Raw genomic sequence first — 144,179 nt, 5'->3', positions numbered from 1 at the left:
CATAGGAGAGTATCTCAAAGCTATCTTTAACTTAGTTTGGTTGACGTTAGCAGCTGTTTCCTCTTTTTATGTAACCAATACATTTTGTGCATTGTTTTAATCTTTAAAACATTCTCAAAAGTTAAGTAATAAATCAGAATGTGTTATGGAGTGAAAAAAGAATCAAACGGAATTCCCTGGTGGTCCAGTGGTTAGGACTCTACGCTTCCATTGCAGGGGGCACGGGTTCGATTCCTGGTCAGGGAACTAAGATCCCATAAGCAAAAAAAAAAAAAAATCAAACATAAAAGAGAACTGTATTCATCATCTGTGACCATTTTTATTTTTAAGTGTGTATGTGTATAGCATAGTTGTCAAAATGATTACCCTGGAGTCAGACTGCTAAGGTTCAAATCCCAGCCACTTAAGTGTGGGACCTCTCTGTACTTCTGCTTCTTCATCTGTAAGATGGGATAATAGTAACTACCTCATAAGGTTGTTATGATGATTACCAGTTACCAGAGTTACTGATGATACATGTAAAGTGTCTAGATCAGAAGATGGAACAACGCAAGCACTATGTTTGCTACAATCAGAATGAGGATGAGGATGATATATATGCTTGGGAAAATCACTTTTTGTCTTTCTAGATCTCAATTTCCTAACCTGTAGAATGAGAAGGAAAAGGGATAAGTGCTGACAATAGTGATAGTAATACCATGCAATCCTAGAGCCCTCGACATCTTACAAAACACTTTCATACACAGTAGTTCATTGGGAAACACTCCTTAGTATCTCCCATGCTCTCAGCGAACCTGATTTGCTGGAACAGCTGACCAATGTGCTGCAAAGTACAAATACTGACTCTGGCCTCTGGCTGCCATTTAGCAGAAAGCTTCAAAGTTCCCAAATCGCTTATGCCTCCTCCAGGAGGCTTGCTGGCTTGCTATTGGTAAAATAATTTAGGCCTGTAAAGCTGGGCTCCCAAATGGCACTAAGAGACTGGGAAGAAAAAGACAGGGAAAGAATAAAACAAAGACATTCATATTTGTTGAACACCTACAATACAGATCAGTATAATGTCAGTCTCATTGAGTCCTCACTACTACTTAAGGGAAAGGTTTTATTGCTCATATTTCTGAGATAATTTCCTCATAAAGTTCAATACTAGTGCCAAGGTCATAAAGCAAACTTTCAGCCAGTATTTGAATGAAAGTCTGACTGAGCCCAAAGCTTGAGCTCATGCTAAAGTTCATGCTGCCTCACTGAGACTTGCAATCTACTGGGATTGAGATATCAGGTATCATTTTAATTTTTCTGCTAAATCTCAAGCCCACTAAAAAGCTCTGCTTGATAAAGGTCCCAAGAACATGAGGAGGTCAGGGAATTTATTTTATTATGAACAACTAGCCTGAAGATGGCACTGTCTTTCAATCATGACTGACCCAGTCTGGCACCCATCATGAAAGCTTCAGTGCAAAAATGGCACTGTATTTTGAAGGCACCCTGAGATACCTGTACCTTACAAATCCACCTGTTAAGTGACCAAGACAGCTATTGAGCAATGATATTTCTTCCATATTTACAGTAGAACAGAGAACAAACACATCTGAAGAATGATCACTGTATAATAAATATTGTCAGTGAATAAACTCATGACACTTTTTTTGTCCTTGTTCTTCCTCATTTATTTCCCACCAACATACTTCTTTGCTACCATGATTTGATGGGTGATAACCTGAGGGCACATGAGGGTGAAGTCAGCATAATATACACCTGCTGAAAAGTCTTGAGTCATTAGCTGGGATTTGCGGGCCTGTTCAAAAGAAGTAGCATAAAAATGAGGGAGCAATGAAGCCATGGTCTTGAAATCCCAGGGACTTCATTGTGTTTGGCAAACCCTATTAAATTAAAATACTTGGCCTTGAGTAAGCAAAATTACAATTACATGTTAAGATACATCTACATTATCTTCATTGTCATTTTAACAGACAATTGCTATATTCCAGGCAGGGTGCACTATATATTTTGCACTTGGGCCTCACAATAATCCTATGAGGTAGGCACAATTATTTTGCCCATATTTAATGAAGAAACTGAGGCACAGAAATGTTATGTAACTTTCCCATTATCACAGAGTGAAACAATGGTAGCCTAAGGATTCATACCCCAGCAGCCTGACTCCAATGCCCACACTTTCTCAAAGTAAGTTACTGATTAGGATGGTCACATATGCCCATAAACAGGAACTGTTTAGGTTAATAGTTTTCATGAGATTTCCCAATCCACTTAATTCTGTACTAAGCACTTGGTGTGAAGAAAATGAACACAACAATCTGTATATGCTAAGAAAGCCAAAGCCACCGTGACCACATGAATTTCCTCAGTGAGATCACTTACCTGTTGGAGTACAGACCACACTTAAGTTGGAATTACACTGATAAATTTAGTATGGTTGGAGCTACCTTGCGGTGAATATACTTAAGGGATTACATTATATTATTACTACTGCTTTTCCTCTAAGTCTCTGACAATGAGACATATAGCTGCTAGAAAGGGAAGATGAGGGGAAAACTGTCAGCCTAAGGAACAACTTGTCACTGATTTGTTTCAGAGCCTAGAATGCACACACCTTCCCCTCCTCTTTTCTCCACAAAGGTCCTTCTTCCAGAAAGTTCCTCTTCCCAAAGCCAAGGACGGGTAAGGAATGAGGACAGAACAGCAGGTGCCTTGTTGTCTCAAGTGGCTTTTTGACATTGCTAAGATTTTTCAGATGGGTAGCACCCATTTAACTTGTTATGCCCCTCATAGCAATAATCTTCTTTAGGTACTTTCTGCCTGTTGAGAGGGAGTGTTGAAGTAGCGAACATGCCATAATATGTCGGGCACTTCTCTCTATCTACATCTCTCTCTCTCTCTCTCTCTCTCTCTCTCTCTCTCCACCCACCCTCCATCCCTGATTTTCAAGTTTAATGTGCCTCAGCCTATGTCAGACAAGGGATGACCCCATTCCAGGAGCTGATTGAAGGTGGCCATGAGATAACGACTGAAAGGCAAAGGGGAAAGAACAGCTCATGATGAGCGAGCTAGGAGACCCCACCCTGGGCAACTCTCCCCTGTGTTATAAAATGTCTGCTAAGGAGCCATGATGAATGGAAGATGGCACATCCCTAGGAGTCAGAAGGTCCGGATCTCACCCCTTGGTTTTGGGCAAACTCCTTCTCCTGTGAGGCCCCAGCTGTCTCTCTGTTATAAGGTGTCACCAGAGGATTGGGAGAAACTGATGAGATCTTATACAGGCAGAGATGCTCTCAGTCGCTCTAGGGGCCTGTGTCAAATGCTAGTTGTGAGTTTATTTTTCAGAGCCTGGCCTTGTCTCTCACTCTAACCAGGAGCTTGTCCCTGATCCTTGAGCCTCTCCCCAAGACCAGGAGAAGTAAAACTCGGTTACTACCTTGGGTGTGACCCCGGTCAGGCTTATTAATAAACAACACTTCCTGTTTCTCTACAGTGAGAAAGGAGGAGGGAAGCAAGGTCTGAGGAGAGTGGCAGGGGCCACACCAAGCAAGGACCTCAACAGGGACAGAAAGAACTCACTCAAGCTGAGTCAGTCCATGTTTTTTCCTGTTAAATGATTCACATGCCAAGGCAAATGGGTCTGAGATGTGCAAACTCTACTCTGCCTTTCATGAGTTTCCAAATGAGTTGGTGATTTTTGTTTTTGTTTTTCCTATTTCACTTCTCTTTCCCTGGAAATATGATTGCAGTGTTTTCCATTTCAGGTTAAAGTTCACACCCCCCCTTATTTAATACCCTGGGGAGGAGGGGTGATCATATCAAAGAAACATCGTGCTGATACTCTTGACTTTGAATCTATTTAAGTGGCCGTTTTAGATGTTATTCAGATTCCTCAAACTTCCTTGTGATTTTTGACTCAAGTAGGTTAAATTATAAATAAACAAAATTTCCTAACATATTATATACAATGAAGTCTGAGCTCCTTAGAAATCAAGCTCTAGATATGTGAATTTTCCATGTATCTTAAAAGGCTTACTGTTGTAAACATCCTAGACTTTTTTCAATTCTTTTGAACGTGAATTCCTTTTGAAATGTATAGCATTTTTCTCCATAATAAAATTTAACTTTTTATTCATTATTAAAAGTCATCTTTACATCCTTTAAACATTGCTAGCTACCATTTCATCCTCCTCTCACATTGAAGTGAGGTCAATTTTAGTTGAGACCCTTCTTCCATGTTCTGCTTAATCTTCATGCATAGCCACAGCCATAATATCCTTTTTAGCCAAGTAATTCAGGAAGAGATGGTTTTACTATTTGGGTAATCTGGACAGTGATAACATTCCCCAGCTAAGAGCTTCCAGTAAATTCTCACTGTAGTTAGAATATTAGCCAAACTCCTTTGCATGACCTACAGAGCTCTGTGTGGCCAAGCCCCTGCCTGTCTCTACAATCAATCTCCCCTTTATCCACTGTGATCCACACACACCCTTCCTCTCTGTTCCTCCACAGGGCCAAGTTGGCTCCAGTTCTCTGCCCTTGCCATTGCTACTTCCTGAAAGATTCTTCCCTCATCTTCATCTGACTGCCTCCTCTTGCTTAGTTTTGTCTAAGGTCAAATGTCACTTTCTCAGAGAAGCCAACACTGTGTCCCACACCAAGGAGGCTGGAACCCTTTCCTGCTTTATTTTCATCCCATCAGTTAAAGATATTGGAATGCTTTAACTTATTTTCTTATTTATTAGTTTTTATCAATATTTGTTCTCTGTCAGGTTTGTTCTGTTCCGTGAGAAGAAGCCCTTTATCTGGCTTGTTCACTGCTGTATCACAGTTTCCAGAACAGCTGCCAGCACATAGGAGGCACTCAATAAATACTATTGAAGGAATAAATTCTGGCTCATCTCCACACCTACTTATAGCTCATTTCCATCTATCATGGGTGTTCTGGCTGCCTTGAGTCTTGTTGCACATTGGGTAATCTGGACTGAATTATCAATTACAGTGATATCCTCAGATGGCTGTCCAAACAGTAGGAAACTGTTATTGTCCAATGTCATTTGATCCAATTTTGGAAAGAGACAAGAGAGCTAAGAGAATGTTGAGGACACACTCTAATTTCTTGGGTAGGTCTTTTCAAACTTTTCCAATAAGATATAACTAATAGCTTAGAATAGTGAATAATAATATATAGAGGAAGATCTAAACAGGAGTATAAAGTGGCTCCTAAGGACAATATATCTTTGAAGTCTCACAAGTTATTTTTAAAATCTAGATGAATTTCACATTCTAATCCATTAGTATATATCTGGGTTTGATTTAATATAAAAGAAATTTCCCATCAAATTACTGAAAAAAAAAAGTACCCTTCAAGAAGATGCGTCCTGCTTATGCTGGAAAACAATCAAGAATCCCCAAGTACAAATGGTCCAAGCTGATAATCATCTATAGAAATGATTCTGGAGAAACCCTGAAGGGAGCATAGTCCACACCCACCCCTTGCTGGCCCGCCCACCTGTCCCCACCTTTGTTCCAGAAAGCAAAAGCTCTGGAACAAAGATACCTAAGTGAACTGGGAGTTCTAGGAGATATGTTTTGAGAAGGAAGAAGGGATAAAAGTTCTATCTTTCTGCACCACTCTCTTTTCAGACATTTCTCTTAAATCATTGCACTGCTCTCTTTCTTACCATGTCCTTAGTGAGATACGAGGTTCAAGTCCCCCTCACTCTTGAGAGGAGAGACCCTAGAGTGACCATTTAACCCAGTTTTCTCAGGACCATCCTGGTTATGATGGTTGTCCTGGCAATGTTAGTAGTGCTCCCTTTCATTTGTACAGTATACGGTCACTCTAAGGGACACCTTCCCTGCTCTTCCTTCCACTAAAAAGGACAGGAAGGAACCAAACTAAAGCAGTCATAGACAACATGATGTAAGTCTTTTTCCAGGCCAATGTCAGGCCACCAAGGAAAAGGAGTCCTTGTGACTCAGATCAGTTGTCCCTTTTATCCATTAAGGAAATCCTGAAAGCATTTGGGGTCCAAACCCAGGTTCATAGTAATGAAATTTTTTTCTCTGATGTATTTGTGCAGTTAGGAATCTATAATCACTACTGGTTGCTCATCAAGGATTGGAGATTCAGGATCCAGGCCATCGTGCATGCCTTACAACAATAATATTTATAAGGAGAAGACAGAAGAAGCAACCAGGATGATAAGGGTGAATTGGGTTAGTTAGTAAAAGTATTTTTAAATAAAGTAAAATGTGATGAATGGAAAGTATTCAGTCAGAGATGCTGCATGAATTTGAAAAAATCAGCCTTTCAATGACCTAGCATTTGAAGGGATGAAAGAGGAGAACCTTATCCCATGAATGTACCAGAAAACAGATTGCTGGGATAGTAGTTATGGTGGCCACTGCGGGAAGCAGAGTAGACTGATGGTCCCAGATGCTGCCCTCTGAAATTCATCACCCATTTGTGCTGAGGCCATGCTTTCTGTGGCTGCTCCCAGCCGTGACTAAGCACAGCAGGGCTGCTAAGGCAGGCCCACTCCTGGAAGATGCAGGATTCCTCTGACGGGCAGCTTTAGCTTAAGGACTCCCAATTAGCCTTGCCAAAACTTTCTCTGAATTGAAATCTTAAGGTCTTTCTTCCTTGACTTCCCTCCCTCTCTCCTTCACAGAGATCAGTCCTGCATTGTGGTCAGTCAGCCCTCCCAGTCTCTTCCAGCTCCCACTCCATTTTCTCCCACAAGGTCTCCTTCAGCAAATCTCTTGCAAATCTAATCTCATCTTAGCACCTGCTTCTCAGAGGACTGGATGGTGGGGGTGGAGATAAGAATAATCAGGGTCTGAAGTTATTCATTTGCATATCTGATGCTACATTAAGGCTAAAAGCCAATTTGAGAATTTGAAGAGATTTCATTGCTTTTCGGCAACATGGATAGTGTAGTTGATATATTTGGGCTGGAGCCCTTTTAAAATAACTACTTTTTTTTTTTTGACTTTGGAATGTCTTGTTATGTTTGTGATTATAAGGTTTGCATAATTAGAAAACATAAATCAGAAAGTCAATTCTTTGTGTCAGATATTAAATTTTTCAGCTCATAGGAATGTATTTATTATAAAAAGCAATATCTTACATATTCATATTCCTTCGAAGTCTACACGTGTATGGAATTTTGTATCCCCAATGAGATACAGTAATGTTTGTTTAACTGAATTGAAAATTGTTTGGCATACTCTCTTACATTTAAACCTAACATATATCCTATGAGATAAGGAGGGCAGATAATATTAAAACTCACTTTTATCAAAGATGAAACTGAGGCTCAGGGGAGTTAAATAGCTACTACATGGTAAAGTCCAACCCAGAAACCAGGTATTAGTAGACAGAATTTCTGGGAATGACTGCTAAGATTCCACACCCTAATTCTTACAATGTGTGGATGTGATGAGACATTACTCATTCCCATGATTGTGCTGTGTTATATGGCATGGTTGACCTTAAAAAAAGATTATCCAGGTGGACCTAATCTAGTCATATGCACCCTTACAAACCTCTCCTGCTGATGATAGAAGAGAAATCAGAGAGATGGCAGAATGTGGAAGTCAAAGAGATTCAAAGCGTGAGAAGCATTCAGTGTGCTCTTGCTTGCTTGAAGATGGCAGGGGCCATGTGGAAGGCATGAGGAGGAAATGAATTCTGCCTACAACAAGTGAGATTAGAAGGGGATCCAGCAACCTGAGCTGAAACCTTGATTTTGACCTGTGAGACTCTAAGCAGATAACTCAGCTGAGCCACACTGTGCCCAGACTTATGACCCACAAGAACTGTGAAATAATAAATGGGCATTATTTTAAACCACTAAGTTCATAGTGATTTTTTATACAACAGAAAACTAATACATGAGTTTTCTGATTCCATATTTTACACCACCCTTACTGTTAATCAATCCTAATAGAAATAAATAATAGTAAACTGGAAAAGTACAGTACTTCTAGTTTTGCAAATTTAATTTTGATTAGAAATTTAGCTTTTTTAGATTTATTTTAAGCCTGACCTCAGGCCCTTTGGTTCTGAGTCTATGGGCTTGAACTCATTTTCAAGAAGACAGAACATCCATTTCCTCATGTTGATTGTTTAGTTGAAAATATTTCATGTAGATTATAAATAAAACAATCCCAAAAGAAAATATTATAAGATCAAATTTGCTGTCATGGTTTGGGAACATATTTAAACTCTCTTTATAAAATACTGAAAATATCATGGGGATTGTTTGAACTAGTGAAGAACTATTATTTTATCTGTCCAATGTACCTCTTTCTGTAAACTTCACTCCCATCCTTTTGGAAATACTCTTCCCCCAGTCAAACCAAGTGGTTCGGAGAAAATGTCCATGTTCGTATATAACTCCATCCCCCCTGCCCCAGAGAACAGTAAATTGGTCTAGAAAGGGACAAAATCTCCCAGTTGAGGTAACAAAATCTCCCTTTTCACCAGAGAAAGTGTAATTTAATCCATCACCCATAGTAGAAGTTTCAGGATATAGAACTCAGGAAGTGTTTCAGCAGTGTTGACAGCAGTGTTTCTTGCCATGTAGAAGAAGCTGATCTCCAGTGAAAGAGAAGGGAGACATCCCAGAGAGAGAAGCAGAAGCAAGAGCTGGAGAGAGAGTTCCCAGTAGTGTTTGACCAGTTGTTTCAGTTTTTCTGGAAATCCATCTGCATCCCTGAAGTTCCCATGGTTTGATTGTTTAGTTCTTCATGGCATTCCTTGAATCAGCATTTCTCATTTTACCTAAATGAGTTCAAGATGAGTTCAGTTATCTGCAACTAAGAGAGATGTGACTCACCCAATGGAGAAATTTCATTCCATTTTTCCTTGAAAACATTTATCATCGTGTAGTGGGAAAAACTTCTAGCAAAGAAACTCATTCAAGTGTCTCCAGGATGCTGATGATTCAGCAGGGCTTACATTTTGATTCCTTTCATGTCACCAACTGCCACACTCACTTGGTTGTTTTTGCTCACCACACCAAATACTCCTTCCCAAATGCTTTGCACATATAAAAAAACTTTTAAGTTATTATTGCTGTCTTGATTATAGCAGCCTGTATTCTGTCAGTGTCACATCATACACATTTATTAGACACGTGTCTCCCTTATCTAGTACATCTACTTTTGAATATCTTTAGCTGACACTGAACTTAAATGTTTACAGGTGTTAACATATTGCTAAAGAAATTTGGCAAGCCCACAGAGAAAGAGAGAGAGAGAGCATTATTCCACAGTAAAAACCTGCTTTTCTTTTCATTTTTATTCATATTCTTAAGGGAAAGATACTATAATAATTTTATGTCAAATATATATGGATAATATGAAATTATATTTTTACATTTTGACAACTGACCACTTGTAAAGAAGAGATAAGGGTGCCAAGTATAATCTCATTCATTTGTGATTGGTTGGTTTCACAAATAGAATCATAATAGGTGCTTTAGAAAACATGGAAATAATGAGAGGCATTAGTTAGATTGAACTTTGTTGAGTCCCTGCTTTTTGCGCAAGTGATTTTAAATTCTCGAAGGCCTCTTTTCTGAAATGGGGATCCATAGAGTGTTGTGGTTAAGGATGCAAACTCTAACAACAGATTTCTGGTTCAGACTTTGTCCTCACCACTCTGACCTTAAATGAGTTGTTCTGGGCCTTGGTTTTCTAGTGTATCCTAAGATAGACAGACACATGCACATATACACACATACATACATATGTATGTATATATGTACTTACATACACCAGGCATGTATAAGAATATTCAAGGCCACATTGTTTGTAATGCCAAAAAAAAATAAAATGTAAACAACTCAAATATCCACCAAGAGTAGAATAAATTATTGTAGCAATCATCCAGTATATTATTCAACAGTAACAGTGAATATATCTACACACATCAATAATGATGAGTCTCAAAATAATATATTGAAAAACCAGTAAATTCTAGAAGAATCCATTCTATAGGAGTCCATTTCCATCAAGTTCTAAAACAAGAACAACTAAACCATGTATTATCTATGGATACATACAAGGATGGAAAACTAAAGAAAACAAGGTAATGGTTTACACAAAATTTAGGATAGTGGTTACTTTTAGAGGTAAGAGGGGAATGTGATTGGAGAGGGCACACAGGGACATCTAAGGACTGTTAAAGTTATATTTCTTAAACTGAGAAATGTGTATTGGGTATTTGCTTTCTAATTCTTCTACAAACTGTACATCATATATATTTTATGCACATATATATGATAATTTCAAAACAAAAATAATGATTATAAAAACTACCACATTTTTGAGAGAACTAAATAAGATTATAGACATTTAGCAACAGTGTCTAGCATATAGTAAGCTCTCAATAAGTGATACAAGCCATAATGATGATGTTATGACATGGAGATGTTTGTACCACTTAGAAGAAGAAAATACCAAAAACTATGTCTTCATCTGTTTACACTATTGTATTCCAAAATGCCTGAAAATCTGTTAGAACCACAGTCCTCTTAGACAATGAAACCTGATAGCTTTCAACCTTCATTAACCCAAGGGATTGTACCAGAGAGATTCTTAGATTCTCAGCCACAGATAAGCATTCTACTTGGTTAAGTATCCGGCACCCAGTGGATATCTATACTGATGAATGTGAAGTGTTTAGTTACCTGATATCAGAGAATTAATCCCAACCTTTAAAGAAAAAAATGATAGATTAATACCTGCATCTTAGTTTAGGATCAAGTCTTGAACTTAAGCTATTCTAACTAGGGTCTAGTCACGGAATAATAGAATCATAGAATTAGTAAAAGCACCTTGACCATCATCTCATTCAATTATTTATTGTACAGCTGAAGAAGCTGAAGCTCAGGGAGGTTAGTTAACTTCTTCAAGGTCAACAATGAGTTTGTGACACAGTCAGAACTAGAACACAAGTCAGGATGGAAGCTGCAGAAAATGTTCTACCATTGGTGTTCACCAGACTAAATAGAAGGAAAGATGGGAGGAGGATGGGAATAGAAGGGAAAGTAAGTGAGATCAGAAACAGCCAGTTCCTTTCAAAGGAGCATAGGAACTAAAATCTATTGAAGCTTCTCTAGGATACAGGCCTTCACACCACTTTTGAGGTAACACCCCTGAATGAACTCCTTTTGAGCCAAATTCCTGGAAAGAAGGCAGACTCAGCCCATTCTAATAGCAGATAACATATGCAATTTCAGAGAAGTCTGGCACCTTCAAACCTACCCTTGTCTCCATCACCTGCAACAAATCCATTTGATGGGCATACAGTACAATACTTGCTCTTACTTGATTATTCTGCTCTTGAATCATGTTTATCCCTAACCAATCAACAGTCCAAAGCTAGCTTTATAATTATTTTCTTCAGTAAGTACTCACAGGAAACCTATTAGAGATAAAGGCTCTGTACTGGGCACCAGAAATTTGATGAAAAGTATTTACTCATTGTGCTGCAATGAACATTGTCGAATCTAAAAACAAAAATGCTACTGAAGAACCTAAGGGCAGAACAGGAATAAAGACACAGATGTAGAGGGTGGATTTGAGGACACGGGGAGGGGGAAGGGTAAGCTGGGACAAAGTGAGAGAGTGGCATGGACATATATACACTACCAAATGTAAAATAGATAGCTAGTGGGAAGCAGCTGCATAGCACAGGGAGATCAGCTCAGTGCTTTGTGACCACCTAGAGGGGTGGGATAGGGAGGGTGGGAAGGAGGCTCAAGAGGAAGGGGATATGGGGATATGTGTATACATATAGCTGATTCACTTTGTTATACAGCAGAAACAAACACAACATTGTAAAGCAATTATAGACCAATAAAGATGTTAAAAAAAAAAGTATTTACTCAAACTCCATTTACCTTGTCCAATCAGGGAGACAGTGATTTATTCAAAAGAAAAATAGACCAACCAGAAGTAACTCTGTGCAGACTAACCCCCAATCTTTATATCGTAAGGACAATTAAATAAAAGCTCATAAAGAATCTTGCTTGCTTCAGGACCTTATCAGCTTGAGCCAGCTGATAGGGAAAGTAGGTCTTATGGTTGAACTCTTGAACCAGGAAAGGATCAGTCCAAAGTTTCTGTCAGGTGACGTGACCTACCGAAGTATTCCCATTCCTTGGCTTATCTTTATGACTGATGAATGATTGCCTCTTATTTGCTCTATATGTTTGGAAAATGTGGTTAAATTGCTGAAGCTGTCCCAAGCAAGAGGTTTTCTTCTGGGACAAAAGAAAAATAATCCCCTAAATACAAGGTTTAATTAATGGAAAAGTAGCTTTTGTCTGATGTTTGATGGTTTGGGAACTTTTTTTGAAACAAGCAAAAAGACCTCAAAGCAGAAACCAGACCCTTCTCTAACTTTTATATTCTAATCTCTTGCCACTTTACAGGGCTCGTAGTAGCATACATAACATACTTTCATAACAAGAAAGTCTGACCTCATCAGTTTGCTCATTACCATTCACCAATTTAATGTTTCATTGGAAATTCCCGTTTAGGGGAAGTTTCTGAATCATAAAATAGTTCTTTTTTTGTTGTTGTTCTTTATAAGTAAAAATCATTGACATGTAATCGAAGTGCAGTGGATGATTTCTCGAAAGGAATAATTCAGTGGGCAAAGCCAAGTTTAAGCCTCCCTGATTATTAAGGGAAGCTAGATTTGAGATTGTAAAGCAGGAGTGTGACCAAACTGTGTGAGCATCCAGTGACCTCATGCACTGGTACAGCTGAACTAGCTTACACCTTCAGAGACTGACAGTGAATGGCAGAGTTAATAACTATCTATTAAATGACCAAGCAATGTGCATAGACATGTGTTCAAACAGTGAGAATAATCGTCTCTCCTCAGGTGATTTATTGTCTGAAACACTGAGTTAAATGGAGCGTCCACTATATCTAAATGCACCAGTCAGTGGACAAAAACTGTTCAAAATTTCAACCTCCATTATCCATTGAGAGAGGCAGTAATTTATTCAAAACGTAGCATCAGAATAAAGTTACTTTTCAGAAATTAATCCTATTATACAGGAAACAGAGAAGGACAAACATAGAAGGTCTAAACAAGTAAATAACAGTAAATATATCTATCACAAAAGATCACAACAATGTTTTTTCATCTCAGAAATTATTCTAATTTAAAGAAAATAATTTGAAAAGACAGATATTTTCATGCAGAAAAACTAGGTTTAAGGGGTTGTCTGTTGGTTTCTTCGCTTATTTTAGTTAACTTTTTCATCGAGGGCCAGTTTATTTCTCAGACCTTGACCCAGCAATAGATTAAAGTCCATAATCAGAAAAGTGGAATGCCTTATCTAATGACACATATTCTTTCTCTGTCCTTCAAAGCACATATTGTCCCTCCAAAGGAAATTCACATGAAACCAAATGACACAGCCAATAGGTACCTCGTTTGGAGATCCCCCTGGCTTCCTGAAGACCACATCACAGCACCAGTCAGCATCCTTTATAAGAACCAGCAGATTGCATGTGTAGTTACAGTGCTGGGTAGAGGAAGTAAGGACAGGAGAAAGCAGCCTTAGGTCATCCTCCCAAGGCCCCTGATGTGGAAGGAACAATTACCTCGTACACACAAACGATCATTGTAATCCCCAGTACAAGGGTTTAGGATGTGGGAAAGGAAACTCGGCATGGAATTTGAAAGCTAGAATTGCAAGGTGAGAGATCTGAGAGCTTCAAGAGGAGTCTGTTTTGTTTGTTTTCAGTCTAGACTGAGAGTAGAAGGACTTAGGAAATATGCTTTAGGTTAGAAGGCACCCGGGGGGTTGTTTTCTTTCTCTACTTAGAGCCCTGAGTAATAATGCACATGCCAGTGCCTGCACTCAGAGCTGACAAATGATGACAGAAATTCCCTCTTTCTTTCCACGTCCAATCAAAAATCAAGGATGACTGCCACTACCTTCTTAGGACCTCCTCCACTTCTTATGTCTCCCACACTACTTATATCTTCATTATTTCAGATGTCTCAAAATTTCTCACCTGGACTAGAGCAATCATCTCCTAACTACTCTCCCCGCTGCCAGCCCCTGATCTGTTTTCCACACTGATTTCTACAGAACAAGTTTGACCATAGGACTGACCAGTTTAAAATTTTTTAGTACCTTCCAATAGCCTTCAGGTTAAAATCCAAGCTATCCTAGAACAGGCTTTGATAACGCAATCACCTTGACTCATATCCTGTCTTTGCTACTTACCAACTTAGGAAAGTTTCTTAACCTCTTTGATCCTGAATATCTTCATCTATAAAACGGTATAACAATAGTCCTTCTCCATAGGTTTGCTGTGAAGTTTCAATGAGATACTTCTTTGAAAGAGCTTAGCACTGTGCCTAGTTTTCAGTAACTTTTGACTATTAGCGCTATTATGGTTTCGCCAACTTACTGTTAGCTATGAAAGCCCTTCCACAACTTGGCCCACTCTCCCTCTGCAGTTATCTGTCTTGCTACTAGCCCATCAATAATCACAGGTCTTATGAAGTACCTACTGTGTGCCAGTCCTCAATGCCAAAGAATTTACATATATTCTTTAACCATTAGCAATTCTATAAGATCAGTACTAGCTTCCTCATTTTACAGATAAGAAAACTGAGACACAAAAAATAGTTAAGCAACTTGGCCAAAGTAATCCAGCTAATAAGTGGTGAAGCCCATAGTTGAAATCAAAGCCCATCATACTCCAACTCTGTTTTTTCATGACTAACTATGTTGCCTTTACCGTACTTTATTTCCCAAAAAATTATGCAACAGTATTTCTGGTCCCTATATGCTTTTCCAGAACCTTGTTACTTCTCCATTAAGAGGTAGAATCTGTGTCCCCTCCACTTGAACCTGGGCAGGACATTTTGACTGCCTCAACTAATTGAGTCTGACATAAGTCAGGCTATGTAATTTCTGAGGCTAGGTCATAGACTGCCTTCTATCTGGCAGTCTCTTTTGGAGTATGCACTATTAGAGGCCTAAGCTTCCATGTAAGTTCAGCTCCCTGAAGCTGCCATGCCTGAGACACCACGTGAAGAGATCACGTAAAGAGAGAAATGCTTGAAAAGCCCCAGTTGTTCAGTCATACTTGAAGCAGGCCCAGCAGTCACTGCATAGAATATAAAGGGGCTGTCCCCACCAAGCCCTGACCAAATTACAGATCTGTGAACTAAATAAATGATCATGATTATTTAAGCCGCTAAGTTTGGGAATGTTTTGTTATGCACCAATAAAAAACCAGATCACCCACAGAAACCTCCAGCACTGTTTAATCACTTTCATTTCCCCTGACAACACACCTCCCATGGCCTTCAAATATGCAGCTACCTCTGCCTACAAATCACCACCAGCCCCTGATTCCCCAGCCAGCACCAATACCCTCACTTAGAGAGTTATTTTGCTTTCAAGGGTCACTGTAGGTAATTTTTGTTGTAGTTTTAGTCATCTTTAATCATTGTTGTAGTTTTAGTCATCTTTCCCCAAATCTGGGAGCGTGTGGTTAAGGACCCAAACTTCAAGTCAAAGTGTCTCGGCTTAATTTTTTTTTTTTTTTTTTTTTTTATTGCTTCCAGGTTGTAGGTCTTAATCTCTTCAACCTCGGTTTCTCCAAAAGGGAGTAATAGCCAAACCCCTATCTTGGTATTGTAGGGGTTCATTTATAGCTCCGAGCAAAGTTCCTGGTATTTAATTAGAGTTCAGTACATATTGCTGTTATTACTGCACTAATTATATTTCATTGCAATTATCTATTTCTTTCTCTGTTTCCTCTTCCGAACAATAACAGTGTATCCTCATGCTTGCCACCTGGGATATGCAAAAAAACTATTTTTATTAATTGAATAAATGTATGAACAAATGAACAAACAAATGGATGAATGAATGAATGAATGAATAAGTATGTATAACCTAGCCTCCCTTTCAACTCTTTTTGTCCAGCATGTAGGAGAGGAAAGATGATAGAGATCTCCAGTCCTATGGGAAGCAGTCATAGTGTGCTGGCTGCATGCTTTTCTTCAGGTCCAATTCTTCTCTCTTTTCCTAGTGGTGCTGTAGTACCACAGCCATGCAGAGAGCATGCTCACTTGGTCAAGTGAAACTTTTTACTCCTGAAAATCCAAACCAGGTGGCAGGACTGTAAGGAAAGCCAGTGCCAAAATCTCAGATGGCCTCCAACTACAGATTCTCTTTCCTCTTCTAACCATTTTATAGCATGCCATCCAGGTACCTGACCTTGCCAAGTAAAACCAGTTAATCTTTTACAATGTCAGTCCCTTTTATGGACTCCACGATATGCCAATGCCATGTGGTGGCAATGCTGTGGAAGGGACTCTGCTCTTCCTGACAAGCAGGTTTGTGCTGCACTAAGCAGATAATTCACCTCTTGCCTTGTGCGTGATATTTCCCCACTGATTTCTACTCAACAGAGAGAAGTTGAGAGAAATTACTAAACAGCAACACAAACTTGATTAATAAGATGAGGTATTCTACACTTAATTTTCATTTTCACCATAGAATTTATATATATACATTATTATACCTAAAATTCTCATTATAACAGCTAAAAAAAAATCTAGATATGCTGGCTGAGTTCCAATAACTGCCATTGGAACTCAGTGCTATCTAAGGATATCAATGTCATTCCAGTGCATCTCAATTTTAATACCCCAAAAACCGCAAAGCACCAGTGAGTCCTTCAGTATGCCCTCTTGCCTCAGCATAAAAGAAAAAGTTTAAATAATTTTTTAAATGAGTAAAATCCAGGGTGCTGGCTCTCTATAGTTCTAAATTGCTTTAAAAGTGAATGTGGAGTTTATCTTATTATTGTAGATTCTATGCTGCTTATGAGTTTAATCATTTCTGCATTCTTTCTCTGGAAGGAGCTATTCGAAGGCTGCATAATGCTGAGGGTTAGAAAGATTTTTGAGGCGTGGCACCATCTTCTCTGATTGGGCAGCAGATCTCGAACGATGTGGGCCTTTTGCCGTTGACTCACCAGAGGGCAGCAGCTTTGCAGCTTGATGTCAGCAGGCAAGAATGTCAGCTACTTCTCTCTGCCAGCCGCTCCCCGCAGCCCCCAGCAGTAGCCCAGAATTAAGCAAAGCTGTTTGGGTTAGCCTCTGACCAGCCTCCAGGGCTTCTCGCTGCCCTGGTTACCATGCTCCAGCAAAGAAAATCCCCATCAGATCTCCGCAGGGGAACGCTAAACTCTTCCAGCTATGTGTCTCTGGGGATACCAATATAATTGCCCAGTTAAGGTTTGGATTCTGGGGAGACCGAGTATGGTTTTCCAGGCACCCCTCTTTAACACACACACACACACACACACACACACACACACACAACACACACAAGTTTTCTCTAGAAGGGAAACACCAGAATGCAGAAAGAAATCTGTAGACAGGCACTAGAAAAATTTCTAGATTCTAGATGGATTGTGTGCCGTTTGTACTCCTCACATTTAATCTACCTCAATTTTCCGCACATTTCTGACTGTTCCAGCTGAAGCCTCAGATGAGAGCTAGAACTATCCCTGCAGCCCTTTCTATCCTAACTTTCCATGATGCCAAGAAAATAGACCACTAGGAGCTTTCTGAGAGGATTGGCTTTCTGGTGCTCATGAGGCAGAGTTGCCTGCCCCCCAGTAGCTAGTCTCTGAGTACCTATTTTTATTTGTTACATAGTTTCACATCTCCTCTCCCACCATCTTTCCACTGAGCAGAAAAGAGAGTCTTAGTTGTCAGTTAATTAAAATGTTCATATTTGTTTTACCTTTTAGATGATTCTTGTAGTTTTAGGCGACTGAAAGTTTACACAGATGGTAGCTTATATACCTAGTTAAGATAATCATTGCCAAGGTCAAGCAACCAATTAAACCAGTACAGTTAAGCCAAGGTGAAATTGATGAATCACAGAAACGTAGTGTCTCCTAATTCAACTTGCTAAAATGTGGGGACCCCAGATTTGAGGCTGTTTGATTCGCTTGTTACACTAAGACCTGAGTCAGAAATGCTCTCTATGGTCTTGTCCTCATTCCATTTCTCTATCCTGATGGATGACACCAGCCTCAACTCCCTATTCTGTTTGAATGTCCTCCAGGATCCTCTAGTTTGGTTACTGTAGTGGGCTAAATCATGATCCCTAAAAAGAAATGTCCATGTCCTAATCCCCAGAACCTGGGAATATGAGCTTATTTGGGAAAAGTTAAGATATGGAGATGAGATCATCCTTAATCCAATGACAACTATCCTTGTAAGAAACATATGGAGGAGAGACACAGGGAGATGAGGACAGGTCCTATAAAGATGGAGGCAGAGGTGGAGTGATGCAGCCACAAGCCAAGAAACTCCTGGAGCCACAAGAAGCTGGAAGAGGCAAGGAATGGATTCTCCTCTAGAGCCTCTGCTGGCAGCACAGCCCCTGCCGACATCTTTGATTTCAGAATTTTTGCCTCCAGGACTATGAATACATTTCTGTTGTCTTAAAGGAGACAAGTTTGTGGTAATTTGTTACAGCAGCCATAGAAAACATTTACAAATGCAAATGCCTTATAGGAACCATACAAGTAATGAAATGAGCAAGCAGTCTAGATAGGGAAATTCTAGTTTTAGCAGCCCATAGAACTTTCATCTCAAAGCAGGGAAACAACAGAGAGTGCAAGCAGTCTATAGCAAGAGTGAGAACAAACATCCTAGCCGAAAGAAGTACACATCACTCAGACCCATCCAGTTGGTACTGTGTGAAAACGAGCCCAGTATGGCCAGATCTTCCCATTTTTATTGCATTTTTATTTTCAACCTCCTGCATTTTAAGTGTTGGTTCAAAAATCAAACAGGCTAACTGCACTCTGTTGGCCCAACCAAATATGCCTGAGGTCTGAATTATGACCACAAGTGGCCAGTTGCAGCCTCTGGAGCCACTGACCCTTCTAACAGTATTTAAGGCATGTGCCACAGACCATTCACAACAGAACTAAGAACAGGACCTTTTTTCCCTCCTACTTAACCCTGTCTGCCAGCCTAGGCCACCTACATTCGAAATCTCTCCCACCCTTGATATAGGCAGAGAAATTTTTGGACCCTTGATCATTTAGAATCTAGAAGGTGTGTGTGCGTGTGTGTGTGTGTGTGTGTGTGTGAGAGAGAGAGAGAGAGAGAGAGATTTGAAGAGGATTAGGGGTAGAGACTCTGCAATACAATGTGTGATTACTTTTTTTTCTATTGGAGTATAGTTGCTTTACAATGTTGTGTTAGTTTCTGCTGTACAGCAAAGTGGATCAGCTATATGTATACACATATCAGTCTTTTTTGGATTTCACCACAGAGCATTGAGTAGAGTTCCCTGTGCTATACAGTAGAGAACGACTGCATGATTACTTTAGGAGGAAAAATAAAAGAAAAAAATTATTCATCAGAGGGAATTAAAAATCAAAAGCCATTTTTGGTGGTTATTTTATCACAGAGCATTAAAATATATTTTACTAAAAGGATTGGTATTTAAGTCAGATAAAACATAAGATAAAACTGAGATATAATTTAATATTGACACAGCCTCTGTATTTAGTTTGTTAAAAGTTGCTACTTCTATGATCATTTATCACATCTTAGAGCTACCTACTTCCTAATTCCAGACAGTAAGTGTCCTCTGGAGCACTACAAAGTAAGACATAACTAGATTGAATTTTTCAGTCTGACTATGAAGATAGTTATGAGCTTTGGAAGCACTACAAAAATGAAAGTAATGCAAAAATTTATATTGTAACTCTCGTTGAGTCTGCAGTGAGGAAAGAGTTGTGATCAGTTTTCAAAATGACCCCTGTGTTTTCATGGAAATACTCTGAAAATAAGCAGGGGAAATTTTTGAAGGGTCCCTCTAAAAGGTAGAGGAATTTAAGATTTTCAGGAATGGATAGAGAAATGAGTCTCCTTATCGGTGGACAAGGATCCTTAGTCAAAGTTAAGGATACAAAGAACTCTAACAACACAATAAGAAGAAGACAAACAACCCAATTTTAAAATGAGCAAAAGATTTAAATGGACATTTCACAAAACAAGATGTATATAAATGGCCTACAAGCATGTGAAAATGTTCTTAATATCATTAGTCGTTAGGGAAATGCAAATCAAACCCATAATGAGGTATCACTTCACACCCACTAGGATCATGTCTCAAAAGACAGACACTGCCAAGTAATGATAAGGATGCTAAGAAGCTGGAAACCTCATATATTGTTGGTGAGGATGTAAAATGATACAGCCACCTTGGAAAACAATTTGATAGTTTCTTAAACTTAAATATTGATTTTCCATTCACCACAACAATTCTACTCCTAGGTGTCTACCCAAGCAAAATGAAACACTTTCACACAAAGACTTGAACATGAATGTTCAAAACAGCTTCGTTAATAATAGCCAAAATGCAGAAACAACCAAAATGTCCATCTACTGGTGAATGGATAGACAAAATGTGGTATATCCATATAATAGCATGTTATTCAGCCATAAAAAAGAATGAAGTCCATCTGAAATATGTGATAACATTTATAAAGCTAAAAAACATTATACTAAGTGAAAAAAGCGGGACACAGAACACTGCATATTATATGATTCCACTTATAGGAAATGTCCAAAAGAGGTAAAGCCTTAAAAACAGACATTAGTGGTTGCCTGGGGCTGGGGTGGGAATGAGGATTAACTAAATGGACATGAGGATGAAAATGTTCTAAAACTATTGTGGAAATTGTTACACTAGTTGTTTTTTTTAAACAACTTTATTGAAATATAACTTATATACCATGAATTCAGCCATTTTAAGTGCACAATCCAATGCTTTCTAATAAAAAAATTTTTTTAATTAAAAAAAAAAGCTAGAGAATCATTAAAAGAATAAAACATGACATATAAAACATTTTCTCTCCTTTATCTCATTACCCAATCTATCAACAAATTCATCAATTTCTCCTACCAAACACCTCCTTTTTTTAAATATTTAAGGGCATAATACATGTAGTTCAAAATATATGTACAAAATGCAACACAGTGGAAATTTTTTCTTCTGTTCTCCCTCAGCCACCCAATGTCTCTCCCTGGAAGCAATCAACATTATCAGTTTCTTGTGTATCATTCTAGAGACAGTTTATACATCTTCAGAAATATATATATGTGTGTGTATATTCTACCTCCCAATGCACACACACACACACACACACCTACTTTTTTTTTTTTTTTTTGTGGTACGCGGGCCTCTCACTGTTGTGGCCTCTCCCGTTGCGGAGCACAGGCTCCGGATGCGCAGGCCCAGTGGCCATGGCTCACGGGCCCAGCCGCTCCGCGGCATGTGGGATCTTCCTGGACCAGGGCACGAACCCGTGTCCCCTGCATCGGCAGGCGGACTCCCAACCACTGCGCCATCAGGGAAGCCCATACCCCTACCTTTTATTCCACAACTTGTAGTATTCTGCACATTTCTTTTTTTACTTAATAATCAATACCATATTAAAATCTAAGTATCACTCAAGTCTTTTCCCTCTTTACTATCCCACTACCAGGAAACTGGGTTGGCCCCTCAGTACCTCTTGCCTGGACCATTATATTGGGTTGGCCAAAAAGTTCGTTTGGGTTTTCTGTAAGATGTTACAGAAACACCTGAACAAACTTTTTGGCCAACCCAGTATTTCATCTAATTTGAGATTCTGTCAGTTATAAGACACATTGGTATTCGGGAGCCATTAAGAGAGAAAATAATACTGCCAATTAAATTATGACATACTGTTGATTGTAAGATGCATCCCAATTTCAGAAAATATGTTTAAAATACATATATATGCATCTAGAAACAATAAAATTTGATATAACATCCTCCCAACCAGTTCTCCAACATCATACCTGGCTCCCTTTCAACTCATAGTCTCTAGATAAACAACAAGGATTTATTATATAGCACAGAGAACTATATTCAATATCTTGTAATAAACTATAATGGAAAATATAAATATTTTCCATATTTATATTTCCCCAAAAAAATATAAATATATACTTATATATGTGTATAGCTGAATCACTTTGCTGTACACCTGAAACTAACACCATATGGTAAATCAATTATACTTCAATTTTTTTTAAATGATCAATTTATAGTCTCCTTTCAGAGTGATCTTTCTAAGCTCTAGGTTTAATCTTTTCACTCCTTTATTAAAAATTCTTTATGGTCTTCCATCGCTACAGGATGAAGTTCAAGTATCTTAGTGTGACTTACAAGACCCTTTCGTTTTCTGGCCTCATTTCTCTCCACTATTCTATGCTCTAGACATGCCCAACTATTGACTCTTCCTCAAAAACGTAGTGCTCTTTCAAAACCTTGTGCTTTTGTATGTGTTGTTCGCCCCGCCTGGATTACGCTTGACCCTCTTTCCTCCTAGCTAAATACCATGTGTCCTCCAAGACTCATCTCTGGGAAAACTGCCATGAACTTCCCCAGCTCAGTTAAATGTTCTTTCTGTGATGCCACCCTCTGTGCTTAATTCCATCAAAAGCACTTTCTGCCCAGTATTAGGCTTCATTGTTTCCTTGTCTGTCTTCACTATTCTTGTTTTTCTCAAGTCACAAGGGATTGCCACAGTGCCTAGTCCATGGTAAGCATTTAACACATATTTATTGAATAGTTGTGTACTTTGGCCCCTGGATAATCATCACATCTGCAATAATGAAGGTGTGGTCAGCTCAATATAGGGGAAAGTACACTGGGTCTGAAGTCAGAAAATGCCAGTTATGGGTTGTAACACTTCTAACTCTCTGATCTTAGCTTGGTCAGTTAATGTTTCCAAGGCTTGGTTTCCTCATCTAAAAACATGAACACTATTAGCTGCCTAGAAGGACTGCTGAAGGGATTAAATGAAGGTAGCATCTGAAGGCACTGGCATAGAGATGGTGCTCTCAACATAGCAACTTTCATTAGAGTGACTGGAACAGTCCATGCTATTGAACAGATATGATATACCCTGAGGGACTTCCCTGGTAGTCCAGTGGGTAAGACTCCACACTCCCAATGCAGGGGACCCGGCTTCGATTCCCTGGTTGGGGTACTGGATCCCGCATGTATGCTGCAACTAAGAGTCCACATGCTGCAACTAAGAAGCCCACATGCCGCAACTAAAGATCCCGCATGCTGCAATGAAGGTCCCATGTGCCGCAACTAAGACCTGGCACAGCCAAAATAAATAAATTAATTAATTAATATTAAATATATATATAACCTGAAAGCAAACACACCACTAACGTGTTGTAATACTGCATGGACTTTTATCATTACCTCCAAACCCTGTAGGTAATTACCTTTAATAGTTTCTTTTAGATCCTTCCCATGTTTTATTTTTAACACAAGTACAAGCACTTATAACTACATATTATATGCCCTTCTTTTTGACACAAAACGGACCATGTTTTTAATGTATGTGTATATATACACATACACACACACACACACACACACACACACACACACACACGCTGTTCTGAATGTTGCTTTTTTCACTCAATAACTAAAGGGGCATTTTGACCTTCTAAGTTTGCCCAGAAGAATTCCAATCAAGTAGACAAGTATGTTGAAAAAGGGACTTTACTAATTCCTCACATCACAATTCTGAACTATAATCAAAAGATTAAAGCTTTGACTCACAACCTCAACTCCTTCTAAAGGGAACCACAAAGAGACTGCATGACTAAAACAGTGAAGGACCGACCACGGGCAAAGAAATCGCAACCAGGCTGAAAGATCTGCAAAGGTTTCAGTATGTTGCCTGGAAATCAGAAGAAATCTGCAAACAGCAGACTAGTAAGTCTTCAGCACTATTGTGTCCTACTGGTTTTTCATCAATGACTGATATGTTCCCTACAGAGCCTTCCATTTTAAATGAAAAGGTTACTTTCAGAATTGCAAAAATGTTCCATTTTAGGGTCGTGGCTCAGATACAGAGCAAGATCTGCATTTTTTTAAGGCTAAGTCTGTTTAGAAATCGAGAGCTGGTAGTATAAGGAGGTAGTTTGGGCTTTATAACTAGTTCTTTCAGGAGGTTTGTTCATCACATAAATGATAAGGTTATAAGTACAAGGTTATTAAAAGTTTGCCAAATGTGGATATTAGAATAATAGACCATTTCGTTGGCAAGTTTAATTGCGGCCCGGATTACCCACGTCCTCTCTCCTTTTCTCTGATTTTTTTCTCAGGCATCCATCACCTGAGTTGGTGACCTGAAGTCCTTAAACTCTCATATGAATGGCCCCAGTTTAATCACTGTGCTGTCCACTCCCAAGTCCCTGTCTGCCCACTGCCATTACTGAAGCTATCCACATGGGCAAGAAAACAGAGATGTCCAATGAGTCAGTCAGTAGAAACAGCAGATTCACCATCTCATGCCCAGTAAATTACTGTCACTCTGACCCCAGCTGTCATGTATACACAATGCAGAAAATTTAGCAGGAAGATTAAGAATGAGCTGGGGAAGAGCACAGAAACTCCTGATGGTCTTAGATGGGGCTGGGAGCACAAGATTGTGTCTGACCACATAAACCAAGAGAAGGGGAAGCCTGAGTCAGTTCTCTACACTGTACCAGCCACAAACACTGCCAACCCAGCAGGCAAAGAAAAATAAATTCAGGGAGCTATGGGAGCCAGCAAGCAAAGGCACAGAATCTAACAAGGGGGCAGGGCAAGTAGGGAGGGTTATTAGAGCAATCAGGTAAAGCCCATTAACAGCCGATTTCTCAACAAACCATAAAGATACTGATGCAGTATATTTACTATTTGGTGCTTGAGCCAGAATAGTAGAATAGTCTGATGAATGAGCTAGAGATGGCCAGATGGAGAAGGGCAGAGGTCACAAAACACAGAAAAACTTTAAGGCTCTAAGTCTTGAAATAACAGGGCATTTTAATAACTCCAGATAGTTCCCTGTGAATGGATGGAAGAAGGGGGAGACAGGGCCAGCATCATGGTGAGAGATGAGATGAGACTGGAGAAATGGCCAGAGGCAGATGATGAAGGATCATGTGAGGTCACACTAAAGATATTGGATTTCAACCTGAAGGCATGACTGTGAACCACTGCAGGATTTTAAACAGGGAATAACAAGATCAGATTTAAGTTTTGGGAAAGTCAGTCATAGCATGTAGATCATGGATTTGAGTGCTGCTTCCATAGCACCCACTATACTATATTGTAATAGGCATTCATCTGTCTCCACACTAGTCTGTAACCTCAATAAGAGCGGAAAGCATGTCTGCTTTCTCATTATTACATCTCCAGTACCTAGCATAATGCCTAGCACACAGTTAGCTATGGATGGATGGATGGAAGGATGGAAGGATGGATGGATGGATGGACGGATGGTGGGTTCTAATCTCATTCATCTTTTTTAAAAAAAATTGAAGTATAGTTGATTTACAATGTTGTGTTAATTTCTGCTGTACAGCAAAGTGATTCAGTTATATATACACATTCTTGTTTTATGTATATTCTTTTCCATTATGGTTTGTCACGAGATATTGAATAGAGTTCACTGTGCTATACAGTAGGACCTTGTTGTCTATCCATTCTATATATAATAGTTTGCACGGCTAACCCCAACTTCCCACTCCATCCCTCCCCCCTCCCCCTCCCCCTTGGCAAGCACAAGTATGTTCTCTATGTCTGTGAGTCCATTTCTATTTCATAGATAAGTTCATTTGTGATTTCTTCCTGTCGTCCCACCTGTCATGTCTGCAGATTGAAGAGTCCTAAGTCTGATGAGGCATGCTCATAATCATCTTTTTTTAAAATTTTCCCTTCAGATCTTACCTTTATCTAAACTATCCTGTAAGAAGCTTACAAAGGCCAAAACCATACAGTATTCTAGGGACAAACATAAGCTTCCTACCATTATACAAATGAAGGGTAATATATTTTTGTCTAATTTTCAAAATTTTTCCAGTGATGATCATGATTTTGTTGGCTTTTGAAGTAAAAGCAATAGATCAAATCAGAGTCTTTACAATGACCACTCAGTCTCCTTTTCATAAACAAGAGCTCAAAGCCCAGTGCAGTTTCCCCTGCCAAGTGTCTCTTTTCTTAATTGTGATCATGGCCACCTACCACTCTCTGCAAGGGTTTCTTCCAACCCTGGTTACCCTGGTCCTGTTCAACAAGTTATGGTGTATCTGGAAGAAAAAAAAAAAAAAAAACTGGAAACAACTGATTCTCTTTTTGTTTTCCCTAAATTAGTCATTTTCCATTTTGCCATCTAATTTCCACTGTCAAGGTTTAATAATTATTATTATACTTGTAGAGTGCTAGATTTATATGAGGCACTGTTCTAAGTGATTCTCATTATATACATATACTCATTTAATCCTCACAAAATCCCTATGACATCCATATCAATATTATCCCTGTTTTACAAATGAAGAAACTTGAGGCACAGGGAAATTGAGTTGTTTGTCAATAACACGTATTCCAAAACTGATATATGACAGAGTAGATATTTGAACCTATGCAATCTGACTCTAACGTAGAGCCAGTGTTCGGTGGAGAAGGAGGGATAGAGAAAAGACAAAGAGTTTTATCTGAGCCCGTCCACTATTAGCAGAGACTCTGGGTGAATTTGCTGAGTCTCAGTTTTGACATCTGTACTGTGAAGATAGTAATAGATACCTCACGGTTTGTTGAGAGTAATAAATATAACCATGCATGTAAAATATCTGGATGATGGAAAGTGCTTAACAAATGTCATTTCTCTCTTGCCTCCACCCGGTTAGTTCTGTCTTTAGGTTATCACAACCATTTGAAAGCCACTGTTAGAAACCATACAGTTTATTTCCCAGCCCTGTCCTGTACCAGCTGTATGAACTGAAGCCCCCATTTCCTTTACTTTAACCTGGTAATCATAAAACCCATTGTAAGATTAAATGAGATCATGTTCGAAAGGCAATTAACACAGTTCCTGGCATATGGTAAATGCTCAGTAAATGATAGCAGCTATAATGATGGTGATGATAAGCAACAGGAGGGGATTAGTAAGAATTATGGTGATGATATTTCCAGCTCAATTTTCTCTCTTCACAAAAAAAAAAACCCACAAAAAAACAAACCTGCCATCTGCCCTCCAGGACTATAAGAAATAGAAAATCTTGACTCTTTTACTTCCTTGAGGTAGAGAAATTAATTGAGTCCCCAGAGACTATCCTCAAGCACAACTGTCTCAACCTTCTAGTGCCTAAAATCATTTGGGACATTTATTAAAATTTCAGATAGCAGGGAGCCACCCAGTAATTCTGGTCAATAGGAAAGTCATGGGGTCCCAAGACCCAGAGACCTACACTTTGAACCAGCTCTCAAGTGACTTTGAGTTGGTAGCCCTGGGATCACACTAAAAAACACCATCCTGGGGGCTTCCCTGGTGGCGCAGTGGTTGAGAGTCCGCCTGCCGATGCAGGGGACACGGGTTCGTGCCCCGGTCCGGGAAGATCCCACATGCCACGGAGAGGCTGGGCCCGTGAGCCATGGCCGCTGAGCCTGCGCGTCCGGAGCCTGTGTTCCGCAACGGGAGAGGCCACAACAGTGAGAGGCCCGCGTACCGCAAAAAAGTAAATAAAACAAAAAAAACACCATCCTGGGATTAAATCAGCATATTTATTGCCTTGAACCAAGATTATTTCTAAGAATCTAAGTGAAATTTTTAATGAGATTTAAGATTGGTTGTTACTTTAAGGGGATTATTTATTGGGAAATATTTATCACTGGTTGCCAACTCAAAGTATTTGTTCAAATATCTCACAGTTTTATTCTTGAGAATAAAATAAATAACAAGACACTCCTTTGATAAATATATATGTGTACATATATATATACACATAGATTGCTATATATACATATGTAAGCATCGATGTCAGCAGTTTGAAATACCCTTAAAGGAACTTGCAGTCTACTTTCACGATCTCATACAGCCTAGTCATAAATTTCAGTCCCTGCTAGTCAGATGGTGTCATCAAATATTTATCTATTGTTACTTGAAGGATAATGAATTTGTGTTTCCTGTAACTCTGAAAGGGTTAGCCTTGTTTTATTCAAACTATATTACTCACACACTCATCAAGAATGTTTTGATGCACTTCTCAAAGTTCACCCAGTGAACATTTCCAGTACTAGTAAAGAAAAGTTATGCATGGATAGTGCCCCCTTATAGATTAAGAAACTGAGAGGGGAGAGTTTACATTTTCACAGACCACAGAGAAAGGCAACATGATAATTTAACTGTCATCAAACTGATTCTGTGCTCAAGTCACTAGAGCATGTCTGCCATCACCTAATTTGGTCAGCCTTGGTTGGCTTTGGAGAAAAAGAATTTTCAAAGAAAAAAAATAACATTTTCATAATATTTTACTTATGGCCTTTGTTACAGCTTCCACAGTATTATTAAGAAGTTAAATCTAAAATTCTTCCAGAGACAGAATTAAGCTCGCAACCCAGTGAAGCAGATAAATTCATCTTTACCGATCTTAAAAAAATTTTTTGAGACATTTGATATTTTTAGATGTCTCTGACCAAGTGTTAAGTAAACTAAAAACTAAAGGAAAATTGCAAGTGGTTCTTAATATTGTATAAATCAAGTAACTTGAAGATAATGAGCAACTCACCTTTTACAAGGTTTTTTAGTATTTTTCTAACATCTGTTATGTAAAGAATTGTATCAGGTGAACATCACCAATTAGATCTCCTCTTGAAGATCAAATACTTTAAATCCATTTTTTGTAATGTTTGGAAGGAACGTGTTTTAATTGAATCATTTACAAATTTAAAAAATTAACCATTAGCTCAATCTAATACCAAATTTAGAGAAAAAAATTTAAAAGCTTAATTTGTGATTTCATAACCCATTAAAATTTGGTCCAAAAACTATTCTAGGTTTTATTACATAGTTAATGTCTTAGTCCTACTACTGAATGTTTTTAATATTATCATTTGAAATTAGAGATTAAAATGGTTCATTTCATCTTGCTACTCATCCTGTGCCTTTTAAAGGTAGAGCTATTTGGCTGGAAAAAAAGGAGGGGGTGTTTTTAAGGACTGATGGGCCATCATAAATTAGAATCCTGAGAGATCTTTGCAGATCTTACGCTGAGTTGACAGTGTAAGAAACAGGTGCCTGTTAGGTTTCTCTTTGCTTTGACAAGCAGGTGTGTGGTTTGCTGCTTTTGCTGATCCATCCAGACACTCAAGTTCAGACAAAGGCAATCCAAAGTTTCTGTCATTTTTGTTTATTTTACTTAAGTAACTCTTATGAACTCCACCCAGGCTTGGGAGTCTGCTTGCCCAGGGATAATTTTACTAGGTACATTCAGTGGTATTTCAAACTTCAGAAGGATGACTTTGTAGAGTTGGCTGATACTCTTTTATAGAACCTGGCCTCGTCTCTCGAAACCTCCTGGAAGGCAATACCAGTGTAACCTATGTCTATTCAAAGTAGATGTTTAAGGGAGAGTAAGTCTCCAGTTTAGTGCATTTAAATTAACCTACTACTCTTACTCATTCTTAGACATATTCAGAAAACCATGTTTTGCTCTCAGCCACAATTTGTATTGAACTGAGTCACATGGTGAGCTGCAGGAGAACGTGTGTAAAATATATAGAATGCTGGTTCTTAGTCTAAGGTCTGTGGACCTTCTGATTGTCTGTGAAAATTGTGTGTGTGTGTGTGTGCGTACAGTTGTGCATTTTCCTGAGTAGAAGTACCATAGTTGTCCAAAAATTCTCAATGCAGCAACTGATTCCAAAAGGTAAAAAAACATTGACATGGAGAGAATAATAAATGACTACTTGTCTTTGCTTTACTATCAAGTATAATAAAACATTGCAACATTGGCTTCTTATGACCTTTCATAATCACAATAAAGGCTGATTCTTAGGTCTTTTTTCCTCTCCTCAAGGTTACTGTAAGCCTTTCTGCAGGAGGTATTGCTCAGTGTGCCAGGCCCTTGAAAGCTATCTGGCAAGGCAGTTTTAGGGGCAATCAGAGCGCTGGTGGCATACCAGACGATTTTAGAAGGCACCGGCATGACATTTAGATAAATTCAGCTAGTAATAGATATCTCCCTTGACATTCTTTTTTAGTTCTTCCGGTTATGGCAAAGAAATAGTACCAGTTGGCATAGGGATTATTTTACCACTTCAGGAACCCTCCCTAGTGTCTCCTTTCAACAGAAATAGCAGGCCTCCAGCTCAGTCTTCACAGGAAACTATATCTGGCAAGAATTTAATAACATTACTCAGTTCATGGTATTTCTTTTTATGATTATCTTCTATTTAAGGCAAATAATACTGGTTTTCAATTTTAGTTAATAAGAAAGTTTATTTTTAAATAGATGTATTTAATATTAAAAAGAAGGAACAACTTAAAGAAAAATATTTTTATTAGTATAGATGACACGAGGATATGACAAAATCATAAAACTGGGATGTAAATAATAGAAATTTGAGAAATACCAGACTAAACAATTGCTAATCAAGTCATGCTTTTATTTTTAGAGAGATTGACAATCTTTTAGAAAATTCAATCTATTTAGAATAAATCTTATAACCAGCAATAGCAATTTCTAGTAAGCATTTCTGAAAAATAAGTAAAAATTGTGAGAGATGCCTTTAACATTAATTACCTAGGATGCTTTTAAATGCTTGTAATAGAAAACATGACTAAAAGTATCTTCAACAATAAGGACTGATTTCTAATGGTTCCAGCATAGATTCAGTCAGTGACTCAGTGACATCAAGGATCGAGGTTCTTGCCATATTTTCCTCTGCCTTTCTTAGCATGTCAGTTTTGTCCTCATATTCATTTTCTCATGACCTCAAGAGAGCTTCCATGGCACCAGTCATCGTCCAACAATGACCAGATTCAGGAAAGTATGAATCTTTTGTCCATTTGCAGAGCAAAGGAAACCTAAAAGTTCCATTACTTGCCTTCACATTTCTCAAGCAAGATTGCACCTGTATAAAATCAAACATTAGCAAGCAGAAAAGGAATTACACCAGGATCGCCTTAACCTAATCCTCATTCACCCACTGAGGCTAAGGAGGTATCAATAAAGAACATGGGCCTAATAACTGAACAGTATTGGGGTTCTCTTGGCAAGGAATTATGAGGGGAATGTCTGTTGGGTATTCAATCCACATTGTTTGCCATGAGCTTGCATGAACACAAGACTTTAACAAGTTGGGACATGCAGAAAGTCTAAGGATTAATATTGGAGAAAACTCTTATTTCAGTGTCACAAGTAATAGAAACCTGGGCCAAATAGACAAAATACACACAGAAGATGGAAGCTACCAGTTTTTTTTTAAGGGTCCAAATAGAGTAAACTCTCAAAAAAATTTTATCTCAGGGGTTTAAAAAACATTGATTGGTTGATAATCCTTCTCCCCTATTCTACCTGCCTCAGCTACTGTGAGCAGGAAAGGCCTGCAAGGGCAATCTCAGACCAATTTTAAAACTGGTTGTTGTTATTGTTTTTAAGAATTTGATATTTTTAAAAAGCTGCAGAGTAGACATCATGGGGAAAAAAAAGAGAACATCATTGGGCTTTGTTAGACATTTTTATTTTTTTACATTTTAACTTACATGTGGAATATGTGGAGGGGCACCTTTATCTCACCTGTGCATAGGTCTTGTCTGTGTTTTAATCTGGCCCTGACAGATAGCTTTAGCTCCAGTAAATGAGATGGTCTATAAACCTCTCTCGAGTTACTAGTGTTATAAATGCTTTCTAAGCATAATTCTTGGCTTTATTCCCCAGTCCAGAATGAATGGAATCAAATAAATGACTGAATTTGGATCTGGTCGCAGACATGAGGAGACAGGAAATGGCCATTCAACAAATATTGAAATATTGATTGAGCACCAAAAGGGTGCCAAGTTCTTTGTATTTATTTTGATTTTCATCCCAACAATAACTCTATAATACAGACATTTTTAACTCCAATTTTCAAGATATAAAATTAAGGGCCAAATAAAGGGAGTGATTTCTTAGAGTTTACAAAACTGGTAAATACGGAACAAAGATCTGAACTTGGGTCTTTCTGATCCCAAATCCCGTGTTCTTTGCGTTGAACTCTCCCGCCTCCTGAGGGTCTTCACAACCAAATACCGAAGGACAAAATCAAGAGGTTTTGAAATGAGATCAAAGGTACAAGCTAAGATGTGGAAGAACAGAAAAACGAGAGTCAAAACCAAATCTAGGCACAAACAGATATTTCACAACTACTATGTGCCGAGTGTAGAATAGAAAAGACGTTGGTATACCTGTCTAGACAGGATGGACAAGGGGAAGTAGGTCAAGAATCAATAGTGACTCCAAGATATGTGCTCTGAGATCTAAAGGGAGGGGCTTTTTATATGTTCCTTGGTGTGGGGTTAGAACAGGGAGTAGGTGTGGCTGGGACTTGGGGATAAACAGGCACACCTGGGCAATAGGAATGCAATTGGCTGGGTGGGGCTAGGGAAAACAAACTTGACGGTAAGGTTGCCTTTTCACAGCTAGGTGAATTTTCCCTTACCTTATGCTTACCTGGATCTGGGGGCAAATTCTAGCTACCTAACTCTTAATTAACTGACAGACCTTTTCTCCTTGATCATAGCCCAAATAGTTCCATATTTTACATACGGGTAGAAGTTATTTTTATCTTGAATTTCAGTAACCAGAGTTTATTGGGGATTATTAAAGCTCTAATAGTGTTACCATATTTGAGTTCCCTATGAAAAAATAATTGCTCAATTAGCATTTCTTCTGTTCCCATTCCAAAAAAGCTGGGCTGTTGTCACCTGAGTTGTCATCTAGGTGTAGTGTTATCTTAGATATCTATCACTTGAAGGTTAAATACCCTTATTATGTTTGTTGGCCCAGATGATATACCACACAGTTTCAGCTGTATGACTCATCTTGTGGAAAAGAATGTAATTTCTTTTAGTGTATCAACTCTAACCTGCCAATCTTCATAATGGCCTGCATATTTTTAACCAGGCCTTCTCATACTTACCAGTGCTACCAAGAAGACGTGGCAGTTGTCTGTATTTATCCAAATCTAAAGAATAACAATGTTAGTGCTGAGACATATTTTCAACTTGAGCTTACCAAGAGCCCATTTTAATTTCAACCCAAATCTGAATATACAACACAAAGTTGGGAAAATCCTGGAAGGCCAAACCATGCAACAGAATTTCCTGAGCCATAAAACCAATACTATACCCCTCCCCACCCCCTTGCTCTGAGAGTACAGAAAATGTAAACTACTCCATGTGCTATTAGACAGAGTTCAAAAGGTACATTGATCAGTTCAATCCTAATGGTCCCAGGAAAGTACACATAAACTCATTTTATTAAATAAGTATTATTTACTAAGCATCCCGTGCCTCCAAAAACATTGAACTCATTTTTTCTAAATGTATTTTTCTGTATTTAAGCATACTTTGGAATTAGCCTGTAAAATTTACTGATGGTAGATTGCATTGCTTCTTTTGCAAAGGTAATATGAGTATTGTCTGCCTGACCTGGGAACAGCTCTATTGTGAAATAGCCAAAAAGCTCTGAAGCTGGAGTCAGAAGGAATCTTAGGTTCAAATTCTGACTCAACCATTTGATTCTACATTACTTTAGGCAAATTACATAGCCTCCCTAAATCTCTTCATCTAAAATATAGGGATAATAAATTTTACTTTAACAAGTGGTTGGTTTGAATCCCATGAGATGATGCAAATAAGTACTTATAACAGTGCATGACTCTGAAGGAGCTATAAAGAAGTGGTTACTTAAATTTAAAAAGCAATAGACTCGGTCAAGAGTCAGAAAAAGAGTCAGAAAGGGAATGTACTTAAGATGTAGAGTGACTATTTGATTATTGAGAAAAAATTGAAGGTTTGGATATTTTGAAAATTCCATGTAAAATATACAGCAACCACCCTCCAAATACCAATGACCTCCATATCTAAATTTTCAGCCTTGGCCTCTCCTCCAAGCTTTAGACTCTGGTATCCAACTCCCCACAGGACTGGTCCATCTCAACATGTCAAAAACTGAACTCAGCATCTTATCCTTCAAAACTATTGCTATTTCTTAGCTTAGTGGAGTGTGCCCATAATTCACTCAGTCACAAAATTCAGAAATTTGGATGTCGTCCTAGAATCTTCCATCTCTCATATTCCACCCCAAACATCTAAATCAAGGCCAATAGATCTGTGGTTCTTAAACCCGGCAGAGCTTCAGAACTAGGGTGCTTTGTATAAATACGAAGCCCTGCCCCAGAGATTCTGATTCAGAAGGCCTGAGGTATGCTGTGGGAATCTACTTTCAAAAATAAATATACAGAACTTCCACAAAGAATCTGATACTCATCGAGATTTGGAAGCCGCTGTTGGAGTATACCTTCCTACCCGATCTTGTATGTGTATCTTCCTCTCCATCCCTACTGCAGCTCCCTTACTTTAGATGCTCATAGCTCTCTTGAATACTAAAAGTCACTCCATTAGTGGTCACTGTGCATCCAGTCCCCCTAACCCCCACCGCATTTAATCTTCTAGTGCTGCCAGATCTATTTATCTGAATCCAAGCTTTAGAGAAAAACACATCTAAATTCAAATCCCTGCTTTGCTAATTACATGCCTATAACCTTGAGCAAATTACTTCGTCTAAGACTCAGTTTTCTCATCAGGAAAATGAAGATGATATTAATACCTATTAAATGAGATTTGGATGGATAGTATATGTAAATATCTTAATATAAGTACAGGGACTGGCATATAGCAAGCTATTAGAATTATTAAGCTAATATAGTTGTTGTTTTTGCTATTATGACACAAATCTATGTAATTCCTGTTTCATGTTCTCCTCCTGCTCCTAGCCTCCTTTTCAGTGAACAAATCCTAAGTTAGGCCTTCTACATCACAATTGCCTTTCTCCAACCTGGACCTCTAATAATCACCAGTCATGAAACATCCTCTGATATGGCATTTGTCCTTCCAGATTTCTTCCCCTGACTCACACCTGAGGCCTGCCCAGATTATACAGCTCAGCCAAGTGGAAATTTCTAGTTTGTGTGATTTGGTTCTTCCACTGCCCAGGTCTGACTTATCCAACTACCACCTAACCAGAGTTGGGTGTCCTGACTCTAAATAAAGTTAATAAACACAGTTCTTCTCTATATGTTTTGTATAGGGCCCAATTTACCACAGATATATGGTATACAGTACATGATTATACTCTCCTCCCTAAACATAAAGTTCTTGCCTTAGCCAATACATAAAGTTTAAGCTCAGATAGAAGTAAAGAAAAGTAGACGCTCAGGTAAGCTCAGGTAGAAGTAAAGGGAACCAGTCTGAAGAGATGTCATTTTCTGGAGGTGGGCAAGTCTGGTGGTCGGATCAGCTAGAGTGCCAAAATTCTTTATCAGGGGGTGAAACAACCTGATTCCAGAAAGCCTGTGGCTGGGGGTATTTGAAGGGCTGTGGGAGGCAGAATGAAGGCCTCGGGAAAAGAGGTTAGCAGGACACAGCAACAACAACGAGGAGGAGGGTGCTAGCTAACTTTTACTGAGTATTCATCACAGATCGGGCGCTGTGTTAATTCTTTTACAAACATTTTCTCTAATTGTTACATCAACCCTTCAAGCGGTTGAGTACCAGATGGAAAAACTGAGTCTCGGGGGGGTTAAGAGACTTGCCCAAGATTACAGGGCTAGTAAACAAACCCACTCCCCTCAACCCGATTCCCCCACAGGGCCTAACCATAAGAGCACTAAAAGGGGGGATTTCAGCTCACTGAGCACAGCCTGTCCCAGGGGCTCTCTTGAATCAATTTGCATACTGCACTCAGAAGAGCAGTTAGTTCCTGTTTCTTTAATCCCCAGGATCCCTCTCCCTTGGGCTGGTCGGACAGGACTGAGCCTGCTGGTTGCAGGTAAGGCTGGAGCAGAGAGGGACTTGGGTGATTCAAGTGCCACTAGGTTGGCAATACAGTTGCAGATACTGGCCTAGACAACACTATTCTCTTAAATCACATAAGAATTCAATCATAGATCCACTAGACTCTGCCCATCACAGAAAAGTAAATAACCTCCCCGAGAATTAATTTTGGGGAATTAATCCAAAATGTTCAAGACACGTGGCCTCAGTAGTTATTAAAAAAAAAAAAAAAAAAAAGCCTAACAGCATAGGAATGAATAAGTAATTTTTGGCTCAAACTTACAAAAGCAGTCATTAAAACGTACATGACAAATTGTGCGTGACAACTTTGAAACAACACAAAATAGACTTTGACAAGCTAATATTTAAAAAGGAGTCAAAATTATATCTACCATATGGACATAATTATGTTTTTGTTCAAAGCATAGAGAACAACAACAAGAATAATGCACCACAGTGTGAATGCGGGTTGACTCTAGTTGGTGGAAGCAGAATTTATACTGTTTATTTTTCTTCTTATTGACATTTTATGATATTTTTAATGAGCATAGGTTAATTTTCAATGCAAAAAAATAAATAAGCTTTGTTTTTTTAAAAATAAAAAGAACTAGCCTCCTGGAAAGTCCTAGTGCATTTTGGAATTGTTTCTGAGTCTGGCTCAGCCCACCTCCTATTTTCTTCATCGTGCAGCCATGATCCCATGACCCAACAGCCTGGTGGCCTGTGGTAATCAGAGCTGTTAAGTAACTTCCCTGAAATTTTGAGGGTTTTGCCATTTTCCCCACTACCTTATAAAGAGTCTTCAACAGGTTTTTGGCTTCATAAACTATCAGAAATCCATTCTTCCTCCCAGCAGTCCATTTTATTAGAATGATGTGGTGAAACACAGGACCACACAAGCAAGGGCTGGTTTTAATTGTTAACCATTCCCCATTGTGTTTGGTTTCTTTCTGCTCCCTGATGGGCTCCACTAGAACTCTTCTGTAAACTTCTGTTCCTTAAGGACTCCCAATCCAAATAGGGCCGCCTGCGCCCCTCCTCCACATTGTATCCTGAGCAGAGGTAGCCAGGTCACAAGCTTGCATCAACCGATGATGTTTCAGAATCCTTACCTAAGAAGGAAGTGGATGCTAGGTGATCATGGTGAACACAAAAATATCAAAGGATCCTTGTTACTGTCTTCCAGTGATGAGTACATTTTCAAGTTCTATTCCAAATACCTTGGCAGCCATTTTACTCCAGGGAGCCAGAGAGGGGAAAGTCTGTTCTTGCATCATTACCAACAGCTTGGGGAAAACCCAGTCCTTTCACATACAAACAGGGCTGGCTGCATTTGATTGCACAGAGCCAGCCAAATTGGGACTTCTTAACAGCTCATGCCTCTGACAGTTACTCAGCACCACCTCTGAGATTTAGTAGAGAGCAAAAAACACTCCAACAGGCCCCTTTCACACATGGAAGTGTGAAGTACACGTGGTTTTCTGTACCTCCTATCAGCCTTGCTTTGGTGAAGAAGAAGATTCAGTCAAATTCATTTCCATAAAGCAATGCTGCTCTATATGACTCTACAGAAACCACATTAAAGGTATCGAGTGAGGGCTATCTGTATTACTAGAAAGACACTTTGACAAACAGTAGATTTTCAGAGTGTGATAAATGCAATACAAGGCTAGATGAACCCAAGAAGATTAAGAAGAAAAAAAGCTGTAACAGTAGAGGAAGGAGAGGGGCATCTAAGGGAAAACGTAGATCTAGAGATGATAAAGAAAGGAGTGGGAAAAAAAAATAGGGCAAATTTCCATTCTGAAGAAGAAAAAGCACCCACTTTTTACCTCACTTTGGGTCTGCATCTGAGAGTATAAACGGCATTGAGGAGCCCCGAATCTTCCAACAGGACTAAATTCAGTTTTCCACAAGTAGTTTCCTCACCCAGTGCCGGAACCTTCACACCTTCTTTCAGCCTTCCTCTCTTCCACCCACCGATGAAATTAAATGATCTCCAATATTTACATTTTGCATTTACTTCTTTTTAATTTTGACAAAATGAATTAGAACTGAGGAAATTAAAAATGAAATCTGATACAAGGTCAATTGAAGACGTATTTTGCAGAGATTGACAACCACGTTGGTGGTAGTTGCCCCTGCCTCCTCAGTAAGGTTTGCATGATTGTGGCCTTTTCCAGCTCTCACCAGGGAGCCAAACAAACTCAGTAAAAATCAGCACCATTTATTAACACTCTTATTTTACCAGACTATGAGGTAGCCCAAAAGAAGAGTATACATGGCTCCTTCCCTTAAAGAACTGAGAATCTCAAAACTCTGCATACATAAGCCCCAGCTAAGATTTTAAAGGATCTCAGAGCTGGTTTACAGTAAGAAAATACATATTCATCTGATAATGAAGAAAATATGGAAGGAAGGTTAGTTGTAAGGAAACCCTTCAGATACTCCAAGATTTTCTGGTACAAAATGTAATCTATGGGAGCTTGTTAGAAATGTAAAATCTTGGACCCTGCCCCAGATCTCCTGAATCAGAATTAGCATTTTAACAAGATCCCCAGTATAGATACGTGTTTGTTAAAGTCTGAGAGGCACTTCCCTAAGACTTCTCAAGCCCCTTTACACCCCCTGTTCAAATTGAACACAATATGGCTTAAAATAGGTAAGAAAACATAGAGGCAGGTGTAGAGGCAAGATCAACTGTTGGGTTTTTTGTTTTTGTTTTTTTCCAAAATAAATGAGGCATTTCAGAAAGTGCAACAAAATTAATCAAACAAGTACAGGAAGAGGGCAAACAAGGGTTTCAGTTACTGATAAGCTTGATATGAGTCAATTGACTATGGCTACCAAAAAAGAAAAAAAAATTGAAAAGCAAGCAAATACAAAAGCTAAAAACTGCATTAATAGAAGCATGGTATCTGGATCAGGAAGATGACTGCCCTACTCTACCTTACACTGGTCAAGTCTTATCTTAAGTGCATTCAGTTCAAGATATTGCAGTTAAGAAAAATAGAGACAAACAAGAACATGTTCACTTGAGAAAAACCATGATAGTGAAATTAAAACCCTGACCTGGGGGAAAAATTGTTGAAGGAATTGGAGTTGGTAAATTCATTTAAGAAAGGTTTTGATGAAAATAAAAAGCTTAAAAATATGGAGGAAAATCATGTGGGGAAAAAACACTTGGTCTGTGGACAAGCATTTGAGAACCATTGGTTAAGATACCTGAGGACAATTCAAACCCCGGAAATTTGTCATTTAGGACATTATTGGATCTCCAAAGCATCTTCTGCAAAAACCAACAATGCAGAGAAGCAGGTATCATTCTCCTCAAATTACAGGAGAGCATGATCAATGATGGAGCCTGGTCTAGAACAAGGGTTTCTGAGCCTTTGTCCAATGTGCTTTCATTACCCAGCCTGCTATGAAATTCCTACCTTGGTAATCATTACAGAAGTAAAGGAAGTAAAAGTGACCCCAAAAATTTATTTTGATTTTTTCTTCTACCCTATGATCCAAATACAGTTGCCACTAGCCTCAAGTGCAATAGTGTACCGACACATGGCTAGTGGAACTGAGAAACTGAAATTTTATTTTTGTTTAACTTAAGTTAATTGAAAAAATAAGTATAATTATTTTATATTAAACTAATATTTAATTCAGTTATTGGAAAACTTTAAGCATGTTTGAGGCATTTTGGATATATAAATTTAGTTTTTCAATATTATGAAATCTAAATATTATTTTCAAGGACAATTTAATATCCTAATTGACATGTTCTGTATGTAGGTGGAAAATATGCCCCAGAGAGCAAATATGTACATGAAAGGAGATGCAAAACATTTCAGTATTTTACATATTTATTATATGTTAAAATGTTTTAGATATGTTGAATTAAACAAAATATATTATTAAAATTAATTTCACCTCTTTCCTTTTACTTTTTTTTTTTTTTTTTTTTGGTGGTACGCGGGCCTCTGGCCTCTCCCATTGCAGAGCACAGGCTCCGGATGCGCAGGCTCAGTGGCCATGGCTCACGGGCCCAGCCGCTCCGCGGCATGTGGGATCTTCCCGGACCGGGGCACAAACCCGTGTGCTCTGCATCGGCAGGCAGACTCTCAACCACTGCGCCACCAAGGAAGCCCGTTCCTTTTACTTTTATAATGTCTTTATTAAAAACTTATAATGATCTGTGTGGCTCACGTTATATTTCTATTAGACATCCCTGTTCTATGTCATTCTGAAAAAGTTTGAAAAGGAACTCAAACCTCTTTCTCCAAGCTGAGGCTGCCAGTAGTTCACTTTTCTATCAAACATGCCTGACTTAAGAAGGAAAGATGCAAACTCTGCTGAGAAGAGCAAGATCTCCAGCATTGCTCCCTCATCACCCCTCCAAGTATTGCAGGGGTTTTAGTAGACCCCTTAGGAATGCATAGTTCCCCTGCTGTAAGACACTCTCAGACAGCGAAATCGGACATTTCTGGAATGTATTAAATACAGGGAGAAATCCCTTCTCATTCCTGCACCTTTATTTCAGGTGAGTGGTGATCCCTTAGGTGGTTCACCTCTTTTGCTGTTGCCCTGTCTCCCCTTGGGTGTGACCGATCATAGAGGAGACCATTACCCTGTTCCATCCTCTGCAGGGGAAGCAGTAAAAATCAAGCTACATACACTTCAATGCCAGGAATGAAGTTTCAGAGAGCCTGGTTCTTCCCATCTCCTCCAGACTAAGCCCAAAAGCTCACAATTGGGAATTGTGGTTTGAGAAATAAGCTTGAATACATCGTTCCTTTCCTCTTCTTCTCTACCTGGCTATCTCCTGTTCATCCCAGTAAATTCTTCTTCTTTCAGTAAACATTTCCAAATCCCAACTGCTAAATTTCAGTATCCTTTCCTCTATTTCCATCATACCCTGTGACTCCTTCTTTCATATTTATCACCACTGTCCACGTCAAAGATTTCCTAGAATCTCCTGAGGTGTATTTCCTCATCATTGCCTGACATTCTTAAGGTAAAGGCCAAAATGCCAAGGACGTCCTGACTTTTGAGAGAATCTGACTAGTTTACGGGCCTAAGGGTAAGCAAGGTGATGGCCTAGAGTATTTAACAGTGCTTCCCAATCCTCACATGCCAGTTTCATGTTTTTTTACCATACCTGAGTTCCTCCAGAATTCTTATTAATATATCTTTCAATAGCTCATATTTTTCATTTAAATGTATTTAAAGAAGAAACTTTACATCACTGTCATAAATGGAAAACTGATATTTCTATATGCATTAAAAGAACAATCAGGGGCTTCCCTGGTGGCGCAGTGGTTAAGAATCCGCCTGCCAATGCAGGGGACACGGGTTCGACCCCTGGTCCACAAAGATCCCACATGCTGCAGAGCAACTAAGCCCATGTGCCACAACTACTGAGCTTGTGCTCTAGAGCCCATGAGCCACAAATATTGAGCCCGTGTGCCACGACTACTGAAGCCCATGTACCTAGAGCCCGTGCTCTGCAAGAAGAGAAGCTACTGCAATGAGAAGCCCGTGCACTGCAACGAAGACCCAACACAGCCCAAAATAAATAAATAAATAAATTTTTTTTAAGTACAAGCAGTCAAAATAAACATTTATCTACTACCACCTAAAATCCTCTCTTCTACCACCAGTGGTATACCCATTACATACAGGAATAATGGTCTAGAACATCATTGGCAGAACAGATGGAAATCTAAAGTGTGGACGTGAACTTCCGAAAATTTCATGGCAAACTAATTTGGCTTAGCAAACCAGGTTTTTCAGAATGAAGACTTTCTCTGAACCACGATCCATGATATGAAGATCCCCTCTCTGGACTCAGAGCCAAGCACAGGATGAGGAATAGGGAAGTACAGGAACCCAGTAAAGTCTAAGAAAAGCAAAACTCATTCTCCAACCCATTCCACTCCCAGCCTCTAGCTCCCAGCAGCGGCATCTCAGTGAGCAGCATACTGAGAGTATTGGCATGGACAAAGATTTTAACAGGGAGACAACAGGAAGCAAATAGCTGAAGTCTGAAGTTTACTTCGCATGTGCTATGTATCCCAAAGTGGCCGATGGGTCCCTCAAGTGCTTCTCTACCTCCTCCGTCAAAGCCTTTATTTAGTGATAGTTTCATAATCCCCCTTAAAGCAGGTTCTGTGGATAAAATAAATTCAGCTTGACTTTTTCTTCTAAGTCCTCTTTCTTATTTGGGAATTACTATTTTTAGCAGCACAATTTAGTTTCTCTTTATTCATGCATATGAAATGAAATAAAACTCATCCCTTTGGAAAATGATCTTAAAATTCTAGGACCTCAGATTTTATTAAAATCCCCCAGGTGCATATAATGACTTTAGATGTAGACTACACCGTAGTCTTCTGTACATGATCTTATTTCAACCAACTCTCAAATAGGAAAAACAAAACAAAACACTGGTATTAAAAAAAAATTAAATTAAATAAACATGGATTTTGCATAATATATCCATAGGGATTTAGACAATTAGGATGGCAAAGAAAAAGAGTTTCTGGTAGCTAAATGGATAAGAAACAAGCAGTTTCCTTCACACCAAGTAAAACTAAGAGTGCTGCAAAGAGGTTATTTTAAAGGCAGATTTCCACGAATTGTCAATCACTCTCGGTTAACAGAAAATTACACCCATATATTCTTAGAAATCTCTCAGTTCCCGCCTACTGTGTAGTGCTTTGGTGGTAATGTTCCTCTTTGAGGTGGTGTTTGTTAAATACATGTGGCTCGATGTGAAAATGCTAGGGGATTTTTGCATACTTTCCTAGCCTAGATGCACATATGCTCTTAGAAATATTTTGCAGAGATAAATAATGGTTTAACACATGTTCTACATAATCTTTTTTTGCATATAAAAATAATATTTATTAACTTAGGTTGTACTATATATTTAGTCAAACCAAGAGATTAACACAAAAACAAGTAAAATCTTTAGACTCCATTCAGCTTGAATTTCATATTCTGGATAGGACAGGAGACCGTCTTTTGCTTAAAACAAAACAAGAAAGCAATATAGCTTCAATGACATTTTGTAGGAGAGAGCAGACCTGTGGGGAGCCAAGGCTGAGCCAACCAGGCACTGTGGCTAATCTAACGAATTTGCTGCCCATGTGAGAGCCACCCTGCTCAGCCCCAATGCTGGCTTCTTTGCTATTAAGGATAGGATCCTTGTTATAAAAGTTCAAACAAATTTCCAAAGCCCTCACGTCTTCCTTGAGGTGGCAGATGCACCGCTGGTTTGCAGTACAGGTGGTCCGGGAGCTGAAATCACTCTGTTGTAGCCTTTTGTGCTTTGGCAGCATTTTCCAAAATTTTCCTTTTCCACTGTTCATAATCCTGTGTCAGATCTTCATCTTTCTGCGGTTTATGTGGGATCTCTACTACATTCTCTATTTCCGTCGCTGAAGGTTCAACCACTGTCTTCTTTTTCTTCCACGGTGGAGTAGCTGAATCTCCAGGCTCTCTGTCGATCTGCTGCCCAATCTTCTCTAACTGTTTAGAGTCGATCAAACATGGCTTTTTTTACACCGGATGTGACTGCCATTTTATTTTTGTCCACCTTTAGCTTTAGAATCTTGCATGCTGAAAGTAGTGCAGCAGTGGTGAAAAGCGGCCTGGATAAGTCAAGATCCATGTGCTGTGTTTGTGGAAGACTGGACTCATAGCTTTGCAGTACCTTTGAAGCCATGTTCACTGCTTTTGTACAGCTAAACTGTACAGCTAGGTCTCTTATTCCAATATTCAAGTTCAGGCCCAGTAAACACTCAAAAGATTTAAGACAACTCTGATACATCTTCTTGTTCAAACCAGAAAGTTTAATTAAATAAGCCCTGTCCAAGGGGCACTTCATGCAGGAAGCTCAGCACCTCCAGCTCGGCAATGCCCAGGCGTGGGGCTAAACGCCAGATCAGACCAGGCTCCATGGCGCGGACAAAGACTACCTACATAATCTTTTTGAATAGTGGAAATATTGCTCTAAAAATTAATAGCTCTTTAGAGGGAAAGGATTATTTTCTTGGTAGAAGAAACTATATATTGACAATAGCTCTTTTCAACATGTATAACTATTCCCTTTTTACTATTTTGCCTGAAACATCTGACAAATATTGCTTTTCTAGGACCCTTTATAAAGTATGAAGGCAATATCAGTTAGCCTCCCAGAAATTAATAAGCAGAGAAAATAATATTTTAATTAACGGTAGGACCAGTACAAAAATATAACAATTTTTACTATGCACAGAAAAGGAATGATCTATACTATTATTAACTTTTAATGTTAATTGTACTATATTAACATGAACTTTCACATTCTTGCTTTCTACCCTCAGAGACTTTCATATTCATTATCTCCTTTCAGTTTCTATGAAATAAGACAGCAATATTACCCTGAATTTAACTATGAATAAGTGGAAGTCTAGAGAAGTTAAATACTTTTCCCCAAGTTACAAAGCAAGGTAGTAGTTAACTAGGACAAATTCTACCGCTTTATCTTATGGTCAAATGAAATTATCAAACTATGGTGCATCTTCATACTGTGTATCAACCTTACAAGTTAGAGTGTCTCCTGCTCCTGCCATTTTTCTTCTTTGGAACCTTATGTATCACTTGAACACAGTCCCAAGAAAACCTCACTAATACTATATTACCTAATAGCATTTATTCAAGCTATGCTGTAAATGATCACCGTGTTGGGCAGTACTTTGAGGGAGATATCATTATTCCCATTTGACTGATGACAAAGCTGAGGCTCAGAGAGCTTAAGTCACGTGTGCACGGTCAGACAGGCAAGAATGGTTAGAGAAGAAATGGAATCTGGCTCCAGCAAACTGCAGAGCCAGCATCTTTGTTCCTCTCCAAGACTCCTCAAGTGAGGTCATGGAACTCCAGAGTCATTCTCCAGCAAATGGAATTGTTCAAATATAGACAGGCTAAGAAACTGACCGAAGCTGGTCTTTATACAAGCTAGAAAATTACTTCGGTGAGTCAAATGAATTGTTATATTACAAAAAGATTATCCAAAAGAATACATCAAGCATTAATTAATGTCTCATAATGTCTTATAAAGAAAAATATTAGCAAGTTATCATTAACCTCAGAGGTAATCTGAAAAGACCCAAAGTTATCCATAGTGATCACTGTGGTGCAGATCTCCTGAAGACTAATGATCCAAATCCAATTCTATTTGGGCAGGGATGTGCCTTTGTATACATATGTGGTTCCCAATCTGCTGTACTTCTGGGGACTCTGCTCTATTCCTCCCTCTGACTGTTGGACACTATGGCATCACCTCTCCAACTGATGTACAGTGACAGATCATCCCTCTGTCTAATCCCACTCCTATTTGGAATCACACATTCCCTGGATTAGAAAGCATTGTTTAATACTTCGGAGCAGCAAACAATATCAAATTGCATCTGAGAATAAAAAAGTAAGTAAGCAATACTGATTAGAAATAATCATTCTCTTTTGCAACACCTAGCCCATAATTGGTGTTCAGTTAAGTATCTGTGAAGCTGAACCCAGTAATATCAAAACAGTTCAAGAGGAAGCTTACCCCAGGGAAGAGAGCCATATGTAAGATCCACAATGGATCATTGAAAATTCGGTGTACTTATGCTTAGAACCATAGAAATGGAGGAAGATTTAGAGACAGTTATGTCACGTGAACAACTAAGGCCCAAAGAGATAGACCCAAGGTCACAAAGGTAATTAGTGGCAAAAGCGGGCCATGAACCAACAAGTCTTGGTCACATGCTCTTTCTAAAAACATTGTCATGTAGAAATGTATTTTTAAAATAAACTCAATTGTACTCTCAAATATGTGGTTACTGCAAAGCAGATCTCTAAGTACATGTATGTTTATCACATGCAGATAATTTTTAAATGCTGGATATTCCTAAGCCTGACCTGAGTCAAGAGACCTGGGTTCAAGTCTCAATTTTTTTTTTTTTTTTTTTTTTTTTGCGGTACGTGGGCCTCTCACTGTTGTGGCCTCTCCCGTTGCGGAGCACAGGCTCCGGACGCGCAGGCTCAGCGGCCATGGCTCACGGGCCCAGCCACTCTGCGGCATGTGGGATCTTCCTGGACCGGGGCACGAACCCGCGTCACCTGCATCGGCAGGCGGACTCTCAACCACTGTGCCACCAGGGAAGACCAAGTCTCAATTTTTAACTAGCCCCTTGATAGCAAGTCACTTTGCCATGCTGGATATTGGTCTCCTGAACTGTAAAATGAAGATGCCAGATGTAACTGTTAGGTTACAACTGACCAAAAAAAAAAAAAAAAAAATCAAACTGACTTAAGCAGAAAATTCAAACTGACTTATGTCCAGAAGTAGACATGCTTCAGATGGGTCTTAAACCAAGGATTGCATCATGTCACCAGGATCTAATCTTCTCCTATCTGCCTGCTATGTTCCTTTATATTGGCTGTGCTTTTAGGCTCCATGTGTCACAAGATGGCTGCCAGCTACTCTAGGCCTGTCTCCTCTACAAGTCCTCTGAGTTAGGTAAAATCAACAACTACAGTGGACAAAATGCCTTTAAGATCACTAACATTTGCATTGATTTCTGGTTCTATGAGATCCTATTAATGTCTATCTTAGATTATAAGAATATAGGAACTGTTTGGAGGAATGTTAGTAGCTCTCTGTACCCCCAAAGGAAGAAATCTGTTACATTTCCACTGCCATGGCCATGATGTAACACACACTTCATGGTGTGCCTCACACTTCCTAGTTGTAGTTTCCTCCATGTACTCTATTGTCAAATGTCATTTTGCCTTTGAATACACTCTTCCCTCTGTCTGGGATGCCCTTATTCTTCCTTGTCTGTCTGACAAAAGCTTACTCACTGAACAATACATCACTTTCCCTGGGAAATCTTCCCTGATTACAACCCCCCACTCAAGTGAAATTGATCACTCAGTTGTACTTAGGCCTTCCTACCTACCTGGACTGGAATATATGTCATATTATATAGTATTCATTTATTTACATGTCTTCTCCAAGGAGTATTAACATTTGGAGGTGAGGAACCATGCCTTATTCATCTTTATGTCCCCAGTGCCAAATAACAGTGCCTGAAAGATAGCAATCATTCAATAAATTTTGATGAATCAATCAATGAATCAATAAAATCTAGTTCCTCTGAACTAGAACATTATGGACTCCCATTCTGTCACCCTAAAACACAATTTAAAATAATGCATCTCCCTCCCACACCTCACTCCAACTCTCTGACAATAGCAAATCATTTTACAGTCTTGTATGTTCATAAAGCAGAGTTGATCCTGCTTTCTAACCATTTTTAGGACAAATGTTTATTTGGTTTTCACAAAATGAATGGGATTCCACCACCACTAAATCTGAGGCATCTGGGCATTAGAAACTATGCTCCCCAATACCTGTACAATTATATAGGTATATCTCAGTATTGCATTCATTTTCCTAGGAGTTCTTTTTTTTTTTTTTTTTTTTTTGGTATGCGGGCCTCTCACTGTTGTGGCCTCTCCCATTGCAGAGCACAGGCTCAGGACGCGCAGGCCCAGCGGCCATGGCTCACAGGCCCAGCCGCTCCGCGGCATGTGGGATCCTCCGAGACCGGGGCACGAAGCCGTGTCCCCTGCATCGGCAGGCGGACTCTCAACCACTGTGCCACCAGGTAAGCCCTCCTAGGAGTTCTTTGATGAGAATACTGGAGAATACTTTTAATAGAGTTTGTTGAATGTTCAATTTGTGTTGCCTATCAATATTCCTCAGCGATGGTGGTTAATTTGAGAAAAAAATTCTGTGTGCTTTGGGAATCTGTTAACTAATAATATTCCCGCTCATCTTCCATAGCCAGAGGTTATTATGCCAGAGGACTCTGGGGTGCAAAACCTTGCATTAGGGAACCGCAGGACAGGAAGCTGCGTGTAGGGTTATCACTCTATGGGCCCCACCTATATTCTACCTCATTATTTTTATACAGGGAGAATTAAAGCTTACAAAAGGAAAAGAAAGGTAATGTTCAAAGAGGAAGGCAGGCCATTGCTCTTGTCTTGGTTATAGGAATGTGGAAATTAACTTCTGATGACATCTATAGCTACCAGCAAGCAAGACCAAAGCATGGGTCCCTGGAACAATTTCCATGATTCACTGTCGCCTAGGAAAAGCTCAGCTTAATGGGTTGCAGTACTGACTTGGGTGTGGCTATTACTTCTTAGACCTCAATTAATAGATTGACCACCAGTTTACTGCCTGCCTTGGAACTTAAGGAACCAAGGAATTTAGTGGGATATACTATCTAAGCTCAATGATGTTTCATTTGCTTGACTCACTGACCATGACCTGGGAAAACAAACAAACAAACAAATTCCAAAATCATCTATATCTACCAAAAGAGCTCATTTGGTGTTGTAATACTGATACTATTGTGATTACAAATCCACTTAGAGACCACCCACTACACCACTGGAAAAGAGTCCAATAGAGGCCTCTTAAGAGTTCACCCTCACGCTCCTGCTCTAGAGGCTCCACCTTTCAGGTTCCTTGAACAAATCATGCTCTCGCTCAAATCCAGGCTTGGAGCATACTGTCCCATCTGCCTGGAACGCACTTCTCTCACTGCCTTTCTGATCCCTCCGTTTCACCTAGTCAAATCTTGTTTTCCTTCAGCTCACAGTTCTCCGGGAATACCTCCCACGATCTCCTGGACTCAATTATACCTCCTCGCATCTAGAACTTTTCCTTCCCTAACACTTGTCACACCTATAGTTATTTGTTCAGTGTTTGCCTTCCTGGATTGATTGTAAAGTCCATGAAGGCCAGGATCCTTTCTGTCTTGTTCACAGATGTGAACAAGAAAATGGGAGCATGGAGTAGTCTTATTAAATTTGGGGAGAATTAAGAGAAAGTTCTCTTACACAAATAGCAAAAAGGGGGAATATCTGGGAAAGGAAGAAAAAGTGAAACCAAAACTAACATTTCAATATATAGTAATTCCCTGTTATGTACCAGGCACCGGACTATGATATGCTTGGGGACTGCAAAGTCCAACAAGTCATGGTTCCTGCTCAATAAATTATGGTTGTCTTGTTCGAGTCAGAAAACAATAGGTTGATGAAACAAAAGGAAATTCGAATTCCTGAATTGGGGAGAAAAGACAGCCTTTGAATATTTTCAGATTTCATTGATTCATTTTACCTTCTTTACCTGCAACCCAAAATATACTCTGAATTCAAACTTGTGTTTTGTAGCTGAATATGGAAAGTAAAGGCCTGTTTCTTAAGATTTATAAAGACATTTGGAGGCTCTTTGCTTTGTACATTATAGTATTCTTTCAAAAAACAGGTCAATCAACAAACATTATGGAACCCCTGCTATGGGGCCAGCACCATGCTTACCGCTGCGGGCTGTAGAGTTTAAAAGAGTTGCTTTATCCTGCCTTCATATCTCAGCTCTTCACATCCTTCCTAGATGCATAGCTGCTTGTGTTTGTGTATTTACCTTTTCATCTTCCCTTTAAATCAGCACTCTGTAATTGCAGTAACACATTTTGGTGCTGTGTTAGGTGAGGAAGCTGAGATAGTTGCTTACATGACTCAACAGAGCTCATGTTCTCCCAAGTTTCTTTTATTTAACATTCCATCCTCATTCTGACCACACTGCCTTGGCAGCACCACTAAGTACCAAAGATGACAATGATTAAGTCCTGTCTCCTGAATAGAAGATACATTACAGATCTGTTTTCTTACAGTAAGAAAAATAATGCTAGTCACCATCTGAATATTAGAGACTGTACAATTCTACCAAAAAAACACTCCTGTATTAAATTTCCACTGGCCTACCAAAAAAAAAAAAAAAGAAAGAAAGAAAGATCAAAAAATGTGTTTATCTTAGTAATTGGAGTTTTTCTTCCAGAAGCTGGCTCTGCAGAGGGGGACTGTAAAAAAACAAACAAACAAACAAAAAACCTCTCCTCCCTATGCTTTGATGGGGACACCCCATGGAGCTCAAAGTGACATGACAAAAGATAAGCGTAGGTTTTTGGAAATTCTCAAGAAGCCAGGAAAGTAGAAGTACCAAAGCAGAAAATGTAAGTTGAACAAGAATTTAAACAAATTAATGTTTACTTGGTAGATGTCAACCCTTCATCCCCCAGATGGTACAAATTCTAGAGATGTAAAAGAACTTGGGGTTGGGCTTCCCTGGTGGCGCAGTGGTTGAGAGTCCGCCTGCCGATGGAGGTGACGCGGGTTCGTGCCCCGGTCCGGGAAGATCCCACATGCCACGGAGCGGCTGGGCCCGTGAGCCATGGCCGCTGGGCCTGCGTGTCCGGAGCCTGTGCTCCGCAACAGGAGAGGCCACAACAGTGAGAGTCCCGCGTACCACAAAAAAAAAAAAAAAAAAAAGAACTTGCAGTTGATTCAAATGGATAAAATCAGAAAGCTGGAGAGAATTCAATATGAGCTATCAAAGAAAGAAGGCACTGGGGTAATTAGCCTTCCAGGAAAGCCTAAAAAGCCTTAAAAAAAATCAGTGATAGTTCAGAGATTTCTGTGTCCAGAGTGTGCTCCTAAGGCAGTTCCTACATGAAGTCTATAAAATGGCCCTTTTGCCCAGTATGAAGAGATGGGGTACGAACAGATACTGAATAGAAGAATACCTTCTCCTTCTAGTCAGTTCTCTGGAGTGTTGTCAACTAAGTGAGTAAAGGAAACGTATAGCTTAGTTTTTTCTCCCAAGACTGACTCACATTTTACTAAAAATAATTTGTGCCCCTCTTAATAGTTGACCACGTGTGTTATACTGTGCTGAACAATTAAGGTAGGTGCAGCTCATTAGTCCATCTGCAGAGCAGTCTTTGTATCCCAAGTAATGAAAAAGAAAAAAATAACTCAGTAGAAAAGTGATGATAGAATGAAGCAAACAAATTACTTGGGAATTAACACCCCCTGACACACAAAAAAATAAAGTCTATTCCATCACAGGAGCTTCTTTCTGCTTCCAAGAAAATCTGACGTCTAAAATGTCAAGTACAGTCTTGGTTAAATTTCAAAGGGAGTCAGGGTATTAATCAAGGAATGCCTTTTTCTTGGTTAGGATCATATCTGCCTCTCTCCAAGAAAGTCTAGAAGACTTTGGACATTGTAAAGCTGTAGTTCTCAGAGTCTAGTACCACTTTCCGTTGGATGCCTTTCTATCAAATTATCAAGAAGTATCTGGAAAACTAGACTAGATTGGCATCCCTGCTTAGGGTGTGTCAGTCAATTCTGTTCTGCAAATGAGCCAGGATCTGGAGGCATCCTTCAGACTGGAGTGAGGAACTTGGTGGGTGGCCTACGAGTCTGGGCTTTGTAATAGAAGGACACAGATAGAACTTCTAGCCATGAGAAGCTGCAGAGGAAGATACTCAGAGTCCAGGGAAAGATGCCAGTCCACATCCAGACTACATAAACACTAAAGAGAAACAGCCGAGTGCCAACCTAACACTATAAATAAAGAATCTTGGCTTTGTCAGAGGGAAGCCCTTATTGTCTTAGGGAATATGTCACAGATACATGGAAAAGCACAGAGAGAAATACATCAAAGGTGTGGGTAACAATAAAACTCAGCATACACATAGTGATTACAGTTGTTAAAGTGCTTTCCCACAAATGATTGCATTGAATCTTCACAACTCCAAGGATAGAAGAAAGGCAAATATTTTATTATCATTATTTTATTATCATTATTGCTGTGCCCACCTTCCAGGTTTATCGTGAGGCTAGAAATCAGATGTTAAATGACACCTATCCTGCATGTGGCCACTCAACACATCTTGAGACCACCCCAGGGAAAAGAGGTCTGATCCTCCATCCTGCATAGAGGAGAGGGCCCATGTTCAGACCCTTTATGGTCCCAGTTCCCACACAGTGAGCTCACCCACACATGACTGGGCCAGATCCCGCCTCAGACACTCAGACATCTTTGTTATGACTAATCCCACCTTTGGAATGTCTGTGGTCAATTAATTCCAATTAAGTCTTCCATTCTTATAATCCTCATATGCCAAAAGAAAGTCAGTTTACCTCCCCTGTTCTTAACCCCTTAATGCTCTGTACTTCTTCTCTTTGGCTTCTCTCCTCAAACCACTAGAACCTCTGCAATCTTCTTCCTTTATGTAAAAGAGAAAGAACCAGTAAACACAGCATCTCCCCACATTATGCTGTATATTTCACCTACCATAGAACTAAGGAGAGGGGTGAAAATTTATTACTCCTTAATGCCACTTTAGAACCACCACAGTTCCATCCTGGTACCTTTGACATCTGACAATACCACTTTGTACACTTCTATATTTCTATCATCTACTGACCTCCTGGTCACATTCTTTAAGACATAACACTCCTCTTCTCCCCTCAAACTCAACTTCTGCCATTATATTCCAGAAATCTTCAGTGTCTTTGGGAGCAATCCACCCAATACCTTCAATCTACTGTTCCTTGACCTCAAATACACAATAACTATTCTCACCTTCACTCCACTTAGACTTCCCCACACTGCCAGGGTACATCCTGAAACTTGTCGTCACCCAGAATGGTTCCACACCAAAAATTTTAACTACAGACACTGCATTCTCTGACCCAGCTGTCTTTCCTCCGGTGTTCTCAGGACGCTCGCTTGAACACACCGCTCTTCAAATTCATTTAGTCCTCCAGCTCCTGGGTCTTCATTTCCTCAGAGTCCATCCACCTTCCCCCAAGCAGACTACAAGTAGTTGGCTATCTGACCTACTCACCACCAGCACCCTCAAATCCAAATATGTCTCTTCCTGTATTGCCCTCACCTAGAAAACTCCCAACACAGGATCAATGCCATCTTGGTACCTAAAAGGCTGAGCATTCCTAAGCAAAATGTTAAACCATTCAGATTTATGTCCCAACAAACATAGGTCTCCAATCTTAAGACTTCAGTATATCTCAGTCTTTTCACTTAATCAACATTCCTTCCTACTCTCCTCAGTAATTATTTTAAACCTATACATCTCTGTTGAGGCCCCCTCACTCTAAGTAGGCAACATAATCTTTTTCTTCACTGAAAAAAAAAACTGATGTCCAGAGAGGTAAGAGGAAAAGGAGGGAGTGTGGTGTCATAAAAGCTAATTTTTTGGAAGAATCCTCTACTCTCTCTAGAGACCATTAAATAGAGAAGTTCTCAGGCTCACACTAAGCTCTCTTCTCTGCTCATTTTCAGAGGTGTGTCTCATCTACTCCTATAGCTTCAATTATCTTTTTATGCAAAGGACTTTGAAATCTCTATTAGCAGTCCAGATCACTTGCCTATATACCATTAAAGCTTTAACTCAACATTTCCACTTATATATCTAGAAAGTATCTTAAATCCTCATGTCCTAAATTATTCTCTCTCTCTGTCTCTCTCTTCCTCTGTTTCACACACACACAGACACACACATTGCTTCTCTTACCTCCTCCTCAGTAAAAGGCATCACCACCCATTAGTCAAGATAGAAAACTGGTAGTCATCCTTGCCTCCCCCCTCTGCCTCACCCAATTCATCAACAATTTCTACTAATATTATCTCCTGGCTTTCTCTCAAATCCAATCACTTCCCTGTTCAAATAATGAATAACAGCCCTGTTCAAATAAGGAAACTAAAGCTGAAAGAGGTTAAGACATTTCACGATACCACACAACTAGTAGGTGGCAGAGCCAACTCGTCTGCTTCCAAAGTCCATGCTAAAAATTCGACAGTACTTTTACAGGGGGCTCTCAGAGCCAAAGATATCTTCAAGAAGCACAAATTAGACTATTCCAACTGCAGAATGGCCCAAAACCCAAGGAAAGAAGGCACAGGGGGTAATCAGCCTTCCAGGGAAGAATTTAAAGCCTCAAACAAAATCAGTCAATCAATCAAAGGACTTCTGTGTCCAGGAGGCTCTCCTGAGGCAGTTTCTACATAAAGACAATAGTGGCACTTGTACCCAGAGTGAAGAAATAGGGGTACAGATAGATGCTGGATAGAAGGAGAATATATCACAGAATGTGACCATTGATGAGGATATGTCTTGAATGAGAATAGCCTTTTGCTTTTTTTTTTTTTTTTTTTTTTTTTTTTGCGGTACGCGGGCCTCTCACTGTTGTGGCCTCTCCCATCACGGGCCCAGCCGCTCCGCGGCACGTGGGATCCTCCCGGACCGGGGCACGAACCCGTGTCCCCTGCATCGGCAGGCGGACTCTCAACCACTGCGCCACCAGGGAAGCCCCTCTCTTTACACTTTTGATGTCAGTGAAGTTGTCCATTAGAGAGACTGAGAAGAGATGAATATTAGAGGAAAAAACATTAACGAATGGCAATTTTTCAGCATTCCCCAAAGATGAAGTTACCTTGAAAATTATGTAAGAATACACCATGAGGCCTATGGAAAGGTGATGTAAAGAGGTCTGTTTTTTATACTGTATCATCTTTCTAGAGCTATATCTTTATATCTTCCTGAGTGTGGCAGCCAAAATATTCTTTGCACTAGAAGCTGCATCTACCTCTATTCAGTGGTTCAGAATTTTAAATTACTTTTGGTTAAAAACATGGGCTTTGGAGTCTGGCAGAAATAGGTCCGTGTCCTGAGTCTCTGCCTCTTCCCAGCTGTGTGGCCTTGGGCAGGTCTAAGATGAGGACAGTAACAGTATCCATCCCATAGTGTCACTGTGAGGTTTAAACCATCAGTGAATGTACAGTGCTTATTGCAGTGCCTGTGGGTCTTAATAGGTGCTAATTATTAATAGTATTAGTAATACTATCGCTTTCATCATTATTGTTATTTTTACTATGAAACATGTACACAGGGACATGTATTTGTGTATCTAATCCATAGCAGCTGGGTCTGAAAGACAAGAAAATGTGAAGACTCTTTTAGAAGATGGGAAAAATAAATTCCAATACACATGCAAACTTAAGAATACATGGCTCTTCTGGATAACTGATGAGCTAATTTCTGGAAAGGAATCAAGAGACAATCTCTGTGAAAGTAATATTTTAATTTAATATTTATTTTTATCAAGATAATTCATGTAGATTTAGAGGCAAATCTTACTACCATAAAACTTATAACAAAAAACAATAGTCACTTATTTGGGGTGGGGTAGAGGTGGACTCAAAATACTCATTATTATATGGTGAAGGTGAGAGAAAAGGCTATATCTAGAATAACATCTAGTTTGGGGGACACCTAAGCAACTCGGTGGGTGGCAGGCCCATTAACTAAGATAGAGAAGACTGGTGGTTGAGCAGGATTTCAGCAGAGAGGGGAAGCAAAGAATCAAGAAACCTGATATTTAGCCATCAAAAGTGAAGATGTTGGGTAGACAATTTGATATACAGCTTAGAGGTCAGGGCATGGGTCATGGGGAGAGTTACTGATTTGGAGATTACTGGCATGTAGATGTTAAATATTTAATATTTAAATGATAGCAACTCAGGTGAAGAAAGCTAAAAAACTGATGCTGAAGCCTTTCAACATGCAGAGCTCAGGCTGAGGAAGAGCACCCAAGAAAGGTGACTGAGAAGCAACGGCTGTTAAGACTGTCAGAGTCAGGAGGATGCTGTGACTCTGGAGTAAACAGTGGTTCAGGGCTTCCCTGGTGGCGCAGTGGTTAAGTATCCACCTGCCAATGCAGGGGACACGGGTTCGAGCCCTGGTCTGGGAAGAACCCACATGCCGCGGAGCAGCTAAGCCCATGTGCCACAACTACTGAGCCTGCGCTCTAGAGCCTGCAAGCCACAACTACTGAAGCCCGCACACCTAGAGCCCGTGCTGTGCCACAAGAGAAGCCACTGCAGTGAGAAGCCCGCGCACCGCAACAAGGAGTAGCCCCCGCTCACAGCAACTTGAGAAAAGCCCACACTCAGCAACGAAGACCCAACACAGCCAAACATAAATAAATAAATAAATTTATATTTAAAAAGTGGTTCAAGGAGGAGGGCGTGGACAACTGTGTGCCTGCAGCTCAGTAATCACAGTATAAACCCAGCCGCCCTTTATTTCCCTGCTCCTACCCTCAATGGACCACTAGGCTTTTTCTATTATTGTTCTCTTGCATTAGAATGGCTCCTCACCTCCCAAAATCCTATCTATCCTTCATGACCCAGCAAGAATGCCATCACCTTGGTAATGCATTTCCTGACTCCACTAATTAAAAATGCTCTCTTCCTCCACAATATTCCATAGCCCATTGTATACTATAACTTATTCTGCCTTGTGCTATAACTATATATATTCTCTCTCCATCCTTCCTGTATCCCAACTGGACTATAGTCCCCCAACCCCTATAATGCAGCAGAATGCTGGGCATATACTAGGTACTCAGTAAAGATTTTTCACTGAGTCAAATCCAAAAATATAGAACTCAAGCCTGGAAAAGTTTCTTCAAAGGACAATCTCCTTTAACACTTAAGATTTCTGTTTGTCAGCATGTATATCTTCTGCACCCAAGCCCAGAAATTATTTATAAATTTTCCTGACCCTCTATAGAAAAATAGTGGGGGGAATCATTCCCCAAAAGCAAAGTTTTTAAATGACATCATTAAAAAAAAAAAAAAAAAAAACCTACATGACCAAAAAACAGGGTAGTGTGGGCAAAGCTCCTGTCACATGCATTGGCTGTGTATCTCCTGAGCTAATGGCTATTTTAGAAACCATTTAGACTAAACTTTCCCCCAGATCCCAGGTATGAAAATAAGTTGCAAAAGTTCCATGGATGAAACAACATTTGTGATCCCTGAACTTCACAGTAAAAAGCTAAAAAGATTGTACTAATCCAAGCCTTGGGTTAGCAGCCAGCAATTCTTCAATCTTCTTGCTTCAAATATCATCATGTGCTTTCATCCTCTTACACTGAGGAGAAGTGTGGTAGAAAGAAGTCACTGGAAAGTAGTTCTGGCTAAGAGTTGGAGGAAGAGGAGAGAGAAAAACAGGTTATCAATGGTAAATACAGTAGGAGTCAAAACTTTATAAATCAAATAGAATTTCTACAAGCTTAATGAGGGAGAATTATTTGCCAAGCTGCCATGTGCAACATGCTATAAAAACAACTGGGATTTAATGTCATGAATGTTAATTTTTATGATTTCGTTTATCCCCTCCTCTTTTTTGCACCATGTTGCAAAACAGTTCTCTTTTGAAACTAATCACTCTTTTGTGGTCAACAGCAATTTACAAATTAGACGCTCAGACTTTTGCTAAAAAATTTAGGCCTTTACACGTATTTGTAGATAGACAAATAGCCTAGTGATTAAGGTATGCATTCTTTTTAGTTGCATATGCCAGATCTACCAAATATTTGTGATCATCCAAACTGGTTGCTTTTTGTTAAAATTTCTACTTCCTGCACTTTCAGACCCACATATTCAGAGGCAGAAAACTTTCTGAGAGTGCAAGGTGATGATTCTTGCAGATGCCCAGCAGTAGACTACATAAGTGTAAATAATCAACGTAGCCCCACTTTGCTGCTACACTAAAAAGTCCAGTAACCTCTTTTTCTTAATGGTTGTGCCAGTTCCACCACATTCTGGAAGGTATTGGTTCCCTTAAGTACAACGTGGAGCCATCAGAATAAAAGGGCAGCATGAGGGAAAACGACAGTGTGGGACTTTGTGGTCTATAGATTTAGTTGCTCATACAAGAACCTGAGAGGGGGAAACCCCCAAAAGATTAGTCACTTTGTTTTGTTTTGCAGAACTCAATTCAGGTTAACAAAGCATTTGCCATCAAAGGAGATGGGAGAATGGCAGTATTCACTTGCTCTGGTCTGAATAAACAAATGTGGGATTTGTGGGCTGACTAATGTCCTGGGATAAACCAGGCATTCAGCCAAATTCTAGGAGTTTTGATGCAAAGACAGCAAGCCCACACTTTTCTTCATGGAAAGTGCTCCATGGGAGTATTGATGTCCACAAGGGCAGCCTGGGTCTTCAACTGCCTTAAAGATTCACCCAGGGCTTCCCTGGTGGCACAGTGGTTGAGAGTCAACCTGCCGATGCAGGGGACACAGGTTTGTGCCCCGGTCCGGGAGGATCCCACATGCCGCGGGGCGGCTGGGCCCATGAGCCATGGCCGCTGAGCCTGTGCGTCCGGAGCCTGTGCTCCGCAACGGGAGAGGCCACAACAGTGAGAGGCCCGTGTACCGCAAAAAAAAAAAAAATTAAAGATTCAGCCCCAGGGAATTCTCAATGTTTCTGTAATTGAAAACCTAGATCAAGTGATAGAAGCAGAATTCCTTCTTCTTGGAAAGTGTTAAATATGCCATTCATCTCCTTTTAGAAATGTGTTATCATTGTCCCTTTTTAAATACATTACTCTGAAAATATATTATTAGGCTGCTAAAATGTGACTCTGGTCCTATCTTTCCTTTCATTCACTCATTTCATTCACTGAGTGCCTTCTGTATGCTCCAGGCATCATGTAAGGCTCTATGGATGAAACAGTGACTGAGTCAGAGCCAGTCCAGCTCTTGGGAAGCCTCCGGGCAGCCTCTGACAATTTCAAGGGCACTGGAAGAGTATTACAATCTTATAATTTTATTTTTGGTTAGAGGAAAGTATTAAAATTTGTAGCTTTTTAGTGGGAGAAACAGTAAGCCCCTCAATTAAGGTCTCAGCATAAGTCTGTGGGGAAGTCAGAGAGTTTCCCTTTATTTGACCCCCAGGATCCCCCACCATGCTGTGAGGACCAGAGTCATCACTTAACCCTAGGCTAAAGTAGATTTTATTACAAATGACAGCTAGTGAAATATCAAGGACTAAGTTTCACAGGTTCTTAACTAACTCAAGAAAAACTTCCCAGCAGCAGCTCATGCAATCTCCTTTAAATCTATAAGGCTGGTTTATCTACCCAGATGAGAAACATACATGGCATATGCAGGCTAAAAGCAAAATCCCTGGAATGATTCAATGTGAATATAACATAAACTAGAAGGAGAAAGTTCACTGTGATAATTGGTACAAAGGGAGCATTTTATGGGTCTCCAGAATATCTCCAACCTTCCTTGTAATGTAGGGTCTTCTTAAGTAGTATTTACCCACATTGGAGCCTTCATATTTCCCACATGAAGATGTAATCTCCATGACTTATTAACCCTCCAGAGTCCCAGGAAGAGCCTGCCAAACTGCAAATTTAGATAATTCCCTTTAAGAGGCATTATATGTAACTGGCTTTAGAAGGAAATTCGGCTACATTAGCAGAGATTTCAAGCAAGCTCTTTCACAAAAAACTGTCAAGGAGTGTTTATGAAGTCACCTGATCAGTACCAAGTTTAACATATTTAGATTAGTCTCATCAACATAACTCTTTAGGAATAAAAGTATTACAAAATCAAGATCTGGAGAAGGAGCATAACCCCTGCTTAATTACTGTGAGGAGGGGGGAGAAAGTTGAAAGAGAAAGCTATAGACAAATTGGAAAAGAGCTATTTCAGGTATAAAAAAATAAGGAAGGAAAACCTGAGCCTGGGATTGGATGATAAGCAGATAGCAGAAGCCACCACAGAAACTCTGTTTGACCAGAGGCTCAGTGCTTGCCTTGAAGGAACAAGATGAAGTGCACAGCCCACAAACCAGAGGAAGCCTGCACAGGAAGTGGAGAGGAAGATAAAGGCTTATGAACTTGGGGACAGGATGAAGCCAGTCCATGTGAGGTTCAAAAAAACCAAGTAGGCAATACGAGCATCAAAGTGTTTCCTTGTGTCATTAACTCAGGACCACAACCTGATTTCAAAACACCATGGAACCACGGATGGAAAAACTGTGTAAACTGGGGCCATTTAAAAAAATTTCTCTCCGCCGTATGCTTGTCAGAGACGATCAGAACCCTCTGAGCACTTTGCAAGGCACGCACTGGATCTCACTGTGGTGAGCGATTTGACCGGCAGTGTCACATTTCCCAGCAAAATTAGACAAGCAGCTTGACTTGACAAGTAGCATAAAATAACATAAAAAGCTTCCCTAGACAGTGCCAGAGAATTAGGTGCCAAAAGCCTGAGGTGATTATTAGAAAATGGTTCCCGCCTCCGATTGTCTGACTACAGTCTCTTCATCACCAGGAAGCTGCTACAGCAGAACCCAGCCAAAGCAATCACTGCTCCCTTAGGAAGCATTCACTGTTCACCGTGAGCTCACGCTAACATTCCCGCTGTTTGCAAAGTGGCTAGATGGGGATATGACAGCAATTCCTGTTGTCAGTGAAAGAGACATTGCCCAACAGGATTTTAACTTTTAACTGGATTTCAGCCATGCTGTTTCCTTTGGTTACCTGTCAGCCGAAACTTCTTTGGTATCCAAGTTCTAGTGTATTTCATTTCTATGGTCATCAGAGCAGTACAAAGGAAGAAAAACTAGAAAGGGGTCAGGATACCCCAGTTCTGTCCCTAATCAACTGCAAGGTCTTTAGCCTGGCCAAGTTGCTTCCCTTTTCCTTTAATCATAAAATGAGATAATATAAAACCTATCTCAGAGGGTTACAGTCATAGGAGAGAACAGATGAGCAAAATGTTATAGAAGGTATATTCATATGTAATACTTAAGCAGTGTGTGTATGTGTGTGTACATACAACTTTTTAAATGTTTTCCAGTTGCATAAAAGTGAGCTGTAGATCTGGCAAGTACCTGGATAAGAAAAGTGACATGGACAATTGGATATTTAAGAACAAAAATGCCTCCCTTGATTCTACAGGGAAAAGATAATTGTCTAAATTGTTCAGACCATTTTTCTTCTCCAAGTCCTAGTCATGGATTCTATACAAGACTGAATTTCATGATTGCTGGCAGACAAAATATTTTGAGGAAAAAATAACACTAGCTGTTGATTATTAAATGTTTACTATATGCTGGCCAATCTGTGAAGCACTTTACAAATATTACTTCACTTCCTCTTCATTACAATCCCATGAAATATGTATTATTTAATAACATTATACACTATGCCTAAGTTTAGGAAAGCAATTATACTCCAATAAAGATGTTAAAAAAATACATTATTTAAAACCTTCCAACACATTATAAATTGAAATGTATTTAAACTCATAGCCCTGGATTTAAAAATCAGGAAAAAAAACTGTTTCTCTTGCTGAACTCAAAAAAAAAAAAAAGAAAGAAATTTATTGTTTGAACTAATATTTAAATTCAGGTCTGTCTGACTTCAAGGCCCTTGGTCTTAATCAGAGCCATTACAGCTCTGTGAAGGAAATTATGTTTCTCTTTTGCCCCAACTTTTTGCAGTTACTATTAAAAGTTGGCCTGTGTGCTCTGGCTGGTTGGAGGGGCAGTCCTTGTGTGGCCCTTTGTATAAGAGCTGACAGTTACTGGAGGCCCACATAGAGGGAGTGGTATGAGGGAAGAGTTCTAAACGGAGAGGGAAAAGGAGCTTCACGGGTAAAGGACCTGTGGGACTTACACTCAGTTCTGAAAAGCTGCATTTCTTGGGTAAATGCCACAGAGGTTTGTCTTTAGACAGAACAGGAAAGAGTCCCAGAAATACACCCACACTTACATGATCAATTAACCTGCAACAAAGGAGGCAAGACTACACAATGGGAAAAAAACAGCCTCTTTAATAAGCGGTGTTGGAAAAACCGGACAGTTACATGCAAAAGAATGAAACTGGACTACTTTCTCACAGCATACACAAAAATAAACTCAAAATGGATTAAAGACAAATGTAAGAACTGAAACCATAAAACTCCTAGGAGAAAACATAGGCAGTACACTCTTTGGCATTTGTCTTAGCAATATGTTTTTGGATATGTCTCCTCAGTCAAAAGAAACAAAAGCAAAAATAACCAAATAGTACTACATCAAACTAAAAAGCTTTTGCTCAGCAAAGGAAAGCATCAATAAAATGAAAAAGCCACCTACTGAATAGGAGAAGATATTTGCAAACAATATGTTCAATATGGGCTTAATATCCAAAATATATATATTTTTAAACTCATACAACTCAATAGCAAAAAAACAAACAACCCGATTAAAAACTGGGCAGGGAATCTAAATAAACATTTTTCCAAAAAAGACATACACATGGCCAACAGACACATGAAAATATGCTCAACATCACTAATCATCAGGGAAATGCAAATCAAAACTACTATGAGATATCACCTCACACCTGTCAGGATGGCTGTTATCAAGAAGACAAAAGATAACAAGTGTTGGTGAGGGTGTGGAGAAAAGGGAACACTTGACCACTGTTGATGGGATTGTTAATTGTTGTAACTGCTATGGAAAACAGTATGGAGATTCTTCAAAAAATTAAAAATAGAACTACCATATGATCCAGCAATTTCACTTCTGGGTATTTACCTAAAGAAAACAAAAACACTAATTCGAAAAGATATATGCACCTCTATGTTCATTGTAGCATTATTTACAATAGCCAAGTTATGGACGCAATATAAGTGTCCACCAATAGAAGAATGGATAAAGAAGATGTGATACACACACACACACACACACACACACACACACACACACATATACACCTTCATACATACATACACACACAGAGAGAGAAATATTACTCAGCCATAAAAAATGAAATCTTGTTATTTGCAACAACAAGGATGGATGTATAAGGTATTACGGTAAGAGAAATAAGTCAGAGAAAGACAAATACCCCATGATGTCAGTCATATGTGGAATCTAAAAAACAAACAAGGCAGAGATTGGTTGAAGATGGTGGAGTAGAAGGATGTGCACTCACTCCCTCTTGCGAGAGCACTGGAATCACAACTAACTGCTGAACAATCATTGACAGAAAGACACTGGAACACACCAAAAAAAGATACCCCACACCCAAAGACAAAGGAGAAGCCACAATGAGACAGTAGGAGGGGTGCAATAACAATCAAATCAAATCCCAGAACTGCTGGGTGGGTGACTCAAAAACTGGAGAACATGTATACCACAGAAGTCCACCCACTGGGGTGAAGGTTCTGAGCCCCATGTCAGGCTTCCCAACCTGGGGGTCCAGCAAAGGGAGGAGGAATTCCTAAAGAATCACACTTTGAAGGCTAACGGGATTTGATTGCAGGACTTTGACAGGACTGGGGGAAACAGAGACTCCACTCTTGGAGGGCACACACAAATTAGTGTGTGCATCGGGGCCCAGTGGAAGGAGCAGTGACCCCATAGGAGACTGAACCAGGCCTACCTGCTAGTGTTGGAGGACCTCCTGCAGAGGCAGGGGGTGGCTGTGTGTCACCATGGGGACAAGGACACTGGCAGCAGAAGTTCTGGGAAGCACCCCTTGGTGTGAGCCCTCCCAGAGTCCACCATTAGCCCCACCAAAGAGCCGGGTAGGCTCCAGTGCTGGGTCACCTCAGGCCAAACAACCAACATGGAGGGAACCTAGCCCCACCCATCAGCAGGCAAGCGGATTAAAGTTTTACTGAGCTCTGCCCACCAGAGCAACATCCAGCTCTACCCACCACCAGTCCCTCCCATCAGGAAGCTTGCACAAGCTTCTTAGATAGCCTCATGCACCAGAGGGCAGACAGCAGAAACAAGGAGAACTACAATCCTGCAGGCTATGGAAGGAAAACTACATTCACAGAAAGATAGACAAAATGAAAAGGCAGAGGACTATGTACCAGATGAAGAGACAAGATAAAACCCCAGGAAAACAACTAAATGAAGTGGAGATAGGCAACCTTCCAGAAAAAGAATTCAGAATAATGATAGTGAAGGTGATCCAGGACCTTGGAAAAAGAATGGAGGCAAAGATTGAGAAGGTGCAAGAAGTGTTTAACAAAGACCTAGAAGAATTAAAGAACAAACACATAGAAGAATTAAAGAACAAACAAACAGAGATGAACAATACAATAACTGAAATGAAAAATACACTGGAAGGAATCAATAGCAGAATAGCTGTTGCAGAAGATTGGATAAGTGACCTGGAAGACAGAATGGTGGAATTCACTGCTGTGGAACAGAATAAAGAAAAAAGAATGAAAAGAAATGAAGACAGCCTAAGAGACCTCTGGGACAATATTAAACACAACAACATTCACATTATAGGGGTCCCAGAAAGAGAAGAGAGAGAGAAAGGACCCGAGAAAATATTTGAATAGATTATGGTCGGAAACTTCCGTAACATGGGAAAGGAAATAGCCACCCAAGTCCAGGAAGCGCAGAGAGTCCCAGGCAGGATAAACCCAAGGAGAAGCACGCCAAGGCACATAGTAATCAAATTGACAAAAATTAAAGACAAAGAAAAATTATTGAAAGCAACAAGGGAAAAATGACAAATAACATACAAGGGAACTCCCATAAGGTTAACAGCTGATTTCCCAGCAGAAACTCTACAAGCCAGAAGGGAGTGGCACAATATATTTAAAGTAATGAAAGGGAAGAATCTACAACCAAGATTACTCTACCCAGCAAGAATCTCATTCAGATTCGACAGAGAAATCAAAAGCTTTATAGACAAGCAAAAGCTAAGAGAATTCAGCACCACCAAACCAGCTCTACAACAAATGCTAAAGGAACTTCTCTAAGTGGGAAACACAAGAGAAGAAAAGGACCTACAAAAACAAACCTATAACGATTAAGAAAATGGCAATAGGAACAGGCATATCAATAATTACCTTAAACATGAATGGATTAAATGCTCCAACCAAAAGACACAGGCTCACTGAATGGATACAAAAACCAGACCAATCTATATGCTGTCTCCAAGAGACCCACTTCAGACCTAAGGACACATACAGACTGAAAGTGAGGGGATGGAAAAAGAGATTCCATGCAAATGGAAATCAAAAGAAAGCTTGACTGGCCATACTCATATCAGATAAAATAGACTTTAAAATAAAGAATGTTACAAGAGACAAGGAAGGACACTACATAATGAGCAAGTGATCAATCCAAGAAGAAGATACAATTATAAATATATATGCACCCAACATAGGACCACCTCAATCGACAGTAACACAATAATAGTGGGGGACTTTAACACCTCATTTACACCAATGGACAGGTCATGCAGACAGAAAATTGATAAGGAAACACAAGCTTTAAATGACACAATAGAACAGATAGATTTAATTGATATTTATAGGACATTCCATCCAAAACCAGCAGATTACACTTTCTTCTCAAGTGCACACAGAACATTCTCCAGGATAGATCACATCTTGGGTCACAAATCAAGCCTCAGTAAATTTAAGAAAATTGAAATGATATCAAGCAACTTTTCCGACAACTCTGTGAGATTAGAAATCAATTACAGGGATAAAAACATAAAAAACACAAACCTATGGAGGCTAAACAACACTGAAGAAATCAAAGAAGAAATCAGAAAATACCTAGAGACAAATTACAACAAAAACATGATGATCCAAAACCTATGGGATGCAGCAAAAGCAGCTTTAGAGGGAAGTTTATAGCAATACAAACCTAACTCAAGAAACAAGAAAAATCTCAAATAAACAATCTAACCTTACACCTAAAGGAACTACAGAAAGAAGAACAAAAAAACCCAAAGTTAGTAGAAGGAAAGAAACCATAAAGAGCAGAAATAAATGAAATAGAAACAAAGAAAACAATAGCAAAGATCAATAAAACTAAAAGCTGATTCTTTGAGAAGATAAACAACAGGGATGAACCTTTAGCCAGACTCATCAAGAAAAAGAGGGAGAGGACTCAAATCAATAAAATTAGAAATGAAAAAGGAGAAGTTAACAATGGACACCGCAGAAATACAAAGCATTGTAAGAAACTACTACAAGCAACTCTATGCCAATAAAATGGACAACCTGGAAGAAATGGACAAATTCTTAGAAAAGCACAACCTTCCGAGACTTAACCAGGAAGAAATAGAAAATATGAAGAGACCAGTCACAAGTAATGATATTGAAACTGTGATTAAAAATCCTCCAGCAGGGCTTCCCTGGTGGCACAGTGGTTGAGAGTCCGCCTGCCGATGCAGGGGTCGCAGGTTTGTGCCCCGGTCCAGGAAGATCCCACATGCCGTGGAGCGACTGGGCCCATGAGCCATGGCCGCTGAGCCTGCACGTCTGGAGCCTGTGCTTTGCAACGGGAGAGGCCACAACAGTGAGAGGCCCACGTACCACAAAAAAAAAAAAAAAAAAAAATCTTGCAGCAAACAAAAGTCCAGGACCAGATGGCTTCACAGGTGAATTCTGTAAAACATTTAGAGAAGAGCTAACACCCATCCTTCTCAAACTCTTCCAAAAAATAGCAGAGGAAGGAACACTCCCAAACTCATTCTATGAGGCCACCATCACCCTGATAACAAAACTAGACAAAGATACTACAAAAAAATGTATTTTTGTAGTATCAATATCAAATATCACTGATGAATATAGATGCAAAAATCCTCAACAAAGTACTAGCAAACAGAATCCAACAACACATTAAAAGGATCAAACACCATGATCAAGTGGGATTTATCCCAGGGATGCAAGGATTGTTCAATATATGCAAATCAGTCAATGTGATACACCGTATTAACAAATTGAAGAATAAAAACCATATGATCATCTCAATAGATGCAGAAAAAGCTTTTGACAAAATTCAACACCCATTTATGATAAAAAAAAACTCTCCAGAAAGTGGGCATAGAAGGAACCTACCTCAACATAATAAAGGCCATATACAACAAACCCACAGCAAACATCATTCTCAGTAGTAAAAAACTGAAAGCATTTCCTCTAAGATCAGGAGCAAGACAAGGATGTCCACTCTCACCACTATTTTTCAACATTGTTTTGGAAGTCCTAGCCACGGCATTCAGAGAAGAAAAATAAATAAAAGGAATACAAATTGGAAAACAAGAAGTAAAACTGTCACTGTTTGCAGATGATATGATACTATACGTAGAGAATCCTAAAGGTGCCACCAGAAAACTACTACAGCTAATCAATGAATTTGGTAAAGTAGCAGGATACAAAATTAATGCTCAGAAATTTCTTGCATTCCTATACACTAATGCTGAAAAATCTGAAAGAGAAATTAAGGAAACACTCCCATTTACCATTGAAACAAAGAGAATAAAATACCTAGGAATAAACCTACCTAAGGAGATAAAAGACCTGTACTCAGAAAACTATAAGACACTGATGAAAGAAATTAAAGATGACACAAACAGATGGAGAGATATACCATGTTCTTGGATTGGAAGAATCAGTATTGTGAAAATGACTATACTACCCAAAGCAATCTACAGATTCAATGCAATCCCTATCAAATTACCAGTGGCATTTTTTACAGAACTAGAACAAATAATCTTAAAATTTGTATGGAGACACAGAAGACCCCGAATAGCCAAAGCATTCTTGAAGGGGAAAAAGGGAGCTGAAGGAATCAGACTCCCTGACTTCAGACTATACTACAAAGCTACAGTAATCAAGACAATATGGTACTGGCACAAAAACATAAATATAGATCAATGGAACAGGATAGAAAGCCCAAAGATAAACCCATGCACCTATGGTCAACTTATCTATGACAAATGAGGCAAGGATATACAATGGAGAAAAGACAGTCTCTTCAATAAGTGGTGCTGGGAAAACTGGACAGCTACATGTAAAACAATGAAAGTAGAACACTCCCTAAAACCATACACAAAAATAAACTCAAAATGGATTCGAGACCTAAATGTAAGACCGGACACTATAAAACTCTTAGAGGAAAACATGGGAAGAATACTCTTTGACATAAATCACAGCAAGATCTTTTTTGATCCACCTCCTAGAGTAATGGAAATAAAAACAAAAATAAACAAAATGGACCTAATGAAACTTAAAAAGTTTTGCAAAGCAAAGGAAACTACAAACAAGATGAAAAGACAACCCTCAGAATGGGAGAAAATATTTGCAAACGAATCAACGGACAAAGGATTAATCTCCAAAATATATAAACAGCTCATGCAGCTCAATATTAAAAAAACAAACCCAATCAAAAAATGGGCAGAAGACCTAAATAGACATTTCTCCAAAGACGACATACAGATGGCCAAGAAGCACATGAAAAGCTTCTCAACATCACTAATTATTAGAGAAATGCAAATCAAAACTACAATGAGGTATCACCTCACACCAGTTAGAATGGGCATCATCAGAAAATCTACAAACAACAAATGCTGGAGAGGGTGTGGAGAAAAGGGAATCCTCTTGCACTGTTGGTGGGAATGTAAATTGATACAGCCACTATGGAGAACAGTATGGAGGTTCCTGAAAAAACTAAAAATAAAATTACCATATGACCCAGAAATCCCACTACTGGGCACATACCCTGAGAAAACCACAATTCAAGAAGAGTCATGTACCACAATGTTCAATGCAACACTATTTACAATAGCCAGGTCATGGAAGCAACCTAAATGCCCATCAACAGACGAATGGATAAAGAAGATGTTGTACATATATACAATGGAATATTACTCAGCCGTATAAAGGAATGAAATTGGGTCATTTGTAGAGATGTGGTGGGATCTAGAGACTGTCATACAGAGTGAAGTAAGTCAGAAAGAGAAAAACAAATATCGTATATTAACGCATATATGTGGAACCTAGAAAAATGGTACAGATGGACCAGTTTGCAGGGCAGAAATAGAGACACAGATGTAGAGAACAAACATATGGACACCAAGGGGGGAAAGTGGTGGGGGGGTGGTAGTGGTAGGATGAATTGGGAGACTGGGATTGACATATATACACTAATATGTATAAAATAGTTAACTAAGAAGTACGTGCTGTATAAAAAATAAATAAAATTCAAAAACAGAACCAAAAACGATAAAACAAACAAGCAAAATGAAAACAGACTCATAGATACAGAGAACAAACTGATGGTTGGCAGGGAGGGGGAAGGGGTTGGGCAAAATAGGCATAGGCAAAGAGGCTTAAGAGGTATAAATTTTGACATACATAAGCAGGGATGTAATATACAGCATAGGGAATATTGTCAGTAATACTATGATAACTTCGTATGGGGACAGTTGGTTACTAGACATTATGCTGATTACTTCATAATGTATGTAAATGTTACATCACTATGTTGTACACCTGAAACTAACATATTGTGCATCATCTATATTTCAGTATATAAACAAATATATTTTAAAAGAGCAGGAAGGAACTTTTCCTATATTCTCTGGTCAGTCTCATTTAGACCCAAATTGTTCTTCAGATGTGGCAATGAGCTGTTCAGGAATTTTATTCAATTAGGATTAATTCAATTAGGATGTCTAAAAGGTTTTTGTGTCCTATCTCCCACCAGTTACCTCAGACCGTTTCTTTGGAGTTAAATACATTCCAAATAGGTATCCCAATTTTATCCTCAAAAGCAGTACTGACTCAGGAAAGGTTTCTAATATCCTTCACAGTAATGCTTGAACCCTAGAAGAACCACATAGCATATTAGCCTAGTTATTAGATTTTATTTTAAAACTCCAACTGGGGAAGATTTGAACAATAGGAATTCAGAATTGAGGGTAGTAATAGTTGGATAGCTGATATTTACTGAGCCCTTATAGAATGGAAAACATAGTGCCACACCTCTTATACAAATTAATTCATTTGAATCTTGCAATATCTCTATGAGGTAAACACTGTTATGATTTTCATTTTCAAATAAGACTAGATTTGTAATTAATATTTCTTCAGGTCAAATGGCCACCAAGGACTTCTCTGGTGGCACAGTGGTTAAGAATCCACCTGCCAATGCAGGGGACACAGGTTCGATCCCTGGTCCGGGAAGATCCCACATGCCACAGAGCAACTCAGCCCATGTGCCACAACTACTGAGCCTGCTCTCTAGAGCCCGTGAGCCACAACTACTGAGCCCACGTGCTGCAACTACTGAAGCTGGCACACCTAGAGCCCGTGCTCCACAACAAGAGAAGCCACCGCAATGAGAAGCCCGTGCACTGCAAGGGGAATAGTAACCCCCGCTCCCCGCAACTAGAGAAAGCCGTGCCCAGCAACAAAGACCCAACGCAGCCAGAAAAAAAATGGCCACCAAAATGACAAAGGGGTAGAGTTAGGGCAAGAGTAATAGAACATTTTAATATATCCCCCTCCAACCCCCTCACTTCTCCAATGTTCTCTCAAATATCTTATTCCATCAACCAAGGTGGTTCAAAATTCATTTATTTGTCCTACTGCTTCCCTGACAGGGATTGGTTACTAGATATATCCCCAAAAATTATCCAGAAAAAAAAAAACAGTAAAACCTTAAAAGAGGCAGTTAAAGACATTTAACTCTTTAAAGGACCCAAGAATGAAATATGCCTCCAAGAAAAGAATATATGCAAATTACGAAATTGTGAAAGCTAAAAATCCAACAGAGAACCTAACTGCCAGGCTAGATCCATGAACAGACTCTTCCATGTAATTCAGTGGAAATGATTCCACTGGAGTTATGCAAAAGAGAAGGAGAAAGAGAGATTCGCTAAGAAATGTAGGATCAATTAGGCCAATATAATGAAGAGCTTTGGTTGATATGCACCCTTTGGCCAGCTCCCTCCCTCCAAGAGAAGGCCACAGCTGAGAGATTTCTTACAGAGGCACGTGACTACCTGGGGCAACGGAGTTAGTACAAAAACACATTTATAAGATGGCAGTGACAAGCTAGCTGATGATGAAATCCAGCTCTAAAATATACCCAATGACTTACATCACCCTTGGAGTTTCCAACAATATTTTCTCACAGTGTCTAACCACAGAAAAGCTGTATCTCAAAATCTCCTTAAAGGGAGAATACTTAGGAAGCAGTTACATAGTAGATCCTTTTTCTATTTTTGTTGTTGTTGCTGTCTCATCATTAGCTATGTTTTACAATATATCTTCTTTAATGGAGACACAATGTTCTTCAACTCACCAGTTCTTAGAAGTATGGAGTTGCAACAGTGGTGAAGGTGTATCTTTTCAGTGCTCAAGTCAGAGGTAAAATAAGTTCTTCTTTCTCACTGCTCCACCAGCATCCAGACTTCCCCTATAAAACTTGTGAGGATGAAACACTTATACCAGCATATAAATGAATGCAAAGAATCAGTTGCATTTATACATAGTTGCAGCAACAATATACATATACAAAACTCTAGGGCTTGTGAAAAACTGCTGGTACAGAAAAAAAATAAGATAAAGAAAACAAAAGGGAGAAGAGGGGATAGAAAAAGAGGGAGGGAAGGGGAGGGGAGGAGAGAGGGAAGGGAGAGGAGAAGAGAGGAGAGGAGAGGAGAGGAGAAGGAAAGGGAAAGGAAGAGCTCTTGGGCAAATACAAGAGGTGAAAAGACTTCATTTGTTTTATGCCTCTTAGTGTCATGAGTTTATCTGTATTACATGCATTATATCTGTATTATAACTCTGGAGGTAATTTGGATCACCCTCATTTTTCAGAAAGAGAAATCGGTGCTTAAAGAGGTAAAGTAGGCTATGCTACTAAAAAGCATCAACCCCAGGATTTGATCCTAGGTCTCCATGATTTTAAAACTACCCATTCTCTTTCATTTTGTTTCATTACCTTTCATCCCAAGAGAATGCTCCTTTGATGCACACTTTCAATTCTGTAAGTGCAGATAACATATATCCAGTGGCAAGAAGACGGAAGTCTTTTCATTGATTCAGAATGAGGTTATTCTTCTTCTCATCAAAAGAGAGACTAGATGTAGGAGAAAGAGGAGGCAAATATTCATCCTGTGATTTGCCTATGACCTAAACACAGATGATATTTCCTGGTCGCTCTTCCTAGGCCCCTTTATCACCTGGACAGTGTGTAGAGTAGAGAAATATATTGAATATGGTATACCTCTACTCAATAACTAGAATACAATAGTTCCGTCTTCCAATTTTAGCAAATTTAGCAAATAAATCTGTGCTCCAAATCCTCTTGCCTTTTCCCTCTCTTGAAGCAACTGTCTATACAGTCAAGTCTTTATGACAACCTTAGCAGTTCCTTGAGAGGGTAGGCAGACAGTCCAGTGGTTAAGTCCATGGGATTTGGCATCATATCCAGGTTTAAATTCAGGCTCCATCATGGATGTGGCCCTGGGGCAAATTATTTTACTTCTCTGATCTTTCTGTGGTTTCTCGATCTCTAAAATGGGGATAATAACATCTCATGTAGTTGCTATTAAATTTTTTTTAATGATATGCATAATGTTCCTAGCACAGTGCCTAAGACAGAGAGTCAACACATTTTTCTTGAATTATTGCTCTGATCTAGCTCAATAAGCTGTCGAGGAGACAAATTACAGTACTTTGAGTTAGCTTTGAGGTCTAGGGAATTATTCTGATGGCTTCCATTTGCTACAGTGAAGTTTATCTGGAGGAAAAGAAGCTGTTCAAAAAGCTTTCTCAAGAGACCTGAGCTATTCAGGTTGTCCCAATTTTTATCCTATGTTCTATGTCTAGTGCAAACAAAATTGCAACCTATTAAGTATTTAGTATTTAATATAGCTGATAAATTCATTTTAGGTCCGGTTTGTGATATTGCAGTATGGTATTGTATTATTATATACGTATAATATTGTTCAATGAATGTGCATGGTGATTGATGAGGATTTTAAAGAGCTTTAACCACAATTTTGAGCAATTTACGTCATAGTAGAATTTTATAGTGTCATATCTTCACCTTTACAGCATATTGCTCGGTCTATATGGTTTATTTAACAAGATCTCGGTGAAGAATACAGCCTCCAAGGATAACATTAGACTTTAAATGATCTGTTTTTGACCTGCATTGTAGGAAAGAGCAGGGACAGCCTGTGTATTTTACTACTTCCTCCATCAAAACCACAACTACTGCCAGTACCCAACAATTACTGCTCCTCCAACCTATTCTACTTCTTAAGCATTGATGTTTGGAAAAAGATTGACTAATTTAATGAAGCTAAGTTATTTGTATGTTTGCTGAGATAGTACTGTGAATTACCATAAAAACCTGTGCCAAAAGCAAGATATAGATGTTGTAGTGGTGATCAGAGGGTTCAAAGTCCATTTCCGACACTAATTAACAGTGTGAAGTTGAATAAATTAACCTGTCCAAGCCTCAATTTCTACATCTACAAAATCTAGACAGATTCAAAACAGTGATTATTCCACTAGATTAGACTAGATATTTTGATTAGTGTTAAGTGTTCCATATACAGTAAACACTCAACAGGTAGTAGCTACTCTATGCTAGAATACAAACAATTCATTTTCAAATTATAATTCTACCCCTATTTACCTTTTCCCTTTTTGAAAAATCTACATATTTTTCCTTTCCACTCTTTATCCTACCGTATTATTTGTGTTTGTAAAACCTCCTTAAATCCTTTGTGGAGGGAGACTAGGTATTAAGAAAAATGCATACACACAAGTAACTCAGTAACATTTTTATCTTTCTTCAGAGAAAAACTTTATAAACTGAGTATTGATCTTGTGATTTCAAGATCTTGTGATTTTTTTTTTGCACAGTGGCAGATCATTTGGTGCTTTCTAACTTGAATACAAAGTGGTGTTCTCAGGAGAGGGTCAGGAGGGTTGTGTGAGGACCCTAATGAAGAATACTCAGGCATCTTTGCCTTCAGACCTCTTTTCCCAGCCAAGATGGAAAATGTGAGTTAAACACTTCCACTCTAACTGACTCATTTGGCAGAAAAATATGTCCAAGTGCCAAGAGGAATAGAAAACAAAAACAAAAACAGAAACTCGTGGGGAAAAAGGCACGGGAAGAAGGAGGAGATCGGAGAAGCGTGTTATATTCCATCAAACTATTAAAAAATTTTTTTGAGGATTAAAAAGGAAGATGCATTGACCTTCACAGGTGAAAGCAGAGCTCTGGAAATACAACACTTCTTAAAGTACATTTCACACCAAAGTATCTCTCAAATACACTGTCTTTAACCCTTTTATGGGGAAGATAAATAATGGAATGAGGTTTAAGTATCTAGAAAGTTTATGTCAAAGAAGAATTAAAAGACAGGTTTATGGGGTATATTATCCCATTTAGTCAAAAAACAATTATTTAGCACCAGCTAAGTACAAGGCATTCTGCTGAAAATGCAGGTGAAAAACAAACAAGGCATGGTTTGTGCTGGGAGTTTACCATATATTAGAAGCAAAATTCAGATATGCAAATAAAAACATGTGCATGTCATAAACTTTAGGATGGAAATACCAATTATGCAAACACAGGGAAATATTTTCTAATTATTGCCAGGTTTGGACTTTTTTTCCTCTGTAAAGTGAGGGAGTTGTCTTAGGCTCCTCAGGGCTCTTCCAGCTTTAATATTTTGTGACAATATGGTTATAAAAATATTTATTTCACTACTTTTTAGCAGAGAGCTAGAAGAATTTTGCCTTTAATAAATTAGGCACTTGTACCAGAGAATGCAGAGGCTTTTGAACAAATGCCTTGTTTCAGTAGGACAAAGATATTCTCACTGATTAGAAACTGGAGAAACAAAAAACAATTAGCCAAAAAAAAAAAAAAGTATTTTAATCTGATTTCTTCCACTTAATCCTGCATTCTTAGAATGGGTTTAATTGACACTAACATCCTTTTTCTGAGATTAGTATTCTGTTTGACTAACAGCAAATATATTTGATAAAAAGTGTTTTAATCTGCCACCATCACACTCCAATTTTTGTAAAATAATCAGGTATGAAATCTCAGCTAACTAAAGAATAAATACTAAAATATTATGGCATGTATTAGTTACAGCTGCTCTATGCAAAATGAAGTTTCACTTCCACTGTTCCCTCTTTCCTGCCCTTTTGCTTCACATTGTGATAGGCATGCCTGTGAGAGTTGCAGAGATTAAATAAGATAAAATTAAATGACACATGTAAAGCCTTTAATAAATAATAGCTCTTGTTACCGTTGCTACGGTTATTATCATTATTTATTCATTTTATTTTTTTCTGCCATTCCTCACTTTCAAAGGTAACTCCTACATATAGAGCTTCCCAAAGTATGATATGTGTAGTACTAAGAGCACTTGAGAAGACTTGGGGGTGCACACAGACACACACAAAAATATTTAATTTAGAAGTCATATATTTATATTAAAGTATATTTGAAAATTTTACAGCTATCACATTAACCTAGTGTTTTAACAAATATTATTAAATAAATGTAATTAAGTTAAAAATAGTATATTTACAGAAGCACAATAGTACAGGTGGTATGTGAATATAGCAAAAATTATGAAGATGTTACAGCAACAACTGAAGTTTGGGAAACAAATAAAGCATAAACAACTGCTTTCACAATCTAACAAGTAGGGAAGGAGTGCCACATTTTGAAAGAGGCAAATCTCTCCCCTACCACATTACAAATCTCTTAAGGGAAAATTCAGTCTCCATCTGGGTCAGTATGTTAACATGTGCTCAACAACTGAAAGCTACCTAAATTTGAAGGTAATTAAAACTGTGTGTGTGTATGTGTGTGTGTGTGTGTGTCTTTAATCAGAACATTCCCCTTATTCAGAGAGCTCTTACTGGAGAAAAATATCTTACAAAGGCAGCAAATATGGACAAGGCTTAAACTGTAATTCATACCTTATTCAACACCAACAATTTCTTACTATTGAGAAAAACGTGTGAATATGAGACAATCTTTACCAATGTTTAAAATGCATGGATTAAAAAACTTTTAGATTTCAAATATATTTGGAGAAACTTTTAACCACTCACTCTTCACAACATTGGAAGAGTCTAAGCACATAGTAGCATTCAATACTGCTTTGTTAAATGAATGATTAATGTGGATATTATACCAACAAATAACCTAAAGCTTCAAATCGTGTAAAGTACAGACCTGATAGCCCTTTACAATTGGTTGGGGAGGGAGCTAAAAATTAAAAGAAACAGATGGGATTAAAATTCCTATATAAACAATGTTATAATAGTGTTACAATGACAGCCTATTAATAGGAATGTCATAATGGGAACATATGTATATATATAACTGATTCATTTTGTTGTGAAGCTGAAACTAACATACCATTGTAAAGCAATTATACTCCAATAAAGATGTTAAAAAAAAAAAAAACTCATTGTAAATAAATTTTCAAAGCATGTACATATTTCATAAACAAGGCAACACATTACCTAGTCATAAATATTATAAATTTAATTGATTAGGAGGGTTTAAGAATATCATTTAGCATCAATCATTCTTGTACAATTACGTAACGAAAGAGACTTCAGAGACTCTTGCTGAAGCATAAGGGCTTTTTGAGAAGTAAGTTCAGTCATACCTGCTTTTCTTTCTTTAACGTGATAAGGCCAAGGTGAACATTATGGTAGAATATTTTAATCTTACTACTGGGTCTGAGTACTTGTGAGACAACATGCTGAAGACACTCAAAGACAACGTGGATTGAGACCCCTGAGAGTGGTGCTTCCAGCAGCGCTGCAGTGGTGGCCTTCTCCGAGACAAAGTTGGCGGGTATGGCAGGGAGGGTGGGGTTTACTCTGGACTCACAGTGAAACAGATGAACAAGTCTTCACACGTCCGTGAATTTTATATGTTCAAATCTATAGATACTCTTCCATGCCATACCTTTCCAAAGAGCATTTGTGCACTTTCTGTTTTTTAAGAGACTTGGATTATTGAGCTCTGCGAATGGTAATATTTTTCACTGTGTACTATAATTATTCATCATAGATCCTCAAAGGCAGGAAATGTCTGGTTCACTATTATATTTCTAAAGCCTAGGTCAGTGCCTGATACATTATAGGTATTAAGTAAATATTTGTTGAATGAATGAATGCATGAGTTTGGAAATGAATGCTTCAGTCCCTAGAGAGTTGGCAGAAGAAAGCATTTGGGAGAGGGAATAGGAAAGAGAGTTTCTGAAATCCAAAGTCAGGCCATTTATTTCAGTTCCTCTTCCACCCACCAGGCCTAGCAATGAGAGAGCCAAGCAGTGATCTCACCCGTAGAACCTGCTGGGCTAGTCCAGTCAGCAAGTGAGGTGAGTCCAACCACTCATCAAACATAGTAAACTTGGCTAATAGATTCCCAGTACAGTGTGACTGCTCTCTCCATCCAAATATGCCCTGCTAAGCTAGATCTAATTATCCACCATGGAATTTGGCCAGTTACACTGAGATTATGGTATGTTGAGAAATTTGAACTTTAACCACACATAAATAAAAGCATGGGGATCAGGGCCACTGCTTCTGTGTGATTTTTGAATTTTTTTCAAACAGAAAACAGTTGCTTTGGAGCCTGTGAGTTTTCAACTAGAAGGAAATATATTGTAAGTCAAATTGATCCAATTTTCTAATGTAAAGTGTCTTCAAATGTCTTTATTAAAATAGTTTAAATTTATTGAATAATATCCAGATATATCTAAATATAAATATCTAAATAAAATACAGCACCTTTTACTAATCATCAAAAAAAAAAACCGTTGTTAGGTGCAGAGAAAGAAACAAAGTAAGTAAGATACAGACTCTGGTGCTGCCTTTTTCAGTCAGATTTCAACTGAACTAGTTCAAAACCCTAAGAAAATGCTCTCCTTCCTCCTTTGGCAATAGATGCAGAAAGGTTTAGTCTTTCCAACTTATAATAGAAGGTCATAATGAGAATGCCACATGTCCCTGCAGTAGAATTAAACAAATTTTAATGTTTCTCTTTAAGCAAATTTTCCTAGTAAACAAAATTTGTCTCAGGGGTATGCTGGTGTGATATTCTCAAGCTTTTGGGGTATAGCTGGGGAAAGTCCTCTCCAGAAGCGAACTAGAGGTTGATCAGAGTTTTCTTCACTTTGAAAAATCGTTCCCAGTAGGACCCCAAGGGCTAGACAATTTCCACAGTTACACTTTTGTTCGCCTTATATGCAACTCCTCCGGATGATACCTATTGAAGAGGTTCAGGTGCACATGTAACATTTGTTCTCCTCACTACTTCAGAACTGACTCCGAAGTTTTCATTTTCTCTCTTTTCCTTTCCTCCCAATATATCCCTTTTCTCTTTTGCAGTAATGGACACCACTTTGCAACATGACTTTTCCTTATCTCTTTTCTCTCTTACACCATTAACTCTCTGGTACATTTGTTTTCTGTTTTCATGGGAATTTCTGCCTTGCCTGAGAGTTATTTAATGACAAGGAGGGAATGGTGTAAAACCACAGGAGTGACTAAGAAAAGTCAAAGAAAGCAACGCTAGTTCTACTGGCAGTGAGAAATGATAGAATGCTGGATTGACTTCAGAAAACCTAGGGATTGGTTCTGGCACCAAGGATTACCTGGTGGACTTTGAATTCAGGGAACCTCTTGTATTTCAGTTCCCTCACCCACATAATCAGCATGCTCACACTGGCCCTGTCTACCTGACAGAAATGACAATGAAATTGAATCAGACTGCAGAAGAGTTTTGTGTTGCATTCATTTAGAAACTGTATATCTCTGTATTACATGAGATGTGGTTGTTAATGATATTAGATACCCAGCTGCAAAGGGGTCAGTCATGCACACCAGCTGTCCCAGCCTGCTGCTGTTTACTCTTACCTAGACTGGACTAACTCAGGGATATTTAGGAGTTCATTCTTCAGGGTGCAAGCAATCCATATGTATGAGCAATCCTACCATCTTTAGTACACTCTATCTAGTTGGTTGACTTCATAAAGCTTCTCCCAGCTTGCTTTATTGGCAGTCTGATGCTGACCATGATCTCCTTTTCAGCCCATAAGCACTGCCCACACCCCCAGATGCAATCTGGTTGTTTGTGAGCATCTGGATTGGACTAGAATTGAGCAGGGTGATGTCGCTCTGGAGTCAGATTGGCTTGAGTTCGGACACTGGCACTATAATGAAATAGCTGTGACACCTTAAACTTGTTATTTAATTTCTCTGAGGCTACATTTCCTAATTTGTACAGAGAAGCCACTAATAGCTACACTGTAGATATTACAGTGGGATGAGTAAAAAACAATAAAGATTTATTATATCCCAAGAGCTAAAAGTAACATACATCACAAATATGGGTATCTGGAATTGTCTAGATATTTGAGTTATAGTCTTAAAAACAAAAGATTTTAAAGAGAAGCAGCTGTGCAATTAGAGTAAGATACACTTTGTGGTTTCTTTGAGCTCATAACTAGAGTAGATTATCAAATCTGTACTGGCACAGTAATTAAGCCTAGTAGGTATTTAATTTTTTTGATAATTAAATGAGTAAATAATTAAATGAATGAATGAATGAATGAATGAATGAATTCTACTGAAGTAAATTTGGAGAAATGTTGCATTTCACATCTCTCCTCTAGGTGGCGAAATGATACCTCCTATAGTGTATTGCATTTCGTTGTCTCAACAACTGACCTGAAAATTGTACTTTAAAAATCCCTAATTTTATGTCTGTCCTAGTGTAGAAGTACAGTCATAAATCTATTTTCTTCCAAAGTTATCTCTTTATTTGTACATCTTTAAGATTTTTGTCCAAAAATTGTTTATAGAAAATCATTCAGAAATATGATTGTGTAAGTACTATAAAGAAATTGAATTGTGCAAGAGACTTTTCAAAGCACTTGTGCAAGATTACTTTGGGTACTTTCAATTTTCACGAGTACTTACTCTTAGGAAAACATTGTTTTGTCCAAAGTTCATTATTATTTTTCTAGGGAATTTACTTTTCCCTAAATAAGAAAAAAAAAAAAAAAGGAATTCTACTAAAAATGATTTTTTAAAACTAAGCCCCAAATATATTTTTTTTCTTCTAGATTCATTGTGACAGGAACAGATAAAACTAAGAGCTGAATGCATTATCCTGTAAACTGAATACAGAAGGACAATTAAATGAGATAAATTAACCCAAATACCTCACTTTAATTTTCGTTTGAGCCAGGATATGAGTTCCCTGAATGATTTAAATAATATCCCCCAATTTCCACTTCCCTTTATAATGACATAGTCTATATTTTCTTTTTTCTTTTTTTTTCTTTTTTTTTTTTTGTGGTACGCGGGCCTCTCACTGCTGTGGCCTCTCCCGTTGCGGAGCACAGGCTCCGGACGCGCAGGCTCAGCGGCCATGGCTCACGGGCCCAGCCGCTCTGCAGCATGTGGGATCTTCCTGGACCGGGGCATGAACCCGTGACCTCTGCATCAGCAGGCGGACTCTCAACCACTGCGCCACCAGGGAAGCCCTATATTTTCTTACACAAGATATACAACTGGAAGATATCTTGGAGTGCCATGAAAGCTAAAAGGCAAAGCTAAAAGCCACCTGAGAGCACACCAAACAGGAACAGCAGGAACTGAAGAGGGGAGGGGATGAGTGAAAAGAACAATGACATGTTATAGCCCAAAAGCTAAAATTAAATGCATGTAAACAGTTCTTGTTGAAACTAGAAGCCAATGTAGATTAGGCAAACCAGGCAAAGAGTTCTTTCCTGCCAAAACATGCCAGCATAAGAATCACCTAGTACTGAGACACGGCTAGTGATACAAGTGAGGTTAACATTGGAAAACCACAGAGGACTCTGAACTTGTGTGGCAGCTCTTAAATTCTACATAGTAAAGTAGGTACCTAAAACCCATGTTTCTTCTTTATCCCACCCAAAAAGTTGAAAGCTGGGCTTCCCTGGTGGCACAGTGGTTGAGAGTCCGCCTGCCGATGCAGGGGACACGGGTTCATGCCCTGGTCCGGGAAGATCCCACATGCCGCGGAGCGGCTAGGCCCGTGAGCCATGGCCGCTGGGCCTGCGCGTCCGGAGCCTGTGCTCCGCAACGGGAGAGGCCACAACAGTGAGAGGCCCGCGTACAGCAAAAAAAAAAAAAGTTGAAAGCCAGTTGTTCAGATACAGAAATATGAATGAGAATTTCTAGCGGTGGTTGAAACTTTCAAAAGTACAAAGATGAATAAGGTATGGTTCCTACACTTAGAGGAGTGAAGAAGCCAGACATGTACACAAATAATTATATGAGAGCAATCAAGAGAAAAGAAGAGAAAGGAAGGAGCTAAGACCAAATTGGTATGTTGATATGAGAACGTGGAAGAGTCACGTTTGAACCCCATCCCACAGGTGCGTTAGCAGCAACTTGTCTGACCAGAGTCCAACCATAGTATTAGTTTTTGCTGGATTTCCAATTACACCTACACTGCTGGGTCTCTGATGCAGCTAAATCATGGAAATAGACCTGAAGTAGATATAAATATATATAAAACACCTTTCCAAAATCACTTTGGGCTTGTTTCATGAGATCATTCTCAAAGGCATACAAGAAGCCAGGAGTTATGGAAGAAAACACCACCCATTAAATTAACGTACAATTCCTAACTTTGTCATGAGCACACAAGTGTAAAACCTTTCTAAGTAAAATAAGAAACAAGCTAAATATCCATTAATAGGGGAGTATAAATAAATTATAGAATGTCTCATACAGTGATTTTTAAAAGAATGAGGTAGCTTAGCATAGAGACATGTCCATATGTATAGAAGTGAAAGAAAACAATCAGGAGGAAACAATCTAGGCTAAAACTTGCTTTGTTATTTGATGCAACTTAAACACTTTTTCAAAAGGTAAAGCAAAAGCAGAAAATGGCACGAATATGTAAATAAAGTATGAAATATTATGCATTCTTTACTTGTCACTATCATGTTTTATCTCCAGAATTATAATGATTTACAGTGAATTTTTAATAAAAAAATTTTTGAGTGTTTGGATTAGTTATTTTACCTACCAAAAAAAATATTTTGTCTTAAAGTATTGTCTTAAAGTGCAGTGTGTAAAGACTTTTAATATTATCCTTAAATATTACTAGGTTGTTTTAGACCCTTTCTCTCGAGCCACTTTTGCAATCTTTATCTTCATTAATGTTTAAAGCCTTCAATCTAATTAGCCAGTGCACACTATAATTTCAAGTCAAAAAGATAAAAGTGAACTTTGACCCAATTTCTATTATTAAATGGATATCTTGCCTTCATACCAGCCCAAAGCACATTTGTTATCATTTGTCTTTAGTCTTCATTATAAGAAAGGCAGAAGAAAAGGAGAGGAGGGAAAAAAGCTCAAGAAAAAAGAGAAAGGAACTGACCATCTTTTCAATAGTGGGAAGTGAAAGTCATCTGTTAAATGTAGCCCCTACGTTTATGATAAGTCAACATCCCAGGCCCCATTCTGTGGCTTCTGCCTTACTGTACAATTCTCTCCTCTAACAAAACATTCTCTTTGGGTAAGTTCATGTCTACAATGACTCAAGACCTTCAGATGTGATCATAGCCTTCTTTCCTTCTAGGGAAGTTCATAAAGATATAGAACTAGAGTCTCACTTTCATGAACCAAATTCACCTCTAGAAATGAGGCTACATGCCACAAAGAGAAGGCCAGTACGGCATGCACAGTATGTGGGACTCAGCCTAGCAGCTCAAATCAGCCAGTGAGGTTTCACAAAGAAGAAAAAGGCAAATACACAGAGAAGCAGCCACTACATTGATGCCCATGTTACACAAGTGGAACAGGTACATCCACCCTCTCCTGGTGCCAGAGCCCAAGCCAGACACACCCAGACTCTCCCACTCACAGGGCCACCAGGGCTGGTCTGAATTCAGTCAATAGAAGCTTATAGCATGGGGAAAGGTGAGAGCTGTGTTTGATGCCAATCAACATATGCATGGTTACCCAGCAAGGAAAATGAAGAAAAGCAACACCTGTACCCGTTTCTATTAAATTCTTTTCAAAGGACTTGAGGTAGAGAAATTAGAACTAAGAGAGAATGGTATTAGCTCAGTAAGTATGAAATAAGCACCAACCCTCTCTAAAGCAACTTTCCAATTCCAGTAGAAGAATTTTCAATGATGAGCCAGCAAAACACAGTTCCAACTGCCCTCAGTAGCACTTATTGGTTTGCTGTAAATACATTAGTTAGACTGCTGAAACAACTGAAAAAACTTAAAAATTAAAATAATAATACTGTGATGATGATAATAATAATTGTAGTTACTATTTTTTAAGCACTTATTAGGCACCAGTTTGCTGTATTTAGCTACGCAGCTTAATCTTCATAACAGTCTGTGAAGTAGGTTTTATTGTTCCCATTTTACAGATAAGGCAGCTACATCAAATGTAAATTAAATATCTTTCCCAAGAATACTAGCTAGAGTTAAAGAGCCATACTCAAACTCCACCTGAACTGTTTCCACTTATACCAGGGGTCAGCAAACTATGACCCTTGTGTCCAATCTGTCCTGCTGCCTGTTTTTGTAAATAAAGTTGTACTGGAATGCAGGTAGCATCTCACTGTTCAAGTATAGATGATAACCTGCTAGCTGGTAGAGGTAAAGAATTCACCTGAGAAAGCTAACTTTTACGTTTCTAATCAAGACTTGTACCAGTTGCATATAATTGTTATTATATGTATAATTTATAGACAACCTTGTTTTTAATTACAAGGTTTTTATTGGAGAGACAGGTTTTGGGGTGAGTCTGCCATCTGACTTGCCAGCACTTGTTGGAAGTTTTTACGTTATTCATTTACTTGTGTGTGTATGTGTGTGTGTTTAGGAGTGCTATTATTAAATTTTGCTGGCATATACTGAGGAATCTGTTATTCAAATTCATCCATATATACACCTCCCCTACAACCCACTCTATCCCTTCACATACTGCACCCCTCCCCCATTTATCAAGGGCTAGGTTCAGATTATTTTCAAGGTTGTATACAGATAGGCTCACTTGGAATGGTCCTTGCCTGATTCTCTTTAGCTACTTGTACATGTGAGATAGTAGCAAACACTGCTTAAAATTGAAAATCTTTTCAGTAAGATGATGTAAAGCATGCATGTTATTTCTTCCTGCTCAGTGTTGTGAATTTTGTAGAAAGAGTACCTGCAGAAAAAACCATCTTCCCATCGAAGTCAGCAAGTGGTACTGATAGATAAGTGCTATAAACTGCCTACAGAGGAAAAGAGAAAACATAATTATACAAAGCCCACAAGGAATAAAGACACCCTCACAAATAGAAAAATGAAAACAAAATAGAATGGACAGCAATGAAGCAACTCCATGATGACTAAATAATACCAACAGCCAAACCTTTGTTAAGTACCTCCTACATATGTACATGAAGCTTATATATGAAGACCAGGGCAGGACATTGTGGAAAAGTATACGTGATAATGTTTTGCAGATGGAGGAGTTCTCTTTTGTGTTGTTATTGTCTTTAAGCTTCTAACTTCTCTATTAATTAAAAGCATAGGAAGGAGTAGAAGAAATGAAGAGAAAGAGGGAAAGGAGGAAAGAATGGGAGAATGAGAAAGAAAAAGTGTCCAATGTTAGATATCACAGTCCATTAGAACTGCAAGCCCTTGGGGCCCATGCACAGCCATGATCACTTGATCCCACCTCACTGAATCACTTCTTAAAATGACCACTGTGGACTTATGTTATATGTTGCTGAATAACAAATTAAATCACCTCCCTCCTAAAAATGAATGGCTTACAATGCCTGTGGGTCAGGATTCTGAGGATGGTGTAACCGGGTCCTCTGCTTCACAGTCTCTCACCAGGCTGCAGTGAAAGTGTCCATCAGGGTTGGGGTCTCATCTGAAGGCTCACCTAGGGAAGGAGCTGCTTCCAAGTTAACACACATGATTGTTGGCAGAATTCATTTTCTTGAGGGATGTTGAACTAAGGGCTTCAGTTCCCTGCCAGCTTTGGCTGGAGACTGCGCCCAGCTCCTCTCTCCTATGGCAGCTTTGCTTCATCAGAATCAGCAAGAGAGAGAGTCTTCTAGCAAGATAGAAGTGATAATCTTTTGTAAACTAATCAGGGAAGTGATACCTCCTCTAAGTTGCCACATTCTATTGGCTAGAAGTACTAAGTTACTCACGTGGAGGGGATTACACAGGCATGAATCCTAGGAGGTTGAGCTAATCAAGAGCTATCTGAGAAAATGCCAACCACAACTTGGCAATCTACTCTCAGTATTTTTGTTTGCTAATTTTTTTTTCTGTCTGATCGCTATTCAAATTACCACAAAAATTCCAAACTAGTCATGGCTAAATAAACAAAACTTTGCCTTTGGTTCTAAGTTTGTGTTCCTTAGAAGAGGTAGTAGTACATTAGAAGCATTAGGTTGATATAGAGAAAGCATGAGTACAGGCCTAGGCCCAGTTCTGGCTGTAAAATTTTATCCATGAACCTGATTTTCTCATCTTTGAAATGGGAATAATTATACCTTCTCTGTTTGCCGCATATAACTGTTATGAGGACCAAGGAAGATCACATGTGTCAATGTTTTCCAAAGTACAGTAACATAGCACTGGAGGTGCTTGAGATGATTATAGGTGGTACCTGGACTATAGGAGGAAATTTTTTCAAGTATTTGTTTTTAGAGTACATTAGAAAAAACATAACTTGCACAGCAAACCCATGATTTTACAGCTAATGTTGCTTAAATAAGACTTAAATGAAGTTGGGGAAAAGGTGAGTCAACTTGAAGAAAAATATTAAGAAAATAATGTAATAGATAGTCTAAGAATAGGGCAAACATTGTGAAAGTGGTATACAAATGATTGCATAAATTTTAACATGCTCAATAAATGCATCAAATCTTATTCATTAACTTATGCCCCATGATTCTGGTTTAAGAAGGTAACTAGATATATTCCTTGTTACTAATGGAGCAAACCTAATTACACCTGGTAAAAGAGACAACTGCTTGAAAATCCAATTCTAAATTTTTTGACTACAAATAATCCATCACCTTTTTTATTAATAAAACATTTGTTCCCTGTGCATTTTCTTTTCCTAGCAATGTATTAATAATAACTTCCATTTATTAGGAGCTTACTGTATGCTAAAACATGTGTAAAAAATTTCAGTTAATACATATCCTATGAGGAAGATTGTATTATCATGTCTTTTGAATGAGGAAACTGAAGCTTAAAGAGATTAAACAACTTGGCCAAAAGAACTCAGGAAGAAAATAGCAAAGCTAGAATTTAAACTCAGGTCTACCTAGCTCCAAAGCCTATTTTAATTCTACTCTGCCAGTAATGTCTTAAAGGATTGAACTTCTACTCACTATGTCCACACCTCATGTTTTTTTGACTTCTTACACTTTTACATTTCAGCATTCCAATTTTTTTTTCCTCTGGAATGTGGGAAAATATATCAACACCAGGGCATTCAAAACAAGGTCAAAGAACGAGTTTTGTTTTTTTTTGTTTTTGCCAAATACCCAGACAGGACATACACATTAAACAGAATAAAAGAAGCAGTTGCTTCCTGGCCCAAACTCTTTCACCCAACTCACTCCAAAGGGTAGAGGAGCAAACAGAAAGATAAAGTTCAGGCACTTCCTAGGGCTCCTACCAGGCAGGGATGTTGGTACTCACCACTTCCTCTGTATGTCCTTTCAACCAAGGACAAGTCTACAAGCAAAGAAGAAGCACATTACCCATGGGCTCCAAACACCTAGTGAGCTATTTAACTGCAACGAAGTCTTTCCTCAAGAAAAGACAGCATCTGCCTTTTGCTTTTTCAGTATGACATGTAAGTTCTGACTAAAACCAGATTTTCCAGGTAATAAGGGTAACTAAAATGTGTTTAATTCTCTTTTCAAGAAGAGCTTTGAGCTTTATGTCTTTAGATCAAGAAAAATAGACTTGAAAATCTACATTGAGAAAACTGATTACTAAAGTTACAGCTCATGAACCAGTGGCAATTAGAATTCAGGAGATTACATAGAGTGGAAGGTCCTAGATGGGAAATATTACTTTCTATACTCAGATTATCCACTATCCATTTTGCAATAGGAAGCAAGTTTTTGCTTATTTGAATCATGGGGTATTAATACCACAATATTCAGACCTTAGTGATCACATACAAGGTAAAATGTACTTGTAAAAAGACAAAGTCAGAAGTAAATACATGAAAATGGAAAATTCTAAGTAAATATTTGAAAACAGGCCATTGAAATATTCTCTAATAATATACAGATTAAATTTAGAAGAGATATCTTCCCATTGCTCTTCTCTGCCCTCATAGCCCTGGAAGATGACCACCACTAGCAGTAGGTGTGTGCCTCAGTGGCACATACCATACTGACTACCACAGTCTTGTGGGTTGGGGTATACACCAGATGGGAGGTGCCATCACAGCATGGCCACCAACATTCTCTCTTCTCTGAATCCTTTAAAGAGTCCTGGCCAGTATTCCTGCAGAACATCCAACAATCTGGATTGGTTAGACTGTCTCCTCTGTGATTAGATTCACATCAAAAGTTCCATCAAAACACCACGTAGATGAACCTCAAACTGTACTAACAAAGTATACATCAGAATCAGTAACATTGTTTTATAAACATTATCTAATACTTCACTGTTAAATTTCAAGTGCTAGTTTGAGATTAGGGTGCCAAATTTAAAATCCTAAAATTGCCTTTATATTGCTTATGTTTCTGCTATCTCTTTACGTGAATTTGTTTTGAAACTTTCATTTCAACACTGCCTTGATTATAACCACAACAAACACAATTTGAGACTAGAGTGTCAAAATTAAAATCCAAAAACTGCCATCATAGTGATACTGAATTTTGGCTTATGAGAATTTTTTTTTAAACCTTCATTTCAACTATGCCTTGGTTTATAACTGTATCTAGTTCTTCAACACTGAATTATGAGTACTCATTTAATATGGGAATAGCAAAATTAGAAACCAAACCCAACATGCCTTATTCTGGTACCTAGGTCTGTTTCTTGAAGCTTTTATTTTAACTCTACCAAGGTTTCTCTAAGATGAATAATAATTTTGCCTTCTGTTTATGATTTTTGTGGAAATGGTTTTATTATTGATGCACTCATATAACAAAAATTATTTTTAAAGTCTTTATATGATGTGAGTATTGATTTTTCATAAGCCAGACCTTGTATGTTTGAGGGTGGAGTATAAAATATGAAGTATATTCAATTTTAAAATAACCTCTTTTAAGTATTATTTCTATAATTTGATTAACTTTACAACAAAAATTGCTACTCCTGCTAGAATATAAGAGCCATGAAGATGGGGATCTTTTACTATTTTGTCAGTGATGTATCTTAAGAGCCTAGAAGAGTGCCTGGCACATAACACTCAATAAATATTTGTTGAGTGACTATTAGATGAATTGAACAATCAAAACAAACTTGCACACAGAAATGAGCAACCATGAAGAAAAGCATTCCTCATTCAGAAAGGGCATTATTTTTAGATAATTTTCTAATAATATTGCCTTGCTCACTATTTTTTTCACTTAGTAAGAGTGCATATATAAAGAGAAACTTTAGAAGAAACTCTTATCAGGTATATTATGTGGTAAATGCCTTCTCCTGACATTGTTTCTGAGTGTTTTTTATGTAGTTCTCTGAATTTTCTCAATAGATTATTCCAAGTTTGAATTCAATAGATTATTCTAATATGAATTACAGCCCTCATTTTATTGCACTTCACTTTATTGTGCTTCACAGATATTGTGTTTTTTATAGATTGAAGATTTTTGGCAACCCTGCATCAAGCAAATCTATTGGCACCAGTTTTCCAACAGCATATGTTCACTTCGTGTCTGTGTGTCATATTGTGGTAATTCTCACAATATTTCAAGCTTTTTTATTATTATTATATTTGTTACAGTGATCTGTGATCAGCTTCTCTGATATTACTGTTGTAATTGTTTGAGGCCACCATGAACTGTACCCACAGAAAGAAGGCAAACTTAATGGATAAATGTGTGTGTTCTGACTGTTCCACTAACCTGAACTTCCCTGTCTCTCTCCCTCTCCTCAAGCCTCCCTATTCACTGAGACATGACAATATTAAAATTAGGCCTATTAATCACCCTACAATAGTATTCAAGTAGAAGGAAGAGTTGCAGTTCTCTCACTTTAAATCAAAAGCTAGAAATGATTAAACTTAGTGAGGAATGCAGGTCAAAAGCCAAGACAGGCCAAAAGCTAGGCCTCTGCACCAAACAGTTCATTAATTTGTGAATGAAAAGGAAAAGTTCTTGAAGGAAATTAAAAGTGCTACTCCAGGGCTTCCCTGGTGGCACAGTGGTTGAGAGTCCGCCTGCCGATGCAGGGGACGCGGGTTCGTGCCCCGGTCTGGGAGGATCCCACGTGCCGCGGAGCGGGTGGGCCCGTGAGCCATGGCCGCTGAGCCTGCGCGCCCGGAGCCTGTGCTCCGCAAACGGGAGAGGCCACAACAGTGAGAGGCCCGTGTACCGCAAAAAAAAAAAAAAAAAAAATCCTAGGACCATTAAGAATTATGCTAAATCTACTCTGCCTATGCTCTATAAATGGAACAACAAAATCTGTATGACAGCACATCTGTTTACACGTGGTTTACTAAATAAATATTTTAAGCCTGCTACCGAGACCTACTACTCAGAAGATTTTCAAAATATTACTGCTCATTGACAATGCACCTGGTCACCCAAGAGCTCTGATAGAGACATACAATGAGATTAAGGTTGTTTTCATGCCTTCTAACACAGCATTCATTCTGCAGCCCATGCATCAAGGAGTAATTTTGACTTTAAAGTCTTATTACTTAAGAAGTACATTTCGGGGCTTCCCTGGTGGCGCAGTGGTTGAGAGTCTGCCTGCCGATGCAGGGGACACGGGTTCGTGCCCCGGTCCAGGAAGATCCCACATGCCGCGGAGCGGCTGGGTGCGTGAGCCATGGCCGAGGAGCCTGTGCGTCTGGAGCCTGTGCTCCGCAACCGGAGAGGCCACAACAGTGAGAGGCCCGTGTACCGCAAAAAAAATAAAATAAAATAAAATAAAAATACATTTCATGAGGCTACAGCTACCATAGACAGTCATTCTTCTGATGGATCTGGGTAAAGTAAATTGAAAACCTTCTGGAAACGATTCACCATTCTAGATGCCATTAAGAACATTCATGGGGCTTCCCTGGTGGCGCAGTGGTTGGAAGTCCGCCTGCCGATGCGGCGGACACGCGTTCGTGCCCCGGTCCGGGAGGATCCCACATGCCGCAGAGCGGCTGGGCCCGTGAGCCGTGGCCGCTGGGCCTGCGCGTCCGGAGCCTGTGTGCTCCGCAGCGGGAGAGGCCACAGCGGTGAGAGGCCCGCGTACCAAAAAAAAAAAAAGAACATTCATGGTTTATGAGAAGAGGCCCAAATATCAACATTAACAAGAGTTTGGAAGAAATTGATTCCAGCCTTCATAGATGACTTTGAGGGGTTCAAGACTTCAGTGGAGGCAGTAACTACACATTTGGTGGAAATAGCAAGAGAACTAGAATTAGAAGTGGAGCCTGAAGATGTAACTGAATTGCAGCAATCTCATGATAGATATAACTTTAACAGAGGAGGAGTTGCTTTTTATGGATGAGCAAAGAAAGTGGTTTCTTTTTTTTTTTAATTTATTTATTTGTTCATTTTTGGCTGCGTTGGGTCTTTGTTGCTGCGCGCGGGCTTCCTCTACCTGTGGCGAGCGGGGGCTTCTCTTGTTGCGGAGCACGGGCTCCAGGCTTCAGCCGTTGTGGCTAGCGGGCTCTAGAGCGCAGGCTGAGCAGTTCTGGCGCACGGGCTTGGCCGCTCCGCGGCTTGTGGGATCTTCCCGGACCAGGGCTCGAACCCATGTCCCCTGCACTGGCAGGCGGACTCCCAACCACTGCGCCACCAGAGAAGCCGAAAGTGGTTTCTTGAGATGGAATCTATTCCTGGTGAAGATGCTGTGAAGAGTGTTGAAATGACAGCAAAGAATTTAGAATATTACATAAACTTAGTTGATAAAGCAGCATCAAGGTTTGAGAAGACTGACTCCAGTCTTGAAAGGAATTCCACTGTGGGTAAAATGCTAGCAAACTCCATTGCATCTACAGAGAAATCTTTCGTGAAAGGAAGAGTCAATGGGCACAGCAAACTTCATTGTCGTCTTATTTTAAGGAATTGCCACATCCACTCCAACTTCAGGAACCACCACCCTGATCAGTGAGCAGCCATCAACATGGAGGTAAGACCCTCCACCAGCAAAAAGATCATGACTTGCTGAAGACTCAGATGATGGTTAGCATTTTTTAGTAATAAAGTATTTTTTTAATAAATTTATTTATTTTTGGCTGCGTTGGGTCTTTGTTGCTGCACACGGGCTTTCTCTAGTTGCGGTGAGCGGAGGATACTCTTCGTTGTGGTACACAGGCTTCTCATTACGGTGGTTTCTCTTGTTGCAGAGCACGGGCTCTAGGCGCGCGGGCTTCAGTAGTTGTGGCTCGCGGGCTCTAGAGTGCAGGCTCAGTAGTTGTGGCGCATGGGCTTAGCTGCTCCACGGCATGTGGGATTTTCCCGGACCAGGGCTCGAACCCGTGTCCCCTGCATTGGCAGGCAGATTCTTAACCACTGTGCCACCAGGGAAGTCCCTTTAGTAATAAAGTATTTTAAATTAAGGTATGCACTTTGTTTTTTTAGACATAATGCAATTTAGCACCTAATAGACTACAGTGTAGTGTAAACATAATTTTTATACGCGCTAGGAAACCAAAAAATTTGTGCAACTTGCTTTATTGCGATATTTGCTTTATTGCAGTGGTCTGGAACTGAACCTACAATATCTCCAAAGTCTGCCTGTATATTTATATCTTGGGAACATGTCGTTATATACAAATAATCAAAGAAAATGTTAAGACTACAATTTTTTAAATAAAAAAGAATTAACAGTGTAAAGAAGTGTAAAAAAATCTTCAGAGTGATTAAGCAAATTTAGGGATGGAAGAGGTGGTATCAACATATTTTATCAAATTTTTTTGCTGGACAAGTTTCAGAATTACTATAACATCTACTATTTTTTTCTGAAAAATAAATGAATCTTCCATGCTAAAATTGTGACATAAAATTTCATTTCTACACTTCAGTATAAATTAGTCTACATTTAAAATTTGCACTCCTCTCTGAGCTCTAGACTAATATTGAACATCTTTCAGCTCTTTCTAATATTGAACATCTCCACCCTGGATATATCACCATGTCTCAAGTTCAGGCTCTCTGAACTCAAACTTGTGATCTTTACCTCAAACTGCATCCTCATCCAGTGTTCCCTGTTTTGGTAACCATGATCACCAACCTCTTCAGCTATACAAACCTGCATAACATCTTCCTCTCCTTTATCTTCTATCTCAAGTTTATTGCTAAACACTGTTGAAGTTATTCCTTAATTATTAAATATATCTTAAAGCATTCTACTTCTCTCCATCTTGCATACAGACACTTTAGTTCAAACTACCAAAATCTCTCCTCTGAACTCCCAGCCTGCTAGTATCCGCTTTCGCTTCTTCTCCAAACCATTCTCCAACGTGCATCTAAAGTGATTTTTTTTCTTTTTTTATGTAACTGAAAATCTGATCACATCACTTCAATGGCTTCTCCTTTTCTTAAGATAAAGATAAAAATTCTTACCATGGCTTATACTGCCCTACAAGATCTTGCTGTGCTTCCTTTTCCAACCACAGTAGCCATACTCTCCTCCTCCATCCCTATGCTTAACCATAACTTCTTCAATACGTCCATGCTTTCTCCCACCTCACAGCTTGCCAGATGCAGTTCTTTCAGCCTGGAATGCAACTACTGCCCCATTCCCTTGATTAGTTAATACCAACATAGTCTTGCAGATCTCACCTCAAATATCCCTTAATTTCCTTGACCACCAGACTAAGTCAGTTCCCTCATTATGCATTCACAGAGCATCCAGGACATTTACCTAATGGCAGTTACCATGTTTTATAGCTAATACTCTCTGATTTCCTCATCACTTACACCTAGCACATAGTATCTGATATTTAGTATGGACTCAATATCAAATTTCTTAATGGATAAGTAAAATATTTTACAGATAGCTAATAGTTCAAGATTTTATTTTAGCAGTTACTGAAAATATGGTTGAATTAAATGTGGATTAAGAATATATTTTTAGGAAGATATGAACATGTTGGTATTATTTACATCACACACATGACATATTGGTAATATATGAGAGGACGGCTTCATGAGAGGCAAGAAAGTTAAAAGCAGCAAGAAAAAAAGAGTCCATCGGGATACAAAGCTGCAGAAAGAAACTACAGTCAGATGAAGACTGAGATTATTGTATCCAGCAACAAGAAAATCATTGGTAACCACTAGCCAAGTTTACCTAGATTCTGAATGAAAGCCAGATTACAAAAGATGGAGGAGTGAATGGAAATAGAGATAACATTCCTCTTCCAAGGAGCTTAAATTCTGAATATGTAGCTTCTCTAGCAATGCATAAGGTAATTATTTAATTGTGTCTGTGCTGTGTGATTAGATCTACAAGAGCAACAATTTCAGATGAGAAAAAAAATCCAATTTTCATTTCACAGTAACTCATGAAGATGGAGGCTTGAATGTAGGGCTGGCTCCACAGCATATCATATTAATCAAATCTTCAAGCCAATTCATCCTGCTGAGATATTTGTACATGTGCTTGTACAGGCACATGCATTTTTTAAAACAAAGAAGCCTGGTAAAATTTTTAAAAACGTTCTAAAAAATTACTACATTTTATAGAGAGGGTTTTATGCCAAGAGCCCTGGGGGGTAAATACTTTAACAGATATGTATGAATCATGGATTTCCCTGGTGGCGCAGTGGTTAAGAATCCGCCTGCCAATGCAGGGGACACAGGTTCAAGCCTTGGTCCGGGAAAATCCCACATGCCGTGGAGCAGCTAAGCCCATGCGCCACAACTGCTGAGCCTGCACTCTAGAGCCCGTGAGCCACAACTACTGAAGCCTGCCCGCCTGGAGCCCGTGCTCTGGAAAAAGAGGAGCCACCGAAATGAGAAGCCCACACACTACAATGAAGAGGAGCCCCTGCTCGCCCGTGCGCAGCAATGAAGACCCAACGCAGCCAAAAATAAATAAATAAATTTATAAAAATGAAAAAGAAATGTATGCATTATACCTAATGAAAGATTAGTACTAAACATAGCTCAGAAATAACATATCTCTGAGGGAAAAAAAACACAAATTAAATATGTAATTTATGCCAAATAACAATCTTCAAAAGAAAACTAAGATAAAGTAAAATTCTCAATTCACTGATCTTTTTTAGCATATTTCAAGAAATTAAGTAACTATCTCTACTTTGAGAAAATGTTTTTCAGGTAACTCAACCTCTTATTCCCCCTCCTGATATTCCATCTACAATAGTAAGAGTTGTGAAATTCACCAGATCCTAACATGAAAACTAGACATCCAATATAAGAGAAAGACAGAGAACTTCATGTCACAAGTAATTACTGACTCCTATATTGCTGTATTATTCAACATGTCTAAGTTGAGCAGTAAGTCCTCTTCATGTAGGTGAAAATGTATGTAAGTCCTCATTCATGTAGGTGAAAATGTATGTAAATATTCTGATCTAAGAAACTAATTATGTTTTATTTATAAACACAAAGGCTTAGAAATACTATGACCAACTGGGTAGCAATAAGGTCCCCAGAACTCAGGTTGTGCTTTTTAAATACCATTTCCCACTGAAAAATAATCAGTGCTCCTTTGAGAAATGGTTGATACCATGCGTAGTGCAGGAAATGTACCGGATAAGAGTGGAATATGTTGTCATACCAGAAATCAAGGATTCTGTCAAAGACTACTGAAGTCATGTTAAAAAGACTCAAGAGCCAACTTGCAGGAGCTCCCAGTGGCCAAAGATAGGGCTTGAGCATCAATAGGAATGATAATTATAGTAAATTGAAACACACCAATTATGTTTAAATGCATATGTTTACAATAATTTAAAAATCAGTAATCACCTTTGGAAGAGGCTAGGGACTCAACTCACCATTTTGAAAACTTGAAAATAAAGTATTCATTCTGTCTCTTATATATACCTGAGGGCAACCAAGCAGATAATGAAGAAATTTTTCTCCTTATAGAAGTATTCCAGCTAGTGGATGATAGGATTAAAATATCACCATTTTGCAACCCCTAAGGAAATATTAGATCTAAGAAATAATTATCAGTGGCTGCTGAAGTCATAGAAAAAGAGATAATCGATTATGTGCCTCTTGGTGGAAGTTTACAATTCTACTTATGAAGTATTTTTGCCAAAATATCAAACCTGAGTCACATCCAAACTCTAGATCTAAATACCACATGATAAGAAATACAAGTGACAGAGAAAAATGTTAAATATCATCATGAAGAAGCATTCTGTAAAGTCCGGACTTCAGAAAACCACAGAATTAACAACTCAATTCCTGCAACAAATCAATTGAAAGGGAGAAGAAGAAGAAGGATGAGGAAGAGGAGGAGAAGGAGAAGGAGAAGGAGAAGGAGGAGGAGGAGGAGGAGGAGAAGGAGAAGGAGAAGAAAGAAAGAAAGAGGGGTACTGATAGATTAGAAGAGACACAAGAGACTGGTAAAAATTTCAATCAACTTCAATGTGTTGATTTTATTTTCATCCTTATTCATATAAATAAATTATTAACAACAGTTTTTAAAAAGCAATGAAAAGTGATATGTGTAAAAATTGGAAGAGACTCCATATGGACTGAATTGTGTCCCCCAAGATTCATATGTTAAATCTCTAACACCCAGTACCTCAGAATGACTGTATTTGTAGATAAGGCATTAAGGTGATTAAGTTAAAATGAGGCTGGGGGGCGGCCCTAATCCAATCTGACTAGTGTCTTTATAAGGAGAGGAAATTTGGACACACAAAAGAGATAGCAGCAGCTTGCATGCTCACAGGGCGACTATGTAAAGCGGCAGCAGGAGAGAGACCATCTGCAAGCCAAGGAGAGAAAACCAAAACGGAAAAAATAAAATTCTGTTGTTAAAGCCACCCAGTCTGTGGAATTTTGTTATGGCAGCCCTAGAAAACTAATACAGATGCTAAAATGATGTATATGTCCATCATTCAATTAGACTTAGAACCATTTATGGGGATCCTGGAGCAATAAATCTCAACTGATGAAATGGAGAGAATCAAGCCTCCTGGTGAGATGGGGGTCATATATAGCTTGAAAAAGCCACAAAAATGATTCTGAATTTCTTTCTCCCCCAACTTAGAATCACTGTCTTAGATCCAACCAAAACACACACACACACACACACACACACACACACACACACACACACAAGTGAGGACATGATTATGGAACTACTTCTCTTGGTCACTCAGCTGATTTTATTCACACTTTTATAGTGAGTTCATACATAGTTTCACCAACTAGAATATAAACATTTTCACTAGGGATCTGAACTATTTATAATATTGAAACTGATTCTATCCCTTCCCTTCTATTAACCTCCTAAATTCTATGCCAATTTACTGTTTACTTTCTCTCCCTTCTCACTTGTAAATAATCCACCCTATTAAAAGGCAGAGCTGTGACTATTCCAAATTTCAATTGCCCACTATGTTCTCATCCATTTCATCTCTTAAATGTGTTTAAAGCATTAACAATAGGTTGTGTTTCACCCTAGAGACAACTGGGTTTCAGGAAGAGGTAAAACGTTTCATTATCTCACTCTATTGTCCAAGACAAATGTGCTATTGTATTATGTGTGAAAAGTCACCTTTGAAGTCTATTAAGGATATGTTGTGAGGGTGAGCCATCTGGAAAACACACTGTAGACTGAAAAATAATTATAAACTAGTTTATTGTGTTTTCTTTCCAGTTAAGCCTACAATGACAGCTGCTGAAAACCCTATGTAGTGCAAATGGTAGAGGATCTGAAGCCACACAGGTTAGACTACTCCTCCAGCAATGATTAGCTAGTATGCCAGTGACTTAACTTCTCTTTTGTCTTGCCTGTAAAAGTGAGATACGAGTGCATGTTGCATAAGAGTTTTATGAGGATTAAATAAAATAATACTTTAAAACATTTGGAACAGAGTAGACAAGTGTAATTTCTCCTCTCATCTTTTAAGCATAGAGGATATTTAATATTCTTTACATAGAGAATATTAGAAAATCCAATAATATTTGGAAACCAGGTTGAGCAGGTTGGTTTTGTAAAGAAGTCCACTGAGCTTCCATGTGGTTTCCTTTAAATTTCAGGGGAGAAAAAGGCCTTGGAAGATCAAGTTTGAAGCTTCCTCAGGAATTCTCAGTTTGGAGTGGGTTAGGACCACCCAGATTTTGCTTAATAGAGAAGCGCTGTCCGTGGTGCTAGTAACCACGCATACCCCTGGAAAAGTTTTTCCCTGCCCAAAGTTCTTTTCCAGTCAATTTGTCTAGTGCAGCTCACATATCTGCCTCTGGGAAGCTTATCAATATTTCCGCTCTTTGGGTTTCTTCCTATCTTAACATTCTTTATCTATGTCTCCTTCAACAACAACCATTCTCTTCCATCTTATCAACTTCAAATAGTTTTTATTTCTTAGACACTTTGCCCATACCCACCACTTAAGAAGGTGGCTCAAATATTGGCTCAGGCTATATTTTACTAACCTTTTTGTTAAGTTTTAAGGAAATCCAAGGCTCAAAGCAAGAACATAGGAAACAGTTGATTTTCAATGCATTCTTTAAAGACTCCCTTCAGCTGCAACACCTCTAAGGAAATTCCCTGCACTTTTTAAGTTCCCCTCTTTCTTACTTCCAAGGTACCCTGTAGATGTATCTCTCAGTAAAGTTATCACATTAAATTGAAACTCTTGTTGTTAGTTTTGTTAGTTTTGAGTGTCACTAGAAAGAGTTTCTTAAAATCTAGGAGCCTTTTTTTTTTTAAGCACTGGCCAGCTTGTACCCACTCCACTCTTCCTCTCTTCTCCACCATGTCATGTCTACCTATGCTGATGAAGCATGCAGTTTCAGAAGACTAGGCCAGGAAAATTCATTTCAGTTTAAGGAAAATTTATGATCTTAGCTTTCATGCTCACCTGGATTTGTAATTCATGCAGGCATATTTTTATGCAGTCATACAAGTATTCATTTTAGAGTTGTATACTTATATAGTAGTAGTAATAGTCATAGTAGTAGTAGTATATTCAAGCACTATTTTCATCTATCCCTATGTCTACCTTTTCAAAAAGCAAATCTGCATGTAATCTGTTGTTTTACTTCTGAGTTCTTGAGTACCTTGATTATCCATCACTAGTAGCCTTTCCTTCAGTTCCTCAATCCTAATGCTGTCTTGTCATAGGACAGAACTCTCATAAGAGTAAATTCTATCCTGAACTCATTTTGGTTGGGAAACCTGAAACTTTACCTAGGTTTCCTCTGTTGTTCTGATCATGAGCTAGGATTCTATGTCATCCTGGATGGCCCTCCTCTGGAACCCAGACATCGCTACCTCTCTGACCATTGCCAGGAGTGGCTCTATTTATCATATTTTGTAACCCACACGAGGAATTTATATTTTCCATCCTTACAATTCTAATATCTGTGGCCTGGAAATCTTGGTTCATATAGAGAGAACAATTTTACCATGAGATGTTGGAAGAGTCCCATTTAAGCTCTAGATGCTGCCCAATCACTTCAGGCTCTTCATGCTAAGAGACCAGTTAGGAAGTATAGGAGTCATCTCTCCTAAAGAGGATAATTGATCATGTTTATCAGGAAAAGATAGGGCTTCTGAATCTAGAAGCATTCAGTAAAAAAGCATTTGATATCCAGGTAATCCACTGGAATATCTCGATATTTATCTGTCCAATTGTGATAGTAAATGGACAAGTATACCAGCCATGGTGTGAAAGGGCATGGTTACTAGCTCACAACTCTCAGGAATGGGGGTCTACTTAACCTACTAAGTTAGACACCTAGATAACTAGATGTGCTAAGAGTGAGGGAATCTAGAAAGGGAGTTGAAGAGGGAGACAAGGATTATTAGTAGTGGCTTTGTAACCAGCTGCAGTAGCAAGAGCTGTAGTTGTCTTCCTAACCTTCACAAGTATTCTGACTTGCTGTAGGGGTGAACTAGACTTCAAATTAGAATATACCAAAGGAGAAATTATAGAGCTGAGAAAGAGGAGACTGTTATTACAATAAAAGTGGGAAATGCGTTTTTTATATTTATTTAAACTAAAAAAGAGAGAAAGTTCAAACATTTTTCACACACTCCCACCCCCTGCCTCTGGGACCACCAATCTGTTTTCTGTATTAATGAGCTTGATTATTTTTCTTTTGTTTCTTGGGGGGTGGGGGATTGTTTTTGTTTAGATTCCACATATAAAAGAGATCATATGGTATTTGTCTTTCTCTGTCTGACTTATTTCACTTAGCATAATGCCCTCAAGGTCCATTCACATTGTCATGAATGGGAAGATTTCAGTCTTTTGCAGCAGATATATATATATCAAGTTCTTTATCCATTCATCCATCAGTGGACACACAGGTTGTTTCCATATCTTGGCTATTGTAAATAATTTATATGTCTTTCTGAGTTAGTATTTTCATTTTCTTCAGAAATGGAATTGCTGGATCATACAGTAGTTCTATTTTTAATTTTTTGAGGAAACTCCAACTGTTTTCCACAGTGGCTACATCAATTTACATCCCACGAACAGTACACAGGGGTTGCCTTTTCTCCACATCCTCACCAACACTTGTTATTTCTTGTCTTTTTGATAATAGATATTTTAACAGGTGTGAGATATCTTACTGTGGTTTTGATTTGCATATCCATGGTGATTAGTGACGTTAAGCATCTTTTCATGTACCTGTTGGCCATCTGTATGTTCTTTGTAAAAATGTCTATTCAGACCTTCTGCCCATTTTCTAATTGGATTGCTTGGTTTTTTGCTACTGAGTTGTATGAGTTCTTTATATGTTTTGATATTAGTCCCTTATCAGATATATGGTTTGGAAATATTTTCTCCCATTCATTGGTTGCCTTTCATTTTGTTGATGGTTTCCTTTTCTGTGAAGAAGCTTTTTAGTATGATGTAGTCCCACTTACTTATTTTTGCTTTTGTTGTCAGAGTCAAAAAGTCATTGCCAAGTCCTATGTCGAGGAGCTTACCGCCTATGTTTTCTTCTAGGAGTTCTATGGTTTAAGGTCTTACATTCATGTATTTAATTCATCTTGAGTTAATTTTTGTATATGGTGTAAGATAGCTGTCAAGTTTCATTATTATGCATGTGGCTGTCCAGTTTTCCCAATACCATTTACTGAAGAGGCTCTCCTTTCCCCATTGTATATTCTTGGCTCCTTGGTCATAAATTAATTGACCACATAGTGTGGGTTTATTTCTGGGCTTCTAGTTCTGTTCCATTGATCTATGTATCTGTCTTTATGCCAATACCATACTGTTTTAATAACTGTAGTTTTGTAATGTAGTTTGAAATCAGAAAGTATGATGCCTCCAGCTTTGTTTTTCTTTCTCAAGATTGCTTTGGCTATTTGGGGATTTTTGTGGTTCCATAGAAATTTTAGTACCATTTGTTCTATTTCTTTGAAAAATGCCGTTGGAATTTTGATAGGGATTGCATTGCTTCTGAAACTCTATTTGTTGGTTTAAATGCCACTAGGGAGAGTTTCTTAAAATCTAGGACCCATATCTTATCCAACTGTGAACTGTGTTATAGGATATGCTGAACTAAGTTTTGTTGAACTAAATTTAATTACTGAATCCATTAGAGGGCAGATCCAACAATACTCCTTTAAAAGGCAACCTGCCTTGTTGCATTTGGCTGTGCACTAAATTTCAGAGTAATCAGGCTGTTCTGATGAAGATATTCTTGACTGAGCCCATTTGCCAACACACCCACCAATATCAGTATAGTGACTCAGCCCCTCCAGGTAACTGGCAAAGAAGCAATGCCATTTATTTCAAAGACCCTGGCTTCCTACCGTCCATCTTTTCTCTTCCTTCTCCCATTCAACTGGCACACCTGTAATCCCCAATACACTGTGCATGGGAACTGGCCTCTAAGACTAGATGAAAACAGCTCATCCATGCTTTTCACCCAGCAGTAGATTTCTATTCTTCTGGCCAGACCATAATAGAATCAGCATCAACAAATAAAAAGACAGTTTTTTGCTAGATAAGAGTGGAGGTTCAAATAAGAGTGAAAGGTAGAGGGAAGAGACATGGGGACATATGTATATGTATAACTGATTCACTTTGTTATAAAGCAGAAACTAACACACCATTGTAAAGCAGTTATACGCCAATAAAGATGTTAAAAAAAAGAGTGAAAGGTAGAGGAATTAAGAACCTGAAAACTAAGAAATGTGGTGTGGTAAGAGAGAGAAAAATTGTTATTAATGCTGCCCCCTTCCCTTCCCCATCCAGGTTAATTTCAACTCTATTGAGGCTCAGTCAGCAAATCTTTAGCCATAATCACCACTTCCATGCCACCCCCTACCCTGTCTGTAAAGAGCTCTTCTTTATTCTACAGTGGATTGGGAGGAGGGGAATCCAAGCTAAGATATGCTAGAAGAAACACGTGGAGTCTCTCATTTGTGAGTAACCAAGCAATTGCCCTCACTTTAAGATTGTGTTTCTCAGTACTCTAAACCAAAAATGATGTTATAGATAAGAGCTGTTAAATGTTAGGAGCATGAGAACTGCTCACCAAAGTTTTCAGGCAACAGATACATAACTTGTGGTCCTCTTCCTATTTCAGTAGAGCATCACCTGTAATTTTTTTTAACCTTAAAAGCAACGCATGGGCTTCCCTGGTGGCACAGTGGTTGAGAGTCCGCCTGCCGATGCAGGGGACACGGGTTCGTGGCCCGGTCCGGGAGGATCCCACATGCCGCGGAGCGGCTGGGCCCGTGAGCCATGGCTGCTGAGCCTGCGTGTCCGGAGACTGTGCTCCTCAAGGGAGAGGCCGCAACAGTGAGAGGCCCACACCCGCAAAAAAAAAAAAAAAAAAAAAAAAAAAAAGCAACGCATATGTTAATACAAACTCACTTAAAAAGATTAGGAAGAAAAGCAAAGCACTTGGCCTTTAAATCTTCAGAAGTGGGTTTAATGACAGTTTAATGACAGGTCCAGAACCACATCCCTGTTTTATTATGTTTCATTATTACGGCATAATTTCCTTTATTACCTATGATAAATGGAAATCAAATACTTGCTGAGGTGGGTTTAAATAGGTAAGAGTGCAAAGAAAAATAGGTTGTTCAAATATCATGAAACTGGGATCTCAGATTCTTAAAATATATATTTTTAAGTGAGGTACCAAGCTATAACTCTCAATCTCAAACTAGCTGTGTGTGAGAGTTGTTTTTTCGTTTTTCTTGTTTGGTTTTGTTTTAGGATTGTATCCATAATTCAAAGATGAAAAGAATAAAAAGTACATTCAAAGCAGCATTCTCAGGATTTTTCACTTAGACTGATTTTTGGCTCATTCAAGTAGGAAGATATTCCCCCCCCCCCAAATTGCTAAGGTTGATGCAAGACGTGAAGCTAGTGAAGTTCAAGTACCGCCTGGGGATGAATTTCACCAGCATGACAGGTGCAGAGCTGTCACTTTAAGACATCTTAAGAGAGACGAGGTTATTTTAAATGCCTTTCTCTCAGCCTTTTGATTACACAGGGAGCGACTAACTTCTAGTGAAACCAGCTGCCCCGGGACGGAAGGAATAGAAATCCTCTGCTCCGCCTGCTGGAGGGAGGTGATTAAGAGCTGAGTGCACTGATTCGACCTTTCCAAAAAACTTAGCCTAGGATTGCTGGACACCCCGCAGCGAGTTGCGCAGCGGGATCCGCTCTGCGGTGTCTGGCGCGTGCGGCCGGGCACCTTCTGGGCTGCTCTTCCTGGCCCCTACCCTCGCGGCTGTAACGTCAGCTGCCTGCCAGGCCTCTCAGCCAGCACAGTGGGACATGCCCGAACGGACAGGGGGCGGAGCCTAAGGAGGTGGGAAGCACCCAGCCCGACTGCCCCGCTGGAAACGAACTCAGTCCCTGCTGGCTCTCCACTCCGGCAGAGTGTAGCTCGGCGGTGAGGACGCTGCAACGCGCCCGCACTCTGCGGCCAGAGTGGATCGCGCGACGTTGCGGCTGCGCGAGGGGCCTTTTCCTGGGAGCCATCCGGGAAAAGCCCAGCTTAACTACAGGCCTTTCGGCCATTGGACGGACCCCCCAAGCCGCAGAAGGACGGCGAAAGGGGACTGAAGCTGAACTGAGCTCTTACGGAGTGGGCAGAGCCCGCTAGGGCGAGGTGGGAAGGAGGGGTGGGGCGTGTTGCGAAGCTCACGGCCAGCGGTGGATTATCCGGGACACTTTGCGCCTGGGGGCTGCGAAGTGAGCGAGGAGGACAAGGGCATGCTCAGTGGTGGCGGCGGTGATGCGGCCCTTTCCAACGCCGCGGCGCGGGGGCAAGTGGAGGCCGTGCGGCAGCTCCTGGAAGCCGGTGCTGATCCCAACAGACTCAACCGCTTCGGGAGGCGCCCGATCCAGGTAGCTGGGGGCCCCGGGCCTCGCCGTCAGGGGGCGCACAAACACGGCACCGCGGCCTCCGTGGGAAGCGGCTGGGGACTGAGATCTCCACCGACTTAGACCTCTGTCTCTCTTGCTCTAGTATTCAGCTCAGGTGTAAAGCAGGTTTTCACCCACAAAAAATTTTAAAGAAAGGTATTGGAAACCCCACTACTTGTTTGGTTTTCTTTTTAATGGGGGGAAAAAGACCAATATCCCCTCTCCCATTTCATAAGAGATGCAAGGGATAGGTTCAATTGGAGAGGAAAGGGGAAGAGGAGAGGTTATTTGGGGAGGAGAACTGTTTTGTCTTATCTGTTTGTCTTTCAACAAACAGCGATCAACTTTCAACGATAAGAGATAATTAAATTACAAGGTACACAATTTGGACTGAATTTAAGGAATCATACAAAATCACGGCACATGAAAAAACAATCACCCTGAATCTTTAAGCTGTGATGTGAAATTTTGTATTCTTTCCTCATACAGACGAATTGAATACAAAGAAAAAAGACAGGATTTCTCAACCACAATACTTAATTCCTTTTATGTAAGCAGTGTCTCTTGAGTGTTACATAAGAAAAAAATGTGCTTCTATATATTTTTATTTAGTTATACTGAATGCTTGGATTACATAAGCATTGCTGCAGCTTTGTTAAATGGCAAAGGGCCTTCATAAATAGTCTCTTCATTGTTAAAATTCATTTATTCAATATGTTTAACTATTAATCCCACTTTAATTAGTGCTAAATATATTTTTTAATTTCTTTAAAATATAAGGTAATGTTTTGTGTTTTATTGTTGACTATTATGGTCATATTTAGTATTCACCTCACAATCACCTTCCAGAACCAAGCCGTTATTAAGGAATCTTGTTAATTGTGTAGATTTTAAAGAAGATATGTATTCATTCATTTTGAATTCATAGAAAATATTGGAAGAAATGACGGATTGTTTAAAGCAGCAACAATATGTAAAGTAGCTCTTAAAGACTTCAAATTATATTAATTGTAGAAAGAGGTTTGTCGTTTTTAATTCACCATATTCTGAGATATTAAGAACCACTTTTCCGCCTCTTCTCTATGTATGAAATGCCCTTTACTTCACTAATAGAAATCATATCATGGTTTCTAAGGGAGGAAATAGATGTTTTTAATATCCATGAAACAAACAAAAAATTTTTGCATACTATCTTTTGATTCCGTGGTACATTTTAAAACATAAACTCACAAGAACATATAACAACATTTTGTATATTTAATTATCAAAAATTATTTTATTATATATGGAATCTAAAAAAAATGGTTCTGAAGAACGTAGGGGCAGGACAGGAATAAAGACGCAGATGCAGAGAATGAACTTGAGGACACGGGGAGGGGGAAGGGGAAGCTGGGACGAAGTGAAAGAGTGGCATGGACATATATACACTACCAAATGTAAAATAGATAGCTAGTGGGAAGCAGCCACATAGCACAGGGAGATCAGCTCGGTGCTTTGGTGCTTTGTGACCACCTAGTGGGGTGGGATAGGGAGGGTGGGAGGGAGACGAAAGAAGGAGGAGATATGGGGATATATGTATATATATAGCTGACTCACTTTGTTATAAAGCAGAAACTAACACACCATTGTAAAGCAATTATACTCCAATAAAGATGTTTAAAAAAATAAAATAATGGAAATCGGAAACTTGAATGGATAAACATTAAGAAATTTGTTTTATTGTTAAAATGAGAAGGTAAATACTTGCATAATGTACATGTACATAAATGGATACTATAGGATTACTGCTCCAAAACATCCTTTTTCTAAATTATGCATTGCTCTGATGTGACTGCTAAGATCCAAGCTCTTTTTTAGATAGCGAAATGTTTACTATTCAACATTATAAAATCCTGTACAATGTAAATATAGTGTTTATTTTACATTACCTCAAATATATTATCCTCTAAATGTTAGCCTTTATCTATAATGTTAAATATTAAAAGTGGTGAACCATTCATTAAAAACAATTTGTTTTCATCATCTTATAAAACTATGCATGACTTTACTTTTTCCCTTTTATCTCCAATTTTGGCTCCAATTGTGGGACTGTATTCCCTTTATGAGCAGAGACATATATAACAGTGAAAAGCAAATGCCTTCCACAGGGGATTTACTGCAAGAACTAAACAAAGTAAACCTTGTTTTAGACTTAGTTGTTTCTTATTTTCTCTCCTAAAGCACTGCTCTGACTTCTAAAATAAATATATCAGCTGACTGCCTAGTAAATTTTTTAGACTGGGATTATGGCTGGGGTAGAGGAAAGAAAAAGGAAAATAATTAAGACTTTAAAAGTCTTAACTCCACCCATAAATCATTTAACAAAATAGACTCCCCTGTTTCAATGGAAATTTTAAAGAAATCTCCCACAACGGCGATAAGCAGTTTATCATCAGCTCTTTCTTGTCTTCCCACGTTTGGAGAATAAAATGGAACTAATTAGGGCTGAGTAGAGTATAATTGGGGCTGGGGCCGGGGGTTGGGGGGGATGGTATTGCGTCAGCAAATGAAGCTTAACTAGACTCCTGAGGCTTGTAAGAGTCTCTGGATCATGAATAGGTATTTCTTTGAGAAGACTCTACCTGCCCCCACCCCGGTCCTGACCGCTCTGCTCTCTCCGGCAGGTCATGATGATGGGCAGCGCCCGCGTGGCCGAGCTGCTGCTGCTCCACGGTGCGGACCCCAACTGCGCAGACCCCGCCACCCTCACCCGACCCGTGCACGACGCCGCCCGGGAGGGCTTCCTGGACACGTTGGTGGCGCTGCACCGAGCCGGGGCGCGGCTGGACGTGCGCGACGCTTGGGGCCGCCTGCCCGTGGACCTGGCTGAGGAGCGGGGCCACCGCGACGTCGCCCGCTACCTGCGCGCGGCCGAGGGGGACTGATGGCGCTTGCACACAGCCGCCCCAAACGATTTTTCTTTTCTCTCCAGTTCCTCACCCCAACTTAGTTCAATGAGGTCTGCAAACGTGGAGCGGCGGAAGTCTTCCTGGGCGACCTGATTCCCCGCAGGGAAGGAGGGGCAGACCGGGAAGAAATTTTTTTTCTCTTTTTTTCTCTGGATGCAGCCCTCGACACTCACCGTGAAGTGAAACGCAGAGAGGTGGGGCAAATGGATTTCCAGCGAGATCTAGGAGCCGAATGTGGAATTCCCAGGTTTATTTTTCAGGGTTTTCTGGCGAAAAGTGGCACATGAAGAAATCCGCGAAGGAACCCAAGCGCTGCGAATCTTCACACAAAAGATGCTGGGGCGGAGTGGGAGGCGGCGGTGACTGGCATTCGGGTGGGAGGCAGGTGATAACGTTCGCCCCATTGACCTTGAAGGACCCCCCCCCCCTTTAAGCCCCTACGTCAGGCGTTAGGCCCTGGGGATATGAGGGCAAAGCTGAAGACGGAGGACCAAGCAATGATGACGGTCGTCGTGAGCTCTTTCTTTACAAGCTGCACGGAGCAGAGCAGGTCACGTGCAAAACGCTCCATACTGGAAGCCTTGGGGACTCGCGCCCAGCTACACCGGATAGTGACGGAGAAGAGAGGACCCGGAAGCCATCTCGAACTTGCCTGCTTATTCTAAAGTCCCCAGGGCAAGGTGGTTCTGAACAGCTCTCCGAAAGGGGCGCTCGTTTGCTGTTGTTAAATCAAGGCGAGATTCTTGCGGCGTTCCAGCAGTCCGCGCACAGACTGAAGTCGGGGATTGTAGCGAGAGCAACTGTAGGTAGGCAGTTAACTGTAACGATTTGTTTAATCTATGAACGGTAGGATACAGAGAGCCCCCTGTAAATTGCCACTTGAAAAGATTTCGTGATATTTTGTACTTCTGGGTGGTTCTTCAATAGCAGTCTTACTTACGGAGACTTTAAATAACAAAGTAACTCGTGGCCCTTGGGAAAGAGGTGAGGAAGAACTACAGCTTTTACACGAAGCTATGGCACAGTAGCAACGCCCAGATTGCTTTGATCCTTAACCTATTTATTTCTCTGTTAAATTTTCTGTTTCCTTTACTACAGTCTCAGGGGTCAAACAATGAAATATTACAAATGTATTTTAGAAGATCCATGCACTTACCCAGTAAATTATCTCAGGATATTTCCCAACGCGTTGCTAAGAGTAGATTGAATATAAAACTGTCGAAAATATATGATGATGGCTCGCGGAATGTCTTAATATCTGCTGAACAAACTAAAGGTGTACTGTTGGGGATTTAATTTCCAGTGTTGCTTGATACATTACAGCATTGGAATAACTGATATTTCACTGTTTTAATGTAAAAAAAATTGAGATTGGACTCCAAGATTTTGGCTTAAAACATGATTCCATTCCTAATTTAAAGAAATTGTGGAATCTGATGACAACCTGATATTAAGGGAAACTAAATCAAGAAAATGTGGTTGGGTACTATAGGGTTCTGTGAGATCCACAGCCATATATATATTATATATATATTATATATATATTTGGCAAATATATATATATATTCGGCAAATATATATATCTATATATTTGGCAAAACCAAAACATCATACATTATTGGAAAATCAAGTACCACCTGGTTGCACTGAAATAGTAATTTATGAATACATGTAAAAGTAAATTCAGATTTCAAATCCACCTGGTAGGCAGATTTGGTCAATGTGTTTTATCAGCAGCACAAGAAGTATATACTGTTAAATCTGTTTAAGATTTCACTTTGAAGGATACATGCAAGCAAATATAGCTCTATATACATGAGCCCTGCTTCTGGCTCTATTTTACAATTACAGAAAAATATACGTGTTAATTTCTGTATCTAAATCTAAAATATTACCAAGGTTTGTACACATCTTACTACCTGACCTTCATTGCAAGATCTGGAAGTGAAATAAATTCAGAATTCAATAATGTATTCATTTGGCCTCATTTTTATATTTCCTTTTTCAGCCGAGTGAATGGATGAGAAAACAAGGATGATTTACTATGAAAGCAAAACCTATTTAAAATTTCCTGTGTTCTAATGGCTAAAATTAGTAATTTCAGATATAAGGAATGAAAAATAGATTCAAACGGAGAGCTCAAGATCCATACAGTTCCAAATGGCTTTGGGAAAGTGTGTTCATAGGAATGCTTTATTATATTTTATTTCTATATTATGACAAAAGCAATATGAATATGGTGTCCAGGACCAAATTAGTTCATTTTATGAAGCTAGGTAACTGACCTTCAGCAAATAAATAAAACTAATTTAACTTAGACCAACCACATTGAGATTCTATATTGTCCTTCCTTTTATGGGAAATGTTAAAAACAAACTACTTGTGTGTTAATATGTAGTAGTGAATAGGGATTTTTTTTACCACCTCTGCAAGTATCAATTATTTTTTAAAAAACAAATGCTTATTTTCCTTTTATGCTTTATCAGAGGCTGATTATTTTTATGATAGGGTATAATTTTTCCAACGTTCAAGACGTTGCCACTCTACCAAAAGAAAAGAAAAAAGAGCAAGTAGAAGTAGTCATCTTCAAAAATGATAGAAATAATCTTGGAAGCACTCTTGTGGACTGCCTTCTGAAACAAATGCAAAAGCTGGTGTCATCTACAGTCATCTTCTTAGCAGACTAAGAAGTCTGCTTTGGTATTTATGTCAGCAGCTAATCATAACCAAAATCTGACATGACTACTAAGTTTTCACTATCAACAAACTATTTCATTATCTTGTGAAAACTTGAAAAATAAATTTTAGGTTGGCATAATTTCACAGTGTTCAATTACCAAGCTTAAAAAGATGGAAACGGGGAGAAATAAGTAAGAAAATAAGAACATTTTAATTTTAAAAATTACTTGAAGGAGCAACAAGAGTTGAATCACAATACTTTCAATATCTTCTCCTGTTCTATTTATAATCCCAGGGAAGAAAGAGGGAATGAAGCAGAGATAAATTAGGACTTGATTGGAAGGTAGAAAACCTGGGTTCTCGTATTAGTTCTTCAACTAATTTAATATATGACCTACAAAATCATGTGACATGATTAGCCCCAATTTCCTCATCTATAAAAGATGGGAGTTGGACTAGATTACTTTTAAGCTCCCTACCATCACTAAAGTTTTATCGCTTTATAAGTTTGTTGCATACATGACTGTAATGGGGTCTTATATTTTATTAGTAATGATTTTGCCACTTTGCTTGTCTGAGCCAAGAAAAGCTATATAAAGGAATAGAGAGAAGAGATGCATTTTTAAATTCTGGGGCCTTGTGGGGTGGGGGATCTCCATAAGCACCACCTCCACCAGTTAGTTGAGAAGTTACCAACAAGTTTGTGGAAACTAGCACAGAAAAGATGCTTTGCAAAATAAATATGTAGTTTAATTTTAAGCTCTTTCTTACTTTGTCTTACCTCTGGTTTTTTTTTTCTGTTGCATTTTACATTTCTCTCATGTGACTCATAGCCACCAAAAGAATTCACTTCTTTAAGTGAGATAAGCAGGTAGACCCAATAAATTTATTAAAATAATGCTGAAGTAGGTGTTTACAAACTAATGTAAATGCTCTGAAAGAAACAGTGTTTATTAAGTAAACATATAACAAGTGATACTGACCTAAATGGGGTTGGTATAGGAGTTGGAACCAAGAAAAAATGTTGGTGGCATTGGAAGGAATAGAAAGTGCAAAGGCACGAAATGCTAAAATATGTAGAAAAGTCATTAGAAGATGAATAACTCTCTGTAAATAGCTGCTGTGGAGTTTACAGACCCATTTCTAAAGGTCCGTTCTTTCTGGTTTGTTTCCATTGGATTCCATGAAGTTTTAGGTCCCTAAATGTTGCCTGGATGATAGTAGGAACCAGCTGGTCAGGGAAGAGCTCTGTATCACCTCAATATCAATACATGTTGATTTATATTACTGTGATTAATATGTAATCCATGCCAGTTACATATTATTTCATTAGTAGCACTGGCTTCAAAGCAGAATTTCCAGTATTACATAATTAACAAAGGGGTAATATATACAAGTTACCATTTCTATAAAGTATTTGTTTCCTTTATGCAAGGAATGCTATTAAAGTCTGAGTAAGGAATTCAAGAGGCCAAAAAGGACTCCTACCATTTGTAAAAGCTGATCCTGAGAAAAGTTTTATAGAAAATCAAGACAGTAGGGAATGAGCAGTTTCCCATTATTTCAGGCCTGGGAATATTTCACAAGCCCCACCAGCATGTAGACCATAAGCAGTTTGTTTTGGTTTTATTTGATTAATTCTGTTAAACTACTGATCCATCTTCCATAAAACACCACCATGCCTCTCCTCCTTCTATTCCTTTTGTTACTTTCTTTTCATCTCATTCTCTGCCCTCCTGAAATGGCTGACTTGTATTATAATTTGAAGTTTGAAATCAATATAAACCAAAGATTTTTCTGGGGGAAAAAAACTATGAAGATGATACACAGACTGTCTCACAGACATCTACGTTTTATTGGAAATTTACAAAGGAACCCCAAACACCTGTTAATGCCCTTCTCATTCAGAAGCCCCTGACATTAGACCTCCAGTAGATCTATAGAGTCAGTGCTGGCACATAAAATGTTTTACAACAGAGTTAAAGTGAAAACTTTAAGACCAATTACAGTAATTAAACCATGGCTCATTTCCCTTTCAAATTTGGCCTTCTCCCAAAATGCATAATCTATTTGTCTATCTTCTCTTTGGAATACTCTATATTATGAAAGGATTGGTGCTACTTCCTTTGAACCCTTTCTTGTGTGACCTCAGGGTCTCCATTGCATTTTAACCAAACGCCACTCTACCTTCTTCTCACTTTACAAATTTCTTCATCTCCTTGCCTTAGCTGAAAACTGGGTCTCCCTGAGAATTCCACTTTCTTCTGACCAGATAATAGTTACTGAGCTGTGGATAAGAGTGGGAGTCAGAACCAGTCATGAGTGTCTGCTGTTTGGGTGGCTTTCAGTATAGTCCTAAACCAGATAGGTAAAGGTTATTCATTGTTCTTCAGTTTTCACTCATCTCATAGTATAAATAATTGCATTTTGTTTTCCTTATCAAATTAAGTTGTAAATAATTTCAGTGTATGTCATTATGTATTTTATAATATGTTTATAAGAGATAACATATAAACATAAAACAGTAAACATTTTTTCTGTTCACAAAGCCACAGATAAGTCAACAGATTATGACAACACACAGAGTTTTCTTCTGAAGGGTGAATGTTGGAAATATTTATATCCAATGGCTTCTCATTCTGTGGGTTATGAGTACTAAGCTCTATCACCTTTCCTAGGGCACAGCAGTACCCTGTACAGTCTCCTATATCTGCTCCCAATATGCCACCTTAGAGTTATAAGCTATAAATTTGCCTAAAATATTTTGTCATCCTCTACTACTCTCTAATGTCTAGACTGCCTTGGACAGTTAGAGATATCATATATGGATCCATTCCAGAGCTGCAGGAGCCTTTTGATCTGTTTAAATCCCACCTTGAACAGAAGAATTTAATGTCATCCCCTTTCTAGGGAAAAATTACGTGACATTTCATTTTACATTCACCCTCAGGTATTTATTATGTCTGTACAATGATGGTGCTGTCCCCATCAGTCATTTGAGACCAACATATAGGGAAGTTGTTCTCAACCCTGGCTCTCAATCATTCATGTTCTAAATTTTGAATTCACTGACCAACTTCAGGACTACAAAATTAGAATCTCTAGTTTTGGAGCCAAAAATTTCCATAGTTGTTACTCTAAAATTCTTGTTCATGGTAAACTTTCAAACAGTACAGAAAGTAAACAGAATTACTATCTCCTGAAACCTCCCTATCCACCATTCTCACTATCTAGGAGTAACCACTATTTTTGAAAACTTTTAATCAACTTCCCAGAAATATAGGTACACATAATTGTAAACAGCCCTGCCCCAACACACACATTTAGGAAACCATTCTGCAACTTGTTTTTTTTTTTGATAGTAGATCTTTGACAACTTGCATTAGGAAATAAAGATGCACTTCATTTTTTGTATAGCTGCATAGTTTTGTATTTTATGGATAAACCCAAATTTTTTAAAACCAGTCTCTTATTAACAAACATAAAAATTATTTCCTTTTTTTTTGCTACTACATATGCTGCTATAAAGAAACTTCTTTTCATCCTTGTATGAGCAATCTGTATCAATTTATAGAAGTGATATTGCTGAGGCTAAAGGTACATCTGTCTCTTTTTCTCTCACACAAACACACACATACCGTATATGTCTGCACATATGTGTGTGTAAAATCTTTCCATACTTATGTGTGTATATATATGTGTGTATGTGTATATCTTCAATAATATATATACACGTATATGTGCATATATACTTTTCATACTTAGATGAGTTATAGGAGTGGAACTGCTGAGTCAAAGGGTAATACATATATACACGCATATGTAATATGTATTTTTTTCCATACATATATACACACTACATAAAAGTATACATATTTCCATACATCTATTTATGTATGTGTATATTTGCATACATAAACTCAGTGGAATTGCTGAGTCAAAGGGTATGTATATGCACATACAGTTTTAATAAATACTGTAAAGTTGCCTTCCAAAATGAATGTACCAAGTTACAATAGTATGTAAGAAGACTGTTTTCTGACAACTTTGCCAATGTTATCACTCTTTTTATTTTTGCCACACCTGTAGGTATATGTCAGTGTTTTTGTTACATTCCTTTACTAACCAGTAAAATTGAATATATTTTCATAATTTTTTAACCATTTGACTATTTGAATATCCTCTACTCTAAACTGCCCATTATATTATTTGCTAACTTTTCTACTGGGTTATTTTTTTACTCATTTATACATTTATATATTCTAGAAGTTAATATTTTATATGTGTTCAAATAATAGTTTTAAAATCTTCTAGTGTTTTGTGTCTTATACCTTTGGGGTTTTTAGTTTGAGCATGTGCAATACTAGGGAAGTTTCTCACAGAATTTTGATAATCAAGAGATACCTGAGGGAAAAAGCTAGTGTCCTAGGACATCACAGCTAGAGGGTAGTTGGGTGGCATGGCACAGACAAGGTATTAGTAAAATGCCCTCTCCTATCTCTGGCTGTGGGATGAATTTGCTGATCCAAAATAGAAAATCATTTTAAAAAATAGAAAATAATTTTCCTCCATTCAAAAACTCAGCTGCCAAGTCAGTTTTTAGGCCAAAGGAAGAGAGCAAATAAAAGCTCCGACATTCAATGATCCTCTTTCTGCAAAAATGACCCATCAATATTTCACTTCCTATTGACTCTGTTTAGCACAACAGAAAGGGCACAAGGCTTTCAGTCCAAAGACCTTCTTAATGATTCCAGCCCTGGCACTTGCTGGCTATAAAGTATCTAAGATTTGAGTGCCTCTAGGCCTCAGTCTTCTCACCTGTAAAGTAGGGTAGTAATCCCAAATTCAAAGAGCCGCTGTGAGGATAAGTAATACAAGCGAAAGTGTGCACAAATAACACTGATCAGCTCTTGATCATACTCTTCTTGAAGAACACAAAGCCAAAGTTATCTGGAATTCCAAACGTGTTTGGAATGCCACAAATTAGTTGTGTTGCTAAAGATTCATCTTCATAATTGTATTTTGCTTAGTCTAATATTAAAATTAGATAGAATTCCCCTGCATACCACAACTAACAAAACACAGGTGTTGGGTAGCAGGGGAAAACCAAGATGGAATTTAAGTTTGAGTTTTAAATTTTATATTCTTTGAACACAGAGCTTACTGTATAGTCATCTTACTCAGTGCTCTTACTCAAATGGCATTCCTCTGAAGTGGGTAACTACCCTTATCCCCAGAACAAGTTTGGGCGGACAGGAAATGGTTATAGGTTAAGCTATACAGGCCCAATCAATACAGAAAGATCACAGAATGTAAACTTGGTTGGGAAACTGAGGCTCAGCAGACCTTTCAGGCATAATAGGATAATGTGAGGTTTAATTTTATGTGTCAACTTGGCTAGGCTGTGGTACCCAATTGTTTGGTCAAATACCAGTCAAGTTATTGCTGTAAAGGTATTTTTTAGATATAATTAACATTTAAATCCATAGATTTTAAATAAAGCAGATTATCTTCATAATCTGTGTGGGCCTCATCCAATTAGTTGAAGGCCTTAAGTGAAAAGAGGTTGCCCAAGGAAGAAAGAATTCTGTCTCCAGGCTGCCTTCTGACTCAAAACTGCAACATCAACTCCTCCATGGGTCTCCAGCCTGCCTACTTGTCTTGCAGACTTCAGACTTGCCAGCCCCACAACTGGGTAAGCCAATTCCTTAAAATAAATCATACAAGCACGTGCGCGCGTGCACACACACACACACACACACACACACACACACACAATTGGTTTTGTCTCTAGAGAACCCTGACTAATAATTTCAAGAAATGTGTAATACAGGTTTTCTCACCCTCCCGCACCATGGTTTACTGCCACAGCTGGTAACTCTGCCTGGGTCCAGGAAACCCTTCTCTCTTCCACTTCTCCAGAGTCCTTAAATGATACTGTGCTGAAACTGGGCAGCATTTCCCCTCCAGGATGCTTTCTCTGATCCCCCACCTCCTAAAGTACCCCTCTTCTGTTTGCCATAAAATGAAATCCCCTCACTATAATTGTATGTTTTTACTAGTCCATCTCTCTCCTATGAGGTTTATTTTGGGGGTGGTGGTGGAGGAGGGGAATCATAGGTGTGGTGCAAGACAGAGCAAGACCGGCCTTCCACGGAGTTTACATACTAACTACTGACAGACAAACAAGTAAACAATTACTAATGATAACTTCTGTATGGTAAGTGCTTTAGGGGAAAAAAAAATACGGTGCCTGGAGGAAGAGTCTCTGAGGGGGGCGGGGGGGGCGGATATACCTGAGAAGCGCCCTGAAGGAGTAGGAGCTAGCCTTGTGAAGAGCCAGAAAGCGCATTCATTCTGTCACAGTGGAGCAGCAAGCAGCCTCAGCATGGAGCCTGGGTGTTCCGTAAATTCTGAGGGAGTCCTACAGGAGAGGGGAGAAGTGCATTTGTAAAAGTTATTAAGAGTGGCTATTTAAGCCTGGTCCCTAAGTCTCACTTCAGCCGGCGGGTCAGGAGGCTACATCCTGTGCGGAGGTGAGGGACGGGAAGTGGAAGCAGCCTGCGTGCCGCTGGACCAGGTCTCTCAGTTACAGTACGGTGGCTTGCACCATCCAAGCCTCACTTGCCTCCTCCAGATAGTGAGAGGCTTGGCGTCTGTCTCGCTACGGATCCACTCCTGCAGCTCGGCCAGTTGGCTCGGCCACAAGTAAAAGAAGCCACTTCGAGGCGGGCCACCTTTCAGGCTCCGAAGGCTGGGCCTAGTCCCACATCCTCTCTTACACGCCGGGCCGGCCAGGCCGCGCCTCCAGCCCGCGAGGCTCTCGGCCCATCGAGACTGACTTCAGGCCCGGGAAGTTGGGGCATCGGGTCAGCACCGCCCGCCTGAAAGAGGCGTCCTGGGCTCGACCACTCGCCTTCGGGGGAGCCGGCGAACCAGCGCCAAAGCTCCATCCAGCCCGACAGCCGGAACCCGTCAGTCTGCACTCTGGAACCCGGCTCCTGCGTGTCCTCAGACCGCCTCGGTGTCCTCGACTCACCCCTCCTTTATGCGGCTCTTCCCTTTCCTTCCCTCGCTTTTCCTGTGCCGAGTGGACCCCAGCAGCGCGGGGGGGCGGGGGGTATCCATAAAGAAAGGGTCAGTGATGTGGAAGAAAAGAGGGGGAAGAGGGAGGAGGGGAGGAGAGAGGAAAGGGACCACGCTGAAGAGTCAGGCAGCAAGAGGGAAGGGTGTCGGAGCGCCGGGCGGAAGGAGGAGGAGGAGGCTGCGGGAGGAACGACCAGTGGACGCGGGGACAACGGGAGAGCGGGGAGCAGCCGTGGGGGAGGGGAGCACCGCCGCAGGAGGAAAGAGGAAGAAGCGTTCAGATGCTTCTCTGAGCGGGATGTTAAAACCGAAAATAAAAATTGCCTGGTGAATGGACTGCCGGCCTAGCCCAGAGCCCTCCTTAACGCGGGAGCAGGCAGGGGAAGGGGCGCGCCGATCCAGCAGGGGTTGGGGTTCGGCTCCGCCTACCTGGTCCGGCGCGGGGCCCGCCGCTGCAGCGGCGCCAGCGCCACGCAGTGTCCAGATGTCGCAGCAGTTTCCTTTAATTTCGCTCGTTTCCCAAATCGAGAAGTGGAGCATAGCGCCATTTCTTTAAAAACTGACATCCAGCCTCCTGAATGGCGGATAGACCCATGAGATAAATTTGCTTTTTTTTTTTTCTTTCTTTTTCTCTTCTAAATAATCCGGTTTGGAGAAAGGAAGAATCCCCAGCGTGGGGAGCGAGGAATAAAGGAAGGGGGACAGGGAAGCAGGGACGCGAGCTGGACCGCGGCGGTTCCTGATATGGCAGGGTCAGGTGACGGATGTTGCGAGGGGGCGGGCTGCCTGGAGATGCGTTGTGGCGTCAGGACCTTGAGCTGTCACCGCGTGGGGCGCCCGCGCGGAGGGTGGGAAGGTGGCGGCGCGGGCGGGGGGGGGGGCGCGGACAGGGCGGGAAAGAGGAGGTGGGCGGGAGGGAGAAGAACCTAGGACGCTAGCTGCCCGCGCGCGCGCCTCCAGGCGCCTCAGCCCGCCTTTCCCGCGCGCGCTGGGCGCAGAACGGTTCTGGGCTCTGAGGAGGTGGGGGGCGAGCGGGCGCGCGCAGGGAGGGCGGGTGCGCGCGTGCGGGGCGGGGATGGGCTGGGGGCGGCGCGTGGGTCTCAGTTTGCTATCGGGGGGCGGGCGCCGAGCTGCCTACCTCTGAAGTCAAAAGGCGGCGCAGCGGCCGCCGAACTCGGCGGCGGCAAGAACATGGTGCGCCGACTCTTGATCACAGTGCGGATTCGGCGCGCGTACGGCCCGCCGCGAGTCAGGGCTTTCGTCGTGCAGATCGCGCGGCCAGCGCGTGAGTGGGCAGCGCCGGTCGTGCGGGCCGCTGCGGACCTCGTGCTGATGCTAGTGAGGAGCCAGCGCAGAGCGCAGCAACCGCATCCTAGACCAGGTAGGAAAGGCCTCGAAAATCCCGGGCGCAGTCGGCCCTTGGGTGATTTTGTTTGATGTAAGCTAATACACAGATAAATCATCTCCAGACGAGGTTGGAGGAGGTTGTTTCGGCGTGGGTGGAGGCTCCTTCCACTTTCTCTCCATACGGGTTACAGTTACTTAGAGGTGCTGTTCTCCCAGTATGTGGAGCCCGGAGCCGCCTTCACACACCTCCTTAATCCCTTGAAACTCTGGGGGAAACCGGGAGATTCTAAACCCACTTTAGAAGTCAGTCACTCCTGAATTTCCTGAGTGGGAATCAGTAAACACACACACACACACACACACACACAAGGTGTATTTCTAAGGCACTTTATTGCGCCCTGGAGGAAAGTATCACTAACGGTCTTAGTTTTCTGGAGGCCGCCTTTTTCCTCCCCAGTCTTCCTGCCTCGTCAACCCTCCCTCCTTCCAGTAGTGGAGGACGTTTGAGGGTGCGGGCTCGCACAGAGTTTGACTTCCCGAAATAGTAACATTGATCTTGATCGAAGGATCAGTAACTGCTAAGAGGAGCAATCACTTGCTTGTGCAGTCAGTGGAGAGTCAAACTTTCGCAGTGAGATGGAGGTTTCTTCTTTAGCGGCCTGGTATATCTAAGTACTTGGGACAATGCCCGTATGTTTAGCAGAAGGCAGAACTACAGTTGGGAGTCTAAGGATCGCACCGATCATATTTTAGTCATCTCAGGCCCCAATTAACAGGCCCCAAATGAGGCCTACTTCTTGAAAGACAGAATTCTAGGTAGTTTTGTCCTCACATAAGATAAATCTTTACATAGTCGATGTAATTTCCTATGACGAGGATAGTTGAAATATATATATATAGCTACAATATATAGAGTCCTAATTAGAACTTGGGTAATGAATCCAAAAACAATGGGGCTTCATTTTTGTGACCTTCCTTGTGGCATTATTTCCCCATGAATATGTGTTTTGAAAAAGCAAAGGTCAGCAGAGGGGGAATTATTTTTTATTGTAACGTTAATAGACTTTTTGACATGTAAATGTAAAACTGTTAACACTATCAGTGTTTAATCAGGTGCCTCAATTTCTATTGGCAAAAATCTACAAACAATTTATAGGAAAAATACACATTTTCTTTTTCATATTATTATTAAAGTTCAGGGGGTTTTTTGGAATTAGTAGAAGGAGCTTGTAAAGAATTTCAAGGCATGTTGCTGGTCTTGATTTCAGTTCATTTTAAAACATTAACAGGATCCTATTTTTTAAAACGGTGCTTTATCCGTACCAGCAAGCATTTAGCCACTATGATGTGTTTTTGAATATCTTAGTTTTTTAATATTATTCTCTATATAAAGTTATTTTATTTAAATTATTAAGTTGCATCCAAAACTCTATAGTAACAAAGTAGAAAAATTTAATCTATGTAAATACTGTAATTATGTGTTTTCTATTTTAGGAATACATAATATAATATTGTGATTATTTTAAGTTAGAGAAATATTCATTTTATATAAAAATATAAAAATGATAGATTCATTGAAGATAGCCATTTATTTCTTGTTATTTAGGTATAAATCAATTTTCAGGAATGAAAGTTATTTTTAAATGCATTGACTATATGAAAAGCCCAATTTTCAGCAAATATCTGAAGACAGAACACATGACTTAGATAGAATAGAATATGTTTTGAAAATATGTGCAATTCTCCAACTTCATATATGAAATTTTACACATATACAAACATCTGGAAGTATTAATTATAAGTGACATGTAATTATATATTTCACATTAATATATATTATGTCTATGGTTATACTGATTTAAGAATATATATGGGTGGTAATTATGTTGGGACTCATACAATTCCTTGAGAGCAATAGTGCTAAAAACTAACTTGTATGAATTATTTAATACTAATGCAGACCTGTAAGGTGTTATTATTTTAACATATTTTTAGAGTTTTGCAAACATGTTCATTATGACTTTTCTTATATAACTGGAAACTGTATATAATAAAATTCCACGTTACTAGTTTCTTATCCACACGTGCCTGATGAATTACGCTAATTGACTCATTACTTCTACCTTGGTGTGTTTACAAACTAGTCATATTTTTCTGAAATTAAATATTTATTTGTTTACTGTTATGTGGGAACTCTTAGGGTTTTTCCCCTCCTTTAACAGCATAGTGTCCTCTCAAGGTAAGCACTATACGGTTAGCATAAACCATTATTCCCAATGTGTACATGATCCCTAGCTTGTATTATGTTCTAAATGAACAATAATTCTTTCAGACATCAAGACTTAATATTCACTTACTTCTTTGGGGACTCTTGAATTTTAAAAAGTCCATTCTCATCCTAAGGTAACAACAACACAGCCTATTGCTGTCTATATCCAACAGTATTTTACAGGTCTGCTAATTACATGTTAGTTCATCACAAGTAACTAACACGGTAGGGTTAAGCTAAACCATTTTCCCAACATGTGAATGACACCTGATAGTAAAGTGATCTACATCATCTCAAAAATACCTTCTTAAAGGAAGGCTGAACATTTGGCCCAGTGTTTTTGCTCTTTTAAAACCTTTAGTACTTTTTGAGAAGCATGAGAATCTCACTTGCCCCAGTCCATCCTAAAACACCCTAGGCCAGAGAATCCCTCTCTCTGCTACAAAATCCAACCTCATAAAGAGTTTTTATGGTGCTTTATTTCTACAGTTTAAATAATGTAAACAATGGGTATAGTTTCATTTTCTAAACATAAAATTATAATATTGAATAGCTTTAAAAAAAACTACAGTTTTCTAAATTCTGATTTTCACATACCTGATGACTAATATTGTGTCTGTTTATTGACTGAAGATTAATGCACTTTCCTAAACACCTCACTGGCAAGAACATTTTTACATTATGTATCAAGAACTTGTAAAATATCCATATACTTTTATTCAGTTTTTCTATATGTAGGCATTATTTTAAGAAAGAAAGATTCTGACAAAGAGCAATACAAACAGATAAATAGTAGCAGGAAATTGAAAATTGCCTAAAATTCTAGCAATCACATTGTTAAATTATGTTCAATTATACCTATACTCTGGAATTATGGTCTGAAATATTTCAGCTGGAATGTAACAGACAATCATCATGTTTTTGGAGAATATTTAATAGAATGTAAAATTATTACATTATAAAGTTAGGTGATTTCCTTTTTTTTTTTTAAAGTAAGATTTAAAGCAATAAACAATTCTTATTCTTGCTTTTCCTCTCCGTCTCTCTCTGTTTCTCTCGTTCTTTCTCTACACATACACATACACACACACACACACACACAGCAATGTATCAGAATATCTATAGTGGCTTCCTCAGGATGGTTGGTGATCTTTATTTCTTCATTACACTTTTGTGTCTTCCAAAGTGCTATGACCATCACCAGTTTAAAAAAAAAAGTTATTTTCATACAGTACAGATGAACTAAGAGCTTACTTAGCGTTAGTTGGGGAAGGAGTGAGAAAGGGTGAGGAAAATAAGTTGTACACCGTATCCTATATAAGAAGGTGGCTTGAAGGTCTGGAGAAAGCCTGAGGAGGGTTCTGACTTCAGACTGTAGGGCACGCTGTGCCTATTCACAACGTAGTTCGTTTTTAAATAAATGATAAATGCGTGGCTATACCTGTTTCCAAGGCGCCTGGGTGTTAGGCCTCTCTGGTCCCAGCACTTGCCCCTCCTCGGGATCCCCTTCTCCCAAGTCCTCCCTGGACGACTTCAGGGTGGGGCTCTCCACTTCCCAGAGCTGGGCTGGGGTCGCAGCGGGTGTCCCCAGGACCCCAGAGTAGGAAGTGAGACTCGAAGTTGCTCGGACCTCGCCTCCTTCACCTCTCAACTCCAACCACCCTCCTTGACTCATCCCTCACCCTCTCAATTCTTAGAGACGCTTCGGATGCCGGAGATTTTATTGGCCGCTGGGGTAGGACACAGGCCCACTTATCACCTAACTCCGCGAACGCACCCAGCCCTTCTATTTTTAGCCTCGTCTGGGCCTCGCCCCTCACCCCAACTATTTCCGCAGGTAATATTTCATTAGAGTAACAGAGCAGAGCAGGAGTTAAACGCAGAGCAGGATGGGGGCTGCCCTGGGTGAGGAAGGGGTGGGGACAGGCGGAGTCTGAGTGGGCTTCGTGGCTTCCAGAGGGGTGCAAGGTATGACAGGGGACATCTCTGTGTCACCTCCCCCAGCGTGAAACTGACTAGGCCTTTTTTTCTGGAAGGGAGGGAGCGGGATGGGACAGGTTCACTCCGAGGCACTGAACGGAACGAGAGATGGTGAGGTGCACTTCCAAGACTAGGCGGCTATTCCATTACCTTCCAGGCTAGGTGGTGACCAGAGTATTGAAAGGCCTCGTTTTCTTTGTTTCTCTGTCTGGGGTGCAAGGTGGTATAAAGAATGGCCCGTCATATTTTTCTAGTGATGATGTCTCTCAATAGTTTTCTTCTTATACTGAAGCTTTCCTCATGTTTGTAAACTTTCTCCTTTAGTCAAGACATTCAAATAAAATCATTTATTAGAATGAGAAAACATGAGTCAGTATTAAAATAAGGTCAACTTCTATGTCAGTAAGCCAACCGATGGAGAAAACCTTAGGAATAAATAAAGGCTTTGTTCATAGGAGAAGGAAGGTCCTTTTAAAGACTGCTCCATCTTAGAAAATGCCCACCAATCTGGGGTCTCCGCAGAGTCACCATATCCTAATTCATGGTATTTCACTGTGTGTTCAGCAATCCCATGTGTATTGACAATTGTTGAATTTACTAAATGTCAATAACATTTGTTTTTTAAAGAAAGAAGGATTGAAGAAAATCTCTGCCTGTCAGTGCAGTTTTCTAGTTCATAAACCCTGGAATGATTGTTGCAGTTGGGTAGAACTACATAATCAGAAAGAAGTAATAAAGGAGAAAAAATTAAAATGTCAACTACAAGATTTAAAATTACAGTGCCTCAGAGGTCCTTTGAAAAAGAATAAGTTGATTTTTATTTTTTATCACAAATGACTTTTTAATTCTTCTTCAACTAGCTCTCAATTTTCCCCTTTACCTTCAAAAAGAAAATCTCAGAATTTATTTACATGGTTGCGAAGCCAGTAGGAGTTTTTTCTCAGGGAAAAAAAGTCTTGTAGATTGTAGAGGTTCAGAACTATATGAACAAAGACATGTAATCTCTTAAACAAATTGCAACTAATAAAATTGTGCAATCAGAGTGGTGTTAATATATATGCCCTTACTTTCTTAATTTAAGCATGAGAATAATGTGACGTCAAAGAAGTAAGGCAAAGGTTATCAGCAGCATCCTTACCTGGGCTGCTGTTTAAAATACATATTTCTGGAGCTCATCCTCAGAATATGTGATTCAGCAGATTTGCTATGGGTCCCAAGAATCTGCATTTTAAAGCATTTAAGGGGGATTCTGTTAGGAGGTGGCTCCTTGGGACAAATATGGCCAACATTGCTTTTTTAAACCTTATTTTTGCTCATTTATTTTTGAATCGAGGTTCAGCCTTTTAGATAAGATTTAAAATTTTAGAATCACACTTTGGGTGCCAGGAAGGACACTGAGAATCTGAATAAATCATTGGAGGAGCTATTTTACCAAATGAAGGATACCCTTTATTATTATTATGTGATCCTTCATCTGAATTGGAAAAAATTATCTCTTAGATGCCAGATCTCTACAATCAGAACACATTTTGGGGCGAAGAATGTAACAGAATACACTTGTGCATTAAAGCTTGTAGCACCAGCCAGAAAATTTCCACAAAAGACATCACCTATTTGAAACACTACATACACTTACTGTTGTTTACATAGGATGGATGGTCCTCGATAGATAGATAGATAGAGTAATAAGTAATAAGGGATTTCTTTTATTTTACTTTATCTTCCAAACCAGAAACCAGGCAGTAAACATAACAACGTAAAATTATGTAAGAGAAGAAAAAGAAAACATAAAAGTATTCCACAGATTTAAATTATATTTATTTATGATCAAGGCAAAATTGCAGTAGAACGTAGCCATAACAGAATAAAGCACTTATAGATAAAATGAGCAGTCTTTGTGTCTATAAAAGCACATTGATGAGGGAGAAATATGTAGAATAATGTAAGCTAAAGAATAATTTGCCATTATAAGTAAAACTAAAATATTATGCCTTCCAACTTATAATCATAATTTTTCTGCTTTTCAACTACACTTTTCTAATGTTACACCTGTTACTTTGCTGATGTATCGGGGGGAAAGCTTACGTTTTACTTTCTTTTTTTGAGTGCCACCATTTTCTTGCTCTGAATCTCTCAGGCTGCCAGACCATCTGACTCAGCAATTGTACAACTCTTTCACCCAATTTAAAGAAACAGCAGCTATCCAAACACAATGAATCCCCCCAGTTGCAAATCTTTCCCAACCTGTAGAACTAGCAGTATATTTTAATTCTGAAATAATTGTTAAATATACATACAACATGGGACACTTTGAATTTTACTCCATTCAATTTACATGCTGAATAATTGAAACTGAATATATTTTATGTAACACAATTTTTGAAAGAAGCTTATTGAAACTTTCTTCTAAAAGCATATGGTCAAGTTTGCTTTCTCTTTTCCCTCAAAATAATTATGAGGAGCTTAACAGTAATAGAGCACGTCAACTTACATTATCTTATTTAATTGTCACATTATCCTTATGTTTTAGGGATTTTATTGTCTCATTTCATGGACTGGAGACTGAGGCTCTGATAGGTTGCATGGTCTGTCAAAAGTCATTGACTAGTAACTCGTGCCAATTTGAACTAGGCGTGCTTCTTGCCCCAAATGCCCTAACTTAGCCCTTTATAACTGCCTCTTGAGTGAATACATGTTATATATATATATATATACATGCACATATATATACCTATATGTGTGTATATATGTATATGGTTTCAGATCCATCTCTTATAGTTAGTTGTTGTTTTGTAAATTGCTTAACTCCCTTGGATCTCTGTTTTACTCAGCATCAGCCACATATGTTCTAGCAAATATATATTTAATTAGGTGAATGAAAAGTTCTGAAAAATAGGGCAGTTTAATAACTGAAGTCCTAAAAGCCATTGAATCTCATAATAAAACAAGAAAATCAACTTCTTTCAGAAATTCATTTCTTGCCCAGAATAAAACTAATTCAAAACTCCCTTATAAATTAAGTATAAATTACTCACACTTCAATTTAAGAGCAGTAAATAGGAAACCTATGCACCAGCATAGGAATCACTTGAAGCACGAAGTAGAAATGTCACTTTCTTGGAATATATGAACTGTGATTAGATTCCATTTCCTTTACTTACTAGCTGTGTGGTATTAGGACTAAGTACTTAAAGCTCTCAATGCTTCCACTTTCTTATCTGTAAACCTAAGGTGGTACCCTATAGTACTCATCCATTAAGAACTAGATAAAATAGTATATGCAAAGAGATGTTTGCATATACTATCACATACATTTGTATGTATGATACATACATACAAATGTATGTATCACATACATTTGTCAATTATTGTTAAAGTGCCTAATTAAACTAATCCTTAGAAGCACATTAGTTTACTTTTACAGTAAATGCCTTCTTAACTATAATTTAATTATTTAGAGTAGCTAGAAATTCCTCAACTCCATTTTAAAGAACATGCATATCATAATAAAAATATATTTATTCAAATCCCTGGCATATTCCAAGGTGTCAGGTAAATTTGTACAAAAAATCATTGTAAACTTGTACAGAAGCCCAATATGATGGCCTTTACAGTGTGATTCTAAACTTTTCTAGTATTCGTAATTACTAAATAGCTATTAAATGATAGTCATGAACTTGTTTTCTAAGATAAGAAATTAAATTAGTTTTAGAAAACTGAAAAAAGTTATTAACTTACCTTCAATTTATCAAAAAATTCGATAACCCCAAATAATAATTTCTGGAGGGAACACTGAGATAATGGGCTCTCAATTCCTTCAGAACAGTTGCTGCAGTCTGAATATCTGAATCAATAGCTTCGGCACAGAATTTTCTAAAAACTCTTTAGTGTGAAGAGTGTGCATGCGTGTGTGTGTGTGTGTGTGTGTGTGTGGTGGAAGGAAAGAGGGGAAGAAGCATTAAAGTCATCCTCAAAACCTCCAAAATGTCTGCTTTGGAAGGTGGCCTGCAGCTATTATTCACATTTAGTAGGATATCAAAGAGACAAAATATGTTAAATATACTTCCTTAGGCAAAATTGACTTAGGTATATAAAATTAGTGCAGAGAAACATAAAGTATGCTCTGTTATCATTGCCTTTAAAAAATGAAGTCTGGGAGTTATCATCTTAACCATAAGAAAGAGAAATATAAAACTATACCCTCAACCCTGAGACTCAAAGGAAAACATGAGTGCGAATGTTAAATCTGTAAGTGAAAGGTGCTAAAACATGAATAGGAAGCATTTTCTGATTTATTCAGGATTGATGTATATCATCATGAAGTTGATTCCTTCCAGAGGAGTTTAATCCCATATTGGGTGAAGAATGTGACTCCAGGAAGAGTGATCCAACACAGAAAATTTTCTTATGATCTTTTACAATATCAGAGGATAATTTGGCTTCAGAATTTTCAGAAGTCCAGGAAAGGCAAAAAAAAAAAAAAAAAAAAAAGATAACAGTTAGACTCTAGAACTCCAAGAAGGCAGGCTACTCTTAAGGGATAGTTGTGGGGAGGGTGGTAACTAGGTCTCCCTTTGAAGAGGAAAGCTTCAATATAGATGTTTCCCCAAAATCAGAGTATCCTAAATCATCGTTAAACCCAGTCAATCAACCATGAACACTCAACTTCCACCAAGAGTGAAAACTGAACACAATATTACTGCTCTGTGAGTTTCACTTTCTCAAGGCAATAATAGCACATACGAGCAGCAGCAGGATAGGCAGAAATGGAATACTGTATGTGTTCAAGGTTAACAATTAAGAGAGCAACACATGTTTGAAAGGAGAAAATCTGTGCAATCAGGGAGGAAAACGAGGGAGGTTGGGAATAGAGGTTTAGAGAAGGTAAACTTTATAATTTCTCCTATAATTTTGCCTATAGCTTCCTCATTGTACTTTCTACTTGAACTGCACTCCAAGGACTGGCTGTGGGTAGCAATGAACGCAGAGGAAACATTGAACACAGTGACACACTCCATCATCACTTCCCATGATTTCATGAAAGTTTTTGTGGAAGTACTTTTATTATAACACAGCCAACTTTATTACAAAGAAGCTCTGTTTTCATGGGGTTAGAATCAAAGAAGACAGAGTTTATCACACTTTCTGGAAGGGAGTTTGCTTGTTCAAACCACAGATACCTGCCAGAATGTATAGTAATGAGAAAAAAATACCCAAGAGGAAATTGACTTTGATGGCCTAAATGAATAAGAAGATAGTAAATGTCATATCCTTAAAAAAAAAAAAGTAAGTTCCATTTATTGAGAGCCCACTGTGTGCCTAGATTTTTCTATACCTGACATTCTTTATTCCTTATAATAACCCTATGAACTATGTTTTATTCCCCACTTTGAGAGGTGAGGAAATGGAGGCTCAGAAAGTTTATGTAATTTATTCAAGTCGGCAGAACTGGTAAATGAGGGATGAGGGCTACCTGAGTATGAAGACTGAGATTGTCCCATTATCTATGCTGCATTTGTGTCTTCTCCAAGATTATTATTTAAGGCTGTGGTTGGCATCCTCACCAACCACATTTGTCGCAGTCAGTGTAAGTAGCTGTGGCCATAGAAAGAACATGAAGAGAGGACTGGGTTTAAGACCTGCAGGAAACACTTATTTGCTGGGTAACCATGGCAATGCACACCCCTCCATTTCCTTATCTATAAATCATAGGGGTAGCTTTATGAAAAACAATTTTTCAATATGTGTCACAAGACTTAGACTCTTTGAAAACCTGCAGTACTATTTGTTGTAGCAATTAGAAACACCTTAAATATATGACAACAGGAGCATCAGTAGGTAAACTGGAGCTTTTTTTCCCCAGTGGAGTATGTTGTAGCTATTAAAAGTAGTGTTTATAAAGCAATTTTGGAGAATTTGGGAAAATGCTCTAATGATGAGTGAAAGGAAAAACTCATTTCAAAATTGTATTATATCCACAAGCACTGAGCAAGGATAAAAGACAGGAAGGAAATATTTCAAAATGTTATTGTTTCCGTGTAGTATAATTTTTCATTTTCTTTATGAAGCTCATTTCTTACATTTTTTTACATATGTGAACTATAATCAGGAAAAAATCATTCAAAAATGAGAGGACTGGATTAAGTCACTTTGAGGGACTTCAAGATCCAAATTTCTGTCACTATGTGTATGATTATCCAAGAATAATCACACAGAAGCACAGTAATTCCCGAAGGTGGAAATCCTGTCACCTTGGGTCCAGAATTTACAACCTGCCTGATGGCACAGTTCTCAAAGAAAAGAAAGCATTGCTGAGTTGTCCACCATGTCCTGTACAAATCAATCAGCAGGGAAACATAGTGGGGAGAGTGTGCACCTCTCAGACAGAACTGGGAACCTTGAGCTTGGACTCCATCTCCTTGTACCTTATGACTTAAGCACTCTGGGCTTCTTTTCTAATTAATGAAGAAAGGATACTACTCTGTATTCCACAGGACAGTCATGGGATTACAAATGACATATGTAAAGCTGCTTAATGCTTATCACATAGTTGGGGTTCAATAAATGGTAGCCATTATGATTTTGCTGGCAACTTTGAATGAATTTTCTATTGTTTCTGTTTCTGTCTGTCTGTCTCTCTCCTGTAATTATATGCTTTACTTATTTTTTCCCTCAGGATGAGGCTAATTCTAATTCTCCATATCTGTGCATGTAAACAAATTATGCACGTATGCACACAAATACATACTGTATCTATTTATATATATATATATATATATATATATATATACATACCATATATACATAAAGAGAGAGAGAGAGAGACACACACACACACAGTGCTAGTCTTTTAGTTTTTTTCAACTGGCCAAGTAGCCACAAATAGGCATAAGTAATTCAACAAAAGAAACTTCTCAACAAACAAAAACAGACATTTACAAAACAATTGAGTTAGGGAGTGATTGTTTTCATGAGCTTCAAAGGTTCCTCATTTCACAAGACTCCACTCTAGAGATATTTTTAAGAGTAAACTCCTTACATAGATTTAAAATTACATTTGTTTTGCACACAATTTAGAAAAGACATCTGCTATATAACAAGTTATCCTCAAAATGATCTTGGGAAGATGATGATAGATACTACAGATTCTATACCCAGTTAATACTTTGGAAAATAAGACTGAAAAATTAGGACTTACCTATAATTATGTATCAGGTTTATAATAAGTTAAAGGGATTTTGAGTTTTGTGCTCTTTGCCCAAATCCTGTTTGAGCAGGAAAATAAATTTTACAATAACTGAGTGAAAGTGAAAAGAGCTATCATAGAGTCCCTAAAAGAGTGCCTTATTCGTAGCAGATACTCAATAATTGTGCTGTATTAAATTTAGTTAGAGAATAGTAAAAAGGTAAAGAAAATATCCTCCATCTTGAATTTTCCAAAGATCTAATCCCTGGGGGCACATTCCTGTGTCTTAACTAACCTGTGACAGAGGTCTGCTCTTTTTCTCAGAGGTCTCCCTTTTTGTTAAAGTTACCTTTTATCCTTGCGGAAAAATAAATAATTAAAGGAAAACCTTGCATTCGTTGCCATTTTTCACCCAAGAAAGTCCTTCCTTCCCATTTAAAATACCCAGATCGGACACTGAGCCCTTAGAATTCTTACCCAGGGGCACTTTGAGGGGCACTTTCCTTAGCTGAACAACTATCTCTTGAGGCACAGTTGTTATTATGCCCACTTTGTAGATGCAGATATCAAAGCCAGAATAAAGTATTACTTTCTCAAGGTAATAAAGTCGGTGGTGGAGCTAGGCCTGTGGTCTTTACTTTGGCAACTCTTTCTATATTAAAAGGGTACATGAAATTATTCTTCCGTTGCTTTAGTCTTCAAATAATCCTCTACTGCACCCAGCATTCCACCCTAGAGCCCATCTATTCAGGCTTAACCCAGCTATGTCCAGAAGCTCCATTAACAGAGCATACCTGCTCTGATAAGCTATTTCCTAAGGAGGTCTTGTTAATTATTGGATCCTCTCCAGACCCTGAAATCAACATCTTTTTCCTGGTAACACAGGTCTGAATTGTCAGTTGTCAGAGTGCATCCTCCTTCTCCTATACTGTTAATGTAGGCTCCCCTAAAGCGTGCATTCCAATTCCGGACCAACTTCCTCCTCCAGAGAATCAAACATGTCGATGGTTGCTACCAATTTACCCTCTTGACTAAGGACCCTTCTTTTTTTGTATACACAACTTAAAGCCAAGTGCCTGACATATAGTATGAACTCAGTTACTCTTTGTCAAATAAGGTTATGAATGATGGTTTTCAGAAAAGCAATGCTCAATGCTTATTTGTCTAATAAAATGTATTATGTTTACTTAATTAATTATATGGCTAATATATGCATATAGTACAAAATCCAAACAATACAAGTTGTAGAGTGTGACAAGAAAATCACATGCCCATCCCAGTTCCCCATTTCTTCTCCCCACAGTTAACAGACTTTTCTATATCTGTGCAGAGGTATTCTATATATATTTTATTTTTAACCTCAAACTATATTTTGAACAATTCTTTTATAACAATACTAATATTAAATATGGTAAACAGATGTATGCTTTTGTGTGTATTGCCTCACTTGATATAATAACCTCATGAGATATAAAGGTAGAGCAAGATAGAGTCCATTTTAAGGATATGGACGTTGAAGCTAAGAATAGCCTCAAAGGATTTCACAATCAAAAAGCATGTTGATAGACAGTCAAATCAGGACTGTCACTTGGTCCCAGTTCAGAGCTGTTTATCCAATACCCTTTATTTTCCTCATAAAATGATGTTAGTTTACATATGATGTATTTGCATATTATGCATATCATACCTTGCCAATCCTGCAGTGCCTTGTAAGAACCAGAACCTAATTTCAGAATACTACCTTCTCAAATGTCTTTCTTTCTCTTTCTGGTGATGTGTTGAATTAATGTTCACATCTAGAATACTATTCTTGGATTTGTAGGGTCACAGGAGCACCATCATTGCAAGGCTTCCTTTAATTTAAAGAGTCAGGTGCCCCTCTAGTGTCACCGACCCTCAGCTGGGTTCTCCAGGCTGATGAAAAGCCTTCTAAGTCCGACTTAGCCCATCCCTCTTTCCTCATAACATATCCTAAACCTTCAGCACTCTCACTTCCTAGCCCACCATCTTATCATCACTGAAAACAAGCCAGCCTCTTTGTTCATGGAAGGAAGTGTTTCAACTTCCTCCCTGCCCTGACCTTTTCTCCCTTCTCAAATCTAGCTGAATCTCCTGCATCCAAATTTGTGATGACTCCCTGTGCCTTATATTCCTTTGCTTCCTTACTTTTTAGATGGCTCAGGTCCTCAGAAATACCCTATCTTGCCTATGTCCTCAGTGTCTCTTTTTTTTCTCTCTCCTAACTGTTCTTCCTGTCACCTGGCACTTTTCCTTTAGGGTACGTGTGTACTCAGGCCTCTTGCACCTTCCCTCTGCCTCCCCTCACCACTCACTGCCTTGAGCTATCACAGCTAACCTGTGAAAGAGTAGCCTGCACAGAGCGTCCCCACTTCCTCGGCATCCCATTCACTCCTGGTTTTCCTCCTGACACTCTGAGCAGCACTTAGCAGACGCCTTTGCAGGCTTTTCTTCCAGAAGTTTATTTTTCCGGTTTCTCACCATGCATCCCAGTAAATTACTTTCAGTTTTCCCAAACTTCTTTGCTCTCACTTCTGCCTGGAACATCTTTCTTCTTCTTTTCCATCTTTATACTCCTACACTTTTCAAGACTAAGGTGAGCTTCCAGCATCCATGAAGACTTTGCCTAAGCCACCAGAATGAGTTTGGTTCCATTTGCATTTTCTTGTGTCATCTTCTGTTTCCCTTTGCTCTTCTACACACATTACACATTTGTGTGTACACATTACACACATTATTTAATCCCTACAACAACTCTTTGAGGCGAGTACTATTATCCCAGTTATACAAATGAAAAAACTGAGGTCCAGGTACATTAAGTTACTTTGTTATAGAGCAATTAAGTGAAAAGTGTAGATCTGAACCCAGGCATTCCAACTCAAGCCCATATGTTTAACATCTTCTACCCACCCCCTGCACTCTACCTTTAACCTGTGAGCTTGTTGAATGAACATTCATTTTTTTAAATGAATAATCTTAAAAAACTGATCAGAATTGAGACAGGTTTTTATTTCATAGTATAGATTTTCAAAACTGCCAACACAACACAAACCTAAATAAGGCCATGACATCCTCAGGGAAGAAGAGAAGAAAGAGAGTTTGAGGAGGGTAATGGAAATAACCAACAAACTTTAGAATTTTGGAAGCTTTTTGACATACATCGTCTTATTTTATCATTCCATGAAATATATTATGACTCCATTTTACACATGGGGAATCTGAGACTGGGATAACCAGCACCAGGATCCTGGGCTTTATATTTTATTTCTTCTGAGGATTTTCCCCTCAGGTCTGAGCTGATATACATGAGTAAATTGGGAGTTTGGTAGTTCTTTAAAAGAAAAACTAGGAAAGCTTTCATACTATTATTAACTACTTATTTACACAAGATTTCCAGTGGAGTATGGGATCAACTTCCAGAACAAAGGGGCCGTACTCAAGGATACCATAATCTTTGGGGAACTCAACTGTAAGTGCTGGAGCTAATGCATACATGTCTAAAACCTGCTCTTGAAGAAAGTCAATCTCCATGTCTGTATATAACGCATCCAAGGGATGTTTTTATATGGTTTTATCACCCATTTCCTCCAGTAACCGTCCAATATATTGTATGAGAGTTTAAAGAGTTCCTGATGTAGGAATCTATAGTTGAGTTTTAGAAGAATTTCTGAATTCCCTAAAAGTTATATGTGCCAGTGAACACACTTTTTAAATAAAATTGCATACTTTATTTTTTGAGGAGAGGATATATAGCTTTCAACAGGTTCTCCAAAGGGCCTACTCTCCCTGCCCTAAGATTAGGAACCATCATTTTAGTGATGAGAACTAATTTTGAACTAATATTAGTTATATTATATTATATATTAGTTATATTATATATTATATTATATATAATATATATAATATATATATTAATATATATATTAGTTATATATATATATATTAGAACTAATATTAGTCCAAAAAGCCGGACATATTACAAGGGAAATCTATTCCCTCCATCCCATCACCACAACGGCTATTTTCCCCTCCCCCATGATACAATACCTTAAGCTACATTAAAAGAATTTTATGTTCTCTACCACAGTTTGAATTTTCCACACCATTGTTCCCCTAATGATTGAGAGGTGCCTGGAGGAAAATATAAATGGCACAGTGATGGATTTTTCTAATGGATTTGATACCCCATAAGTGTTTTAATTGGCATCACTTAAAACTTCATGTGTTGCCTAATCTAACAGCAACTGAAAGTACAGTCAGGTATTCTGGGTCTTCAGGAGGAGTCAAGTCTGTCATACGGAGTGAAGTAAGTCAGAAAGAGAAAAACGCGCATATATATGGGATCTTAAAAAAAGGTTCTGAAGAACCTAGGGGCAGGAAAGGAATAAAGACACAGATGTAGAGAATGGACTTGAAGACACGGGGAGGGGGAAGGGTAAGCTGGGACAAAGTGAGAGAGTGGCATGGACATATATACACTACCAAATGTAAGATAGATAGCTAGTGGGAAGCAGCCGCATAGCACAGGGAGATCAGCTCGGTGCTTTGTGACCACCTAGAGGGGCGGGATAGGGAGGGTGGGAGGGAGAAGCAAGAGGGAGGAGATATGGGGATATATGTATAGCTCATTCACTTTGTTATAAAGTAGAAACTAACACACCATTGTAAAGCAATTATACTCCAATAAAGATGTTAAAAAAAAAAAGAGGAGTCAAGCAGGTACTGAAACATAACTTTTAAAATAGAGCTGGGTTATGTATTAGACAGATGAAGCATGTGATTAAGGCATCTGCAAAGCCTAAGCAACCCAGTCTTTTAAAAAAGTATATATATGTGTGTGTGTGTGTGGTGTGTGTGTATATATATGTGTGTGTGTGTGTGTGTGTAATAACCACAGGATAAATTAGAAACTTGGATTTTCTTTTGCTTATTATCCTCTTCATTCTGTTAAACTTTTCATTAAAAATGTCGGCTTTTGGAGGATGTCTATCATTGTTTCGGTGATTAAGGTCTTCTTGCCTTCCCTTTTATATAATATGGATAATTCTACCCGAAGCATTTTCTTCTTTGTGTCTCATAACAGGATTGCAAAAGAATCCTCAAAATGGATAATTTAAGAGCTAACAGGCATTAGCTTAGGATGTGTGACACTGTTCTAAATACTTATGCGTATATCAATTCATTTAAAACTCAGAACAGTCCTGTGAAGTAGGGACGACTCTTATCCCCCCCCCCCCCGCATTTTATAACTAAGAAAATTTTAAGGTTTTTCCAGTAGGAAGGAGAGGTGTAGGGGGAGGGACAGAAGCGGCGCCAGGACAGTGTGTGAGCCTGGTCTCTGAATCAACTCTGAATGCAACTCTGCCCCTAGAGCGCTGAGCACTTTTTCTGGTCTAGGAGGAATTATTTATTAAGAACGGAGCCTATCAGCCCAGTGACTCCCTTGCCACTTTCCTATCTGCTTATAGGCAGAAATCTCCACCATCCCTGTTAAATAGACCTCATCTTCTCGGAGCCAGCCCGTATACTAGGCACTAGTACCAGGCATTGTGTAAGCCTCGGAAACGCTCTCTCCCGACATCCGTTTTCATGTGTGTGGAGGGAGGGAGGCACAGGCTGGCGGGTGAGCCCACTCTCCAAAATGAACGTTTGAGCTAGAATTTCTGGCATAACAGAGCCAGCGCGCGATATCCAATTGCTGAGTGTTGGAGGGGGAGTGTGTCGTCTGAAAGAAGGGAAGGCTCATGGTGGCATGGGTGATATCGATCCTCGGCTCTTACCGCGAGGACAGGCTGGCCGTTTCTTCTGATTAAAAGAGGAAGCAATACTTTGCCTAGGACACCAAACACATTGGTTCGAACTTGGCAGTTAGGAATCCCGTGCAGCTCTCTAATGCCAGGCAGGGTGTACACGCAAGGAATTTCGCTTTGGTGGAACGAACTCGCTCAGAGCTGCGCGTGCGCCTCTGCTGGGGGTGGGGGCGCAGCGCTGGGAGGAGGGCGCGGGGGACGCGGGGAGGGGGGCAGGTGGGAGGGCCCTGGGTGCCCTCCAGCCGGGGCTCCGCCGCGCTCCAGGGGCGGACCGCTTCCGGCCGGTGCCCCCAGGCGGGCGGGCGGAGGACTCGTGACTGCGGAGGCATGAAGTGGGGGCCCATTCAGCGGTGTCTCATTTGCAGCGCGTTGGGAGCAAAAGGCGCCTCCTGGAAGAACGCGTGGAGGGCGCTCTCCGGGGTGGAAAGAGTCCGCGGGAGGAGTCGAGGAGCGGAGTCTGGGGGCCGCTTCCGCGGGCCCTGGAGGAGGGAAAAGGAGGGGCGGGCTGCTCCCGGGCGGCCGGGGCGGGCCGCCTGCACTCCGAGGAGGCGGGAGAGGGAGAGTGAGGGAGCGAGGGGCGAGCGTTGGGGAGCAGCATGGAGACCTCGGCTGACCGGCTGGCCACCGCCGCCGCCCGGGGCCGGGCTGACGAGGTGCGAGCGCTGCTCGAGGCGGGGGCGCCGGCCCACGCGCCGAACCGTTACGGTCGGAGCCCGATTCAGGTAGGTCGGCAGGCCTGCCGCGGGAAGGTGGAGGCGGAGCGGGGCGGGGGGATGGCGGGCGACTTAGAAGGACGAGGTTGGCCGGTGGATCGGAACCAGGTAAGCGTTTCTTGGTAAAGGGGAGACTTCCTGGGAAGTTTTCAGACGGAGGTCGGAGTCGGAGACCTCCTCTCGGCGACGCCCAGGGGGCTCAGGAAGCCACCGGAGGACTGAAAGGCACATGGGGTTCAGATCTCTAGACTGGTATGAAGATCTAGAGGGGAGAGCCTATTTGTGTTCATATAAACCGAGGTATATTCTTCATCAGATGCGAAATTGACGAACATTTGGGGTAAGAGTTTAAAGAAATGGAAGATTTGCTGGACCACTTAACCCCGAACTCACTGAATGGGGAATGGAGCTGATCATCTTCTTTGTTGGGAGTGGGGGGAGGGATTTCAGTGGAAATCTCCTGCTGTGTATGTTGGAATAAAGGTCGATTGAAATTTTTCAGAAGTAACTACACATCGTGTTTGTTTTTTTTAACCGAGTAAGGAAAATATATGCTTGTTAGGAAATAGACATATCTGAAGAAAAACGTTAATGCAACCTTGCCTGAAATAATGCTGTCAATTTAGTTAACCACTTGGGGAGTATCTCCTATCATTTTGGGTATTTTAAACTTACTTGATATAGGTTAATTTATTTGAGAGTTTTCAATTCCTCAGAGTTTAAAAATGTCATTTCTCCCCTCCCCACTCTAGTTTTGTGTGTGTGAGGGTGTGTTGAGTTCGTTTTTCTGTTGTTTTTCGCCTTCACTAACTTCCTAAATCTGAGGCTAAAGACACATTCTTCTTGGCAGTCACTACCCTTGTTTTACGCCCAGTTTTGACAATGATTTCTGATTCTGAAAAACAAAATTTATATGAAGCAAATGCACATTGCAAAAACTCCAGCCTAACAAGACAAAGGAAAAGTAACTCCACTTGGAACTTAACAGATTTCACAAGTGAATCTTCCTTTCCTGAAACAATGCTACACAGGATAAATTTTACACACTTTTAGATACAGATATAAAAATAAAACTAAAATACCTTCAAATTTGAGATTATTTGGGATTTGAAATGTGGAGAGATTTGGGGAGAGAAAGGTTGAATGGTTGTAGAAGAGAAGCATTGAGTCCTTTTTAAAAAATGCATGCCTGAGTCATAATTGGATATCTCTAAAATTTTGCCAGCACCTTGCAGACTGGGCGTTCAGCCTTCGAGTTCTAGAAGGTGTTAGATGAGACCTTATTGTTTAAATACAAAAAGAAAGTTGGATAATTAATTTTAAATCATTTTTAAAATAGGATAAAAGCATAAACAAAAGGGGGTATGATTTTAGTTTTGAACCCTAACCAAATTTGTGTTTAATAGAAAAATACTTAGTTTATAGAAAAATTTTAATTACTAAATTAAATTTAGGTCATCAAGTTAACTTAGGCACCCTATAAATATTAGTTTGTTTGATTAAGTTTCTTTTTGCTTTGGATTGCTATTGTTTAAGTATTTAAATGTTATGTTACTGTGGCATATAATAAAACATTTAAAACCAATTTTATGACTAAGATGAAGGACTTTATTTATCCAACCCAACTAATATATTTTCATTTGCATTATATACAGGAATGGAAGTGTACAGACATGTACTAGCTCTGGCACTTGCAGTAGAGCTTCCAAAACATTATGACATCATCCTTGGGTGTGGCCCCTTTGTTTTGGAAATTAACCCATAATCTATTAGAAATCTAATAGTGTAAATAAGTAGTTAATAATATTGTGACAGTTTCACCAGTTTTTCTTTTAAAACTATTCTTTCTTCTAATGCACTGCATTAGTTTTTCTTTCTTTTTGTAGCTGTAAGTTGGTTCACTTATATTTTCTCTCTGTCTTTTTGACTTTCTCCAGGACAGGAATCAACAAACATACTGTAACTTGGTATGATTCTGTTACGATTGGTTTGGACAGATTAATTTGTGTTTAATACAGAATGTAACTAAAAATAAGTAATTCCTCTTTATACAGTCACTATGGTCTAGCTAATATAACCAAATAATGGTTACCGTAAAAAAAGAATAGACTACCACCACCACGCACCATGTAACACTCAAACTGTAAGGTTGCCGTGATTGTGAACACCATTTCAAAATTCCTCTTTAGTAATGGCTTTGTATCAAAGATTATTTAGGAGCCAAATGAGGTGAGCACCCCCCTACTTAGTGAACTCTCAGAGTGTAATCTTGGAAGGTGTCTGAGTTTCCTATTTCTGCTATAACAAATTACCACAAATTTAGTATCAACATAAATTTACTATTTTATGTTCCTGGAAGTCAGAAGTCTAAAATGGATCCACGGGGTTGCACTCCTGTTGGGAGTTCTAAGGAAGAATCCATTTCCTTGTCTTTTCTAACGTCTAGTGACAGTCAACTTTCCTTGGCTCTTGGCCCCTGCATCTTCTCTCTGACCTCTGCTTCCATTCTTATATCTTCTCTCTGACTGTGTCCTTTTTATAAGGAAACATGTAATTAAGTTGAGCCCACCCTGACAATACAAGTTAATCTCCCTCAAAATCCTTAATTTAACCACATCTGCAAAGTCCCCTTTGCCATATAAGGTAATATATTCACAGCTTTTGAGTGTTAGGAAGTGGACATCTTTGGGGGGCATTATTTAGTTTACCAGAAGAAGGAATTTTAGGGCTGGTTAGACAAACTTTCTCATTTTATTCTTAAAGAAATTGAAGTTTAACGTTCAGGGAAACCAAGGGTAGCTTAAAGTTTTGCAAGAATTAAGTTTTTGTCATTTTTTTTTCTTTTTCATTTTTGCTTTTAAACAATTACCACGTTCTGGGCTTGGATATACAGCAGTGAACCATAGAAAATCTCTGAGCCTTACATAATTTCATATCAAAATGAGGAAGAAGATAGAGGAGGTTAGCCTGTAGTAAAAGCCAGCTTGTTCCTCACCCTTTTGCTGTTGTCTGTGACTCTGGCAGTTTTCTGTGCGTGGCTGGAACCCTGCAGAACGTTGGAGAATATAACAGAATGTGTACAGAAAAATGGAATAGGTAGGAGAACTGGCTAAGCGAGCTGGTAACTGAAAGAAAGTAGTAACTAGACACCTGTGGCTTGTAAGGGCGTCTGCACGGGCTGGGGGCTCCGCAAATAGTTTCTTTAATCCTGCCCTTGTCCCCACCACGGTCCTGACCGCTCTGCTCTCTCCGGCAGGTCATGATGATGGGCAGCGCCCGCGTGGCCGAGCTGCTGCTGCTCCACGGTGCGGACCCCAACTGCGCGGACCCCGCCACCCTCACCCGACCCGTGCACGACGCCGCCCGGGAGGGCTTCCTGGACACGTTGGTGGCGCTGCACCGAGCCGGGGCGCGGCTGGACGTGCGCGACGCCTGGGGCCGCCTGCCCGTGGACCTGGCTGAGGAGCGGGGCCACCGCGACGTCGCCCGCTACCTGCGCGCGGCTGCAGGGGGCACCGAAGGCGGGAGCCACGCCCGCGCAGACTCCGCGGAAGGTCCCGCAGGTGAGGTGGCTGATCCACGAGTTTGAACTCAGCTTCCGCAGCCCAGCGCACTCACTTTTCGGAAGAGAAAGTTGGGCCCAGGAGACTAGGGTATTTGGTCCTACCTCAGCTCACCCTGCCAACCCGTGGGACAACTCCAGTCTCCCGATCGCGCTGCCTCGTTAGGACTGCAGACGGGAAATAGCCCAGGATGGACTGTCGCACGTTAAAGCCCATCCCATAAGCCGTGCCTCCCATCCCCTAAACACTTGAGAACCAGACGGTGGAAAATTGAGCACTCCGGAGGCTAGAGGTCTAGTGGCCCCTCTTCCTGCAAATTAGCTGGCTAGCTGCATCCTTTCAACGGCCCCCAGTTTCCCCACTAGTTTAACAAGGTCGCTGAACCAACCCTGGAATTTCCAAAGCCAACTGCGCGTGGCATCATCTGGCAGAGATCTATCATTCCCGGCTCTATTGCAAAACTCTGCTAAATCCGACCTTCCGCTCTATGCGGTGGAGTTTTTCAGAGCTCCCCCAGTGGGTTCTGAGGGCGACTGGGATGGAGACCTCGCCAACTCTCGCAGTCTGCACACTGGGATTCGCTGCACTCTCTGAGAAACAGAGACTCTCTCAAGCTTTTCCCTCTCTGAAGCATTCTGTTATGATGGATATGTGGACCTCCTTCCCTTTTCCTATGACCACGAGGACTTCTTTTCCCTTGGCCCATTTCCCCCACCTCACTCCTACCTGCTTAAAGTACCAACTTTACTCTGACTTTTTTCTGAAGGGGGAATCATTTTATCTACCTATCTATCTACCTACCTACCTACCTACCTACCTATCTATCTATAGCAATATACGAAATTACGCGAAAATTTAAGGTAAACTCTGACTTCGAAGAGACTGAAATCTATCGTATTTTGGCTCAGAACTGGGGCACTAGGCTCCCTGTGCCTTAGGCGAGCCTAGGAGGACAGAGTAGAAAGGCTTGCTCTGGACCTTTGGGAGATGTCTTGAGTGCTAGGCCTTGGGTGTGAGAGGCACCCATATCTCCTTTAGCCTGCCACCCTCTCTCTCCTCCAGCTGAAGCTTCCGTTTGGAATGCGGCATAGGACTAGGGGCCAATCACAGGGCTGTTGGGCGGAGCAAGAACTGGGAAGAGCTGAAGAGAAGGATTTAGATGATCGAGTTGGGCCACAGGCAAATGAATAATCGAACCTAAGATATTTAACCCAGGTACACACGATCCCTCCCTCCTTCCCTTCCTCCCTCCCTTCCTTCCTTCCTATTTTTTAAGTTCCTACTTGCGTGATCAGCCCCGTTCTAGATCAGACACAAAAGTGAATAGGACAAAATGGGAATCCTGCCCTCACAGAGCTTACATTCTGGGAAGTAGATTTTTAAGCAATATAACTGTATTTCGAAGAGTGAGTTTGTAAAACCGATGTGGTGGATAAGAGTGAAGTGTGAATAGGCGAGGAGACTATCTTAAGAGTGGTCAGAGAACCTGAGTCATGAGAAGAGATTAGCCACGGGAGGCAGAGAGACTCGAGTGCAAAAACTTACATGAAAAAGAGCGTGGCAGTTTAAGAGGACCCAAAGGCCAGCTGGAGCGAGTACACAACGAGATCAAAGAGGAGGGCAGAGGCCAGATAACGTAGTAGTGACCCTGTAAGTCAAAAAAAAAAAGGATGTTAAGTAAAAACATGGATTTTGTTCTAGAAACGTTAGGAAGCCATTAGCAGGTTTGGGAGATAGGGTCTGGGAAAGAAGATACGACTGGAACGAAAGGTTCTCACACTGCGGAACGCCCCTGAGACTGAGGTGCTCTCTGGTTATGCGAGTTCGCCGAATCGCTGTGCGTCAGGTGCAAGAGATACCTGGGGACGTTCGAAGGGCAAGGCGACCCCTTCACCTCCAGTCGCCTGGCATTATGTGTGGCAAACAACTTGGCACTCGTTATAGACCTGCTTGGTTCTCGCAACCCCGCAGGTTGCGCGGCTGCTCTCTCCCTGCCCTCGTCGGGCGGGTCCCGAGAGCGGGAGCGGCCTGGCGAGCCCGGAGCAGCCCGGCGGGTCAAGCGGACGCGCTGCGAGATCGGGAAGGCTCGAGAGTGCGGCGGCGGCTGGGAGGGTCCAGACTCCCTAGACAGACGCTGGGCTGAGGGTTGGTGGATGTTAAGAAGCTGTGTCTGCATAGCCAGTGGGGGGCTGCGAGAGAGGAGGGAGGGGTCGCACGTCTTTGACTTCTGGTTTCTAATGTCTTTTTTCTTTCTGCCGTCTACAGACAGTCCCGCCCTAAAGAATCCTTGAAATCTAGAGACACTTCGACTACGTATTTGATCTTCAGTCGTCGAAGTTTGAATACAAGAACTACCCCCACCATATCTGTCTTTCCTGCGTAGTTCCAATTCATCAAATAACGCTTTTTAAAAATTGGAACTGCCTCCCCCTTCCTTCCCTTAAATTTTGCTATAAAATTAAAAAAAAACAAAACCCGACACTGTTCTTGTCTTTTCATCGTGTTGGAGTTTTCGGGAGTCAGTACTCAGGCTCTGGGAACACATCTAAGCGGGCACTTCCTCTTTCGAGCCTCGCACCCGCCAGGCGCTGAGGTTATTACAGCCATTTTGTGAACTAGGGAAACGAAGCTTAAATGGATTACGTGACGCTTCTTGTGTCAAACTGCCGGCAAGGGGCGGAGCCAAGGCTCAAAAAATTTTAAAACAAATAGGGTTCTTTCCGTTCACTCAGTCAACATTTATTGAGCACCTATTATGGCACCTTACCAGGGGTATAGTTGGGGGGGCGGGGGGAACAGATGTCCCTGGACAGGGCTAGGGACATCAACTAAAAAGCACACAACACATAACTAGAAATTTTAAGGCCTATTTCATTGAATCGCCGATACAGCATTGTTTCTGAGACTCACCATCGTTTCACATACCTCTTAGAAAGAAAAACGCTGCAGGTAAGAGTGCATACCATAGGTTGATAAGACACATTCGGATTTCAGATAATGAAATGTCAAAAGCTGGAACTTTAGATCGATGAAAAGGGGTAAAAAGTGATAAATGGAAACTCCAGGGAGATCTCAGATTGAGACTTCCCTTACTTACCTGGCTCCAGAATCCGAGCCCCGTAAGTAAGGTTTTGGGTATTTTGCACAAAGCGTCACAGCCAATAATAGGTGGCGGAGCCTGCAGAACGTGACCCACAACCACGCGCAGAGTTCTGCATCCCGCTGGGGCCTGCGTGAGCTGGTCCTCCAGGCCGGTCCAGCGCCCCGGAATTCGACAGCGGCGGGCTGTGAGGTTGTGGCTCTGACTGCCACCCAAGACAAAAGCAGCTCCGCGCTTCTTTGCCAGAGCAGGGATGTTGCAGGAACGTAGCTCCAACTTCAGCTGAGGCTGCCTCAGTCTCCGTTGCTTATTGAAGTGAAATTCACATAAGATTAACAATTTTAAAGGGTATAATTCAATGGCATTAGTACACTCACAATGTTGTGCAACCATCGCCATTTATCTAGTTCCAAAACATTTTCATCATCCCCAAAGGCGACCCCATACCCATTAAGCATATTCATTAGATCCTCCCTGTCCCCAGACCCTGGCAACCACTAATCTATTGTCTCTATGGATTTACCTATTCTGGACACTTGATGGTAAGTGGAATCATACAATATGTTGCCTTTTGTGTCTGTCTTCTTTCACTTAGCATACTTTTTTTTGAGGTCTATCCATGTTGTAGCATGTAGCACTCCTTCTTATGGCCGAATAATATTCCATTGTTTATCTTGTCATCTGGTAATGAACGTTTGGGTTGTTTCTACCTTTTGGCTTTTGTGAATAGTGCTGTGAACGTTTGTATACCAGTATTTTTTTGAATACTTGTTTTCAATTTCGGGGGTATATACCTAGGAGTGGAATTGCTAGGTCATATAATAATATGTTAAACTTTTTGTGGAATTGCCAAACTGTTTTCCACAGCAGCTGCACTATTAAACATTCCTACCAGCAATGTACAAGAATTGCAATATCTCCACATCCTTAATAGCACTTGTTATTTTCTGTTGTTGTTGTTGTTTTTTAGAAGCCATCCTAGTGAGTATGAAGTGGTAACTCATTGTGGGTTTGATTTACATTTCCTTAATGACTACAGATGTTGAGTATCTTTTCATGTGTTTATTGGTAATTTGTATATTTTCTTAGGAGAAATGTCGCTCCAAGTCCTTTGTCCATTTAAAAACTGGGTTGCTTTTCTTTTTGCTGTTAAGTTGTATGAAATCTTTGTATATTATAGATACTAGATCCTTATCAAATATATGATTCATAAATATTTTCTTTCATTGTATCTGCTGTAATTTCACTTTACTGATAGTGTCCTTTTTATTTAAAAAATATTTATTTATTGGTCGTGCCAGGTCTTAATTGCTGCAGGGGGGCTCCTTAGTTGTAGCAGTCCCCTTAGTTGCAGCAAGGGGGCTCCTTACTTGCGGCACATGGGCTCCTTAGTTGTGTCATGCAAACTCTTAGTTGAGGCATGCATGTGGGATCTAGTTCCCTGACCAGTGATCAAACCCCGGTCCCCCAGCATTGGGAGCGCAGAGTCTTATCCATTGCACCACCAGGGAAGTCCCGAGAGTGTCCTTTTATGCACAAAAGATTTTAGTTTTGATGAAGCCTAATTAATTTTGTTTTTTTTTTTGTTTGTTGCTTATGCTTTTGGTGTCATATCCAAGACTCCATTACCAAATCCAAGGTCACAAAGATTTACCTCTATGTTTTATTTATTTTTAACTTTGTATTTTATATTGGAGTAGAGTTGATTAACAATTTTGTGTTAGTTTCAGGTGTACAGCAAAGTGATTCAGTTATACATATACATGTATCTATTCTTTTTCAAATTCTTTTCCTGTTTAGGTTGTTACATAATATTGAGCAGAGTTCCCTTTGCTATATAGTAGGTCCTTGTTGAAGATTTACCTCTATGTTTTCTTCCATGACTTTTAGAGTTTTATAGCTCACACTTAAGTCTTTGATGCATTTCGATGTATTTTTTTGCATATGGTGTAAGGTAGGGTTCTACCTTCCCTTGCAAGTGGACCTCCAGTTGTCCTATCACCATTTGTTAATGAGACTGTTCTTTGTCAATTGAATGGGTTGGGATTCTTGTCAAAACTCGATTGAGTATAGATGTATTGGTTTATTTCTGGA

At 39.5% G+C, this 144,179-nt stretch overlaps 2 protein-coding genes and 1 pseudogene across 3 annotated transcripts; 2 read left to right on the top strand and 1 right to left on the bottom strand.

The window, feature by feature from the left end:
- Positions 1-43,332: 43,332 nt before the first annotated feature.
- On the bottom strand, positions 43,333-103,038 carry LOC309963814 (origin recognition complex subunit 6-like; annotated as a pseudogene). The gene is made up of 2 exons: positions 102,838-103,038; positions 43,333-44,006 (listed from the first exon to the last, which is right to left on the bottom strand). The product of its transcript is annotated as an origin recognition complex subunit 6-like (transcript).
- A 104-nt stretch (positions 103,039-103,142) lies between these two features.
- CDKN2B (cyclin dependent kinase inhibitor 2B) lies at positions 103,143-108,125 on the top strand. The gene is made up of 2 exons (XM_082843681.1): positions 103,143-103,368; positions 106,050-108,125. The coding sequence occupies exons 1-2, from the start codon at positions 103,234-103,236 to the stop codon at positions 106,308-106,310; spliced, it is 396 nt and encodes a 131-aa protein (XP_082699807.1). The 5' UTR covers positions 103,143-103,233; the 3' UTR covers positions 106,311-108,125.
- Positions 108,126-135,302: 27,177 nt separating this feature from the next.
- On the top strand, positions 135,303-141,350 carry LOC309964551 (cyclin-dependent kinase inhibitor 2A-like). The gene is made up of 3 exons (XM_082843682.1): positions 135,303-135,431; positions 138,679-138,985; positions 141,251-141,350. Exons 1-3 carry the CDS (start codon positions 135,306-135,308, stop codon positions 141,274-141,276), a joined length of 459 nt encoding a protein of 152 aa, XP_082699808.1. The 5' UTR covers positions 135,303-135,305; the 3' UTR covers positions 141,277-141,350.
- The last annotated feature ends 2,829 nt before the right edge of the window (positions 141,351-144,179 follow it).

This window comes from Leucopleurus acutus (genome assembly GCF_964270905.1).
Source record: "Leucopleurus acutus genome assembly, chromosome: 7".
Taxonomy (NCBI): domain Eukaryota; kingdom Metazoa; phylum Chordata; class Mammalia; order Artiodactyla; family Delphinidae; genus Leucopleurus; species Leucopleurus acutus.
Note: the sequence above shows the minus strand (reverse complement) of the source record. Positions and strands in the feature narration are given on the sequence as shown.

Coding starts and splice junctions, on each gene's coding strand:
- CDKN2B (XM_082843681.1), top strand. CDS start 103,234: ATGCTCAGTGGTGGCGGCGGTGATGCGGCCCTTTCCAACGCCGCGGCG. Junction 103,369..106,049: donor TCGGGAGGCGCCCGATCCAG/GTAGCTGGGGGC, acceptor TCTCTCCGGCAG/GTCATGATGATGGGCAGCGC.
- LOC309964551 (XM_082843682.1), top strand. CDS start 135,306: ATGGAGACCTCGGCTGACCGGCTGGCCACCGCCGCCGCCCGGGGCCGG. Junction 135,432..138,678: donor ACGGTCGGAGCCCGATTCAG/GTAGGTCGGCAG, acceptor TCTCTCCGGCAG/GTCATGATGATGGGCAGCGC. Junction 138,986..141,250: donor CTCCGCGGAAGGTCCCGCAG/GTGAGGTGGCTG, acceptor TGCCGTCTACAG/ACAGTCCCGCCCTAAAGAAT.